Below are 144,179 nucleotides of genomic sequence, written 5' to 3' on the forward strand. Positions count from 1 at the left end.
CCTCCAGCTCTGCTTCCTGTCGTCTCTTCGGTGCCACTGTCTCTGATCCGTCCATCATGGCTGGCCTCACCACTGTCTTCTAAACTTTGCCCTTCATCCGAGCAGAGACTCTTCTGTCACCTAACACACCTGACACCTTCCTCCACCCGTTCCAACCTGCTTGGACCCGTTTCTTCACTTCCTGACCACACTCACCATTGCTCTATTTAATGTCCTCCACCCTTGCTATCTCTTCTCCCTGTCGCCTCACTCTTCCCCCACCACCCCTCTCATTCATGCACATATATTCTGTCTTACTTCGGCTAATCTTCATTCCTCTGCTTTCCAGTGCATGCCTCCATCTTTCTAACTGTTCCTCCACCTGCACAAGATGTAATCCACCTGCGTGCTTCTCCCTGCGCTTTTGTAGGTCACCCTATGTTCCTGCTTCTTCTGGAAAAAAGTGTTCACGACAGCCATTTGCATCCTTTTCGCAAAGTCTACCACCATCTGTCCCTCCAAGTTCCTTTCCTGGATGCCGTACTTACCCATCACTTCTTCATCACCCCTAATTCCTTCACCAACATGTCCATTCCAATCTGCACCAATCACGACTCTCTCTCTCTGTCCGGGATGCTCAGAACTACTTCGTCTAGCTCCTTCCAGAATTTCTCTTCCACCTCTAGGTCACATCCTACCTGTGGGGCATAGCCACTAATCACATTATACAGAACACCCTCAAGTTCAAGTTTCAGCCTCATCACTCGATCTGATACTCTTTTCACCTCCAAGACATTCTTAGCCAACTCTTCTTTTCAAATAACCCCGACTCCATTTCTCTTCCCATCTCCACCATGGTCAAACAATTGAAACCCTGCCCCTGAACTTCTAGCCTTACTTCTAGCGCTCTCCTGGACACACAATACATCAACCTTTCTCCTCATCATCATGTCAAGCAACTCCTGAGATTTTCCTGTCATAGTCCCAACATTCAAAGTCCGCACATTCAGTTCTAGGCTCTGTGCTTTCCACCTCTTCGACTTTGACCGACAGTAGCTGAGTTTCCGACGGCGCCGGTGGCGGACGTCGTTCACCCGGCCCACGACCGATCCCGTATGGAATTCTTTGGATGAACGCTCATATTTGTTTGGCAAAGTTTGAAGCCGCATGCCCTTCCTGACGCAACCCTCTGCATTTAACCGGGCTTGGGACCGGCCTACAGTTTGCCCTGGCTTGTGCAAAAAGCTTCAGTGGAGCCCAAAGTCTTCAAGACCCAAAACGCACTTGAGATCGGGCCACAACGACCGTGGCCGTGAGTTGCTGCTGAACCACGTGTTCACGTCATGGAAAGCCACTTCCCAGCGTGACCCCTCCTCCTCCTCTTCATCCTCCTCCTCCTCCTCCTCTTCGATTTCCAACACAGGCTGGGAAGTGTATAAATCAAAATAAAGAAATCCATGGACGTGTTTTGATACGGGTGCACTTTCTTTTGTGTGTGTGTGTGTGTGTTTTTTTGAAGCGTGGCATCGACAGACACGCGGGGGTCCGCAGGCACCGCGACGACATGCCAACGTGTGAGAGGGAGGCGAATTTTGGACTCGTGCAGGGGTCTTCATAGGATGCAGCCTTCACTGGCGCGTGACGCGGTGCTGAGCCACACTCTTCCTCTTCCTCCTCTTCCTCCGCCTCCTCCCCTTCAGCTTCAGTGATGAACTAACCGCGGCGATGGTTCTCTCCTCCTCGGAAGAAGCTCGGCGTCTCTTATTGTTTTAGTTGTGCGTGTAGCGTGCGCGCGCGCGTGTGTGCATGTGTATGCGTGTTGTGTGCGTGTGTGAGTGAGTGAGTGAGTGAGTGAGTGTGTGTGTGTGTGTGTGTGTGTGTGAGTGAGTGTGTCTGCATGCTGGCGTCTCCTCCTCGGTGCGACACATGCAATTAAAAGAGTACCTCTTCTACTTGAGGACGCCGCAAGAAGAAGAGAAAGAAAAAGAAGAAGAAGAAGAAATCGTAGCATTGTTACGAATTAAGCCATGTGAGAGAAACACAAGAAACCCCGCACAGGCAGGATCTACGATTTGCCCCCCTTCTTCTTCTTCCTATATGATACAATTAGCAGGCTTAACGTGGAGAACTGTGCTGTCATTATTGCTGCTATTGTTGTTATTATGCAAGCGCAAGGATCTCATTTGTCACCGGGTGTTTGAGACACTGGATTCGCCCAAATCAATCAATGTGGTTTCTTTGGAACATTTTCAGCAAAGGAACGCATATGCTGCAGTGTCTTTGTGGCAAGAGTCTCAAGAAAAACAAGAATACAAGTGGTAAGTGGCAGCGTTGTTATTATGGCTATCATCATTAGGATTAGACACTAAGTGTGCGTCTTTGCTGTATTGCTCCTTTGCTGTTTATTTTGTGACATAGCCTGCAATGCTATTTATGCAGTGTTGCAGAGGCACACACACACACACACACGCACAATGGAGGAGGAACAACTTATTCTGTGCATCTACTATCAGGTTTTTGGACCAGTAACAAGCTACACCACAACACCTGCAACCCCCCCAAAGTAGCTGTTATTACACAGTTGTTACATAGTTATTACACAGTGAGTTCTGGTAGGTAGGAGTGGCGTTTTATTTCAGTTTAAATGAAGTCCCTTGAACGCCACACTAAAATACCGACGTACACAAATGCATTTTAAGAGCATTTGCAAGTCGTTCCCCACCCCAAAGTTGTATTTGTCTAGTGGGCCGGATTTACTGCTCTCACGGGCCCCCACATAGCCCATGTGCCGCACGTTGCCCCCCCCTGCACTACATGATGCCATCCTGGTTCGTACTGCAGCAGCAGTAACCCTCCACTGCAACACCACTTCTCGATTAAACGGGCCCCCGCCAGCAGCACAGGGCAATGCAGTGCTTTTTTTTTGGGAGGGGGGGGGGGGGGGGGGTGTGTGTGTGTATGTGTGTGCCAATGCAACAATGCAATGTTTATTTCAACAGGCTGAAGAGGGGCTGTGTTGAATAAAAGTGCATGTGGTGGTGGTGTGTGTGTGTGTGTGTGTGTGTGTGTGCGTGTGTGTGTGTTGTGCGGGGCTACTTGTTACTCCATGCAGCCTGGCGAACGGAAGATGATGAGCTCAGCAGTACGGTGCAACTGCACCGCACATCAGCATCTGACTGCATGGAGAGACACTCTGACACTGCAGGAGAAACAGTTGAATTCAGGCACAACATTAGGCACAGGCCCGCATCATCTAATGGCTTGCAACCAAATTCAGAATGATGCAGTGCAGCGTGCCACAAACCCCACAAATATTGTTAAATGAATGCCAACCAAGCGTCTATCGTAGCAAGGCACTGTAGCTCATTAGGCTGTGCAGTTGTACCTAATGTTTTGGCCAGTGAATGATCACGATACATTTGTATACCATTCGGTTTTCCCAGATACGGATTGAACAAGTCGGCCCTTGGGTGAACACCAAAAAGTTTGCTTCCCTCGAGCGACATTGGCACAAGTCGCTGCTTGCTGCCGTGTCTCACAAATTTAAAGTTTCCATCTCTTTACCCAAGTTGAGACGTTTCTTAATGTGTCCCTGAACAGCATAACTAGCAATACATATATATATACACCTAATTCAGCTTGACTCCTCTACTTTATTTGAGCTAGCTTTTGAAGTTACGGTTCATTTCATGAAACAGAACACAGGAACATGTGCGTTATCATTTGATGGAAGCATTTAGTATAGAGCGGACTCCGCTATTCGCCGAGGGTGGAGACCAAGTCCGTCCGTGAATAGCACATTTCCGAGAACGACTTACATTCCCCAAAAAGTGATTCTAATTGCCTGTATAAGAATAACTTCAACCAATGATTCTCCAAGTGCGGTACGAACGAAGTATTACATTCAGGTGATGTATGTAGGCTTATGTTTGTGTATATTTCATATTTGTGCATTTGCCTTCGAATGTGGACCGAGGAAGTTGTTGGTTGCTTGATTTTAAGATCACATTATGCAACATTTCTGTAAAACTGTCAAAATGAAATAGGCGGTTGATTCTTTTGAGTGAAATCGGCGTGGTCAGACGCTAACATTCCAGACTCAAGCTCGCGGGAATGCGACGCGAGACCCTCATCGAGGCCACGTGCTGAGCACACGAGCCGGGCTAGCTCATTACAGGGAAAACTAGGGTCGGGATTTCTGCGGAATCAGCAAGCCGGACTTTCATGAAGTCGCGCGACAGTGTCAGACGGCGTTTGAAGATAACCAGTTGAGCGCTTTACCTGTCAAACAAATCACACAGCGCTTCAAACCAGGCTGCGTGTTTTTCTCGTCATAGAGACGCGGCAGCTGCTCACGAGGCCTCATTTGCGAAGGCCCAGATGCGGTACTCCACATCTACGTCTGTATTTATAGTAACTCCACCTAAACGGCGGCGACACGCGGAGGCAAAGCTGACAAGTCCGTCAAGCTTGGGCGTACGCGATTGGGAATCGAGTGCCGTTCGAGCTCCGTTTCCAGTCGGCTGATTCACTTCTCAACTCGTGGAACGTTTCACGTTTGAAGGTTGTCAAAGTGTGGTACGAGTGCCACTCGTGGTACGTGGGCTCTGTCCAGTGGTTTTTGGAATGGTGAACAAAAAAAATGTAGTCGACACCCCCTTTGTGGAATGTCTATGATAATAAACTGAAAATATCCGTCCCTTATTCTGTTAAAAAAAAAAGGGTGATTTCAAGTGTTTGGTCGTCAGAAGTTTCGTACCCGATGGGTGATCCGAAAAAAAGGAGATTTGCGGTTGTTTGTTTGGTTTACCTTCCTTCCGGGGTTCGAGCGCGGGTAGAACTAAGAACATGGCAATTGATATTAATAGGAATACAACAACATAAAATATATATATATATCAGGGACTTGAAAATGCCTGATTCGTAAAATAAAAGCAATGAAAATAATCAGGGACTTGTTCGTTTAAATTTTTTTTGAAGCAAAGCAAATCAAAGCACACGCGGGTTAGATCTTGAGTGAATTATGATTAATATTAATTGTAACATAACAGCAATAAAAATAAGAATACGGACTGTGTAGATTTTTGGAGTAGTAATGAGTTACTGAATTTTAGTATGCTCATCATTTTTTTGGGAACGTGTGTGTTCCTGAATTCTGGAGGTCCCTGAAAGCACCGTATGGATGTCTGGGTGAGAGTTGCAGGTGATTGGTGTAGAATCAGGAAGTAGGCAGCTGTAGTCGTCGTTTTTATTAGTAGTTGGTTCGTTTATTAGAATGATGATGCAAAAACTTTAACGGATGAAAATGCAAATGTTTTGCTCAGTTCTTACCGGAAATCAGGAAGTGGGCTTTCGGCAATGTGTCGTTTGAGTCTTGACAGTCCGACCGGTTCATTTGTACTTTATTAAGTCGATTAAGTAATGAGCCAGCTGAGTGGAAGGAATCGAGCTCGAGTAAGTCCCCCCTCCCCCCCTCGTGTGAGCGATGACGCAACGTCGTGTTGAAACTTTGCAAATGTCACTTAAACGGCGACTGTGGCTACGATGAATGGCCGCGATCTAATGAGGTCAAGTCATGTGCTAAACGTTGCAGGATAAGGTTATGTTATGTTATGTGATGTGCTGAACTGTCCTGTGGACTTGAAAGTTTGATGGGCACTCATTGAAACATAAACGCTGTTGTTTTGTCTGATTATAAAAAGGAAGATGATGGGGCTCAGTATTGTATTTTCACTTTATGCCGGTTTCCCCTCAGTCTTTTTCATGATAATTGTGTTCACCAAATGCACATCAAGTCTGAAGTCTGAATGCTGTAATTCAATGCAAGTGTGATGTCCTTTTCTTTGAACCACGTAATGCTCGGCGGGTACATTGCTACCGATCTGTCTTTTCTTCTTGCATGAGTCGCTACCAGATGAAACAGGACACAACAATTGAACACATTTGGTAGATTTCGTCATAGCAAGGTGACTAGATGTCCACTTTGCCCCGACCGGACATGTCGACTTTTGGGGACCTAATAAAAAAGTGTCCGAGTGGGTTTCTCTTTCGGTACGACATTCTGACTGTGGAGCATCTTTACAGTCATTTGAATGTCGACATGTCGATAATTACAAGGTGCAATGAGGATTACCCTTAGCACCCATTTATCACTTTGGGGGAGCACCCTGTCACCTGCCAAATACATTTTATTTGGAAAAAATATCAAATTAAAATTGAAATGCCAGACAAGACTAACAATCAAACTCCAAAAGTGAGTCAACCAAATGGCAAGCTTGCTTGATTTGCACTGTATACGTATTATGAATTGTACATGGACGCGTTTCACGCTTAAGACCGAAGGCAGCCACCCATGCCGACGTCTTTTCAAAATCAAAGTTCTCCCGGTTAAAAAGAGTGCACCGATGCCTGCATAATGTATGCACACCCGTTAAATTGGTAGCAACAGACCAAGAAAGGAGCGCTGCTAAAGAGCGGCTTAACACGCAAACACAACTCCTACAATTAAGAGAGGATGGCAGAGTTGGCTAAAAATACCCGCCTCCGACCAGCATGGCACGCTGCGAGAATTCGTCACAAACATGAACAATTGCATAAGCCGGGGCCCTTTCATATCCATTTCATTTCATTTGTTAAAAAACTTATTCCATGTAGTTATAGTAGGGTTTTTTTGTTTTGTTATTGCCCCCCACCACCCCCCAGAAAAGGGAATTTTCTAACCATAACAATGTTTGAGCTGCTCATCATCGTCTCACATTCACACAACAAATTGGATGACAAGTTTTTAAATCAGAAGTCAAGGGTAATAGTTTGTTCAACAATTGTTCAAGTCTCTGTAAAAAGGGGTTTGGTAAATGCTTATTATGTACTAAATATGACAATCTTGGTACAGATTTTAGCAAGAATCGTGGAAGTTGACACACATGATTTGCTTTCATAAATGGGTGTGGCGGGCCGGTTCTGGCCCCCGGGCCTTGAGTTTGGCACCTGTGGCTAACATTCCGCTGTGGGTCAAGTTGAGGTGTTCCGGGCACGTCCCGCCGGGAGGAGACCCAGGGGACGACCCGGGACACGCCGGAAAGACGACGTCTTTCGGCCGGCCCGGGAACGCCTCGGGATCCCCTCGGAAGAGCTGGATGAAGTGGCTGGGGAGAGGGAAGTCTGGGCGTCCCTGCTAAAGCTACTGCCCCCGTGACCCGACCTCGGATAAGCGGTAGAAAATGGGTGGATGGATGGAACTAGATTAAAAACTAAGTTGAAGCTAATGTAACAGTATGCACAGTTCAAACATTTAATTCAGTGATACTGTCGCATACCTCTAGAGGGAGCCCGTGAAAATTCCGATTCCTTGAATCAAGAGAATGAGAACACCTATTTTGTTTGTCGTGGCGGTTGCAGAGGTGTTTCGCTGTCGGTCGGGCCTTTTGGAATCGCGGCAGATGAAAAAGTGTGGAAACTGTTTGACGAAACTTCTTCTTCTTTCAGCGCAATGTGCAAAGCAGTCTTTCCGAATGAAAGTTAAGGATCGGGGAGTAGTCTGAAGACATCACAGCTAATGTTGTTGTGAATCAAGTGTGGTTTCCATGGTAACCACTTCAAAAAGGGGGTCATGTTATCCTGCGGTAGTCCATTTCATGCGCCTAACGCCTCACAGTTATCGCTTTAAAACATCTATTCAAAGCTATTTCAGAAAAATGAAAACGGGCATTGTGAATAGCTGACATTCCATTGACCTTTAACCTCCCCTTCAAATTGAGTCGAGGGCAAATTGTCAGTGAAGAGCATCGAAACAGTTATGTACCTGTGAAGTGAGCCGGCTGCTCACACGGGATTAACACGGTTGACGCCCATCGAGAAACACTCGGCTCGCTGTTTTTGTTTGACACATTCAAAGGGGCCAGGTTGCAATCGGGCTAAAACGAAAAATGTCCCGGCCATTTGGCAACCTTTTGCTTGTTTTCCGAAGCTCAGCCCCATCAAAACTCATTTCATCGTGTGCCTCGGCTGGGCCTTAGTTCATGACGAGCCCCAATAGTCCTCGTGCGGTGACTTCATTGTTGGTTTTTAGGTCACATTGGCTACAGTATACACTTTTCTTGCGATTAGTCCCGCGTTCACGTGGTTTGCACACTTTTCCTCCTCTTTTGGGTGTTTATTGACACGGCCTGAATTGAGTATAAAAAGCACATTGCAGGATGTTGGTCAAACTCTGAACTGCTTGTATTTTGAAACGTTTTGCCCCTCAGTAAATATTGGCGACAATTCCATTCCAGGGTCAAACTGTCACCAGCAGTTGAAACGTAGTCGGCTGTGGAAAAAAGGTGATAATGGACTGTAAAAAAGAATTTGCCCAGGAAATTTAGGGTAACAATGTGCAGCCACTTTAATTGGGTAAATTGAAACCACATATTTTGGGTGAAGACTACCTTAATTCACTCGCTATAAAATACTTACAAAACTCGGGGAAAAATGAACCATACATTTGTGATTACATTACATTACGCTTAACCTCACGCGGGTCGGCGGCGTGCTGGCGCCCATCTCAACTACTTACTCATTAAGCGATCCCGCAACTTCCGGGCTGGGACTCGGGAGACCCCCACGCTACTACGACATGCACGATGACACGCCAGCCAATATGCGTCACGTGATGCATATTGTAGTAACAAAGGCTTTTGGGTAGATTTCACTCCATTTTTTTCTCGGTAACACTTTTTACTGTTACCGAATAGGTAGTGCAGGTCAAATTTACCCTGTATTTCAGGGTACCTTAACTATCTAAAATAATCGTACCTTTTAGATGATTTTTATAGATTCTATTCACCACTTTCCAAAATTGTTTTTTTTAAAGTGTGAGAAGTTGAGACCTCCGCTTTGGCGCCACGATTCTGCTCAACGCAACTGTGCCATGGAAACAGGAGTTGAGAACATTCACAGAGTCCCATTGAATGAAAATAGTTTGGTTTATTGATTGTACACTTCAATTTACATGAAAGTCAACGGTCCATGCCGATTATTTAGCAATGTCCTCCAAAACAAACGCCTCCTCTTGGTGAGTGTGCCTTTGTTTCTATTCTAATGCTCTCCTTCCCCTTCAGTATTATCACACATCTGGCTGCCATCCAAAGTCAACTTGTGGGTTTTGTAACCGGCAAAGATATATTGCAGCAGCACAAAGACTTATGTCTGCCTCTGAAAAGCATGTGTTCAAAAGTGGCACACTTTTAAGTGTTTCTTTCTAATTGGCTCGAAGAACATGACATCGTCGTCTACCTCGGGTTAGGGTTAGAGGCTTAAAGTTAGCCTTAGGGTAAAGCACGTTGACGGATCTTGAGTATGAAATGCGCTATCTAAATACATTTGCTTCTCCTTGCTTTACCAAGATCGTTTGTGGATAGTCGGTGCCGACAAAGGTTGACATTTTTCCGCACTGTATCACCTTGGTAACATATGCTAATACTGATGTGAGAGGAACACGACGATCTTTAAAGGAGACATATTCTCCATTTATTTTCCTAATTTCAGACAGCTCCAAGGTGTCAGTGTCCGACAAATGGCATTGGTGAATTTTGTTCCCATGATGCATGTGGCTCTTAATGCAAAAGCATGGATTGTATTTTCCCTCGTGGAGTCAGACAGTACTGCATCATCAAGCCGCTGAATTACACTTGTCAGCTAGTGTGTGGATCCATGCGCAGGTATGTGCGGACACATCGCTATAAACTGAATTGCATTAAATGCATTGTGAAAAAAAAGATTGCAACAGGCGTCTATGCTGTTTATTACATGGGACAAACAGTCGAACACGTAAATGCAAAATGAAGACACTTGCAAGGAGCGTGGAGGAGAGGCTAACGCTTAACTAACCATTTGGTGAACAGCCAACCAGGCTGACTCCAGGCTCCCGACGTCACTCACTGAACCCTCTTAACGCATTCGCTGCCGTGGAAGTTTATGTTCACCGAGCGGAATCCGACTGCTCGCTGCCACCGACGTATATATGCGTCAAGTATGTTTTTCAACAGGTAGGCCTAGAAGAGGCGCGACAGTTGGGAAGTTTGCGAACCACTGCAATGACTTACAGATCCGATGGCGGCGTTGCAGCGCTTTGACATCAGCACGGCTTTTGAGAAAAAGATCAAGATTAGGCGGTGAGTCTCGGCTTGCAAGTCACGTGGATTGTGAGGGAGAGAAATGCCAACACGCGTGACGTTTAGGCACCTGACGGTCGAACAGAGTACGCACCGTATACATATGGTGTAAACCGTATGGAAAGTGTGTGTCTCGATCATGAGGAAAAAAGATGACGCAGCTCATGGAGGGAATGCGAAACGGCACGTGAAAGAGCCGCTGACATTCAACTTGAGCCAGAGTCAGTGACGCTCAAGGCCTGTTTAGTATATCTGTAAATCATTTCTTATTTAGCTAATAAAATCCTTTTCTCACTCTTGGTTTTTTTTTGTGTTACAGATTGAGGTGTCACAAAAGCAAAACATATTTGCGTTGTACTTGATGTGTTAGGGTTAGGGTTCACAAAAAGCTTGTTTGTTTTTTTTTCCCCCCAGAAACTGGTGTTTTGGGGGAAACCAGCCGACGTTTTACTAAGGGATATAAAAAGCTCGAAAAAAACTTTTATTTTCTGGTGAAAGAAGATAATCTGCTCTTTGTCTTTCTCTTATATTGTTGCAGAACAAAATATTCCGTGGGTCTTGAAAGATCAGACAAAATACATATAAGCGAGGTTTTCAGCATTTTGATTCTGTGGACTCCATTTCCAAGCATTATTTTTACTTCAGACTGGAATCTCAATCCAGTTTTAACTCTTAACTACGATTTTGACATTTTTTTCACCAAACGTTTTTTTTTTTTTTTTAAATTCAGTCTTGATTTAAAAATTGTCCAAGGGAATACTGGTGTTGCCTTACAGGTACTTATTTATTTGCATAGAAATGAGCATTTCTTGTAACAAGCTTCCGTTAATTGTTAATTCCAATGAAAGTCTAAAAGACGGCAAATCACGGATCCAGAGGAGCGCTATTCAGCTTTTTCGAGCGATGCGGAGAGCGGAAAAACACGGCGGGCCCACGCCGGGGCCCTGCTTACTTTCCTGTGCCCAGAGTACATCTCATTGATTTGATTATGATTGATTGCTGATTTGATTTCATGAGTCACCGCTGGCCTGCAGCTCATTTATTACGCCGGGCCAAATGCGAACTGCGCTTCCAAGTGGAGAGCAAAAAAGCTCGACACGATGCCGCCGTTTCCTGGCGCTTCCCTCCAGGTGTTTGGAAAAGGCCCAATTATGGTCATCGATGACTATTTTGCTCAGCTTGTTGGAACTATTTGACATCGGCAACATCTTCTTGCTGTCAAACATATCTATGGCTGAGTTCATAATCTTTCCCTGTCCATTACGCAGCAGCGAGTCTTCTGTGGCCCATGTGATGCTGTTAATCCCGCCCGCTCCCCTCTCCCCCTTTTTTCCCCTCTAAGAGATCCACAATTTAGAGGGGGCAGCCCATTGGTCCACTTCAACATAGACGGTGGACTGAGCCAATCATGTGTAATGGGCTTGACGAGAGCCTGAAATCATCTCAATCCATTTCTGTCTCCAAGAAGAAATTGAAAGTCAAATTGTTTGCTTTTTGTTTTACCTGGGAATGTTTGTCTGATTGTCCTATATTCTTGTGAAATGTGCTGTGTCCTTTAATTTATTGTTATTGTGTTGCTTGGTATTGCAATTGTATTTGTGTAATTGTGAATAAATGTACTTATTTGCTTTCTACAAAGATTATTTGATGGACTTTTAAAGTCATGATTACTGCACATATTTGATAAGCCTTTTTTTTTTTTTTTTTTTTTATAAATATGATGCCGCTATTATTTATTTGCTTGTAAGCATGCCTGAAGCTAACTCCAGCCCTTTCGTTTTGTGTATCTTGGTCGGCTTATGAAGAAAAATGACAAACGTAACTTTAAGATACTGAATAAGATGTAACAGTAAGCATTAGTGGGATAGTCCCATAAAATATGATGTTACTATAGTATAATGTTCCAATGGTTCAGGATGTTGTTTTCCAGGAAATTCCAAATCTTTTTATTTTTGATGTCGTTTTAAAAAAAAAAAAAAAAAAATCAAACCTTCAATGGCGCACTTTTTAAATTGAGATAATCTCTCCCTCTGTTGCTGTCAAGTGATGCCCGACTTTTGGAGTCGCAGTTGAGGGGAGATCAGAGAGTCAGACAGAAAAATGTAAAAGTCTATTAAGGTCACAAGGCTGCTGCGTCCTGCTGGGAAGGAAGACGTAATACAATATAGCAAATATGATCGAATCAATGCAAAGTAGAAAGTATCTGTGTGAAGTTACATTCTGGAATATTTCAGGGTGTAAACCCATCATTGGTGAGAGGTGCCGAAAATGGAATGGATATGGAAAAGCGATTATATATCCCATGATGCATTGTGCCGATACGCAAAAAGGCTGAACGAAGTCGTGGCGTCTATTTTGGGGCGACCTTTCCCCCCCGAAATGCTGTGGAATTCAGGACACCCCGCTTGGGTGAGCATTAAAGCAGAAGGTGACACCAAATCAAATGATTGGGCCGTTTACGCTTTGTGTGTGTGTGTCTCTGTCCATATTTCCCTAACTTGCCAGCATGACCTTATCCCGGTTGGACTCATCTTCCCCGGGTACCGATCGTTGCGATGGTGTGCTCCTGCGTCTCGATTAGCAGCGCGAGAATGAACACGACGTTGGCTGCAGGGAGCTGAGCTGCTCTTGCACGTTGTAGCGCTCTTGTCTCTTCGACACGGTCAACTTCTGAACTTGTGATAATTAGTCAGGAAGCTCAACGATTATTATTGTTGTGATATTATGTAACGGGCAATATATATCCAGCATAAATTGTCTGCCATGTTTATGGAATGTTTTGCAGATGGCCTCAAAATTGGTGCTTTTGCTTGAACTATTCCCATCTGAATCTCTATCCCAAACAAATGTCATGTTGTTCCCAAAGCATTTTCCGAGCAGCTTATTGGCCTGCTTGGCGGTTCTTGCACTTTATTTTGTACGTGTTGCTGCGCTCTTTTCTCATATTGCTTATGAACCCGACCTTCTGTGACTCTGTTGTCATGTAAGTGCAACCAACGTATAAAGCTGTTTGCTGCGGGAGGTTCGGGGTGCCGGCCGAGCTCGGCCGTGGACATTTTTGCTGCAGTGCAGCAGGCGGTCTTGCGCTGCTGTGGTCTCGCTTTCTGCTGCTTTCGCTCCGTCTCGTGCTTCCCGAGTCTTTTTGATTTTATTTTTTTATTTATTTTTTTGCTTTTAGAGAAGCTCTGTTTTTTTTTTGGGGGGGGGGGGGGAAGTGACATCAGCCTCACAGCTGTCATTGTATTCATCCTACCAGGCAAGACTCGTGCTGCGGTGCTTTTAGTTTCCTGGGTACTCGCATAGCTTGGGGTTTTTTACCAATATTTTTTTCCTTCTTTCTTTCAATTTCTGTCTAGTAGTCGGACCCGATGTTCTATATTTAGACAGACCGCAGTGGCCATCACAATTGAGCCAGCAACCGGGTCAACGATAGTTCTCGTTTACGTTCCTCTGTGCACTGAAGAAATAGTGCAAAGGTTTCGTTACGCGACTTCCCAAATGAAATCAAATTTTAGCCAGGCAGAATTTGTTTCCGTCTTTGTCTTCTAGCGAATTGGAATAAGCCGGACCGCCTCACGACTTGGGACGGAGGCGTTCAATGTTCCGAAACAATGGAGAAAGGATCGGGACAAAATGAAGAGACCCGCCAAGAAACACGTGATACATTCATTGAAGACTCAATCTGATCGAAAATTGTTTTCTCAATCGCTCATACTTGTACATTATCCCAGTAAGTACACTTTTTGAATTCTGAATGGTATTCAAAGCTGACAAAACATGATTCCATAAATTCATTCAAGACTTTAAATCGCTAACAGTGTTTATGGAAAAAAAAAAAACCCACGTTAGGCACATTGAAAACGTCATTGTCTTAAACACAAGTGCATTGAAGACTTGAAATTGCCTTCTATGTTTGCTAAACACAAATCATATCAATTCCTGAATGTATACCCCCAAAAATGCAATGTATTCAACAGACCCTTTTCCATGAAAAATGCAACAAGAGTGTCGCCCACAGTGGGCGACTGGTTAGCACATGTGCCTCACAGTTCTGAGGACCGGCGTTCGAATCCCAACCCCGCCTGTGTGGAGTTTGCATGTTCTCCCCGTGCCCGCGTGGCTTTTCTCCGGGCACTCCGCTTTCCTCCCACATCCCCAAATCATGCATGCTAGGTTGATTGAAGACTTGAAATTGTCCTCGGGTGTGAACGTGAATTTGAATATGTGCGCCCTGCGATCAGCTGGCGACCAGTGCCGGGTGTACCCGCCCCCCTGCCCGAAGATAGCTGGGATAGGCTCTGGCACGCCCGCGACCCGCGTGAGGATGAAGCGGTACAGAAAATGGATGGATGGATGTTAACAACAAACGCACATTTTAGCTTCACTGATGATTCTAAAAGTTGGAACCACCGAAGTCTTGATCTAGTTTCTGATGTTGACGCGAGCAGGTTTCCACAGCAACGCGACGTGGCTGTGACACAACTTGGCGTCGCCGCAGCAAGCTGAGAAGGTGTCGGCGTTATCTGCGGGACATGTCGGAAGTTTGTGGCGCCGGCGACGGCTTTACCAGCGTGTGACAGCTTCCGTGTTTGCGTGAGAGGGGCTTAAAAGGTGGCGCCGTCCTCCGTGGGTCATATCACCGCGGCTGTGAAACCTGGGAAATGCTGGAGAGGATATGTTGGGGAAAATCCCGCTTTAAGCTTTTGGCGGGCCAAATATGGAGGCCACGTCTTTTGCTAAGATTGTGGAGCGACAAGTTCGCAAGGCACTTAACGCCGAACAGAGCGGTGAGTCGCATTCCAGAGCTTGGCTAGCGGTTAGCTGTATAAATGCTACGATCGGCGTTGTCTGTTGGCCTTTTTGGGGAACATTTCGGAATGAGCGCTATCCGTTGTCACTTCACGTCCTGGAATGCGAGAGCAGCAGCTTGTATACTTTCATGGATACCCGCTTGCTGTCCATGTCATTTCAATTGAAGCACCTTCCACCGAAACATGCAGGACAATGTCACAAAAACGCTAACAAAAGCCGAAACAAATTGGAATGTTATGGCTAATTCCTTGCCCCCAACACGCCTTCAAATTTCACAACCCAGGAAGGATTTTGGGGGTTTTTATTCCGAAGAGCCGATTCGGACCCTCTCTTCTTGAACAGACAGCCCCGAACGACCCGGTGACAACGCCACACATTTCCCCCCCCCCCCCCTCTTTTTGTTTTATTTTCAAAGTCACATTGTCGCAATCCATTGTTGTTGTTGTCGCCATGGTAACAGATATATCTGGTCGCATTGACCGGCGACCCGTTTTCTGGTCGGTGTTTGATTTGACAAGAGAAAGCCCAACGATCGTAAAAGGCGCAATATGGTGACATGGTAATAAATGTCGCGTGGCGTCGCCACTCTCTGACCGAGATACGACGAGATTTTATGGCGGTAGTCTGACGCAGTGCCATAGTGAAGACCACATTTGTCTTGTAGTCTGATCCAGGCAGAAGAAATATGATCCAAAAGACGTTTTTGCTCTTTCCGTGTGCGCTTTTGGCGTTCAACCGCAGTCACGGAGTCTCGTGTGTCAACGGGTGATTTTCCACGAGGGCTTGCGCCATCGTCGCCAACCGAGTCACGATGTGCCAAGGCCGTCTTTTGTGGCGCCCTCAATAGCGCAGCGTCGACTTCTGCTCGCTGAGACTTTTATGTAACCGCTCCAAACAAACACAAATGTGTCTCGTTCATTTCAGATACAAATTACAAGAAGGCATTTTTATGTTTGGGAATTGGATGTAGTCTAGACGCTGAACCTGCTTGTCGCTGGGGGTACATTCCAGGCGCGATGGGTGAAAATCTATAATATATATATATATATATATATAATAATAGAACAAGCAAACTCCGCACAGGAAGAACACAGTCAAAAGAAAGGAACGACTGAAAAACTCGGAAAGACTAAACGACTCAACCTCAAGTTGAATGATAAAAAATTCTTTTTCGAGGTTCCGCTGTCAACGTTAAATTGCTATCTTTGGATAGGCAGAATATTAAAAATGACTGTGGAGGTGAACCGAGTAACATTCGACAGTGATCATGCAACAAACTTTCATCACTTTTCCTCCTCCTCTAAATGTATTCATGAACTTCCACGCAACCAGCGTAATATAATATAATATAAAGCATATGCCAGCAGTTGGCCTGCTGACTCAGTGCGGCGAGTGCCGACGACGGCCGCAAATGAAAAGATCACCTCAACGAAATTGAATCCATCCGCCGCGAGGCCGGCCAGCAATCAAACAGAAAAAGGAAACCGATCGCACACTTTGACCTGTAAATAACATACAATGCAATATAAAACTGAGTGTTACGTGAAATAAAATAAATATTTGCCATTGACATAAAATAATGACATTTATCTTACGTACTGTGTACGTTGCATAAAATAAAAGTGCATACATTTCAGCAGCTTAAAGGTCTTCACATATTCGCAATATAGAGATGAAATATATAATTGTTGTGCGTAAGAGCTGCAATGCAGCCGAGGGCTTCGGTTTCTGTCGCGGCGTCTTCGCCCCCCGGCAGAGGTCACCGGTCCCAACGCAAATGCCACCTGCGCTCACATGTAGCATACAAGTAGCAGTTGAATGGCTCGGAAGCAATCTAAAGAAGGCCGCCGGCTTTTTCGATTAAAAACAGAAAGAGAGCCGTCCACCTCGCAGAGTCATAATGGCGTAATAGTAATAATAATAATAATAATAATAATGTTGCGTCTTGTCATAATTCTCCATAAACCAACAAGTAGCTTACAAACTCGTGAATTTTTGGACAAAGACGGTGCTGTATTGTTCTTTCAGAGGGCGTGTCCTTTGTGGCGATGAAAAGGGGCGTTCCCAAGGCAATTCGTCCGAAATGGATTCATATGATGATTGGGAATGAGTGCCAGTTTCATATTCTTGAGCAGAAAAGACTCGGAGAGAGCTTGTTGGTGAAAGACGGACAGTCTTGGCTGCTTATACTGTAGTTCCTTCAACAGCAAATTGACTCGTAATCACGAACCCCAACAAATGTTCATCTGCGAGTTGTCCCCTTTGAGACGTATTTTGCGGCTCTGTTACTAATTGTTACCGCACAGCACCCGCGCTCTCTTGTCACTTTTTGCTGCCGAGGCTAAATCCGGTTGTCCGAATTACTGCTCCTTATCGGCGCCGACGTTGACGGCGAGAATAAGCGACAAGGACGCCGCCCGGCAAAGCGACAATGTCCTTTACGTTACGCAGCGGCGCTCTTTAGTGCTGAGCTGGTCACAAAAGCGCCTCCTCCGGCCTTCTGCTGGTCTACTCTTTGGGAATTTCAAATCAAGCGGAGCGGCAGGACACCTGAGGGTGTGTGGAGTGCAAAGAAGTTGGAGTCAAATGTTTTCAAGTATTTAACAACATGATCAAATGTATTCCTTATGTGGTCATCAGTGATAAATATGTCTCGTGGGATCTTCTTTACGTTTGAGTCCATACCAAACGTGGCAGAGCGCGCCATTAGTCCAGTTAATGGACTTTAGAGGCCTACTTTTCCCATTTGGGTCCAATGCGGGATCGTACGACGTCAGAGGCGTTCGGCTTTCTTTTACTGTCTTATATTGTCGAAGTGATTTCATGCTGTAATCGTCGGCACCTCAAAGACGCCTTTTCAGCACATTGGACATGTTCTGGACTCTGGAGGCTGTTGGGGTTGTTTCAGACCTTTCTGTGCGACGTCTGTGATAAGAGCGTGAAGTATTTAACAGCGTGAAATGCTGAAAAACAATCAAGGGAAAAATATTCCTAACGGCCTTGTCAAGGCGGAGGGATGGGTTACTTATTGATGTGATGGAAATGCGGCTGACCGAGCGCGCGGTGGAAAACATGTCCGCTACTTAGCCTGCGGTCCGTCGGCGGCTACCGCGGCAGCTCCCGTTCGATACCGTCCATACGCCGTGTGTCCGCGCCGTTCAAACGTTGTAGCGTTGTAACAAAATACGTTTCCAAGTGTGAAGTCGCTCCCATTGGAAAACCTCGAATTTTTCAATACATTTCCATCATAATACAAAGAACCACAGCGGCAGTGGAAAAACAATCTGTTCCAGCATAAAGCGATACACTCCCTCTTTTCTATTGTCTTTTATTGTCTTGTTCTGCTGCTCTTAAAAACTTCGACTGCGCAGAAAGACGGGAAGGACGTCCTCACGAAACCACCGTCAAATATAAAGCTTGTCGTGCTTGCAGCAACTTTGGAAAAGTGCGCGTGCGTGTACATTTGGCCTGCGCTCGGCTACGGCGCAAATATAGTACAGCAGCCGTTATCTGGTTGTTAGATTTCTAATGAGCTTAATTAAGGTCAACTCCCTTTTGTTGTTTGCTGTTTGATTGAACCGCAAAACCAAACCTCAAGATAGATGTCCACCTTTGTCAACAGTTTGAGCATCCCTGTAAGGCAAATTAAAAACAATTTATAGTAATAATGACCCAAATATTTCTTCAATTCATTTTTTTCTACCTGACATACGTCCTCCAATGGTGTCACATGGAAGAAATAAACGAACAACTCGGTCAAATCGACGGCTCCTTTCGCCCCGTCGGGGACAAACAAAGAAAGCGGGCGTAAATAAGCAGTGCGGCTTGGTTTGGTCTCACTGAGAGGTTTGCGTGATGACAACGGCGCACCAGCGGACGTTTCTGCGTGCCTTCGGGAAGAAAGAGAGTGCTCTCCATTAACGTGCGTGGCTTTGCCTGGACGGAAATGCAGTGCAGCGTACAAACTGGATGTGCATGGGCAAGCTTCAATCATCACAACTTCTTCTTTTCGTTCATTTTTGGGGCAAAAGATGCATTTGCAGACGTAGAGGCCGTGAATGAATGCTTCAGTTGTTGTATGATTCCCAACAAACACATTTGCTCATGCTAATGAATGACTGGCAATGTACTGGGGATATTTTTCCAGTCAAATTATAAAGGGATACAGTAGTATGAATGAATCAAGTCATTTTTTTTATTCCCACAAATTATGTCAGGGTTAAGAGACAAAAGAAAGACATCGAATAATATGAATAAAAATAAATATGAAAACTCAATATTAAAGTGAAAAAGTTGAACTTTGTGTGGTCGGCTACACAAAAACATTCACGCATCCGTCCTTCAGTGCAATAAGTGGATTCGTGGCCACATCCGTCATTTGTTTCAGGCTGCCTACGAAATGAAATCTGTACTAATGCGTTTACACGTACAAATATCTCGGGTATCCGTTTGCAGCCAGGTGAAGCCAATAATGAAACATTTCTTATCGACATCCAAAGAGAATCTGGCGCACTATTTGGCTCTCCGTGCTGCCAACACAAACTCCTCTGTCACTAGTCGTTCTCACGAAAATAAAACCACTCACCAGCTCCCGCTCGCGTTGCCGATGGAAACTTTTAAGAATAGACCTGTCATCGTGCGTATGTGCCAGCGCTGGTTTGCGTGTGCGCGGCTCACCAGGAAGCAGGCCGTCAGCGTGCTCTTCACATCCGCGATCATTTGCAGAGCTGCGCATTTCCTCAAAAAGTGGATGCCGTGCACCTGTTAGTCATCCACTTAAAGCTCCAATCCACAACTGCTTTTTGTAAAAAAAAAGATCAATCAATAAAACAATCCATTTTCACACAAACCACGACAAAAGTAGATGACAGACTGCTCATTAAGCCTTGCAGCTTCTGACGCATCTCGCTATATTTCTCGATATTTATGTTTTGATATTTAGTGACTAACCGATACATTCCCGCGCTGGATCATTTGGTGGCGCTCTAAAATGACATATTTTCACCGACAAACGGGCAGGCCCATATATGGTCAGCGCGCACGTCGACTGAGCCGTAGAGAAAGCAGGAAGCACGCGGGCTTGGAAGGAGGGCCGAGGAGGAGGCGGGACAAGCGTTTAGCCTCCGATGCAGCCGAAACGCTTGTCCGTATGACGTAGGCCCGACGGCATATACAAGTGACGAAGGCTTTGTCGTAATGCTGAATTGCAGCGTTAGGGGGCGCCAGACATCGCAGATGAGAATTTTAAGACAAAATCATCACCTCCATTGAGAAAAAAAAAAATGGAGACAAATTTTCATCATCGCATTAAAGACTTAGTAAAAATAAAGTTGCCCCCAATACTGTTGTTCAGTGGTCCTCAACTGTTGTCACTTTTGGGTCCCGACCCGCCAGTTGAGAATCACAGCTTTAAGCTGCCTCAGCATGTCTGCAGTTGAGTACATCTATGGAAGTAGAATATTTGGACACTCTTGTAATTTTGTTGAGATTTACGGTAGTCTTTTGGCTGAGCAATGATCGCGACTCCTCCCACTCGAGCAGCTTTGCGAGTGGAGCGAGCGGGTGCGCGAGAAGCGAGGCAGGCAAGCGGTGAGCTCGAGAAAAAGCAGCTTGCTACGACTTCGCCGAGTTTTCTATCCGACGCGTCTTCGCGCCTCGTGGTCTGCTCGCTGGTGCAGTTTATTTTCCACGGTTTATTTTCTTTTTCTTTGTGTGCACTTAACCTTTTCTCTGCCTCCTCGCCTCCCTTTTTTGCTCATCACTCACTTCTTGTGATGTCACGTGCGGTTTAGTGAGTGCGCCGAGTACAAAGAGAGGATGAGACGCTCCTCCCGATTTCCTGTGCAAATCTCCCGAGAGCCTCGTGATTTCCTTGTCTTTTTCTTGGTCTTCTTTTGTGATTTCATTCATGTACTGTACTTATATACAGCAAGGGTGTGCACACTTTTGTTTGAGAGCCAAGAGCCAAGATTGTAGTTTGTTTTCTAATTTATCATGAATGAAAAGGATAACTTTCAGTTTCGAAGGTGGCCTCATTTCAGTCCACCTGGCGTCTCTCCAGGAAGGAAGAGGGCGATTGGTCGCCTCCCGTCACCGCACTCTCTGATTGGCTGTCCTTGTCCCGCTGTGCACGGTTGCAAAACAATCATTCACATGACGTTTGAGGCAGGGGTGATTTCGTTTTAATAATATTCTACTGTCAGCTCATATACAGACACTTTAAACATATCTGACAAAAAGGGTTTGTTTTTTTTGAACCTGCAATGGTTCCTTTAAGGTTCCAATTATTTAATAACGTAAATGAAAAATGAGTTTTATGGAAAGGTTTGATTGTATTATTGACAAAAACAACAAATTAGGCCTATTTAGATCAATTTTATATAAAAAAACTGAAAAATGAAAAATACGTCCTTATAACCAACTGTAGAAAAAAATTGATTGATTGGGAAAAAAAAAAAAAAAAAAAAGATTTCTAAACAACACCAACATGCCACAATTTTTAATATTTTATTTTTCTGTACATGTCAGATGAAAACTGACTCCCAGGTGCAATTTTGCCCAACTGTGATCGAACCTTCCCGGGGTTCCGGACGACAAAAGCACGTGTTGAGAGGAGAAGGCGATGAATTAAGCATCGGCACGTTTTGCAACGCACAACATATGGTGCCGTCGCAAAGATTGCGTAGCGCCGATCTATTTTTCATGCGACATAAATGCCGAGGCTGAGAAGAGATAAGGTCACGCCGCCGTCGCTCATTGGAGAGCGAGACCTTTGTAGAGATCATGCCCACGTGAATATAGCGAGAAGAATCTCAAAGCGTGCATCGCACACATCTGCAAGTCTTTCTCACTCAAATTCATTGCCATAATGATGATATGGGGAGCAACCATAAATAATTGAATTGAATTTCAGTTAGCCATCAAATTTTAATACTGTCCTCATTAGGGTCACTGTTAAATGAATTTGTGTTTTTATTTCATTTATTATCTTTGATTGAATTGTATTTTAAACCTGGTGCGAACCTTAGATCTTGTTGGAATCGTATTTTTGTCCCGTTTTGAAAAGATTTTTAGCGCCGCAGCCAATCGCTCTGACACGCCGACCACTCCACATTTTCTCATGTGTTCGGGAGAGGCGGCACGGTGTTTTGAAATGATTTCATCTTGGTCTGATTTTTTTTTTTTTTTTTTTACATTTGACAAAAACATTTGAAGATCTGTGCAGACTGTTTCTACTCTTCTGACAGTGTCAGAAGCGAGACTTATCCTCCCCAGGCTGGGCTTTTTGGTGCAGCGCCAGCTGTTATGGCCGTGGTCTCGGTTGTGTTGAGTGTTGCTACTTCGACGTACGAACGTTTGCGCGCACGAGGCTCGGTGGCGCGCTTGCAGCTCTGCTAAGCGTTTAGCTGTCAGTGGACATATTCATGCCCATCTGTTGTTTAGCGCCAACACCAGGAAGTGTCAGACCACTCTGAAGGTCCGTGCAAAGTCACTTCTATGTATTGCGCTTCTGTCGTTTGCGTGTTGACGTGAAGCAGATGGGCGCAGATACGCGCCACCCCCTCCCTAAATTCCCCGAAACTTCTTCCAATGTACAAAAAGTGTCAATGTCACAAGAGCACTGACTACACCAAGTTAGTAATAGTTTGAGTTTTGGAGTTTTTGGATGAGTAAGTTGGTACATGTTAAGCATGAAAATGACAACTTTTATCAGTTAATAAAGTTAATACGTTAATAAAGTCTTCCCCTCATGATCCAGGAAAGAGTCCTTAAACTTGAGCTCTGGAGTTCTACTAAGTTGTGTTATTTTTTTGTTTTTAAGCTGGTTTCAATTGATTGCCTGCTAGGTCGTCTCTCAATTATGTAGATATGCGTCATTCCCAGTGATTTCCGACCTTTATGGAGCCGAGGCACATATTTTACAGTTGAAAAGTACCAACAAACAAAAAATGTCACAAGAAGTGGATACATTCATGACTGTATGTAGTTCCTGCCATCTAATAGAAGGGCATTTCTCATTTGCTCTGTCTGTCACTCTGCCTCGCTGGCATAAATAGATGAACAAAGATACATTGTTTCTTGTAAATATCATTTTTTGAGCAGTGAAGTCAAATGTGATCATTTCCCACGGCACACCTGAAATGCGCTCAGGGCACACTAATGTCGTGTTTTTACGCACTGGTGGGGAATCACTGGTCTATCGTCATCTGGACTGGGCAAGCCTTAGCGAGCCGGAGCGTGACCAACCAAACTGTGCCGCAAGATGGAAACGTTGCTTCAGGCATACATGCAGCAGTCCACAATCACGATGGCGCATGATGTCCGCATGTAACGTCGTCGTCTTCCGCGAGCCAGCAAGTAGCTCGCTAACTGACGGTTCAAAACGTCAATTACAATTTCTTATTTAACTTTTATTGGGAAGTTGTGCAATTGTGGAAGTCTGCAGCTCTACTCTCGGCTGGTTTGAATTTATTGCATGTTGGTTGTCTTAAAATACCCCGGAATGCATTATTCAACGCATTTGTGCATTTGGGCCTGTGCCTTTTGTCATGTTCCATCCATCAAAGTCATTGCTTTTAGACTTAATTCATTTTGTTGCTATATTCCACCACGCAAATGCAGGCTGCAAATGAGTCAGTCGGATGTTGTTTTGTCCATTGGCCATTTAACAAAGTCAAGTCCCGTTGGTGGTTGACATTATTACTGCGAGACGGTCGAGTGAGTTATTGTCAGGTTCGAGTGAGCGATGGCGAATGGGAATCTTTAAATGTCTTTCTTTGACTGTATGGACCGCGAAAGAAGATAAGCATTCCGCACAAACTCAGACTGTGATGCCTTTGTGTCAAAATGCTCATCGTGTTTTGTTATTATATTGTTTTGTATTGTTTGTTGTTGAGGAAAGCAAGAAAATGTTCAGTGAAATTGAGGGTTAGGGGATTAGGGTTAGGTAAGGGGTTTAGGGTTTGGGTTAGGACATGCAAATTGTTTTAGTAGCCTACGTTATATTTCTCCAATCAAGCTGGCAAATTAAGCGGCGACATAATTGGCCTTAACCATGCTAAGGGCTCGCTTGTGGTTAATGGTTTTCTGAGATCTGAGAAAGTAAGCCTTTGGGAATGTGTGAAGCACTATTGCTTAGTTTGCGAGAGGTAAAAACAAACAAACCAACAAACAATCAAAAAAAAAAAAATATTCCTTTAACTCCATTAATTCAAGCTAGTCTCTAAAATGCCATGAGCGTAAGTGTCCAATTTGGAGTCAAATTAGTCGATACACTGTACTGCAGGCTGTACAATCGGGCTGTGTGCTACTTAGTTAGCGTTAGCGTAGCCCGTCAATACACTTCCATCAAATGGCTGTTTGGACCCTCGTTTATGTAAAAAGACACTTTGCACCTCAGCCGAGGTAATCCAGTAAATGCGTAATCTACTTCTGCATTCGGCATAACGGGTCTAAGCACATCTGTCTCTATGGTGCTATGTTGCTTGTTTTTTTTTGTGTGTGTGTAGAAATCGCTGCTATCGCTATTGTCGCTATTGTCAGTGGATGGATTACTATCGTTATTGGAGCTGTCGCTATGCCTATATCGCTGTCTGCGCTATTACTACACTTTGCAACAGCAGTCTATTGCTATTGTTGCTATCTCTGCTTTTGTATCAATTGCGATCACTGTCGGCTTTATCGGCACTATTCTTATCTGTGCAGTTCTACTGTTAAGGTTAGCTGCTCGTGTGTACATGATGAATTAGCTTGATGAATTAGCTGGTGTTTACGTGCTAACACACGTCAATGTGTTGCTGTCACAGCCTGGCAATGTGTGCATGGCAGCGCCACAACAGCCCGCAGAGGTTTTCCTCCCGCTAAACGGAGAATAGCCGACGACAGGAAAGGCTCGCAGTAACGGCGTTGGCTAGACGCGACGTGTTTCGATAAACTATCGGAGTCAGTGACAGACTGGCGAGAGCCATTAATTATTTGCGACGCTAGCAGCGAGATCATGTAAAGTAATGGAGCAAAACGCTGACCGCAAGCAGATAAATATAACTGCGGGAACCTTTGCTCTCCAACTACGGATACTGCGTCCAAAATGTACACTTCAACAACACGACGCAAAGTACAACTACAATAATCAATTCCTTGTTAAATTGATATCTCTCTGATGTTTCTTTGCAGTTGTGGCACTGAATATGCACCCAATAAAAAGTGTACATATGTAGACAAATAGACAGCATATTTCTGGGCTGGGAGATATTATCCCATTTTGCCTAGATAATGGTGTGTGCGGCGTCCATTTTGGCTGAAGTTGCCTTAAATATCCAGTTCCCTATGAGAGGCTGCATGGAAACAGCAAAGCTCCCCCTGCAGACCTTTCACCGCTGAGGACCAGAGCGTGATGAATATTCAACACAATCCGCTTTTGATTTAGTTTATATCACAACGCACCGCAGATCAACGTGTGCTAACGTCTTAATCTCGGAGGCGGACGCGAGTTTGGCTTTCAAAAAGATGAAAAATAAACAAGGGCAGCTCCAGATTGTACAAAGTCTGCTCTCTGTCAAATATGCGTTTACATATTCTCAGGTTTTGCTGACACGGTCACTTTTAATGACATCGGAGCTAAATCGGATTTAACCTCCTGTCAGTCATTTATTTTTCATTTCTTCATGTGTGTATGCAATTATACTTACATAATGTGGACAGGCTTAACTAGCTCCAACTGCACAGTCGAATGAAATTCCCCCCCCCCCCAAAAAAAAAACGATTTTGTGTTTTGAACTATTCGACTGCAGAGAGTAGCAGGTAGCTTTTTGAGTTGACTTTATTAGGAGAGAGGCCTTTAACACATTTATTTTAGAAATGTATTATATTATAGTGCATATTTAAAAAATATTTTCACAAACAATGATACTTTTTTTTTCTGTTTTAGAAATAATACCACACTAATATACAGTATGTACCATATTGGATACTATATTCCAGTGGACTATGTATCAAATCAATATTGGATATTTGATCCTGTATTGTATGAGGTGTATTTTTCTTCTTTTTTGTCTAGCTGGTGCAAGTGTACCACCTAATGAGTGCTGAATGCACACCCACAACAATAGCTTCTGAGTGCGGCGTGTTGTGTTCTTCATCAGCTAACGCAGTCTTGCGGGTGGACTCCTGGCGAGCTCGTATTGAGCGCCGGTACCGCGCCGGCCCGTCCATTTAGCGACGCCTGCTCTGCCCGAAGGGAGCGTGCTCGCGATGGCGTCGCTTCTTTCAAAGCGCTGTGGGAGGACGGAGTGGGCCGCAAGGGAGTGGGAGGGATTTTGGACGACTGCTACTAAGAAAGAAAGAAGAAAAGAGAAGAAGGTATGATCTGAAAGGTTTACGTAAGCGCCACGTGTGCTGTAATGATGTGCTCCGTGGAGTTAGGCGCTACGTCAGCATCTCGCTTGAGTGTGAATGAGAGCCAATCGGTGCGCATTCCGCAAATGTGGGCGCGGACAGCAAATGAGTCACAGGACTTAAGCACATTCGGTTACCTTGTGTGTGAAGTGCGCGATAGAAAGAATGTTCCTTTGCTTTGCTTTAATGTGTTTGGCTGCATGGTGATGATTGTGTGTAGTGTGGTCTTGTCTATAGTAAGCTGCACGCAGGCAAACTACTTTTTTTGTTTTTGTTTTTAATGATTACGTTGTTCCTAACAAGGAGGGTGGCTGTGTTGCGAATCTCTCCCTATCCACTGTATTATGACTTCTAGTTTAAATGTTGTCCCCTCGGGATCTAACGCCCTCAAGGTATCCCACGATTCATCTTGAAAAGCGGTGACCAACAAAAGCCCATGATGCATTGCACCCGTACCCAAAACAACACAGAGGGAAATAAAGGGCTTTGTTTCGATTCTTTTTGTGAACGCCACTTAAATGTGTTTTGTTCTGTAATTTATTGATTTGTCCAATATATTTATATGACAGAAGATCCAGCAGCTGACATTGATCTGCTTCATTGAAAAGTGTGCGACAGTGTCAATGCTGTCATTAGTTTTTGTCGCTTTTGTCAACATTTTTGAAAATAGTTGTCTTGATTTCTCAGGAAACAATTCCTAACTTCTAAAGGGTCAAATTCTTTAGCTCTTGGTCGCGAGTTTTCATAATTTCCCTTGAGACGCGGGAGAGCGCCTTCTTATTGCTGCCATTCAATCTATGACAAAATGCTGAGTATGCACTAGCAAAAAAAGTTTTTGCCTGTTGCATCTTTGAAACATACGGGCGACAGTGTACTGTACATTCCTCTGGCGTTCCTCAGAGCGCTGTCTTTGGTCCCCCTCTCATTTGGGGGGGGGGAAACAAATTAACAGTTCTTGTAGAGCAGCCTTTTTCCAAACGTTTTTCAAAGCTGGCGCACTTTTTTTTTTTTTTAAACTTTTTTGTTAAATCTCATGATCTCCTGATCTCCTGAACGTCTAGCGCTGTTTGGGAATCCCAGAGAAATAGTTGGCTGTTTGGCCGCTTACTGCTCCACTCCGTTCAGCATTGTGTCAAGATTCTTCTTCAGTCCGTGCTCAGAGTTTTTATTCACACTTTTTTTTACACAGCTAGCTGCTAGTTTGTATGGAAAAAAACACGGTTAAAAAAAAAGTCTTTTTATTATAATTATATTACATTAACTCGAATAAAATTGTATTCATTGAAATGAAAGACAAAATATTATTTATCAAAGTAGACTGAATGAAATAATATTTGAAAAAAAAAAAAAAGACATTTTAGTTGAGGCTTGGTATTCTATATACAAAGTATTTTTATTTTTATATTTTGCCCAAACCACCGGATTACCGTTGCATCAATCTTATGTGCAATAATTACCGTGTTTACAGTCAGCCTCACTATAAAATTAAAATGTCACATTTGACTTGACACATCTTAATCAGTTCATGAATCAGGACCAATTGTTTTTGGACTGATGGGAGCATGTTAAGGAAAGTCTCAAATGCAGAACACGTTGTTATCGGCTTTGAGCAATTGTTCCACGACGAATGGCAGCGAGCGTTGTTCCGGGGGGGGGGGGACGAGACGCGATCTCCCCGTAAGACAGATGAGTTCACGCAATCTAATTCGAGCTCATGGACGATGGGCAACATTGACCACTTGTCAGCGGCTGACGGAGGAAGCAGCCCTTTTTTGTTTCCTCCGTTTGTGGGCGCTTTTGCGGGCTTATCATGCAAGTTAGTTATCCTCACAGCAAACCCCCCGACCCCGCCCTCCCCTGTTCTCTCACACCGTAGCTATTTTGGGCGTCGGCTGCTGAAAGGTCAACCTGCGTATCGGATGTGGAAAGTGAAACAATGGCAATGGAAATAATCAACATGCAACCTCTGGGAACTCCACTCACTCACATTTTTACATCCGTGTGAGCAAAGATTTGCTATTTGTTGAGTACTTGATGTACGTGTGACATTATTGTTTGTGGTAGAAACAATTTTGGATTTTTTTTACCTTTGGATTTTTTTTTTTTTAAAACTACGGGGCAAAGGAAAATAGTTCTACAACAACCAATTAAAGTAAAGCAGTATTTTATCTATTTATTCATCAATTATTTTGTGAATGTTCAGTAAGTATGTGTCATGTGTTTTTAAATATATATTTTATAACAACAGTAATTTAGCAAGGACTATATAGAATATATTTCATTTTCATTTACATAACAGCTTGACCTTTCATTTCCATTTCAAGGAACTCACTCGCCAATGTTTACATGCCATTTAATAATAATGTAGTTAAGATCCAGTAAGCTATATGCACATGAAATATTTTTGACAAATATTTTGTTTTTATAATAATGAATTAATAATTAATAATTGAGGAGCCCGATTTATGATGTTTTAGATTATGCCCAAATTACCGAAATAACGTGGATCCGGGATTTTTTTTACCTTTGGAAAAAAAAAAAAAAAAGTCTTTTTCCCCTAAATTGTCAGACAATAGTTCATTAATCTCAAGGACAAAATTCCTTGACCCCGTCAATATATATTTTTTTAATCTCATTTCATCTGCGTGCATTCTAAAAACTAGCGTCGTCGTGTATAATAGTGATTGATTGATTCTAAAAATAGTAGTTCTCGGAGCCAACAGCGTGGCCAACCTCTGACCTTTCAAACGCAGGCTTTCTCATATCGTCCGTCACGTAAAATGAGTCAAGCGGAGAACGCGTGTGCGCGCCGCGCCGGCAGATCCTCATCCAAATGACACGGCGCCTGCGTCAACGCTCCTTTCACATAATTCACGTTTAGGACGAGAGAGACGGCGAATCTTCGCTGGATGAAAATATGACGTCGCTCCTCCGTCTCGTGGTGTTCTGTTTTGCCCAAATTTGCAAAGTCGAAGTGGTTGCCTTTTGAAAGCATTTTAGCGTGGACCACAGCGGGTCAATAATGTCCAGCCCGTCTCTTCGATATTTTAGTTCTGGTGTGTCACTTGCGTGCCAGAAGTAATTACGGATGCGTCGGGCCTCATTAGGCCCTGACAGCGGTCTGATGATGACCGTAGAACAGGAAATGAAATTTACAGAGATGCAGGGAAGTCTCTGTTCACACGGACGGAGAGGAGCACATTGTAGTAATAGTGTAATAATGGTGTAATAATAATGTAACCATAGTGTAATACCGCCCTGCACAGTCGCTGGCCGCTATCGGAAACTCGGTGCCCCTCAGGCTGTGATCTATGTGGGCCTCTGTTACATAACGGATAATAATTCTCGCTTTGTGATGGACACTGTTAGAAATGTTAACAATCGTGATGTTTATTACGGTGAATGGCACATGGTCACATTGAGAGATGCTTCTCATATTGTGATGCTCATGCGGCGAAATAAGCTTAACAAAATGTGGGGGGGAAAACATTTGGGGTTCAATATATGGCAAAAGATAAAAGCAAAATAAAAATCCTCAGAGACGTGCATGCAAATAGACCAATAGAAACATATCAGAGCAATCATTGAGGTCAAATCCTATATTTCTTTTGTCCTTTTAAAGAAAGTCATCCTTTAAAGATTGGGCTATTTTTGAAAATTTTGTATAAGTGTAACAATTTTTTCGCAGACAATTTTGACTTGCGTATAACTCGATTCCTCGACACATTTGACTCTGAATTTTTCTTATTTTTTTTTTCCTCTTAGAATGACATTTCTCTTGGTCTTTTTTGGTAACATTTGATCAGGGGTGTGTAGACTTTCTCTTCCCTGTATGGCCATTCTTTGTGAACTAGGAAGTAGTCTGCTCCTATTTTGACAAACGACCAACTACAGCATTTTTTCTTTTGCTTCTGCGAGAACTTCGACTTGTCTCCAAAGTGTCGCTTGCGGCGCGGCACGATCGAATGATCGTGAAAGCTTCTTCCTTTTTCTTTCTTTTTTTTCATTTGTTCCAGTTTTAGCCACCGAGATGCGATTGAACTGTAGCATGCGCTTTTCAGCCAGCGCTTGTTTTTCCTCCATGGGATATATGTGATGATGGCTGTTGAATTCACGGTGCGGCTCCACGCCGTGTTGGCCCCCCCGCGGGGCAAAGTTGCCCCCTTTTGGCTTGTTTGACCGCTGAAGTCGACCACGAAGCTTGGCGGCTTTAGGGGGGAGAGCCAAGCAGGTAGCCGAGAGTGTGCGTGCGTGTGTGCGAGAGTGAGAGAGAGAGAGAGAGAGAGAGAGAGAGAGCGAGAGAGTGAGATCCTGCAGTCGACCGGCTGCGCGCCACACTGCCCTCTAGCGGCGGGGTTTAAGTACAGCACGTGCGGCATCTCCGGCTTTTGATGGACGGACTCTAGTTTGACCAACGTTTCTTTCTTCAGCCAAGGCACATATTTTGCATTATAAAGAGATCAGAAAAAGGGTTGAAACTCAAATAAGGATGATCTCATCTCAATTGACTCGCAAATGTGTTTCCTCAGTGTCAAAACTGAGCCTGTGAAGCGAAAGACGCGACTGTTACTCTGAGTGGATGGCAACAAGTCGATGATGTGATGATGACAAAACAGTAAGTGTAAGGAGGGACGACATGATTAATATAAGTGAACCTTTGTGGCTGTATTTTGCGCAACCGTAATATTGAATTGATGATTTTTGAATAATGAATCATTCTTGTACATGAAGTCGTCACGTTCATCCTCAGTGACTTTGATGGTAAGCATGTGTTGTTCTGTTCAAAACCATTTGTGAAATGCTATTTTTTGGAAAAGTACATTTTCTTTATTGTTCTTAAAGTGCACGACTGGGCGACAATCGGCAAATGCGGCGCAGTCACAATCCGAAACAAAAATGATATATAAGGTGTAAAAAAGAATCCACATTTGATGAACTATTGCAATCAAACATCGGCCATCTTGCCCGCGTCGGTGGAAAAAAGTGGCTTCCGTCGGATTGAAACGGTCTTCAAAAGCCCTTGCAAAGCTTTTCTATTTTGAAACATTCGGCTCGTACGCTAGCCAGCGAGAAACAGAATTCGTAGAAACACTCTGAAGTTCACTGAACAACTCAACAGCTTCTTTTGATTTTCAAGACCAACACGATCATTTTGGACGGAACTTCCTTCCTCGGCGCGCACCCGCTCGTTCCTCTCACACGTCTCAAGCGTAACGACATCAGTCACATGATCGGGTCACTGCCACCTCATTGGCTTGCGCATCCTACCTACCGTACAGTATATTGTCTTTGATGAGCGTTAAGACTAAGCCTCAGAACACAAAGAATCGGTTACGGACTTGCCAGGGTGACGGCACGCAGCCTCGGCGGAGGTCTGCGCTCCCGTGAGCGCTCTTTAAAGTTCCACGAACATTTTTGACCGAGGTGACGACGAGGATTCGAGCGTTCACATCCGGCCGGGTTCACGCCGAGGCCGACGATGAGACTTCCTGTTGATGCTCATTCGATGGGACTCACGGAATCATTCGTGTGCGTGCGAGATGAGGCGATGAGGCGATGGACGCGGCTTCCGGCAAACTCTACGCTCGTGGCGCACTCGCCCATTTTCAGCGGGCTCGATTTTCTCCATTTCTTTCGGCTTAACCCGCCACCCGCTTAATTAGCGTATCGTTAATCTCATCACCGCTCTCGGCCTTCACCCGTGTCAGGCCATCATTGATTGTACTTCTTTTTTTCAACCGCGAGCGGGCGACTATTTTGCCACACACACGCATATGCAGTTGTCGCTTCCGACTGATTGAAATTCGCCCGAGCCGCCGCGGGCTTCCCGAAGGGACGTCGAAGCGCTGACGAAGCTCGCCGTTCCTCTCGCGCCGCTGCGGCCTTCGCGACGGGACGTGCGCAGTACGGATGTGCGAGCGGAATGCAGATGACGCGCGTTTCGCTTTCGCTTGCCAACTAACGCTGAGTGTTCGCGCGATGAAAGGTTCCAAGAGGTTTGGGGTTAAAAGGTCACAAGGAAGGGACATTCGCTTCATCGCAATTGTCGCGCGTCGATTCTTGCGTGCAAGTCATGCGACAAAGTCCTACAGGACATCCGCGATAAACGTAAACCAAGCGTAAGCGTATGAAGGGCAATTACGGGCATAGAAGAAAAATGCTGGGAGAAGAAAGTCAACACTTTTCCACAAATAAAGTCTTTTCTCAAGAAGAAAGTCGTAATATGATGAGAATGTGCGCGGCTTTGTTCTACCATAAATCCCGGAGTGCTGTTAATAAATATGATATCATACAAAGCAGTGTATATTACCTGATATGTGGAACCGAGATGAACGCCGATTCCATCATCGCAGCATGTGGCTAAAACGGACCAATCGCGAGAGACGATCTCCGCGGCATTCGATCAGGTCATTGCGTTGTCGTCACAGTTCAGGCGGGAGGCCGCCAAGGTAACCGATCATCTTCGGCCGCAACTTTTTCTACCGCAACGTCAAGATGCCACTTTGCCACTGGGACGCATTGTCAGTTGTGCACTTCACATGTTGGGTGTCGGACAGTGGGGGAAAAAAAATCATATTGCCATTTTTTTAACACGGCAATATATATTGCGATATCAAAAAAATATAGGAAAACGTGAAACAAAGACTCAACAAAGTTGCGTGACGTCTCGCCCGCACCGAGCGCCCGCCGTCTTCGCCGTCTTCATCAATCGGCTCGTTTGTCCCGGTCGTGTCGGCTGACATTTTGGCGCGGCGTCGCCGCGGGACATCGAACGGCCGTAACGCGGTTTCCTCAAAGCCGATTGGATTACGACGTTCGGTCCCGATGAGACAAGCCTGCCTCCCCTTCATCTTTTGGAATTCTTGCATTCGGCCCATTTCCATTTCCATACATAATTGTCGATACAAAATTATGAACTCCAGATCTTTTCAAAATCTATTCATAGCCGGCCTGACACTAATAAATAGATGATTGATCCTTAATTAGCGCTGAAGAGAAAAGGAAATCTAATTAATTAGCGGCTTTGTAATTGATTCATCTCGCCGAATCCCACTTTAATCGTATAACAATAGTTGTCCTAAAAAGCAACATTTGTTTGAATTGAAAATGTTTTGAATGTATTTTTTTTTGTTTGACTTCACCGCTGTTTCGAGATCCCCCCCACGACCTTTCAAAGATCAACAGGTGCGCGTTTCTGCGGGAACCTGTGCAAATGCCGTGGTGGGAACATAGACAGTTCTCTGGGCAGTTTCAAGCATATTTGCCATCAAAATACACGTGGGAACACTTTGACAGTTTGGAGATTTACAAGCTTCCCACCGTGTCCCTCGATTGATCTCACATTGCTGAATCTCATACCCATTGATGAAAGGTCACAGGTCACACACTGACATGCATCGTTAACGTCTCACTTTGTACTCAAAGTTGTCATTTAGCGGCTTAGAATTGGTCATCAGATGCGACCGCAGTGTCAAACGTTACATAGGGTGTACGTTTTGCGCGACTAAACATAAAGGTCGCACGTCGCCGCTGCACTTTGTAAGCAAATGAACGCAAAGTGCTCAGGGGGGTCAACTGTCAAGTTAGGCGTAACCACGTTAGCGCCGAGGAGAGGCGGTATAAATGCTGGCGTTGGCGATCGCGACGGGGGGATTTTGGCCAAAGCGAGCTTTGGAATGGGACCGACATGGAGACTCGCGCGTTTACGTGCGGGAGGAAAAAAAATGGAGGTACGTACGTGCGCGCTCGACATCGTGATTTCCCACGGGCAATCTTCTCGATCGTCCGTGGGCCGCGCTAGCGTACGTGGTGGAAGTTGCAAAAAGTCTCTTTTCTGTTGCTCGGGAACGTTGCAGTGATCGGAAGTGTGGAATTGATATTTTGACAAATAATACTTAGGATGGCGTTTGATAGGTCGGCTGTTTGTCGTCTGCCTGTGTCGAAATGTTTTGGATCGTTTCATGACATTCAGTTCCAAATGCAGCGAGGCACCAAACGGCCGCAGGTTTGAATCCCTCGCCCGACGTCGAGCGAGCGTGCTCAAATCGAAGGCCTGCCACGCCCGCTCGGAGCATGCATTACATGCGGCCGTGCATTTACAGTCGTCATTTGGGTACCCGAGGCAAACTCAAACTCAGTCGCGTACGCTACTGCAAAGATGTTCAATATTAACGTTCATCACAACCAAAAGTGTCCATTTGAGTTTGTTTGACGACTCATTGCCGGTCTCGTCCCGAATTAAGTCTGCACATGCACAATGCGAAAGTGGAATAGTCCGTTGCGTAAGAAGGGAGGGGGGAGCACTCGAACAGATTGCGATAGATGAAACAATTTGATATGTTTTAAAGATCAAGAATGAAGAGCAAAACAACAGTAACTGATTTCAATTGAAGACAACTTTAGGAATCGGTTTTTATGAGGTGTGTGGGGACCCTCAAAAATCTTGGGGCCCCCAGGTAATTGTCTGTTTGCCAGATGGTAAATCCGCTCCTGTATATGACGCCTTATAGGTTACAGTACTTGTCAACATTCTACACAACAAACAGCTGATTTTTCAATCGAATTTGATTATCGGCAAATGCCCAAGTTGGTTTTCAAATTGAGTCTCAAGGAGTCGATGCCGGACGCATGATACGGTAGGCTTTGCGTGGCCACTTGTTGCTAGGCAGAATTCGGCCAGCATTGTCATTTGTACCTCGCGGGATAGTAAAAAAAAAATTGGCACAATCCAGTCATGTGTGGAATCACGCAAAGCAAAGCAAATGTACGTATGAAGCGCATTTCATACACAAGGCAACTGAATGTGCTTTACATGATTCAAAGCATTTAAAAACAAAGGGGGAAAAAAAAACAGCTTCTAAACATTTAAAACAGAGAGGAACAAAATAAAAGTACAATTAAAACGGCGTACAGTGCTCGGAATAACATTTAAAAGTGGGAATGCTCTAAAAAGCATGAGGAAAAATGCATTTCTTTAACCTGGACTTGAAAACGTTCCCACTTGGAGCTGACGTGACTTCTGCTGGCAACTTCTTCCATTTGTGTGCAGCATAAAAGCTCAATGCTGCTTCACCATGTTTGCTTTGGACTCTGGACTCGGACTCGCAGACCCTAAACACTCCCCCCCAAGCCCCCGTCGAGAAAAAAAAAAAAAGCATAGATCAGCCACGCCCACCAGGCTGTTGGAATGGCCAAATAGGGACTTGTGGTGCTGAGCCAGGAAGTGTAGGTGTTTGCATGGTCACTTGTTGCTAGGCGGAGTTCACGGAGGCCCCCAAACCAGCAGGCTCTTCTGTAGGGGTGTCAACAATTGTAGTTATGTTTCCCCTCAAAATTGCCTGTTATGACTGTAAAACTATAGAAATGCATAATGGTCCCATCATATGATTTCTTTTTCGGCAAATTATAGGGTTTCACAGTCACAAGATGGCTCGAAATTCCCACGGTGTTTATACTTTATACTTGCATATGATCGTTTGAACAGATGAACGTCTGGAAATTGCACCCAAGGCTGAACCAGACATGTGCAAGTCAACAATTGTCATCCTGATAGCTTGACTGATTTCTTTTGATTTTCGAAAAGAATAGAGCAAAAAAAAAAAATGCATACTGCAAGCACGCTTTATTTTGCCGTGGCGTGGACGCGCGCGATTTACTTTCGCACATGAAACGGTGTCCTGTGGTTGGCTGTGTCTGGCCCCCGGGCCTTCAGTTGGCCACCCGCGTAAGGTGCTCACGTTCCTGACGTCCTTTGGTTGCTGCGTGTGCTTGCCGTGTTGTCAAGTGCAGGTGCAATGCGGTGCCCGTGTGACGAGAGGTCAGTCTTCCGCTCGGTGGCCTTCTTTTTTCTTTTGCCACACTCAAGCAGCAAGCAGAGCGCTCTCTCTCGCGGTCGCCTCGATTGGGCGAGTAGCCGGTCCTTCCGCAGCGCGCCTCTGTCACGGCCTGACAGTGTCCGCTGCCGGTTGCAGCCTTTTACTGCAGCGTCGCGATCACCGCACGTCTTTAGCGGCGAGCACATGGGCGAAGAGCGATCTACGTGAAGCCGTTTGTGCGAATTGGAATTCCCTTATCAGCCATGTTCAGCTTGATGCATTTTCTAAAGCGCATCTATCTCAGGGAGGAAATGCAAGATTTTCCAGAATGAGGACGGATGACGAGGAATGAATGTGCAGATGCTCATCTGTCAGCTCCTGACACCCAATAACAGTACAGCTGGATTCAACAAGTGTATGTGGACACCCCCGGGACAACACACACACACACACACACACACACACACCCCTTTGTAGCCTCGAGCTTTTAATTACAGCCACAAACAGCAGATGGCCCTCTTGAGTTTTAATTTGCTTGTTATTTGCTCTTACTTCACCTCAAAACATTAACACGCCTATATATATATATGTATGTGTGTGTGTGTGTGTGTGTGTATATATAATATAATATTGAAAAAAAAAAATATATATAATATATATTTATATATATCTATCTACATGAATGTTGCTGTCCATGGTGCTGAAAAGATTAGATAGATAGATTAGATAGATAGATAGATAGATAGATAGATAGATAGATAGATAGATAGATAGATAGATAGATAGATAGATAGATAGATAGATAGATAGATAGATAGATAGATAGATAGATAGATAGATAGATAGATAGATAGATAGATAGATAGATAGATAGATAGATAGATAGATAGATAGATAGATAGATAGATAGATAGATAGATAGATAGATAGATAGATAGATAGATAGATAGATAGATAGATAGATAGATAGATAGATAGATAGATAGATAGATAGATAGATAGATAGATAGATAGATAGATAGATAGATAGATAGATAGATAGATAGATAGATAGATAGATAGATAGATAGATAGATAGATAGATAGATAGATAGATAGATAGATAGATAGATAGATAGATAGATAGATAGATAGATAGATAGATAGATAGATAGATAGATAGATAGATAGATAGATAGATAGATAGATAGATATGGTGCAATGCAAGTTCACCTGCACTGCACCACCGGTAAAGATGTCACAATCTTACTAGCGTCAATCTTATATTTTATGTGATAATTATACATCTGCATCTTACGTATACGTGCTTTATGAGCATTAAAGGTCACAGAACAAACAATGAAAGCATATGATAGCACAAATATAGGACAACTCAAATGTTTTCATTCTGATTACAAAATCATTAAGTTGTAGTAATAACATACAATATTAACATAACATGAGATTGTACGCCTTCAAAGAAATGTGGACATTGTAGCATTTAAATTGTATGAAATAGAATGATAAATCATACTACACTGAAAAGGTATCTATTTTTTTTTTGCAACAGTGTTATTGAGTCAGCAGTTTTACTTCCATTATTCTTGACTTTTACGGAATGCAAAATGTGTTTTCCGTCATATTTCTTCCGAATGCAAGATTGTTGTGCAAGTGCCGCAAATGTCATGATTTATACGCATGTCCTCGGGAGAAGATTGCGCGATGACACGTCACGACGTCCGGTATATCGCCTCGTGACTTTTCGGTGCCCGGGTTGTTAGCGCGCGCAATTTGTCGCGCACTGTTCTGGGGTCTGCTCGTTTGTGTCAAGCGCAATTCAATATTTGCACGGTGGCCGACTGGTCGGAGCGTCTGCCTCGCAGTTCCGAGGAGCCGGGTTCGATCCCCGGCCCCGCCTGTGTGGAGTTCGCATGTTCTCCCCGTGCCTGCGTGGCTTTTCTCCCACATCCCCAAAACATGCATGCTAGGTTAATTGACAACTCCTGCCCGATGCCAGCTGGGATAGGCTCCACCGCGCCCGCGCGCCCGCGAGCCCGCGGCTCAGAAAATGGATGGATGGACGGACGGATGGACAAACTTCAGTCCTCGTTGCTTGCTGCTCCTTGGCTGCACATGCACGAGCGTCACTTAAACAGCAGCGTGAACGCGCGAGCTCGGCTGACAGGAGGAGGAGGAGGAAGGAAGGAAGGAAGGAAGGTAGGAGAAGGAGGAAGGAAGGAAAGAAGGAAGGACGGACGGACGAGCCCGGCTGGTGAAAAGGAGGGCAATGGAGCGCATTTGCCTCCCAGCGCGCCGCAAGGCGAAGCTGGACCTTTTATTTGTATTCCGCTTTGTGTGAATCGGGAGCATTGTGTTGGATACGTTTTTCATTTTTCAGGGAGCGTGAGTCCTTCTTCAAGACTGTTGCCCCCCCCCCCCCCGCCCCCCCCCGCCGCATGCATTCATGCGGAATTACGCACGCTTTCCTGGATGACACACACAGTTGTTGTTTTTTTGGGGGGGGGATCATGTAGTGTTCGGACAGCGAGGGGGTTTGTGCTTCTTGCTGACCGATAACAAAGTGACGTTTGACACTAAAGCGGACCTGAGCGCAGCGCTCACGTGCTCGCCGCCACCATGCCGGCACCGTGACCCGGCGGCCGTCTCGTGCGCACACCGCGGCACCCGGAGCGACAGCGGGCAGCGGCCATGGCGGCCGCCATCGCCAGCGGGCTGATCCGGCAGAAGCGGCAGGCGCGGGAGCAGCATTTGGACCGGCCCTCCACCAACCGGCGCCGGAAGAGCCCCAGCAAGAACAAGGGCCTGTGCAACGGCAACCTGGTGGACATCTTCTCCAAAGTGCGCATCTTTGGCCTCAGGAAGCGCAGACTACGGAGACAAGGTGCAAGTTTGGCCCACGCGGCCACTGGTTGATCGCGGCTTCTTTCGCGCGCGTGCGTAAAAGCGGAGAAAAGCTCGATTTCGCGCATGTTTAGTTGTTCATCCTAATATCACAATACTGCGAGGAAGTGCAACTAGAAACATGTACAACACATATGTGCTGCATCAATGTCGGTGTAACCTGTCGTACGTAAAGGTGCCTCGAAGTCAATGAAAAGCCGATATCACGTCGCATTGACGGAGGCAAAATATGTTCTAAAACTACAACACAAACTACAGTTGTAAGTTCCCCTTTTGCCATCAGAAATGGAAACGTGTATTGACTTTTTTGGAGACTCTCTGACCGTATCGGTATCTGAAATCTGAAATTCCAACGCTCACCGAGTGGCAACGCCGCAATATTATCGAAACGATATTCGCTCAACGTTCATTTCACGATGCTGCAATAAACAATACACATCGGCAGATAGTATATATGGTGAAATGGATATTTTGGGACGGGCAGGTATCAACTGAGAATTTCAAAAAAACTACTTCTTGAGCTGATTATTGAAATGAGCAAGAGTTTGAGTCATTTCCAAAGTGAGAATGCCACGAAGAATAAACTCCTGCCCTTCGTGGTTCACAAATAATAACCACATTTTCCATCGGCTGGTGTCGGCCATGTTGGTGGAGTGTAAAAATCATCATCAAGGAGTCTCCCGTATACAACAACCGCATTTTATTTGCCGGCGCGGCTGTTGTCGGCGCAACGTTAAGCGTCGTCCTGTCGGAATGCGGCGAGGCGGGCTTCCGATGGCTTTTTCCTCGTGCGCGTGCGCGTGACGGGGGGGGGGGGGGGGGGGGGGACGGGTCGGGGTGCTCCAAAATGGCAGACGCATGTCGGTGTCGTCCTCTGTCACCTCGCCCCGTCTAGATTTTGTGGGTGGCTGCGCTCGAGACCACCGCAATCATCACGCCACCTACTTTACCCTCATTTTCACTCTGTTCTTGCAGAGTTTGATGTCGTAGTTGTAGCTACTACTGTGTTTATTCATCTCCCACATAGGAAATCATGTAAATGCAAAGAATCTTATTCCAGGGTCAAACTTTGGCCGTCCCAAAACTTTATCAACTGCACGTGCAATGTATTTAATACTGTAAGGGTTCAGCATAACCACTGTTCATAACACAACGCTTTACTTGTGTTAACCCTTCGGGCGTTCTTGAGATATTCATTTTGGAATTCATGTATGTTGTGTGCCAAATTTGCCAGAGGATATTCTTTCAAAAAGTCTGTTGACAATTCCTGTTTGGCCCAAAAATGAGCTTTACATAAACTAATGCAGTCCTTCATATCATTATCCTAATAGCATGGTTGCTTAAGCCATATTTGAAAGTATTCAGAAAACAAGAAGAAACAACACAGGTACCTTGGTATTTTTTTCATTTTTTTTTTATTGATATGGTAACCGTAGATTCGAAAGGACTGCATTTCTGCCGTGAGACTAACGATGTCCACCACATTGTTTTATGCTCCCCCTATGTTTAAAGCATTCAGGAAAATGTCTCACATTTGACCGGTTTCAGCAAGGTTGCCTTGCTACTAAAATGATGTCGGCTATGTTTTGTGCTGCTTGCTCGCCATTTTGTTTTGGGTGTCACAGTCAATGTCTTTATCTCTGTGAAGATTTGCGCATCTCTCACTGAAAAGTAATCGACGTTTGAACTTGTGCGTAACATTTAAGTGTTTCTAAATTTTACATTTTTGTCAAGCAACTTGAGACAAACTTCATTTTTAATTTGGTGACACGAGGCGAGTGCGGTCTAGGACCGAAGTGCAGCACACCGAACCACCGGAATAGTTGGAAATGACTTGAACGTCAACTATGGCAGGTGACTTCAAAGCCTGGATACAAAGCAGATAACGTCACAGTTGAGCTGGTGAGACTTCGAAGATGTCACGTAATGCTCCGTAATCCACAAGTAGCAGGCCAGGGATGTTGTTGCCCTTCATTGTTGCCCTAATCCACAATAGCATAGCACACATAGCAGGACAGGGTAACTCGCACTTTGTTGTCTTTGCGCCACAAGAACAGGCCAAAAAAAAAAAGTGTTAAGGCAGAACTCGTGGTCGGAGGCGGACGGTTGGGCAAACAGCCACAAGAACAGGCCAACATGCTAAGGCGGAACTCATGGTCGGAGGCGGACGGTCGGGCAAACAGCCGCAGGAACTATTAAAAATGCTAAGGCGGAACTCACGGTCGGAGGCGGACGGTAGGGCAAACAACCACAGGAACAGGTAAACGTGTGAAGAAGGCAGAACTCGTTGTCCGAGGCGGACGGTCGGCCAAACAGCCACAGCAACGGGTAAAGGTGCTAAGACAGAACTCGTTGTCCGAGGCGGACGGTCGGCCAAACAGCCACAAGAACAGGCCAACATGCTAAGGCGGAACTCACGGTCGGAGGCGGACGGTAGGGCAAACAACCACAGGAACAGGTAAACGTGGGAAGAAGGCAGAACTCGTTGTCCGAGGCGGACGGTCGGCCAAACAGCCACAGCAACGGGTAAAGGTGCTAAGACAGAACTCGTGGTCGGAGGCGGGCGGTTGGGCAAACAGCCACAGGAACAGGAAAACGTCCTAAGGCAGAACCCGGAAGGGAGAGGTGATTCACTTTCGTGACATGTTTGTTGCCACTTGTCAGCCATATTTGTAGAGTGTGGTGGCCGTCGATGTGGCTGGAAAAGAATTTTTCCCAACATTCTTCCAAATTTGTACTGCACTTTCTTTTTTTGTTCAATTTAAAACTCATTTTTGATGAGAACACTTGCATTATTTTAAACAGTAATCATTTTTAATGGTAACCATTGTGGAGGGTTAAGACATTTTCCAAACAATTCTTCTCACATGCTTTGCGGTATGTGTCAAATGTCAATATCAGACAAAGTTGAAGTAAATACAAAATGCGCTTTTTTAAAAATGTTTTTTTTTAATTTTTCAAGGAACACAAAAGAAACAAAGTGGGTCAACTATGCAAACAATAGGAATTTGAGAAGGGGGCAAATGGATTTTCGGAGCACTGTGTATGATTCCCAGATTTCAGGGGAGGATTGGCAATTGATAAATCCGATTACACATCTGTAATCTCACTGTATGTAATGATCTGGCTCATTTAAAGCCGTAGATTATTCGATTATGCTTCGTAGATTGGAGCATTAGATTAGTTTGCGCGGTGGTCACTTCCTTCCAGGCTAAGACAGCCAGCGGTAGCGTTCCAGATCTCGGTTATATCCGACATCTGTTCATCACAATAAGAATCCTCCGCATCTGGCACACCATGTCTGAGGTCGCTGAGGTGATATGATGTTGTTGTCCTAAACCAACGCGGGAACACTTTTGATCTGACTAAACCCGGCAGAGAACAAACTGCACATCTGTGGATGTTATTTTTGATCGCTCTATCACCCGCAATTACCAACTGATCCTCTTCGAATCTTCCGGGATTGTTCTTCTCGGACAAAGCAAGAACACGACCGATTCGAACAGAACAATCACTCAAGCTCAGATCCACATTCAGGCAACGTCTACAGGACGTCTTTTTCAAGTAACCTTCAAATATGAAGGGGTTACAAAAAGGCTTGATTTTTGATTCGAACACAAATCCTACCCAACATGGCTATGATCAGTTGGGGTGCGTTCCTTGCGCAATAACTTCTCCAAACAACAAGCCATCGTTTCCCAACGTCAAAGAAGGAACACTATTGATTTGAACAGAAATCCTCCCCATGGGAACCGGAGGTAGCTGAGGTCCAATCGAAGATCGATAGGTAGTTATTACTTGGCCACATTTTACCAGCCATAATTATTGATGGACGACTTCGAATGCGAGCGGATCGCGGTTCCAAAGGCACGTCCACGTGTTCCGCTTGCGGTTCCTCTCTACGCCAGCGGGTGGCGTGGCAAACGTGTTATCAAACAGTCGTTCCATCTTTGCGGTGATGTGACACAACCGACAACCAATTGATGAGCTCTAAAAAAAAAACGGAAACTGGAATCTTTCCAAAACAAAGGGGCTGGTCTTAAAGCTCAGTCTGGGACTAGGCTGTGACTAAAACCTCAACAACAACTTGACTTTGGATGTGAGCAGGTATGAGATGAGAGTTTTCCAAGAGTCTTTCCAAATCTTTTCAGTCTCCGGATGTAAAGGTAGCAAGTAGTTTGTTTCAGGTTTTGTCAAGTTTTCCTGTGTCCCAATCTTGTCAGCTCGTTTGTTTTTCATCTCCACCTGTTCTCGCCAGGCCTCTACCTTGTGTCAACCAATCAGCTCCCTCCAGCCACCCGCGTCTTGTCCAGGTGTGCCTCGTTGTCTCATCAGTTTGTTTGTATTTAGTTTCCTGGGTTTGCTCAGTCTGAGTCAGATGGTTGTTGCTGTAGTCACCTTTGCCTTGTCATGTTATGTTTTCTGCTGTGGTGCGTTTCTCCTTTGTTACTTTTACCTTGTTTTTTGGGGACTTGGTTTATTTAGTATTTAAATGTTGCCTTTGAGTGTTTTGAAAAGAACTCAAAACCCCAAACAAACGTTACCCCCCGTTTCCGTGCGCTGGGGTCCACTTTCTGCCCCAGAACCACAAAATCGGAACGGGTCGCTCGATTCATTTCAAGTTGTTTTCAATTTTCAGTCCCCGGATGACAAAAGGTCCCCTTGAGTGCGTGATGGTGGAAACAGATCTACATGGATGTCCTCAAACCACGACGAGCACAAATACACAAAGATGCACGACTACTCCACACACGCAATAGTCAATGCTCGTGTTTGAATTTATCCTCTATAGTATTAGTCAGTTTTGTGTTTGTATTTTGTATTGCATTTAAAATGATGTAGTGTTTGTTTCTTTTAGTCTCTTACGAAAAGTATTTTGATTTTCTATGATTGCAATTATTTTTGGCTATTTTTAAAATGGTTTTACATTTGTGTTTAGTACTGTACTTTGACATTGAGGTTCATTTTGTTTTTTTTAAATCAAACATTTATGTGTCAGGGTTATTTTAATATTTCTAAAAAAGGCCAGGATATTGGGTAGATTTAATTTGATGCCTTTTATTCATTCATTCATTCATTCATCTTCCATTCCGCTCATCCTCACGAGGGTCGCGGGCGTACCCCCACCGAACCGGTCGCCGGCCAATCGCAGGGCACATAGAAACAAACAACCATTGGCACGCACATTCCCACCTACGGGCAGTTTAGAGTCTTCAATCAACCTAGCGCGCGTGTTTTTGGGATGTGGGAGGAAACCGGAGTGCCCGGAGAAAACCCACGCGGGCACGGGGGAGAACATGCAAACTCCACACAGGCGGGGCCGGGGATTGAACCCCGGTCCTCAGAACTGTGAGGCAGATGTGCTAACCAGCCTTATTTATTCATTTATGTATTTATTATTTCGTTTGTTTTGTAGTCTTCTTTTGCAAATGTTTCACAGGGAATTTCTCTGGAAATTTGTGTATTCAAGGTCACTGTGACCTCTAAATATATATATATATATTTTGATTGGTTATTAACCCAAGGCCATCCAGTATTTCAGCAGAACGTTCCGCATTTTTCTGTGTCACTGCAACACTTATTTATCTCCGTATCGAATATATCAGAGGTGGTGAGAAAAGAGTGACTCGTCATTTTTTTCCTCACGTTCATTTGTGTATTTGGACTCGGTCGCTATGGGAACCGTTCTGATGCCTCTCAGAGTGCGACGGGTTGCTAGTATCCGGCGGGTTGGGCGCCAGCGAGAAGCAGAAGGCCGCAACAGGTTCTTGTTAACGTTCTCCGTCTCTTCGTTTCTGTGATGTGACGCTTGTGATGCTGCTGTGGCTGCTGCAGACCTGATCACCTTTTGTTTGTGTAGGGCGCCGCCAGTACCGCCAAAGATAGATAGATAGATAGATAGATTACTGCTAAACCTTTTATTGATTCCACACAGTTGAAATACATTATTATGTACATACAATCACAGCCATGTTAGTTTAACAATCCGCATCATTACCACGTACATAACGTACAATTGTGCCTTTGTCTCCGTTTCGGTCTCGATAACCTCATATTGACACAAACTAATTTCATTTGAATCTTCAAACTTCCTTTCTGCTTGGTGTACTTTCAAATCTGGATCAGTTACTACCGAGTGAATAAATATAAAGAAAGATTTCCGACAGACAGATAACCGGAACAGCATTTGTCAACAAAAAGAACTTCAAAAGAGCTCAGATATCAATTGGATGATTGTTTTGGTTTCAATTGTAGTCTTGCTGCAATCTTTGCCATAATACACCTTCCTCTTCACTCTGTCTCTCCATTTTGATGATTTGTTTTTTTCTTTTTAGAATCAATAATGAATGTGTTTTTGTTTTCTGTGTATTTCGACTAGCATGAAAAGCTACGTAATGCAGATGGACTGCGACAGGTGTTATACTGTACACTGTACTGTATACAATCGAAAAAAAATCCTCCACTTTCCTTAGCATTTCGTACATTAGCGCAATGTACATTTTTGTGCTTGCTGAAAGGAGCCCGCAGCCCCTTCTGCCCACCTTCTCTCCTCCAATGTCATCAGCCAACTATCACCAGAAAGTGCCTCGGGCTGTACAATGACAGCAGGTGGGGGGAGAAATCATTTTGGTAGCCTCAGTGGCCATGTTTCCTATTTTTTTTTAACCTGACACACACATTCACGTCCACGCCGGTAGGTTTACACTCAAGTGAAGTTGAGCCCCTCGGGGGCTTTGTCGGCTGTCTGTGCTCTGAGCAACGTCGAGGCTCTCTAACCTCGGTTGCGTGCACACGTGAGCGCACGGAAAATCCATACACGCATACCGTGGTTCCGAGCAATATCTCTGGGCTTTATTCAATGTATTTCTTCAGCCTGCACCACAACTAATTCAAACGGCGAGCCTTCACTGGTGGGCGTTCCCCCTCTGGACGCAGTACATAAAGCTGCCAGAAGAAGCGCTGTTGTCACTCGGGCAATTCCTGAGCCAAAATGTGTCTGTGTGGAAACATGTACATTTGGTTTTTGCTCATCGTTGCCCTGTCCCCCCCCCCCTGCAGATCCCCAGCTCAAGGGCATAGTGACCAGGTTATACTGCAGACAGGGCTACTACTTGCAAATGAATCCCGATGGCTCTCTCGATGGCACCAAGGACGACAGCAGTAATTCCTGTGAGTAGTCGGCTCGTTTTCGAACTGTCGTGCTGTTTTTATATGGAGAGAAATCCCTCACTCTTGTCCTGCTCCATTTTAAAGGGACTCCAGATAACATCTGTTGTGACTTGGCATTGTACAAATAAAACTGACTTGACCTGACGAGGCAGAATTCATAATCATCACTGCCCTATAGGCCAATCTGGAAAAAACAAAAAACAAAAAATGTGCCAGTGACCCCCAGTTGACTGTTTGAATAATTAGCCAGCAGTGCAGGCACAGGAACGCGCCACTTGTTGTTAAGCAGATTTCACGGAGCACGTCGACAGGACTTCAGAAAAACATGTTTGCAAAGCAACTTGTTGTCAGGCTCGATCGTAACTGAAGGAAAATATTGGGCGTGATAGCAATCACGCCCACTACGCACTTCAGGAACAGGAAGTCAGATAGACAGGCGTGGCCACTGGTTGCTAGGCAGAATTTATGATCATTTTTGCTTCAAAGCCAAATGAAAAACTGTGCATAAGCCAGCCACGCCCACTAGGCTGTTTGAATATAGAGTTTACAGCACGGGAACAGGAACGCAACCCTTTTCGCCGGACAGTTTTTGTGGGGCACACTTGTTTCAGCCCCAAAGTCCAATGACAAGACCGTCTTCGGCCTGCCACACCGACCAGGCTGGGGCTGAGTACGCAGGAGCAGAAAGTCAAGAAAACACGTTTGCATAGCAACTTGTTGCTAGGCGGCTTCAATGCAATTATAATTGAATACAATTATAACTGCCCCATAGTCCAATGAAAAAAATTGAGTTGCCAGCCGGGCCCTCGAGACTGTTCGACACCTTGTTGCAAGGCAGAATTCACAATTATTTCCCCCAATGAGAAAATGACCATTCCCGCTCTCTTGGCTGCATGAACATAGAACAGGAAGTGTGGCCCATGTGTTTGCGCCAGCACTTGTTGCTAGGCGGATTCCATTAGGCCCAACAACAACAGGAAGCTCGACAGACACGTTGGCGTGACCAGTTGTTGCTAGGAAGACTTCACAGTCATTTGTGCTACGATGAAGAAAGTCCCACCAGGCTGTTTGAATCGACATGACAGCAAAGGAACAGGAACATCACGTGTTTTCTTCGTGAAGAATAATCATTTGTAGTCCAGTTGACACGAACTACTGGTAGGTGTCGATGTCAAAAAGTTGCGTGCTCATGATGGTGAATGAATTTAAATAATCAAGTCTCCATTTTCACTCACGATCATTCCGCCATTATTCACAGAATCGGATTTCACTCTGCTGTAAATTGTACGCAAAAGGCAATTCTGTTCTGGCTGTGTGCACACGCGTTGAATTGAAATCAATCAATCAAGTGATGTATTTACCGTCTTTAGCACTTGAAGACCTCGATTTATGCTCACGGGGCACACGTGCCGAAACCTCCAAGACAGACGGTCGCCCTGCAAACAGACGGACGCACAAGTGCGGGAAAGGGTCCGCTTGCGGCACCGCCGCTTGAGGCTAGCGGCTTCGTTTGACTGCTAGCTGCTAACGAGTGACACTTGACGTTAGCGTGTCGCCCTGACGAGATGTGGCACATGTCACTTCACGTTGGTTCAAAAGGCCCAGTTGACAGTGACGATGCTGGATAGTTGAAAAAAAAAAGTTTGATTCGAAAAATGGATCCTCTCCAACAGAATGGACATTTGCTGCCATTTGTAGCCTAAATGTGTACACAGAGTAACTCACTACAAAACCGAATCACGAAAAAACATTTCAAGTGTAAAAAGGTGAAGATAGCAATATAAAAACAAGATTACTCTCAAAGTTATAATACGTAAGTCCTGTCACACCCTAGGCTAGAATTCAGTGTTATAACAAAAATGGTCGCTTCGATATGACGTAAGCGGCCCTCGTATGCGATCATTCTACAACACCTTTCGTCTGTTTTGAACGATAGCCAGCGGGGGAAAAACGTGGACTCTTCACAAGAGGCAATTGTTGCAAATTCACACGCATTGCTGCGTTTTTATTGGACCATTTTCCCCTTTTGAACTATCCTGTACGCGCTCACATTTACTGTTGTGTTGTCTCACACCAGAACAAGCAGTGGCCATTAGCAGGCGGACACATGTGCTCTATTGCGGCAACTACAGGACTATTAAATCACGCACGCATCCGTGATGGAGCCCAGATACGCCAGCAAGCGTTTCATTAGCAAACTCACAGGAAGTTCTGCGCGCTTTGAGGCTACGCTAACTTAGCTGCCAGACGCCGTCTGGGTGACGCGGTGATGTTTTCTTTTGCTTTCCTGACAATTGCGGTGGAGATGTCCTGTAAACGGTGTTTGTGGATGTTTTGCATCTCGCAGCTTTGTTCAACCTCATTCCCGTGGGCCTCCGAGTCGTCGCCATTCAGTCTGTGAAGACGGGCTTGTACATCGCCATGAACGGGGAGGGTCATCTCTACACATCAGTAAGTACACTCAAGCACTCTGTGCAGGTGCAGCTCGTGAGATGTTAGGTCAGGACACGGCCACCAATTTATATTGCAGTCATGCATAATACAAACAATTTCCCCCAAAAATCATATTTAAGAGAGATTTTTTTTTGGATCATTATTTAATGACATTATTCTTATTTATTATTTCATTAGTATAACCATAGACTGTAAGGTTATGAAGAAAGTTGTGTGCTTTAAAAGCTGCGATTATATTCATTCAAAATGGTGAACTGACGGTGGTTTCCGTATTGAAGGAATAATAATAATATTTATATATCCATATAAGTTTGAAATGTCAAAAGTCTTTCTTTTTTGCCTTGTTGAAGAAAAGCGTGAAATTGGATATTATCGGAGTTGGGAAGAAATTGGGACCAATCAATCAATGAAATCCGACTTCACGTGACACCCACTTTAACGTACAACTAAACGATTCGACATTGCCATACAGTCAAATCGTTTGTTTTGAGCTATTTTGTTGACCTTCCCCTGAACACTTCAAAGTGGAATCTTTTCTGCTGCAAGTCGGATATGTCTGACCTCCTTGCAGTCATGAACGCAGCTGTAAACGGAGTTTGGGAGTCCAAGAAGGGTCCCTGAATGCGTCTCGGGGGGAATCGTAATCGTATGCGAGAGGATAATTGCATTTGGGGGAAGGTTTGGGATTGGCATTAAGATGATTCGTGTGCTCCTATTGATCATCTTAAGTGCCCCCCAGAGTCTTCATTCCTTTTAAGAAAGACGACGACGTTACATTCGATTGTATTTTCCGCCCTTTGTGTGCAGCATCAGTGCTTTTCACTGAAGAATATTGCGCAGAAAAGGACTTTTAGTGGTTGAAAGTACGGCAGTGCTTTACTGACCTGCGTCAATTCAACTCCCTCACGCCGTCGGTGGGAATGTGAGTGCGAATGGTCGCACGTGCCCAATGATCAACTGGCGACCGGTCCGGCGTTTCGCCCAAACACGACTTGCCATCTAAACAGCGGAAGAGAGGGATGCAAAAAAAAAAATGGATGGATTAAGAAGTTTCATGTTATATTTGATGAATGAATGAATTTCAACGCAGCTTCTTGTTCTGATGTCGACGCGGATTTGTCCACTAACCTCCAGATGCGTTTGAAGTGGGAATCGTTGAGGTCGGAGCGTCGCGTTCCTCATGATGCCGGTTTTTGCTCGCTAATGGAGGTTGCGATCGTGCCGCCCACGCGGGCGCGCGGGCGCGGAAACGGCGGCCTCGCGAGACGCTCTTCATCCTCCTCCTCCTCGGGAAGGAAGGAAGGAAGGACGGTTCAAGCGCTCCTGCCATTATCGCTTTGTGAGCTTCAGACTGGCCCCCGCTACTTCTGCCCGTTAGTTGTATTTGAAGGTAGCGCACTTACATCTTTAGAGGAGCCCCTCCGAAGGTTATTTGAATGCAGCTCGGAGTGGAAGAAACAAGTGCGTTTGGGGGGTGGGGGTGGAAAATGTCCAACGCATTATGGTACAGCTACGCTAAGTCTGACCAGTGTCATTTGGTGTACTTTCACTTACCACTGACATTCATTACAGATTCAGCATCAAACATTTTAGTCTTTCAATTATTGTTCAAATAGCTTACTTAAATTGTCAGTAGAGCGTTTTGTTATATTAGTAAAAAAAAACAACAACAACAACTCAGCGCCTACGACTTGCTGAACCCAATTGTTGCCTTGACTCCATCGCCCTTTCGTTGACTGCACTCGTGCATTTTAGTGACGGAAACTCGACACACTTTGCTTTCTAGCCACAGGTACGTTACATTACAACATTAGACATTTCGTATTATTGTAAAACACGGTGTGTATACATTGTGTACTGAATTGGAACGGCTGAGTCTCCCTTACACTGAACATTTTGTGTGTGTGTGTGTGTGTGAACGCTTGTGTATATTTGATTGGTTGGTAGATCTGCGACATTGCGACGCTGGAGACCTACGATTCAAGTTTGAATCGTAGCAAAACCAAACGCTGCGTGACCGTTTCGGTTCGGTATTGGCTGCATCTGCCACTGTACAAAGGACTTAAAGACCCTGTAAAGCGTCATTAGAGGCTAATTGGAGACGGCTGTCCAAAAATCGGCCATAGGTGTGAATGGTCGTTTGTCTATATTTGACACTGTGATCGGCTGGGCGCCCAGTCCAACGGCGTGTACATATAGCACTCTACCTTTTGATCACAAATGAAATCAACAATAAAACGCTTCATCTTCATTTCTTTGATACCAGAAAACATTAATTAGCTCAGTCACAGGGGATGTGACGCACTTTCACGGGAAGAGAATGAACAGAGAGCCGTGATCTTTTCCAGGAAACAGATGCCGAACATATTCAGTGCCTGGTGGTCGTGCATCATATCGTTTTGTGCGAGAGTCCCACCGGGCTCCGCGTTTGCGACCGCTATCAAAGCGGCCGAGCGGCCCGGCACAAAGGAGGCGCCTCGTAAACAAAAGCGCCTTTCTGATTTGTATGAGCCAATGAAGGCGCAGCTAGTTGACCTTCCCTGCTCGACCCGACGGTCGCGCAGACATTTTCACAAGAATTTCTCTCAGGACTTTTTTGGCGAGGATGCCCTTAGTCTCTACTGATTGTGGGGATGCCCTCGTCTCTGCTGGGGATCATTGGACTAAAGTCCTGGGGGGTAAAAGCAATCAATACATTAGAAATGGCTGTTTTCGTAACTCAACTTTCCACAGCTTGTTCTTCAGACAACAAATTATTATTTGTGGGAATCAGCAGCGCCTCTGCCGGTTCCTGCCAATTTGCGGTGAACTCCGTTTTGCCTCGATTGCGTCAACACCCGAAGGAATCGGCGATCAATTCCGCACAATCAACTGCATTAGAAGCGATCGATAAATTGATTTATTTTAATTTCATACTAAATCAGGGCTGCAACTAATGATTATTTTAATGATTGAGTAATCTCCTGATTATTTTTTTTCAATTCATCGGACAATTTTTTTAAAATTTGCATCCCTTTATTTAAAAACAAGATATTGTTTTAAATTGACAGTGCTGATAATGCACAAACATCAATTATTATGGTGATAATACTTGCAACATTTTACTTGGACATCAAGTTTGAATCAAAAACATTTCGACATTTAATCGTGACACATTGTGTTGCTTGTTTTCATTATTTGTGTGCATAAAACTGCAGACATTGGAGAATTAATATGAACTGAAATGTGTTCAATTCAACTTGATAATTAAAGATGGAGCAAGGCGGCGAGTTAATGATTTTCTCACGCGACCACGTAGCGAGCTGACTCACTTGTCTGCTGACGGTGTAACACTGAAGACAAATAAATGCCAGTTTTTTTTCATATACATTAGCTGAGCCCTTTTGAAAACGAGTTTATCAAAACGGCGGTACTTAAGGCTTCTTTATCCTCGCGTGGGCGGCGACCGCGCTGACGTCACTGCGGCTATCCCGCGCGTAGTTTGCCTTTATATTCGAGCGCAACCCACGCACGCTGTTTTGAAAGTGCGCTGCAGTTCTCCTCCAAGCCAGGGGTGTCGCTACGGCTGCGTTTGGATAGGACGCCGCAGGGTGGAATTCCCTCTGCATTCCCGGTAGCCGTTTTTTTCCTTCCCTTTCCGTAACAAGGAACAAAGCGACGACAATGGCGACCGCGGAACAGCGTCTGCTAAATGATACGTTTAATTATGCCGCAAAATCAATCAGGAAGGCGGCGGCGTCGATGGTATGTAGAACCAAGGGGCACGCTGAGTACGTCGTGACGGCATGTGACTAAAACGGACCAATCACGAGAGATGATGTCCGGGGCATTCTACGCGCAGAAACCATTTTTGCCGTGCGCGCGTCAAGTGACGCGGAGAGGGGCCGCGCGGGCCAATGCGTCGGTCACGTGATGCAATGCGGGCGCTGTGGGCCGCGCGAGCACGGGAGGTTAAAGAGGCCTTATTGAGTCCTAACCCATGGTGAAAGCGAGTTCCTTGGGCAGAGCTGCCGTCTTCATTGGTGGTTGATGGACTTGGCATTTGGTCGCACTTCTCCATGCGATGATGGTGACGCCGTCGTCTTGATCCTCCCCGAATGGGAAAAAATGTACGGGCAGGACGAGAAGCGCCACCTCAGTCAGGTGTCGCTTCTCACACGTACATTCCGGAAGCATACGGCGATCGTAGATGTAAATTCTCAGCTTCACACAAGCATAGCAGCTCCTCACTCGACACCTCCAGTGTCAAGTGTGTAAATGTGTGTGCGTGAGGTTTCAGTGGCTAACAGATGGCTTTGCATGAACCTATTTTCAGCCGCGATCGATGCAAATGTGCTCGTTGTGTTGCACTTGATGCAACAATGCAGACGATGGAGTCCTTCACCTGTGTGCGCATATCTTGCTTGGTATTTTCTTTATTAAGCTGCTCCCTGTTGTATCTGTAAAAGAATTCATAGTGTCAACAGAACAGAAGAAGAAGCAGTGCAGAAGAATTTTTCAAACAGTGTTTGTTACTTGCGCATCCTGCCTTAGTATGGACAGCGAAATTTACAAAATTCCAACTCACAGTTCAAGGTTCGCGATCCTTGTCTCGTAGCAAATCTAAACAAACATTTTATTGACACCCTGGGATTGACCAGAGACCATTCCCGGGGGTGGAGTCCGTCTTTGGCCCAAAGTCAGCTGGCCTGGGACGCGGCTCGCCTATTTTGGTTATGATGACAAACAAATGCATATTAAAAAACAAAACGAAAATAAAAACCCCTGCATTATTATTTTCTGTAACGATAGACTCCAGCAGTTTATAATGTTGAGCTTGATTTTTTTTTTTAACACCACTATAAGACAATAAAGTAGCCTCGGCCTGGCTCTCCAGCCCAATATTATTCCATCACTTAGGCCCTTTGATCTTAATGAAATGTAACCGAGTCCTAATAGGTCCCTGTGTACGTTATTAGCACTGACTCACTAAAACAGTGAAAGGTGTGCAGACCATCATATTTTCACATTCCGCACAGTCATTAGCAGCCCATAGGCGGTGGCGTTGGGACGGATGGGGCAAACGGGGCTTTGCTCATTATATCCATATTGTTGCTCTCTCCTGCCTTTAATGCAGTGTCACAGGTCGTTTGGGCTGGCGGGGGCGGGGGGCAGCCTCATCCATCAATGAACAACAAGGGCAGAGGTAGGCGCCCAGATCAAGCTTTTCTGCCTTCCTCCTCTTTGAACTCCATTCCAAATTGGCAAAGTTACGTTTTCTCTCAGGACTTTCGACGAGGATGCATTGATGTTCGATCTACTGCTTTTTTTCCCCTTCCGCAGGACAACTACATTCTGCTTATAGTTTTACACATTTCCATTTTTACACCATTCATTTTGCGAAACATGATGTAACCTTTGGTAGATGTTTTGGATCTGTTGGATCAGTTGGGGATTTACTCACCAGGTTTACCCGTCTTTCATACACGTGAAAATAGTATTCATCATTTGCACATCTAAATTCCCGCATTCAAACAAACATTCAACAACATCCTTAATCAGGCTCTTTTTTTATTTTAATTGTTTTTCCAGTCCTGTCAAGTGGTGCTGCCAACGATGGATCTGCCAGCTGGAGCGTACGCCGACGCTCCCTCGTCCACGGGGACGTCTCCAATAAAAGCGCGAGCGTCAAGCAGACACAAACACGCGGGCCGCTTAGTTGCCGCATGCGTGGATGACGCTGCGGGCAGATACGCCGAGACAGAATCTGGAATCTTTGGAGTCGGCACCGAATCTCCTTGTTAAAAGCTGTTTATAGACACGTGTTGAATAGTGAACGCTTCCTCAATCAAAAAGAAAACAGATTTTTTTCTTGGATCTAAATGACCGTAAAAGCATTTGGGAAAACTGTGAAGTTGCAACTTTCCCACCTTCCGCATGGAAAAGTACATTTGAATCAAGTGACATTTCAGTTCCAAATTGATGAAGATCAACTTCACACAAATATAAAGCAGCAAATAACCTGCAAATAAAACATATTCAATGCTGAGAACTTTGTTTTTGTTAGCATTTGACTATTTCCCTACCGAAGATGTACACCGAGTTTCGTTTTAGTCCATTTATACGGACGAGTGTGTGCTTTTTGTTTGTTATGAAAATAATTGAAATTGCATATGGATACGAATTTTCTAAGTGTTAATTGATTTGTTGTACCAAATTGAAACCAATTCCATCTCGAGTCCAGCTCAATATTGATCGCTAACTGTTCATCGACTTGCTATATTGCAGATAGACACCAAATTCCTCTCAGTCCTTCGACAACTTTTTCTGTTAACTTACGTCGCTTGTTTCCTGAACCTTCATTGTGATAAATAGAAAGAATAAAGTACTAACTAGAGCATAATGCTTTTGGTACACAATCCTACTAACGAGTCCTAATTGTGAGTACAGGCTCACGAGTGTCCAACGAGGGTCTGCAGACAACTTGCTGTTTTACAAGCTACTGCAGACTGCTGCGACTCACTCGAAGATTAACGCTGCTCTCGAGGCAACGAGTACACAATTTGTATTTGCACGCTGCTTGACATTCATGCGAGGGGAAGGCAATTAGGGCCGAACGAGGGTCATAAATAGCCAGCTGAGCCGGGGAGTGTTTGCGCTGCGAGGTGCGAATGACAACATCTGGTCATCCGGGTCCATTTGTTCTGTCGCGGTCGCCATTGTTGTTGCTTTGGTCCTTGTTACTGAAAGGAAAGCAAAAACGGCAACCGGAAATGGCAAAAAGAATAAAAAAATGCAGGGGAAACTCCACCCTGTGGCGTCCTATCCAATAGCGGCCGTAGCGACACCCCCCGACTTGGAGGAGAACTGCAGCACACTTTCAAAACAGCGCGCGTGGGTTGCGCTCGAGTATAAAGGCAAACTACGCGAGGGAGAGCCGCAGTGACGTCAGCGCGAGTATAAAGAAGCCTTTAGTCTTAATTCTGATCACCCGATGCGTTGTCATTCCATTTAAGGAGTGTCACAATGAACATATCACTGTGTATGCACGGCCTTGCTGCTACGGGAGTTGTTTTCGTTTACCACATCTCAAAGCTTTGTGTTGTTTTGCCGTTTCCTCCACGCTGTTCTCAGCCTCTTGGATCAAAGTGTGGGTGTGTGTGATGGATGGGGATTCTTTCACAGTGACAGAAAAGTCCACAGTGCTCCACTCGCCTGCCGACGTGTAAAAGCTGTCGTCTCTCACATCCCCTTCTTCACAGGCGTCCTTCTTTCTTTTTTCTCCATTCCCACGGCAGAATCGAAAGGAACATTTTATGGAAGTTCCTCCCCCAGGCGATGCAAATAATCAATAAGTGAGAGAGAGCTTCAGAAAAGCTTTAAGCATGGAAATGTATCGTGTCCAATGTGAAGTGAGCCCCCTCCCCCAGCTCTTCGTGCTGCCAGCGAGTCGACACAACAGCTTGAATGGTGAAGAGACGCGCGTTCGCTCTGTAGGCTAGCAGGTTATTGAGACTTGTTATGCAGTCTTCCATCTACGGCGTCAGTTTATACCAGAAAAAAAGTTCTACCTTGAATATCGGCACTGTGAATGAAGCCTTCTGATGTCCCTTTGGAGAGGACGATATCGTCACTGTATGTGCACACACATGAGAAACCTAATTCAATTCTAATGTTTCCTGGCACAAGCTGCTCCCAAGCACTATGGGCCATATTCTCACATGTGCTTAAGTTGGAAAAAAAGAAGTAAACATTCCCTGTCTGCGCGCATGGCGTACAAATTCTCCAGTGGACTTCAGCACTTTTCCTCCTCTTCCGCTATCAGCGCCCAGTCAAGGTGCAACATCGTATTGCACTTTTAAGTTTAGGTTGTATTAACCGCCCGCGGACGGCGGCCAGGCGACGGCCGACTTGTGCCGAAAGTGCGGGACACACCTGGGCGATGACGCTCACCGATTGTGGACACATTACGCCGACGGCCGAAAGTAGCTGTAATCTTTCTAAACGTGTTGTAAACGTCCAGAAAACGATCAAATGTCGAGAGACGGAACAAAAGATATTTCAGTCGTAAGCACAGTACCGTATTCTAATGCCTTTTATTGGATTTATTTCATACCGCATTTTGAATCACGTGAATCTTCAAAGTGTAGTCTATTACATTGTGGTGTGCACATTCCAACTGGAGATGTCTACCTCAGGCGTGGTGGTTAAAATTTGTCTTGTCTAGAATATCCCCCAACCAAACTGATTGAATGGATTTTCCGGTCAATTTGACCAGAAAATTCCATGAACTCTAAACACAGGGCTACTTCAGGCCAAGCTTAACCCAGGGGATGAAGCAGGCTAGCTCATTTTAAAGATAAACTGAAGCCCTCAGGGTATCCATCACGCTCCCAGTGGTTTTATCCATCTTTACTTCCCAGTTCATTTCAAATTACAGCAGCTGAAATTCCTCTCTTGGCTGCACCGCAGCTGGACATGCTGCTTGTTTTTTGCGCTGCCCGTTTGAATCATTCAGCCACCTCGTCTCCTCTGACAGAAGGCCGAGCGTCGGGGAGAGATCCTCTTGTGTCCTGGCCCGACGCTGGTGCACTGTTGCTGCCGAGCGCCGGCGCTTGCTTTCGGGAGACGCGCACGCCTCTCCTCGACTGTCGAAGCGGGTGGGGGGCAGGAGTCTACTGTATATGATCCAATCCTATTCATTTACGGCAGTAAAGGATTAAAGCAGGGGCTTTGAATTGCTGGCGATTAAGATGGAGCTGTTAAAAACCTTATAGGCTTTCTTTGACTAATGTTTGAGAGCACGCTTCATCCTTTTGAGTCGTACTCATCCGGAAGAAAATGCGTACATTTGACCTGGAATTCTTCTCGCGCTGTGAGAGGAAACATATTTTTTCGTGTTTGACGAATGAGTCGGGCAAGCTGGCCGGGCCCGCGTAAAAAGGGGGTGTCGTCCTTTGGGGAGACTTTAGCGAAAACCCAACTGCTCGGAGAAGCAAACACAACTGAAGGTGATGTTTTGTGAAGCTACATGGACTGTAACGCTATTAATATTATATTGTACTAACCTTTTTATGATCATAATAGTGGCTGGGGACGTTTATTTACTCAAAAGCAGATTGGGGGAATTTATTTTTAGACAGTATTTCTTTTAACAATATTAAACAATGATAGCGGAATATTATGTTTGTTATTATTTATATTATTTTGTCATGTCAAGTGTAAATGGAGTTTGAAACCAAATAAAAATGTCTAAAATTGCGTAGCTCTCCGGAAGATAAACAGCGACCGCACATCGGAGTCTACTGGAACGCTCGCCGTCGGTTACTCTGGGATTTTCACTATTCACTTGGTCCCAATCCCCCGTGAATAGTGGGGGGTTCACTGCGGATATGTTTTGGAAAAGGACGGAACAAGGAATGGTAACCTTTTCACAAAGGCAGACGTAAACTGCCTCAAGAGCAGCGTCCATGTTAATCGCTTCAGCGTCCCGACCAATTTGGAATCCGTTATATTCTACGTGATAATATACAGCTCACGTGTGCGACTTTCGCATAACAGATGTGCCCAAAGTGCCTTGATTAACGCATCACGATGCGGCCCTTTATTTTTAGCCCGAGCGGGGACGGACAATGTGGAAACGCTTTTATTACCCTTCTGCTTGGAGATGAATGGGCGACAGCGAGGAAGAGATGTGGCGCCTTTCGGGTTCATTTGTCTTTGCCACGTGGAGGCGAGGACGGAGGACGGAGGAGCCGCTCGGTTAGCTCGATCATCATTTGCGCGAGGGCCCGAGAGGCCACGCTAACAAGTCGCTAAGAAGACGAAAGCAACTCTTTTGAGTATTCAACCTATAGCAAACATCAAAGATCAAGCCAGAAGCGAGATTCACTGAAGCGAACAATAGCCGTCCGTTCTCTGCAGTGGGTTGTGGGTGGGCCTGAGCCGATCCCAGCTGACTTTGAGTGAGAGGCACACGCCGGACCGGTTGCCAGACAATCACAGTAGGAACCGAAGTTGCGTTTCACTCCAATCGGACGTCATTAGAGTCAGATACATGGCAAACCACACACATGTGCTGTTCCGTTGTACAGTAATCCCTCATTGATCGTGAGGGTTATGTTATCTTTGTGAAATCCGCAAAGCATCGACCACACATTTTGCCGATTATTTATAAAGCTATACGAACCTGTCAAGACTCTCCCCCTAATCATCCCCACACTCCTAGTAACCTCAACCATACTCTTATTAACACTTTCTTCACACTCAACGGCGCCATGTTGGACCAAACCAACTTTTTTCTAGTATTTGGGATGTAATATTGTCTCGATGGTGCCTCAGTAAGCGTGAAATATGAATTGAAATGGTCCGCGCATTCCTGAGTTCCAGACGTTTTTCTGCCGAGAGGCCTGAAATCAGCTCGTCGGAATATCTTGAGCTTTTTGACGTCACTAGCGAAGAGCTACGCCTACCTCTCCGCTCCCGAGCCAGCGCTGTCGACAAAGCAAATACGAAGGCAACCAATCAGAGGAAAGGGGGCCGTCTGAGCCAAATATGGACAAAGCGGATCCAAAAGTGGCTCAAACAGAAGTAGCTGTCAGAGGAGGGGCCATTTGTGGACACTCGCATGTTAGAAAGTCACTCTATGGAGGTCGAAATAGACAAAATACGGGACCTTTCGAACTCTCAAACGTACAGTAATTCACATTTGTACTGTACACTATATACATTTTATAATGTTTTTAGGCTTGAACGTGTTTATATTACCACACAAAGAAAATACAGCATTCAATCAAAATCCCACGATTTGTGCGTGATATGAATATGGAAAAAACATCCACAATGCACTGAATCCGCAATAGATGAACTGTGAAAAAGCGAGGGAACACTGTACTCTATATTAGCACTGTATGATGCTGTGGGCCAGATGACCTCAGTTGAAAGTGAAAAATAAATCATCAATATTTCCTCTCGTGGATGTCATGCTCGTCTCTCATTAATACATGAAAATTGAGTTTTGTGTGTGTGTGTGTGTGTGTGTATCTTTGCAGGAACTCTTCACGGCAGAGTGCAAATTCAAAGAGTCGGTATTCGAGAACTACTACGTCATCTACTCGTCCATGTTGTACCGACAGCAGGAGTCGGGTCGGGCCTGGTTCCTCGGTCTCAATAAAGAGGGTCAAGCCATGAAGGGGAACCGAGTGAAGAAAACCAAACCGGCCGCCCACTTCCTGCCCAAGCCATTAGAAGGTAGACTTTGTTTTTAAAGCCACAATATGAGCTACATCTGATTTTCAAACTATGTGCCTTTTTTGAAAAAATATTTTCTCATGCCAAGATACATGACAACGACTGCTGTTCTGGATTCTTGTACGACTTTTGTTACGATGTTTTTTTTCAGCCTTTGATTGTGCTTGTTTGACTAACCGTAAGCCATCTCTCCTTGCGTCTCCAGTCGCCATGTACCGAGAGCCATCGCTGCACGACGTCGGCGAGACGGTGCCCAAAGCGGCGGTCCCGGCCAGTAAAAGCACAAGTGAGCCTGTGGTGATGAACGGAGGCAAACCTGTAAGCAAGCCCGACAAACCAGCCACATAACCACGCCCCGCCTCCCCCCTTGACTGATCGCTGTGTGCCCGGGCGATGGCGGCGGACCTTTTCCCCTTCGCTAGAGCGTCTTTCCTCGGCGGATCCGGCCCAACCTTTCTTCTGTTTCTTCTCTTGCTCCTCCACTTTTGTCTCTGCCTCGTCCTCGCCCTTTTTCCAGCGGTCTGGTGCAGGAATTCTTAGGTGGAGCCTGGGGGAGGGTACTGGCAGGGCGGCGGTCGAGTTCCCCAGCGCAGGAGGACAATATCAGACCTCTCTGATCCTGGAATGCCTTTAAAAATCCCTCCGGAACTGTGAGGTTGTGGTGTGAACGTGTGTTTTACAGCCACTTGGCTTGCCGTGGGTTCTTACAAAAAACCTTGTAAGAATCCCTTCTTTGATGCCCTATTGCAGAGGAAGTCTGTGCACCTGCAGACCTATTTTCTATACCATGGTTCACCAGCTATGTTCTGGGATAGCGGCTGTATAGATAGAGTAAATATGTGGACGACTGTCCTCTATTTTTTAATGAATATGTCCCCCTTCCTCTCTTCTCTTTTCTAGAACCAGTCACACACTTTCCTCTTTGACCTTAGAAACAGACACAAACGACTGCATACAGACACACAAAAACGGTAGGATGTTGGTTTTTTTGGTTTTGTTCTTACAGCACCTGCAATCGTTGTTGATGGAGTGCTAGTTACCGCCAGCGCAACAATCAGTGCAATGGGGCTCTCCGCAAACACATTTGCAAAAAGGGATGTGGGCGGGAAAAGCGCTGTACGGGAATGGTGTCTACATATCACAAAAGTCCCACCAAGCGTAAGTTCAGCGGGCCGCCTTCTCCGGTAAATCTATTTTTCTTGAAGTTAATTTCCGAGCGCGGGCTCTAGGAATATCTCTCGCCGTTGTGGGCCTCGGTTGCCGACTTGCTGAGCTTCTTAGGCTCGAGACTTTTGGCCGAGATGGTCACTACGACACGGGCAGGCAGCCCCTTCCGCAACGTTTCCAACATTTGTCAGCTGCGTCTGCAAACTCAAGCATGGGCAAGATTGATCTTGTGTTCTGTCTCTCTTGAAGCAACAACGTATATTGTGACATTTTCATTGTGTGATATCAAGGTACTGGGGGGGATTACTTAAAAGAGGTTTTTAAAAAGGTAGGTTATTATTCAAGAGCAATCGTCTCCTAGCTCAGCATGCAGAGTCCAGTACTGATCCTTCTGGCCTATCACGTGCCTGTTTTCAACTTCGATTTTTCCCGGCATGCAAAAAGCGGTTCCCAGTCCCCACTGGGCCAAAGGTGCCTCGCCCACCCGACCCCCCGCCCATTACACGTAGCATCGTTAGCATAGCGAGAATCACCCGGCTCACTCTGAACTGACCAAAGGCTTTTTCCCCCTCACCAATCAGGAAGATTCTTCGAAAATCCTCTCAAATCATCCACGCTTTCACTGTGATAGCTTTTTGTTCCCGACCCCGTCCGAGATGTTTGCGTGACCGCCGCCCAGCTATGCTACTCTGTGGAAAGGTCTTAACTTGATGTCATTTTGCAGAGCTTTGTCTACCTTCAATTAGTCACATGCATGTACTTTCCGAGGCGTCGGGATATAGAGTACGTAGTGTAGGACTTGACACGGGCATGTCGCGGGCTACGGCACCCTCGCAAGCTAATCTGCATTTTCACCTCGTTACTCTCATCATGACTGTTAGCAGATGATGACCAATACGTGACATTTGTCTTGCTTTGATCGGGCTTTTCCAACTACTTTAATTTCTTTCAGGTTGAGAAAGTTAACATTTTTACAATGTTGATCAGGAATAAGACTCGACCGATTTGTTAGTATGAGTAAATGTAGGAGCTGGAAAGCGTTGCGATTGTGTGTTTGCGTCAATTCTCAGTCATCCAGGTCATTGTAATCCACAAAATATGGAGACGGAAATTGTAGAATTCTAGTTGCCTTCTTCGACTCTTCAAAGACAACTCGACTTTTTGGTTGTTGAACTTCACTTCTGTTCAACTTTGAAAGGCAACTAGACATAAGTCTTGGTTGTTCAACAACCAAGAAGACGTTCAGTTCCCTTGACAACTGCGCCAGTTGTCTGTTATCGAATTTCGAAGGAAACTAGACTCCTCAGTTTAACTGGACTCTATTGCCTTTTAGTCAACTTCTAAGGAAACTACAGTTGAATGCTTCTCGGAACTCGACTTTGACAACTTTGAAACAACCAAGAAATTAGTTGCCGTCCATCCAACTTCCGACTTCTTCTTGATTGTTAAACTGGACTTCTATTCAACTTCAAAACAATCAAAGTCAAGTTGCCTTCTTTTAGACTTAAAAAAAACCGAATTGACTTCTTCTTGGTGGACTTCAATAGAACTTTGAAACAACCAAAAACAAGTCCAGTTGCCTTCAGTTAAACTTCAAAGGCAAGCCAAGTTCAATTTTGTAAACGGCTGCTATGTTAAAACGTGTTTGGATCCGCATCACCACTTTGTTTCCTTCTCCCAATTTCCTGATACGGGTCATGTGCGGTGTCATTTGCCCTCATTCCCTCCGATGTACTGTACTTGCGCGTACTTGTTTATTGTGATCATTTTGTCCCACTTTTTGCATGGTGGAGAGAAAGGTGTCGACGAACTGCATGTAACGTACGATATGTCTATCACCAACTGTTGGTATGTATCGCTACATTTTTTTAAAACGACGTATATGCAAAATGTTTGTCGGCACCGTACAGTTCGTTTATTGTATACAGGCGTACAAAACGTTCAATATTTAGGCGAGGGAGTGCTGTAAATGTAGGATGCAATGCGCAGTGTGTGCAGTATATGTTTGCACCTGGAAAGGTAACAAATATGGTACTGGAATTACAAAGGAGTATTAGGAACACTGAAAAGAAAAAAGTAACAATAAACTATAAGGGAATGACTATTTTCTTTGTTCTCATCAACCTCTTGTCAAAAAAGGTATACATTCCTGGAACATTATGACTTTATTCCAATAAAATCACAATTCTATTCTTGTAGGATTAAAACAACAATATTTTGGCTTTTCTTCCAATGTTATATTTTGGGTAAGATAACTTCTTTCTTGAAAAATCTTGACTATTTATTCTTATAAGATTACACATTTTCTTTGGCAAACAATATAACCTTACTCTCATAAGATTCTGACTTTTGTTTCTTTTTCAGAAAACTGTAACATAACTGTATTTCTCTTAAAAGCTCATTCACCGCCAGCCTTCCCAGTTAACATGAATATTTGACTTCTAAAGCCGTCAATGGCAGTGAATGTGTTTTAAAATTAGTTTTTCCCTCATAAAAGTACAACTTTATTCTCTCTAAATTTAGGACTTCAGTCTCATCGTAGAATTATTTTCCTTCTTTTTCATGTGACCTAGTTTTATTATTGCGTCCCTTCTTGAAGTTTATTGACAAAAGAGTTGGAAAACACAATTAGGTAATCCCCAAACTCATAAATGAGTTCTCTTCTGAACGGATGCAAATTCCCACCCGAGCGGACGCTGTCGGAGATGCAAAGGGGGCCAGCTCCATATTTATTTTCATTTTCGCGTCCGGATTAATGGCCACATGTCCCAATACCTTTGTGCATATAGCGCATGTATGTATGTCCTCTCAATTTTCTATGAGGAATATCAATACCTGAATGTCTGAGTCTTGTTCTTTTGGGGAAGGTTCAAGGAAAAGTCACTATTGAAATGATTTATTTTTTAAAAACAAATATATAACACTATATACCATTGCAAGTATGCCCATTTGGAGTTATGTCATGTTACCAAATTTGTAACCATCTATGTATGTTAAGGTCTTATTCGCATTGTTTTCCATGCAAATGTCGTGTCATGCGGCACAGTTAATGTTTTATTATTTAAAAAAAAAGAAAAAAGAAATAAAAAAGCTCAAACAACGCAAAGTGTCTGCCTCTATTGCCTCGTTCATGTGAATTTGTCGACTTGCATCCGATTTTGCATATAAGCTGTTATAGGTACCTTATTAAAAAACACAAATAAATGTTTATGTATCAGAAGTTTGGTGTAAACCCAATTTTGCAAACAAAAGCTTGTAACCAGTACAATACAAGACATAAAACCAAGTCCAATTGTTTTGCTTCTTCATGGTGGTCATCGCGGTGTCAGTACTCGGCCCCGACCCAGATTTCGCAAGCGTTGCCGGTCCAGCCGTCCCAGCACTCGCAGGTGCCGCAGTTGCACAGTCCGTTCCCTGCGAGGAGGTCAAAAGAGAAAGTTGGGAATGACGAGGCCCTTTGAACCAGGTACACTTTTCACACCATGAAACTCTCCGGGAGCCTCACTCGGGCTGCTGCAAGTCTCGTGGCGAAAGAAAACAAATAGAACCGTTTTCTTCATTGTCGTTTAAATCACGGTTTTGAGGGCTTTCCCTTACTCAGAAATACGCAGTTTGTGTTCGTCCGGCGTACCTGTGCACACGAGGTCATCGTGTTTGTCACACACTCTGTCGTCACACTCGCAGAACTCTCCGGAAACCCACCAGTCTTTGCTGGAACAGATGCACTGGCCACAGTGACAGGAACCTGCAACATTGATGACAAAACCTTTGACAAGCAGTTCACTTCCGTCCTGAGTTTGCCGTTGCGAATGCTCTCTCCTGATTGCACCGCTGTTGACGCTCCCGAGGAGTCATTTTGCTGTAGTTAACACTCGCGCGTTATTTTGTCGCGTTTGCCATCGCCTCATTATCTTGCAGTTGTTGACGCTCTTGTGTTATTTTGTTGTTTTTGACGGCCTCGTTATCTCGCCGTTGTTGACGCTCGCGCATTATTTTGTCATTTTTGACATGGCCTCATTAGCGCACTATTGTTGATGTTTACGCGTTATTTGGTCATTTTAGGCTTCGCCTCGTTATCTTGCTATTGTTAACGCTCACGTGTTATTTTGTTGTTTTCTGGCATCGCCTCGTTATCTCGCAGTTGTTGACGCTCACGTGTTATTTTGTCGTTTTTGACATCGCCTCCTTATCTCGCAGTTGTTGACGCTCACGCGTTATTTTGTCGTTTTTGACATCGCTTCGCTATTGATGCTCGCGTTATTTTGTCGTTTTTGACATCGCCTCCTTATCTCGCAGTTGTTGACGCTCACGCGTTATTTTGTCGTTTTTGACATCGCTTCACTATTGATGCTCGCGTTATTTTGTCGTTTTTGACATCGCCTCCTTATCTCGCAGTTGTTGACGCTCACGCGTTATTTTGTCGTTTTTGACATCGCTTCGCTATTGATGCTCGCGTTATTTTGTCGTTTTTGACATCGCCTCCTTATCTCGCAGTTGTTGACGCTCACGCGTTATTTTGTCGTTTTTGACATCGCTTCGCTATTGATGCTCGCGTTATTTTGTCGTTTTTGACATCGCCTCCTTATCTCGCAGTTGTTGACGCTCACGCGTTATTTTGTCGTTTTTGACATCGCTTCGCTATTGATGCTCGCGTTATTTTGTCGTTTTTGACATCGCCTCCTTATCTCGCAGTTGTTGACGCTCACGCGTTATTTTGTCGTTTTTGACATCGCTTCGCTATTGATGCTCGCGTTATTTTGTCGTTTTTGACATCGCCTCCTTATCTCGCAGTTGTTGACGCTCACGCGTTATTTTGTCGTTTTTGACATCGCTTCGCTATTGATGCTCGCGTTATTTTGTCGTTTTTGACATCGCCTCCTTATCTCGCAGTTGTTGACGCTCACGCGTTATGTTGTCGTTTTTGACATCGCTTCGCTATTGATGCTCGCGTTATTTTGTCGTTTTTGACATCGCCTCCTTATCTCGCAGTTGTTGACGCTCACGCGTTATTTTGTCGTTTTTGACATCGCTTCGCTATTGATGCTCGCGTTATTTTGTCGTTTTTGACATCGCCTCCTTATCTCGCAGTTGTTGACGCTCACGCGTTATTTTGTCGTTTTTGACATCGCCTCGCTATTGACGCTCGCGTTAGTTCGCCGTTTTCGACATCGCTTTTGTTTTCTCGCAGTTGTTGACGCTCACGTGTTATTTTTGTTGTTTTTGACAACCCCTCGTTATCTCGTTATTGTTGACGCTTGTGCGTTATTTTGGCGTTTTTGACATCGCCTCATTATCTCGCTATTGACGCTCACGTGTTATTTCGTCGTTTTTGACACCGCCTCGTTATCTCGCCGTTGTTGACACTCACGCGTTATTTTGTCGTTTTTGTTTTCGTTGTCAAAGTCGTAATTGTTAACACTCCTGCCTAATTTTGCAATTGTTGACGCACCCTCCTTGTTTTGAATAGGTTGACGGTCCCTCCCTTATTATTGTTTAAAAAAACCAAACATATCATTTACCTTTGCCACTGCAGACGACTCCATCGGCGGTCTCGCATTGCTCCTTGCTCTGGGCGTCACTTAAGTCACATGATCTGGGGAAGCGGCACAGCTTGCCGAACCAACCCTCCTGGCAGATGCAGCGCCCGCACGAGCAGTATCCGTGACCTGGCGACGGAGGGAGGATGGGCCTTTTGCTTTACAGGAGACAAAATATGAGGCGTGGCCAGGAGACAATCCGCAACATTTGAAATTCACAATTTGACGGCAATACTCACAAATATTTCTGCAATCGCAATACATTAGACTTCAGCTCAGTGAGTTGATTGTAATGCTACTAATGATGGCAACGAGCAAAAGTGTGACAATGAACATAAAACAAGAAATGGACGACATAAGAGATTTGGTTCCCTCGTCTCCGCCCTGACTGGGGCTCGAACCGATTCGTCGACCGGCTAAAATGATTCTAAATACAACCGAACTGGACAAAGTAAGAGAAGCGGACTTGAAAACAGCATTTTTACCTCCACGGTCAATTGAGGTAGTTTGGTGAATGTGACACGCATATGCCGCACGTCAGTCTTGTCTTCGACACTTTTGTGGCTGCCGCCGTGTGAGCGCTCGTGTGCGCACCACACGTGACGTTCCAAAATGCAAAGCGGCAATCTGTCGCAATTTGCAGCGAGGCCCGTCGCCGCACGGCAGCAGCGTCTTTGTTCAATTAGCTCCCGCCTCGCACAGAGTACAGCGTACGCGCCGCACCGCACATATACGTACATCTTGCAGGTTGGGTTGTTTAACTATGTCAGACTTTTGTTACCAAAGAACAAACAACGGTGTTAAGTGACGGAATCTTTCATGAAGGATTCAAGCAAAAACCTCCTGAAGCTGAGTGACACTCCTCCTCTACATAACTCATCAGCATATACTTTTCTGTACAATATTATTTTTATCTCATATATGGGTGTTTATGTGATTACGGGCCTTTTTGTGTCCTTGATGTAAAATTTAAAGAAAAAATCGATTTTTTTCAATAAGCAGAAGTGGGTGTGCCTAATTATATTTGCCCATATTCATCCATCCATCACGTTAAATTGAAATAGTGTGCGATTAGCGTGCTGGCGCCACACAAAAAGCTACAACACCTACTCGTGGCTCTTGAGTCTTTTCATCTCTCTGCAGTCTTTTGTGTTTTGCGCGTGTATATACGTGTGTGCGCGCTCACCTCCGCACACTTCCCCGGAGAGGTCCTCGCACTGCCGGTCGTCGCACTCGCAGTTCTTGCCGTGAACTCGACTGTCCCCAGGTGGGTGACAAGTACACTGCCCGCACTGGCACTGACCTACAAAAGACTCGCAGACACGAGATGGTGTTTTCACATCGCGTTCTCTTTTGTGTCTCAAGCTATTTGCACTTTGCACTTACACTGTAGCCGACTGGCAAAGAACGAGTCAATATAAAAGCAAGGTCATGTCGGATGAAAGGTTCTGCAAGGTAATACTGTGGTTTGGACTTTAAAGAATTTAGTTTTAAAAAAAAATCTGATTTGAGATTTTTGCATGTTGAAAGAGTTGCAGACACCGTGTTTTTGGCTCTCAGATGTATTTAAAATAAAATTAAAAAAATCAAGAGACAATGCTTTTTAACTGTTCAACTTTGTCGTGCTTTTCAAAATGGATTTTTATGGTCTTGGTCTTGTCACTTTCTCGGCTTGCCTCAGTCTTGGTCTTGACTGGCTCTCGACTCCCAAAAGTCTCGATCTTGTCTTGGTCTCGGGAGTTCTGGTGTCATGATCTCGTGTAGTGCGGTCTTGAGCACAAACTACACTGTCGCCCATAATAACAACAATTACGTGCAGTTTATCGAGAGATGATCCCTCCAAACAATACTCCGCGCGGTTCATCCAGTTCTCCATCCATCCATCCATCCATCCATCCATCCATCCATTTTCTACCGCTTATCCGAGGTCGGGTCATGTGGGCAGTAGCTTTAGCAGGGACCCCCAGACTTCCCTCTCCCCAGCCACTTCCTCCAGCTCTTCCAGGGGGGGTCCCGAGGCGTTCCCGGGCCAGCCGAGAGACGTAGTCAGATGCAATCAGTAATCAGATGCCCCAGCCACCTCATTTGGCTCCTCTCGATGTGGAGGAGCACCGGCTCTACTCTGAGATCCTCCCGGATGAGCGAGCTTCTCACCCGCTCCCTCAGCGAGAGCCCGGATACCCTGCAAAGTTGGTGATCGCGGCTTGATGAAGCCAACAGAACCACATCATCTGCAAAAAGCAGAGATGCAATACTGAGGCCACCAAACCGGACCCCCTCTACGCCTCGGCTGCGCCTGAAACTTCTGTTCATAAAAGTTATGAACAGAATCGGTGACAAAGGAGTCCCACCCTCACCGGAAACGAGTCCGACTTACTGCCAGCAATGCGGACCAAACTCTGACACCGGTCGTACAGGGACTGAACAGCCCGTATCAGGTGGTTTGGTACCCCATACTCACAAAGCACTCCCTACAGGACTCCCTGAGGGACACGGTCGAACGCCTTCTCCAAGTCCACAAAACACATGTAAACTGGTTGGGCGAACTCCCATGCACCCTCGAGGACCCTGCCGAGGGTGTAGAGCTGGAGCTTTTTAACCACCTCGGTGACCTCAAACCCAGCGATAGGAGAGCCCGCCTCAGAGAACCCAGACTCTGCTTCCTCATGGGAAGGCATGTCGGTGGAAATGAGGAGGTCTACGAAGTATTCTCCCCACCGACTCACAACGTCCCGAGTCGAGGTCAGCGGCGCCCCATCCCCACTATACGCAGCATTAGTGGTGCACTGCTTCCCCCTCCTGAGACTCCGGATGGTGGACTAGAATTTCCTCAAAGCGGTCCGGAAGTCTTTCTCCATGGCTTCACAGAACTCCTCCCATACCCGACTTTTTGCTTCAGCGACCACCAAAGCTGCATTGGTGCTTGGCCAGGCGGTACCCGTCAGCTGCCTCAGCAGTCCCACAGGCCAAAAAGGCCCGATAGGACACCTTCTTCAGCTTGCCGGCATCCCTCACTGCTGGTGTCCACCAAGGGGTTCGGGGATTTCCCCCACCGACTACCTCATCCAGTTCTAAAAGAGTTTCCCCCCCCAAATTTAGCAGCACTCAATGTGCCAGCCCCACAGCCTTTGGCATGAACTCCATCCACCATGACCCTGTTCTTTTTTGTTTTGTCTTATATTGTTGGTTTATTTGTTAATATTTTCTGTAATGCCCCATCATCTCATACTCTTCTGTGCTTGTCTGATTGTCCTTTAGTGTGTGCAGAAATGTTCCAAAAAAAATCAATCAAATTGCGTAAACCGACCAATCCAGGGAGTCACCCCGCCTCTCCAAAGTCAGCTGGAATTGGCTCCCAGATGAGGACAGCATGCACTCGAGAAAATGGACTGATGGAAGTTGGCAGCTATTAATATTTATTGCCTGAAATTCAATGGTGAAAGCAAATCCTATTTTTTAACCTCATGGTCACACAAGTGTTAAAAGACTTTAAAAAGCATAAAGCATGAAAGCATTTCGACTTTTCATCTAACTTCATTTCAACGAAAAAAAAAGACAACCAGTACATTCGTCTTTAATCATTTGTTTTGAACAACATCAAATCGACAGATGTGACCGAAAATGATTCCCATTCCAGCCGCGTCAAAGCCAAGACAAGGCTTGATTCTAAGGTCATTCTGAAATCGCCACAGTCGATAATGTTGCGTGATTGGTTGACTTGACATTCAGTAGTTTAGTAGTTGACCAAGTGTACCCAATAAAGGAGCAACAGAGCGTACAATAGGAGACAGCTAGCATAATGTGCATATTTATATTTACGGGGGCACTAGACTTAGCACCGATGCTATATGCGAGCATCAAACGAAAAAGAATTATTGTACTATAAAATTTACTGACATATGTTTCTGAAACTTTATTTGATGTTCAAAGTTTTCACTGTGAAAGTCGATAAACATTTTTGAGTTATGTAAAGTACACGCACACACACACACACAGATACATGCACACGCACACACATGGCTCATGGCACCATCTGTGCAAGGAAGTCAGTTACCCTGGCAACCACTGATGTCATAACACCCTTGCCTTATCGGTTATATGCGCCTGTCAAACTATTCACACCTGGAGTGTGTGGTGTCTGTGTGTGTGTGAGGTCACACTTTCTGCTAGTGAAAAGAGAGAACGCTTGTCAAGAGACAATTTCGGCTGCGTTTTCATGGGTAACCCTGCAGATGCACGGCGCAAACAGAGGCTGGTTGACGGCGCAGCAAATTCAATTTTGCTATTTTTTGAGAGCGTGGCGACACAAGCTGAGTCTGCGGGCACCATGGCGCACCTTGGAGAACGAGAGGTGAGGAAAAAGGACAGCATTTGAAGGATTCCCATGATGACGTAAAGATTGAAGGATTAGTCACAGTACAAGGCGCCAATGAAAACTAGAAGGCGGCCACACGGTGATCAACAATGGAGGTCATGTAGCTTTTGCTGTGCTTTCTTCTTTATGTGGCTCTTAATTTAAAAAAAAAATAGGCAGTTTGTTCTCATTGTTGCATCAGAGGAACAATTGACTACAATCAACAAAGTAGTGTCTCGCTCCACGAACTGTGGCCCTACCCCAATAGAAGGCATCCAGAAGCTGTGTTCCAAATTGTCAAGTGCCAAGCTGATGGAGTATGTGTTTTTCTACCCAATAGAAGTGGGTTCACGGTACCACCCCGCACAGTTCTGCAACTTGTGTCACAAGTGGGACGGTTACCTGTGAGGACGTCTGTGGCATGCCCGCGTTTAGGGCCCACCAACGATCCTGGTTCTTTGGAATCACTGTCAATGGTCCAAGTTTTTCAACCCAACAGACCTGCCATCAAATACAGGTAGTTGGTAGTACGCTTCAATGTTCTGTGCTGTATGGTTTTAGATGTGGGATGCTTAGCTGTGATTCCATCCCAGTCAGAGTCCAGGTTTTCCAAACAACAGACGTCGGTTCAGTGCAAGGTGATGGTACGACTCCTCCAAGTTCTATGGCATTTGGTGTCAGAAAAGGGATGCTGTGTCATGAGCTGCCTGTGCCGGACTTTTTGGTGTCATGTTCAGGGTACAGGTCTTTCCACCCAAAAGATCTGTGTTTAAATATGGTTGACAGTACTACTACAAAGATGTATGCGGAAAAAATGGTGTCAGAAGTGGGAGAATTTGCCCCGAACCATCCGAGCCCGGCTCGTCCATGTCATGGTCAAGATACAGGTTTTACCACGCTACACGCCGGTGTTTAAATACGGGTTCAGGATACGTCTCCTGTGCATTGTGCTAATTATTTGAAACCAGCCCAAGAGTCGTTAGTCAGTGACCTTCAGCGTTCTTTCAAAGTGAGTGTAGTGACCAGTGAAGTGAGAAGTCATCGGGATGACACATACTGTCAGAGGCGAGGTGTGGAAGGAAATCACATCGAAAATGTCACTCAGAGTCTGCCTCACAGTTATTGCGCATGGCCTCACAATATAAACTGCAAGGATCCCCTTTAAATCTGACCTTTCTCTACACAGCAAATGCCAGACACGCATTAGCACCACGCTCGGCAAGGAATCCCGATGATGAAAGCAGGTATTTCCTTGAGGAAATACCAAACGCTGGAAAGAAGGTGCTCGCCTTTTGTGTTTCAGGGAGAAGAATAAAAAAGCCTTCCAGCTGCCGGTTCACATTTCAGAGCTTTCACTCCGCTCAAGCCACCATCTGCACGCGCCATTCAAGCCTCCGACACGCTGCCTTCCGAATTCCCCTCAGTTTTTGTAGTTAAGGCCACTGCGATTGCAACAAAATCAGTTTTAAGTCGCATGTTGCAGATAATTCAATATGAAAAAGATGTGAGCAGCCAATGAATGAACAGTGATGCTCAGTTATCCTTTGCAGTATCGCAGTTCTCTTATTACAGATTCGATTTTTTTTTTTTATAGGCCAGTGTCGTGCAGTTGCTCACCTACACATTTGTGATACAGCGAACATAATGAGCTACAGTATTTGATTTTAATGTGGCAGCAATAACTCACATATGATCAGTTCTTCTTTCTGAGCCGTAAAAGCAACTCAAAAATTTGGTCACCAAGTCACCAAATTGCTTGAGGATACAAAGAATATGACTGGAAAGCCACTGTTTAAAACACAAGCCACAGTCAGAGTTTCATCAAGTAACTTCACAAATAGCAACATTAGCCCAGCGAATTGCTAACGCGCAAACTTATAACAACAGACAGGAACAAAGACCAGTCAAGAGCAACATTCAGCTTGATTTTCTACAACTGCAGTACAATAGTGAATTCTGGGTACCCATCATGCTTTAAGATGACTACATTGAGTGTGAGGAACGGTGCCAATGCTGAAGGCAGGAAATTGCCTGTTCTCATCATGCCCGCACGAGCTGTTGTTCACATCACTCAAGCAGAGAACAACTGGCTTTAATAAGCATGTGCTTGTGTAGATTGTGTAGATGGCGATCTCAAGTGGACAAATGGAATACCTTCACCTCTCTAAAGTATCACATATGGACATTGAATTGCATATATCAAAGTTATAAATGTAGATAAGAAATAATTCTGTCGTCACGACACGGTTTTCATTTACTGCGAGGGTTTTCTGCAATGTGAGCCCCGTGATAACGAGCGGTTGCCGTACTGCAAATTTTAAATAGGAACACGATAGCTTTATTGTTCTATTTGAAAGCTGCAGATGTTGGAGTTAATTAACTCTGCTGCCACATGTTAATCTCTCATGTTTCGTTATGTTATGTTAAGGGGCGGCTTAACTGGGCACAACCATTGTCTGGAACCAGTAGAAGCATTTTATAAGAAAAGGTAAGATCCGGCAGCACGGTGGACGACTGGTTAGAGCGTCTGCCTCACAGTTCTGAGGTCCGGTGTTCAATGCCCAACCCTACCTGTGTGGAGTTTACATGTTCTCCCCGTGCCTGCGTGGGTTTTCTCCGCCCAGTAATCTGGCTAATAAAATTCTACCCATGTAAATATGAAATTACGAGGCGTTTACATCTTTGGTTGATCACTACTGCAACATTCCTAGGAAACCACAATGTCCCATAACTGTTCTTAAAAACCGGCCCAGGGGCTCCTCATGTGGTCCTTGAGGTCCAACAGAAAGATTGTTTCAAAGATTCCGCTGGTAATGCTCAGTTTTGATTGACGCTGCCAGAGCAGTATTCCACGAATATGTTTGCTGCGCTTGGATCCATCGCGAAGAACCACTACAAACGACCCACTTCTACGGAGGGAGGTGAGTGCGGAGGGTAACCATGCCAACGGGAGCACAAGAGTGAAGAAAGCGGGCGTACCTCGTCCGAAACAGGGCAGTCTGGACGTTCCCCGGCACTTCTTCAGGCTGCTATCCAGAGACACGGAGCAAGAGAGCGGATGCTCGCACTTCCTTCCGGTCCAGCCGTCCTTGCAGTCGCACCTGCCGCAGTGACACTGGCCGTGACCTGGAGGCAGCAGGGGAGCCGCATCAAACGCCGCGTCGGGCACCGGTTGGCGCAAGACAGCGCCGGTAACGCTAATCTGTGCAGCCAACAACACTGCAGCTCTTTTTACCATTTGGCTTTGACTTTGTAAATCTGAACTGAAACTTGGTGGTGATGGGGGTGGTATTTTAAATGAGCGCCACTGTGACATCAAACCGGGGCCAAAATCCCCCAAACGTCTTACAAACACAAAAAGGACTTGGTTGTGTAGTTTCCCACGTGGCAGGCAGAGACTCCAGAGACCTAAATATGTGATTACAGTGGACCCCCGCGTACTCACTGTTCGGCACACCTACCGTAATTTCTCGTGTATAATGCGCATAATCGTGTATAATTTTCCCCCTAAAAAAATGTCAAAAGTCAATGACGCATATTATACATTGGTATAGGGAAAATAAAAACAATCTTCCCCGTTTTATAAATATATGCCGCCATCTGGTGGTTATGAAAAAGTTGTACACTTTCATTCCAATATGCCTCCGCCACCTAGAGGTTATGAGAAAGGTGTACACTTTCGTTCTAATATGCCACCGCCACTTAGTGGTTATAAATAAGGTGTAGCCTACACTTTCATTCCAATTTGACAGGGGTACGTATGACTGCATATATGTACTGTTGTGCTCATAAGTTTACATACCCTGGCAGAATTTGTGAAATATTGTTTTTTAAAAAAACGACTGATGACTGAACACCAATCATCATTAATTTCTTAATGGTTATGTTTTGTTTGATGATAATGTTTTCTAAAATGCTTGACAGTTTAATTTAAATCCCATTCAAATAAAATGAATGTGTTTCGCCTGGCTCGTCACGTTTTCTTTAAAGAATTGTTCCCATCTTACAAATTCTGCCTGGGTAATCAAACATATGACCACAACTGTGTGTTTTCTCACTTACTAAATAAAAGTAGGGCTGTAAATTTCAAAATATGAGCAAGCAAATAAAAAGAAAGTATTACATGTTCAAATAAAGTGCTTAACTTCTGAATAATTATTTGAAAAATCTAACCAAATACCATTCATGTTTTGATCATATGGGTAGAAGCAAAATCATGCATTGTAAAAAGGCACAATACATAGGTAGAAGGATTTATATATATATATATATATATATATATACACATACACTATATAAACAGTGTTCACCTGAGCAGAAGTCATCAGTGTATCGGTCGTAGGTGGCGTGGCAGTTCCTTTCGTCGCACTCGCAGGTGTCGCCGTGAATATCGCCCCAGTCGCCGGACGGATCCACGTCATAACAGCTGCACTCCCCGCACACACATGTGCCTAACGTGTGCACACACACAAAACATTTTGATTGCAGTTCCACTGAGGTTGAATTTGTTTTTAGATCTGCATGGAGGAGCAAACCAAATCCTCTTGGGTGGGATGGCCAAACCTGCTCGCTTGGAAATAATTTATGCTGATGCTACTTTTTTCAAGCTCCGCGGATGACCACATGAAGTAAAGAGGATGTAAATCGTGAGAGGAAGTTAAGCTTGGTTTATAGGGTGGAGAAATAGGGACAGCAGTGACACGGAGAAACGTGAGCCAGGTTGCAATAGCCTTGATGACGCAACAGATCGGGAGAAGCAAGATATTCCCTATCCGTGGCCTTACTGAAGAAAACTGTTCGATATTGTCGCCTCCAAGAATGAGTCGTGGCGAATGTGTTATTTATTATTAGTTTCTAGCATTCAAAATTCTCCTTCTAATCTGCGCTTTCAGGTTATTTGTATTTTTTTTAATTATTATTATTATTATCCTGACCTAATTTGCATTTTAATTTTGCTAGTACAATAGGGGAAACTATTTTGTGCGCAGAGATGTTGAATTTTTTGGGTTCATTCAGCATTTTGCAGTGAATTTATTTTCAAATTCATATTGTGCATGATTTGAGTGTTTGTTGTATTTTAAAATAATCAAAATGACTATTTCCAAAGTTGCCCACCTTGCCTATGAACATTTCCTGGACATTTTCCACCCCTTTCCTCGTCCGTAGATTTTTCCACAAAAGGGCTTGAAGCAACCATAGAAAATTCCAAACTTTGTTCAGCACAAATCTAAAATCTAAATCTTGTCATCTCCTCGTTGTCCCGTTCTGTCCGGCCTTTGCCCTCGCTCTCCACTGCAACATCATGGCCGCCAACTTCTCCTTGAACGCAGTCGCTTGTTCACTTAAGCAGAAATGGGAGATGTGCAAAAGGGCTCTGTCTAAATACAGTGCAGTAGTCCTCCAAAATTCATTTTTCAAAGAAAATCAGCTGCTGGAATCGCAATGGATTACTTAAGGAATGGCAGATTTTTCACCAACGGACCTTGAGTGCACTGTCAAGACATGCGTTGTTCTTTTTAATACATCATTTCATGATTATTCTTTTTTGTTCTAAACGCATAACTCTCATATTGCAATTGTCTCTTCACCTGTTTCAACAAAACTTGCCGAGACCGTCTCCAATTAGCTCAGAACACCGCCGCAAGGCTTTTGTCTCGATCCCATTGGTTCGGCCACATCATTCCCGTTCTGTCATTTTTATACCGGCTCCAGTTCATGTTAATTTTAGAATTTGTCGCAAAATGTTTATGCGTCTATATTTTAACCATGTAAAGCCCTTTGTGAGTACTCTTTTATGGGTAAAATTTACTTCATTTAGCTATTTTCATTTTTATAAAACCATACATGTACATTTGTTTTTATACCACAGTCAGTAAATGGGGAGAGGACATCTATTGCTCAACGACTTTCAAAATTCAGCATATGCTTATTTTCAATGTGCTGCTTTTTAAAATTGATTTATGAAAACCGGTAACATTCATTTAAAATATATATATATACATATATATTTTTTTTTTTACTGTCATGAGTTTCATATTTCCATAAGACAGGCATAAGTCCTTTTTATTAGAGGGGCAATTGTAACAATGCACAATCTGCAAAAAAAGACCGAACAAACTAAAAAAGACATTTGAATTCCAGAATGATTGCAACAGTGTGCTTACTTCACTACTGTAAAGTAAACGGAGTCAAAAATACTATTTTCTTTTATTCTGTTATTTGATTGCTATTTGTTATATGTTGCCTGTTCCCATTAAGAACCATGTTAATTGAAGTCTGTTGTAAATGCATTTTCATCAAATGTATCGTCTGAAATTGACGAAATGAATGAAAAAAACGAATACTACAATCCACTCCAATCCCCGAAAGCGGTAGAACAGACCTCGGTTGCTGCAGATTTTGCCGTCTGGCGATGAGCATCTGCGCTTGCTCTCCCACGGGCTGATGTCGCACTGGAATTCACATTTGTCGCCATGCCAACCAGCAGCACAGTAACAGTTGCCACAGTAACACTGGCCGTGGCCTGGAAGCACAACAACAACACGCAGCAACCTCATCAGGTCACTCCTCAAATTTCGATATTTTTCAAGACACTTCAGATGAGCTTGACTTTTTATCTCGGAATAACGACTTTACTCTCATACTTCTTTGACATTGTTCGAATCTTTGTTCAGGTGGGAGCTTTGACACAGACCTCCGCAAACGTCACCGGTGTCCTCGTCCAGACACTCGCTGTCGTCGCACTCGCAGAAGCGTCCCGTCACCAGGCTCTTGTTGTCCTTGTTGTTGCACATGCAGCTGCCACAGTGGCAAGTCCCTTTACACCCAAAAAAATAAATAAATACATTCCATATCAAAATGCTCATTTGAATGTATGCACAATACATTTAGCAGTCGCACTGCATTATGTATGGGAAACACTTTTTGGGCCATAAAGGCTATATTTTTCGACAAAATTTCCTCAAAACTGTCTCATTAAAAAGATAGATATATCTTTTGTAACCAATATCCAAAATGTGTCAGTATTTGACTATGTTCACCAACGCAAACATAGTGGACATATTGCATCAATTACCGTATTTTCACGGCCATAAGGGGCACTTATTAGTCTTAAATTTTCTCCAAAATGGACGGGGTGCCTTATGGTGCGGCACGCCTTATGAGTCCACCGAGTTCCAAAATCTGTAAATGGCACCTACGAAGAGACACGCTTACGAAGCACAGTTTAAACTGGAAGCTAGCAGTTACGCGGAGGAACATGGGAATCGAGAATTCAAGATCAACGAATCCACGGTTCGCAAGTGGAGGAAGCAGGAAAACGAGCTTCGCCGAGTCAAGAAGACGAAGCTGAGTTTCCGCGGAAACAAGGCGAGGTGGCTCGAACCAACTCGAGCAATGGATTAATGAGCAAAGAACAGCCGGGAGAAGCGTCTCCGCAGTCACCATTCGACTGAGGGCAATAACGCTGGCAGAAGAAATGAAAATGGAACATTTTCTAGGAGGTACGTCTTGGTGCTTTCGTTTTATGGAACGGCGCCATTTATCCATCCGGGCAAGGACTACCGTGGCGCAGCAACTTCCGGCGGATTACAAGGTAAAGCTGGCGTGGGAGCGATGGATGACAGATGGCGAACACAGCTTTACTAAGACTGGAAGGCAACGCCGGGCGAGTTACGCCACCATATGTGAATGGATTGTGGATGCCTGGGCTAAGCTATCTGCTTTGACTGTTGTGCGAGCTTTCGCGAAAGCCGGCATCATAGCTGAACAGCCCCCCGGCAACGAGACCGACTCCGACAATGACGAGAGGGAACCCGGCGTGTTTGTTGGAGAACTTGGCCAGCTGTTCATCTCGGATACAGAAGATGAGGACTTTGATGGATTTGTGGATGAGGATTGATCCAAAATTAACGTGAGTACATTGTTAAATACTTCAATAAAGTACAACCGAACTCAGTTTTGCTCCCGCCGCCTTTTTGAAAACATTGTTTTAGCGTGCATGCATGCTATCGTATGTTTTAAGCTAGCGTATGTTTTACCATGCCTGCGCCCAATAATACGGTGCGCCTTATGTATGTGTTAAATACAGAAATAGACCCCGTAACTGAGACTGCACCTTTTAATACGGTGCGCCCTACGGTCGTGAACATACGGCACTTTATATTTACCCCCAAATACTACGTTTCCGCCCAGGTAGTAAGTTAGCTTACTATTTTCTTGACATTCAATGCGATCATTATAAATCTTTTTCAATTCATCCCAAATGTGGTCCATTTTCTACTAATTAGGGCATTACCTTTCGTCTACTAAATTGTTGCCTGCTGTTTCGTTAATAAAAATGGAAAATCAATATTCCATTAAGAATGCAATTAACAATGTTTGTCCGGCGAGTCGTTTGAGGATAAACACAGCGATCAGTTGCGGCTTGAACTTTGCCACCTTAACATTCCAGCTTATTCCAAAACAAACATGAATGACTCCTTTATGGTTAAAGTGAGTAAGTGCGTGCCTCTGTTGGAGCACAAGACGCCCTGCGGGTTTCTGCACTGCTCCCTGCTCTTCTTAGCCGAAAGGTTGCACTCCTCTTGGAATTGGCAGGCCTCTCCGAACCAGCCGTCGTCACACTCGCACTTCCCGCAGTCGCAGTAGCCGTGATCTGGAGGGAAACACCGCACGCTGCATGCTGTTTATTCACGCCAAGACGCTGTGCTTAAAAAAACGGACCGCGAAGCCCACCCTACGTGGGGTGTCTTATTGTGGGTTTTCATAAAAACGTTGAGGGGGCGCACATAATTAGCATGTACATTTTATTACCTCTGCCAAGAGCGAACTGAAGAGGTTTTATTTTGCTGATTTCTGTTACTTGGTGACGGCGTCACGAGGTTTTATGGACGGATGTGGGGGCCGAGCCCACGGCTAATGACGACTGAGAAATTGCATTTGAACGTTTTTGGACAGATTTTAAAAGTGTAAAAAGTCACCGTTAGATTTGTAGTGTTATTCCAGTCCATCCATCCATTTTTTGAGCCGCTTCTCCTCACGCGGGTCGCGGGTGTGCTGGAGCCCGTCCCAGCTATCATCGGGCAGGAGGCGGGGTACACCCTCAACTGGTTGCCAGCCAATTGCAGGGTACAAACAAACAAACAACCCTTCGCACTCACATTCACACCTACGGGCAATTTAGAGTCGTCAATGAACCTACCATGCATGTTTTTGGGATGTGGGAGGAAACCGGAGTGCCCGGAGAAAAGCCACGCAGGCACTTGTTTTTTTAATATACAACCTCAATTCCAATGAAGTTGAGACGTTGTGTTAAACATAAATAAAATCAGAATACAATGAATTGCAAATCATGTTCAACCTATATTCAATTGAATACACTACAAAGACAATATATTTCATGTTCAAACTGATAAACTTCAATGTTTTTAGCAACTAATCATTAACTGACTCCGACAATGCCGAGAGGGAACCCGGCGTGTGTGATGGAGAACTTGCCCAGCTGCTGTTCATTTTGGATACAGAAGATGAGGACTTTGATGGATTTGTGGATGAGGATTGATCAAAAAAATAACGTGAGCACATTGTTAAATACTTCAATAAAGTACAACCGCACTCAGTTTTGCTCCCGCTGTCTTTTTAAAAACATACGCTAGCATGCATGCTAACATATGTTTTAGCTACCGTATGTTTTAAGCTAGCATATGTTTTACCAAAATAATACGCTGCGCCTTATGTATTATGTGTTAAATACAGAAATAGCCCCCGCAACTGAGGCTGCGCCTTTTAATACGGTGCGCCTCAAAACTGACAGAGGGGTTAACAACGTAATCACAATCAAGTCAGCAGTTGCACAACATTGTGAATTCAAGATACATTGGAACACATTTAAGAATTCAATGTGTTTAATTGAAACATTTCTTTTCAATGTCAAGGCTTATGAATATTTTAGGGGGGGGCTAAAGCCACAGAACCAGAAAGTAGACTGAAAAACGCAAGTCCACAATTTGAGAGGAATTGGATTTAGTCTTTCGTCCACTGTTTCACTATTATATCGAATACAATGCAATAAAGAAAAGAAAAGAAAAAACAGGTAGACTGTTGTGATGGCGAGGAGGCAGCGGATTACAAATGTTGCATTTGGCGACGAGGGGCCCCGCGCGTCACACTCAATCATCCACCCGATTCATTCATCATGTAAATGCGGTGTCCTTTTCAAGGGCTGTCCATCAGTCATTAGCGGACTCGTCGCTCATCTATCCTCATTATCGCCGCGTACACCTTCGGGAATCGGACAAATGAAAGTTCGAGCCCTCGAGCGGCTCAATAGCAACATGAAAGTTTGCTTGTGTGCGTGTCACTGCTTTTATTTCCCCCCCCTTAAGAGCCACCATAGTTCTTGCGCATGTCTTGAAATGTGGAAGTGGGATTGTTCATTAGTAGGGCAACTTCCTGGTTCAGGGAAGATGGCAAACAGACAGAAGGGGCGCTTCCGTTGTGATTCTTGTGGCGTGGACTCTTCCATTTCAGTTCCGATCCTTGAACCTCACCAAAACCTAAGAGGTTTCTTCTTCACTTGTGTGACACACCTCGACAGCTAACTGACCCAACTGCTGTGAAAAACCAACCGTTTTGCATAATTCTGCACTGTGGATATTACATATCCGCTTAATTTGCTGGATCACACATTTCTGTGACTAATTGTCGCTCTCCCCGTCTCCTTGTGGGTGCTAAAGCGCGAGAGGAACTCATCTCATGTTGACGGGGTACTAAAAAAAAATAAATACAAATAAAAAGTCACCAGCAGACACCCATATTTGTACACGCCACCCTCAAAACGAAGCGCTCTCCTTTTGGCTTATTAAGTTTCAAAACGTCATAGCTAAAAGTCCATCCACGATAACCTTAAGTAATTCCAGCAGATCGTGAGTGAACCTTGAGGAGTTTGACGCTGGCATTGTTGTCACTACCCGTTTACCAGAAGCTAACGCCTTAGCAAATGCGCGAGTGCTGTGTGCATACTGCCACTTACAGGACTGGAGTGGAACAGGCTGACTCTACATTTTTAGTGTGCACTCTATTCTAGCTGTAGTTTTGTAACGCTTTTGTGTTATTTCCGTCAAAGGCATCATAAAAGGGGTAATTGTTCATTAGATTGTTTTGGGTTAAGTTTGATCATGATTGATTTGACTTCCCAGTGCATGCTAAATGTTTGAGTAAGAAAAAAATACATATATTAAATGTATTCCAAACACAGTAGAGGAAAATTTCTCTCCTCAGCATGGTGATTCAAAGTTGGGAAAGGAGGGGAACAGACTTCACGTGGCTATTGAGCGAGAAGGAGGGAGAAGGGGGAGATTTTTTTCATTTCTTTTTTTTGAAGGCAGTGCCACGTTGAGCCACATCACTACAAGTTATTACAAAAAGATGTTCAATAGCCCAAGTTGCTCCGTTAGTTATCGAGACGATATTGTAAACAATTTCCTTACAATGACTGGCCACCAAACTGCTCAAATTCTAAAGAGATGTGAAGATGAGGAAAAAGAGGAGGAGAAAAACAAAGGAAAGAAGACGACAAGAGATTTGTGGACATTTGGTGAGCAGATGTTGGTCAACGCCAGCATCATGTTGCTCTGCTAGAGTCTGTTGTCAAGAGAATTTAGTCGGATTTTGACCAAAATTGTTCACTTAAGTTGAAAAACAGGGTCAAACTGTCACATCATATCAACTACGTTTACATTATGTATAAGCAAGTGTCCAAAAAAAAAAAAGTGAACTCAAGATAACATTAAGATGTACAAACAAGAGAACTTGTGTTAACTTAAATGACAAAGGCGTACCGAAACGCATCTCACTTTGCAACATTCTTAACAGTGTCGATGGTTTTCAGTCCACGTTGAAAAGGATTCTTTTTTTGTCGATTGAGCATTTTTGCGCATTGCAATTTTGGTCATTTTAGTGGGTTGTCTTTTATTTTTCTGTACTTGGTTTTGAAATGCTTTTTCCATCGTGTAAAGCACGTCGAGTTAACTCGTGAATGAAATGCTCGAAATAAATACATTTGCGTTGTCTTTCCTTAACGCTTATACGTGTAAAAAAAAAGGTTAACCACTGTCAATAATAAAATGTAAAGGCAACGTGATGGTGTTGCCAGCATCCTCTTACTTCACCCAACTTCCTGTGTTTGTTTCCTGCTCCTCCTTCTTCTTCTTCTTCTTCTCCTTCCGCATTATCTGCACTTAAAACCCATTGTAGAGTTCTTTTTGAATAAGTATTGCAAAAAATCCAACAGAAAACATGTATGTATGCCTTAAATGTTCATTTGAATTGAATCCAAATCCCAGCCCAAATTAAAGCCCTATTGTTTATAGTCGGAGGTTTTCTGCTCTTCTACTACCAGTCAAGGATGTCGAGATGGAATGTATGGCACACCTGAGCAAAAAACCTGTTGTTAAAAAGATCTCTGAAATTGTTTGGACTCAGACTTATTTATTTCACACTATGTTTACTGTATTTATAAATCCATCCATCCATCCATCCATCCAATTTCTCTTCCGCTTGTCGCCATTCTGGGGATTGTCTTTTTGCCCCTCAGATGAAATGAAAAGACACCAACAAACATTCTGACTGGTGACAAATGAACATTTCCCAAGGGTGAGCTCTCATTGAAGACAAAAAAGGAAGGGAAACACACGCATGCACACATAAATACAATGAAAAAATGGTGAAAAGAGGATTATGGCTGAACTTCTGTAACAACATCATGTGACTTTTTTTTTTTTCTGGGAATAAAATGCCATTTCTTCATCTCTAATCCTCCCTTAAAAGAACGTGGCTCCTTCTGGGTGAGAAGGAATGCCATACAGTATACAACACCCCCTCCGTGTCTGCTTTTACTGTATAACAAAAAAAAAAAAAAAAAAAAACGCCCCCAAGCACTTGGTGCAAGTCTAAAGAAACAGGATAGTATGGAGTTGAGACTGAAAGCAAGGACAGGAACAAAAGCGCTGCCTTTGAAAGTACGCTCCACTCAACACACTGAAGAAAAGAACTCAACTTAGTGACTTTGCGTCATGGAAAAACAGAACAAGTTGAATGTAAAAGAGTATCTCAATTTCTAAAAAGGGAAATGCAGCACATACTTTATAGGGGAAAGAAATATAAGGAGGCTGGCTCTGCTCCGTTCGGTATGCTTCGAATATTCGTTCTGCTGCTCTTCTGTGCACTTGAATGTGGTCGGGCGGGTGCGCTGTCGCCAGATCCTTCGCATGTCGGCGTGTTAGTGTGCGTCAAGGTGTGAAACGCCATCCCTGCTCAGACGCCACGCGGCGCAGGCTGAGCGGAAGCCCATTATCGGGGGCCGAAAAGTCGGGACCGCTGGAGCGTAATGAGCTCGTCGCAGCAGCCCGTCTCGTCTGCCCAAATAAATCAGTCGCCGAGCCGTCACGTGCAAACCGCCTCTTTTCAGAACTCCATTACCGTACACCGGATGCTCTTAGCAAAACTGCAGCTTGTCGCCCATTCCACCTTGAACAAACATACAGGCCTAAACAACTAAACGCCAACCAGTGACTGTCTGAGAAAGCCTGGTCAAAGGTCACTGCAATAGGTGCACCTCTTCGAAGCGGACAAGTGCGAGCACTCTGCCGCAGTTCCGTTTTCAGCACGGAACTGATTGTTTCCTTTCTATTGTTTGGCAGCGCGAATGCTAATCCTTCCCATCTATTTGTAACCCGTTACATCTATCGCCATGAACCAGGAAGGAGAAAGTAGACCGTGAACACTTTTCTCCCATTTGTTAGAGCAATGTATTTTCTGATTTTGATTTTGCTGTATGAATCGCGATCAAACTGTTGCCCCTAACCCCGAATCCTAAAAAGTCCATTCCCGTTGTCCGAGGCCCGCCGCGCACTTAGCGACACGGCCGAAAGTGAACTGGACAACCGCAGGAAAAATGGACCCGCTCACATATAATTATGCACTACTACAGAAAAACTGCGACCCCAGGTATTACTATCGGGAAACAACGTACCCTTTTTAAAAAAAAAAAAAATGATTGAACCATAAACAACATGGCGTGAATGTCAAGGAAGAAATAAAGAAATAAATGTGTGGATATCGCCCGCTTCAATAACTGCAACTGGCTATTTCTGTGACAAAGGATTCTTCACGCTTTGCTTTTTCATCAACAAGTACATATGTAATTATAAATATACTTGCGTATTATTGTAACACACAATATATATGTTTATTTATTTATTTCTCTTCTGTAGTACTATATCTACTTTATTTGTAAGGTGGTGGCCAGCTGAAGCTCACGTGTACCCAGAAAGGACATTTTTGTTGGGAAAGCTCATGTGATACAACATCCCGATTTTGATTGGTCCTTACACCTGCGCGTCAATTCAAATTTTGAAACGCGAAACAAGTACGGTGCATATTTTACACAAACAAATCTCATGACGCACCAACCAAAATAATGATTAGCTTCTCAATTTACTCCTAAATTATTTCATGTGAAATCTGATTAGTGGAATTATTCTGTTGTATGAAAGGCGACAGTTCGATAAACAGGTTAATTGTAGATTCTGCCATCAAGCAGAAGAGCATTTAATTGTTCTGCCTATCACTACATGTCACTGACAAGCAAAGTTACGACCAATGAGCATCCTGCTAACTAACAAATGGAACAATGGAACAGACATACGGCACTACATGTATATTTTTTTTGTAGTTTGAATTCTAACAAAAACAAATGATTATATGCAGCATGGTCATTGCAGTACGTACTGCTAAAACAAGACTTTTGTGTAGTACTGTATGTGGAGCTGCGTCCATATATTATTGAAGTACGCACTGTAGACTGCTGTATGTGTGCAAAAAGTGTTGCTATATCTTTTATTTGTTTTTTTGACACCTTTTGTGAATCGTCTGCTTGTGTTGCATACGTCATAGCACCCGCTTTGTGTACGCACCATTACAATTTTTTTCATTGTGTGTGGCACAGACCCAGTCATGGCACTGGCAGCGAGGCCCATAGAATTTTCCTGGATCGGACGCCTGGCACACGCACACGCCGCAGTCGCACTTGCCCCTCGCGCTGCAGATGTTGCCATCGGGCGTCCGGCACCGACGCAGCGACGACTCGGCAGACAGTCGACACACGCCAGTCGCCTGGCTGATTAAAAAAAAAAAAGAGAGAGAGAGAGAGAGAGAGAGAGAGAGAGAGAGAGAGAGAGAGAGAGAGAGAGAGAGAGAGAGAGAGAGAGAGAGAGAGCAAAGAAAGTCAGCGTTGTGGGCCACGCCACTGCCACTGACTTAGTGCTGAGGTCCGCTGGACTCCAGCCCGTGCCAGCTATATGAATGTCAGCTACATTGCCAATGACCAGAGGTTGAGGTCATGGGAATCTATTCCACACCAGCACTACAAGTCAGTTATGTGAAACACTACACTGCTAGTGACCCAAGGCTGAGATCCTTTAACCCTATCGGGAGCATGCAAAACACTTATGCGAACCACTACACTACCAGCAACAAAGGATTGAGGTCATGCAAATCCTGCCCACAGCAGCTGGAAAAAAAGTGAACTATGTGGACTGCTATATTACCAAAGGTTGCGGTCATGACAATTGACAGTATCCCACACCAGCTGCACAAGTCAGCAATGTGAACCACTACACTGCCAGTGACCACGAGCTGAGGTCATGGGATTTTATGGCCCACCGGGTGCAAAAGTCAGCAATGTGAACCACTACGCTGCCAGGGACCACGAGCAGAGGTCATGGGATTTTATGGCGCTCCAGCAGCACAAGTCAGATATGTGAACCACTACACTGCCTGTGAGCCAGGTCTCAAGTTCTTCCACACAGAACTCAACCGAGCATGCTTTGTGGACGTTTGTGGAGTAGAACAGAAAAGCTGTTGCCACAACAAAAGTATACAGTTGTCCAAAATGTCTCTTTAAGATGCAAAATGAATATTCCGGGCAAACTAGCCGTCGACTGATGATTTAAGATGACTTTCTCCTCCAGTTGCTCGCCTTTGAATGTCACGTGCATCCAACGTCGTAATTACCAGTCTTTGTTCTCCTTCAGTTGCCAGGACGACACCTCCATCCGCTTAACTTTTGTTTTTAGCAGTGCGTGACCTCCATTAATCAATGAGTCACACCCACTGTAGCTCTCACATTGTTATGCTTGTTTAACAAAACAAAAAAAGTGGTGAAATCCATTAAAAAGCTGCTTGCGTGTGTGGCTTTGCCAATAAAGGCAGCAGTATTGAACAACAATACACCTCGATGAAGCAAAATATCAAGTTTGGTCTCAAATCAGGAAACTTTCCATTCAGCATGGAGGCGGCCACAACATTAGGAACAACTTTACAAACAATCTTTCAATTACATGCTACTGGAAACCAAATTGCAATCACAATCATATTGTTAAAACAATGCCTCTCAAAAGTGACCATTATCGAAGGCGAAATCCGTGTTCCATTCATTGTCCCTCGATGGCAGGTGTGCCTAATGAAGTGTCCGTCAGCGGCCATTGGACCGATTTGACCAACGTGAAGAGTGGCAGCACGCATGACACAAATATCAATAACACACGACCCAAAATACGTAGCATGACTCAGTATTCAACAAGTACAGTACATTGTATTTGTTGATCTGAAACCATTGGAATAAAATCAAATGAAAAATCCACAACATGTCGTATTTTTCTTCTTATTTTAATTGGATGTAAAATACAATCTAAGTTCATTCACACTAATTGCAATCAAATTTTAATTACTTGCTACAGAATGCAACGGAACAGATATTAAGTATGGTTGTGGATGCGTACGTCTAAATTGAACCGGATGTTCTTGATCAAAGTCATCCGTGCGGCTTGAAATCAAAATCCAAGTGACGGAGCCGACAAACTGCTGCACTACATCTGAAAGCGTTTCAAGTCCAAATGCAGACAGCATCTTTGCAGCCTCTTCGGCTCTTCTGCACTGTATGTTGCGTTGTCTTTGTCAGCAAATTCTGCACCTCCTTTCCCCACAGTTCAGCCCAATATAAACATGAAAAACTTATTTATGCGCAGTACATGAAGAAACTCACCTCACAGTCTGTAGCAATGCACTCGAGAGCAGAATTAGAATCAGCGGCACTAGCAAGGGCTGCGCCCAAACTTCAGTGTGCATGTTTGGATCCCACAGTCAACCCGGAGTTAAAGTAGCTCGAAGGAATTTTCCCACTCTCCCTTCGCTGACAGTTGCAGGAAGAAGAAGAAAAAAGGAGGGCAGAGAATCCGCAAGGTGGAGAGAAAAAGCAGCAGGCTGGCCCGATCGCTTCTCTTGCGAGTGCCTTTCATTAGTTGTGACTCTCAGGCGCAGTCCTGGCCAAGAGTTCCACGGGGGGAAAACTGCCAAACTGCAAAGTTCACTCACCAGTTTAAGAATGTAATGAGAAGCAGACTGTTTTGACTTTCACTTTTCCCCTCCTCTTTCTTTTTCCAGATGATCCTTTCCGCGGACACGGAAGATGAAGGGAACTACATCGCGCACAAAAAACACTCTGTGACGTTGACGCGGCGTGAGGTTGTTGCGAAAAAAAATCGGCCTTAACGTTTTGAGGTCGAACCGTCATCACATAAGTCTTGAATAAGTCGAACGTGAATTACGTACAACAGTATTTTTATGTTTTTGTGATGATAACCATAGAGTATCTGTCGAGGTGCCCTCGAGCAAGGCCCCAAGCGCACCGGGTTCAAGTGGTGCAACACATGGGCATGGGCATGTTTTTTTTCACGCCGGCGTCTCTCTTTGTGTGCAAAGACTCGAATTTCCCCTTGAGGGAGCATAACGAATATATTCGAAGACGGAATATCCCTGGGAAATGGTTGCTCAGCACGATATCCTTCCATTTTGGAGAAGACTTCTCCCCACGAGGCTGTCCCAGCTGACTTTGGTACTGGCCACCCAAGGCACACGTAGGCAAACAACCAGTAGTCTCGGTTCTTGAACGCTTCGCTGCAGATACGGGTATTATTGTTTTTATTCGCTGGTAGCAGCCGAAGCGCTTGACCACGAATCGCACGCAACGGCACACTGCCCGTCGTATGGTGGCCTCGGAGCATCGGCAATGACTTGAGTTCTGTGAAGCTTTTGCGGTTGAAGGTCCAGCTGTTGTGTGAGTGTCAAATGCTCGAGATTCCTGGGATGCTTCAGGGGTCCTTTGGGTGCGATTGCTTTCACATGTGCTTGTTGTACTTTGACAAGACCCGAAAGCCGTGCACCACTTCCTACTCGGTTGACTTTATTGTTTCCAACTTGACACGTGTCGTTATTTGCGTGTGTTAGTTGGCGCTCTCTGCTGAATATGTAGGGATCTGTGATAAAAGGGCCAGTCCCGAAACAAAGTCAACACTCCTTAGAAGCCACATTTTCGGACACGTGTACCGTACCTCACATCGCTTCGGCAAGCGTCACAAGATCATGTGACTTGTAATGTTTAACAGTGACAATTAATTGTTGGAAAATGTGGTGCGTGAGACACATGATGTTAAGCTTTCAGCCTGTCTTACTATTGACAGTGGCTAACTAACTATTACTATTATTATTATTATTATTGTTATTATTAGAATTCATTCAGTTCCCGTACCGCTTAACCTCAGAAGGGTCGCGGGCGTGCTGGAGCCCGGAGAAAAGCCACGCAAACTCCCCACGGGCGAGGCCGGATTTGAACCCGCAACCTCACAACTGTGAGGCAGAGGTGCGAACCAGTCGTCCACTGTGCCGCCATTATTATTATTATTATTATTATTATTATTTCACCTGTATGACTTAAGAATATTAAAAAATGTTTTTGGGGGGGGCGGGGGGGGGGGGTTGTTTTTTGGGTGAATTGAAATTTGCACAACTCGTGTACATTTTGCACTTCTGTGTTCAAGTGCAGACAAGATGCTCATATATTGTAATGCAATATGAAACATGTGCACCATTTATAAACAGGAGTCAATTTCTTCATTCTCAATATATATATATATATATATTGAGATATTTAATATCTCTTTTTTATATAGCGTTTCTTGTTACTAGTGAAGAGCATTTGAATTCTTCTGAATGTATTGAGAATACATCCATCCTTCAACCCTTCTTTTTACACAACAGACAGAGACATTTTCGTGGGTAGTACAGTGACAAACATGACTTGTAGTGTTCTAATTTGCAGTCCTTTGGTTGCTATGGTTACTTTAGATGAGTTCCTAGCTGTAGTGGAAGTGAATGGGATTTGGCATTTGTATCTTTTACAATGCCATTTTCTGCTGTGAAGTTGAAGCAGTAACAGTCCATTCTCTTCATTTCGTCGCGTTTGTCTTGGCTGCACCGCTTCAGAGCAAGACGAGTTCGAATCATCTTTATTTGCCAAGTATGTCCAAAAAACACACAAAGAATTTGTCTCCGGTAGTTGGAGCCGCTCGAGTACGACAATTGACACAGAACACTTTGGAGACACAAAGACATTGGGGAAAAAAAAAAACAGTCACTGAGCAATAAAGGGTTGCTAGCTATCTGGTAATTTTTTTTAAATTGTGCAGAAAGATGCAGAGTCCTCTAGCACTTAGAGAAGTTTGGATGACTAATCTCGCAATAGTCCGGCGCAATGACCGAGAGTTCAAGGAGTGTATGCGGTTTAAAGTGACGAGTGGCGTGATAATCTGGGACAATGTTGATTGTTCAAATGTTGCAGATACGACTCAGTCGATTGTGCAAATGGTGCAGATGCTACTCAGGCACATGAGTGGCCAGTATTGGTCAACAGATATGCAAATAGTCTACCACAGTGAGTGCACGAGTAATGCAAGAGGGAAGAAGCTGTTGGAATGTCTGCTAGTTCTAGTTTGCATTGATCGGTAGCGCCTACCTGAGGGAAGGAGCCGGAAGAGCCGGTGACCGGGATGTGGAGGGTCCGAGAGGATTTTGCACGCTCTTGTCTTAGTTGTGGCAGCGTGCAAGTCCTCAAGGGTGGGTAGGGGGGTACCGACAATCTTTTCGGCAGTTTGCAGTCGAAGTTTGTCCTTTTGTGTAGCAGCACCAAACCAGACTGTGATGGAAGAACACAGGACTGATTCGATGACCTCTGTGTAGAACTGCCTCAGCAGCTCCCGTGGCAGGTCCGTGCTTCCTCAGAAGACGCAGGAAGTACATCCTCTGCTGGGCGGAGTTGATGTCGATCGCCCACTTCAGGTCCTGAGAGACTGTAATTCCCAGGAACTTGAAGGTCTCGACGGTTGACACAAGGCAACTGGACAGCGTGAAGGGCAGCTGTGGCGCAGGATGCCTCCTGAAGTCCACGATCATCTCTACAGTCTTGAGCGTGTTCAGCTCCAGGTCGTGTCGGCCGCACCGCAGCTCCGGCCGCTCCGCTTCCTGTCGATATGCCGACTCGTCACCGTCCTTGATGAGGCCGATGACAGTGGTGTCATCTGCAAACTCTAGGAGTTTGACAGCCGGGTGCGTTGAGGTGCAGTCGTTCGTGTATAGTGAGAAGAGCAGCGGAGAGAGGACAGAACCTTGGGGTGCCCCGGTGCTGATGCTGCGTGCGGATGAGGTGGTCTCCCCGAGCCTCACCTCCTGTGTCCTGCCCGTCAGAAAGCTGTAAATCCACCGGCAGATGGCAGGCGAGACGCTGAGTTGGAGAAGCTTGGAGGAAAGGAGTTCAGGGATGATGGTGTTGAATGCTGAGCTGAAGTCCACGAACAGGATCCTCGCGTAGGTCCCTGCGCTCTCGAGGTGTTCTAGGATGTTCTAGGATGAAGTGATCATCCGCAGACCTGTTCGCTCGGTAGGCATCTGTAGCGATTTGCACCCATTTCTATACATATTTAATAATCAGCATCACAGGTGAGTATGCTGTACTTTTATTCCAATTTTGAAAAGTTTTTGTCATGTCATTAGATAGTGTACATATTGATTCCGCCCTGGTCCAGATGAGCTATACGGTCCGTAGTACACTTGTGTGCCGTTATATTTCCTATAACTGCAAGGTGGTGATAGCGGTGGCAAAGTCGGGAAAATCCACGGCAATAATCATTTGGCACTTATTAGAATCCCCACTCAAATGTAACATTATTAGTCGAGGATGGAAAACAAAACCACAAAATGACAATATTGCCGTTCCCACTCACAAAACAAAAAACATTAGTACATAAATCATGCTTTGACCAATTGTATGAGGAGTGTGGACTTTGAGGTTCCTGGTCCTGCGTTACCATGGAGACGGCGGCGCGCCTCTCGCGGCTGCTGCTGATGAGATTGCAGGCTGCGCGCGCGCGCACGCACGCACCCACGCTCGCACGGACGCGCGCACGCACGCACGCACGCACGCACACAGGAGGAAAACAGCTGACGTGACGGAGAAGATGCGACGCGCTCGATGAGGGCACGAAGCCGCCGCTGTAAGTTCAATTTGTGTGCTTGGAAAATGTGGCGTTTGCGAGAAGTGCGCGGCGGCGCTCTCGCTAGCTCGCAGTGCACCGGAAGTGGAGCATGTGAGCGATGCGCCTCGCGGGCCTCGACGCGTTTTGTTCGGCCGCGGCCGGTTCCACATGTTCGGACGGCCTTTGCCGAGCACTTGATATCCGTGTGGCGCTCGGCTTGTTTTCAAGGTGACGCGGCGTTTCCATGGTAACCTTGATCTAGCGATCCAGATGGACGCGATGTGGACGCGCTTTTCCTGAACGTGTCGTGTGCATCTTTGCGGATGTTGCGACGATTATGCCGCTGCCCTGCCTGGATGTTTGCTAGTGATGCTAACGTGGATGCTGATATGATTTGAGGTCATAACTCAATTCTATTATTTTGCTTTGAACAAAATTGCACCGTTCTGCCATTTTCTTATTGGACTAGTCGCACTACAAGTATGTTATATACTCTATGTGTTCACACATTCATGTTTTCTTCTGTACATTGGAGCCTTTTTTTTAAACTAATTTCAATTAAAAATACGGCACAAACAAATGTGTCTGTCACCATAAAAAAAAAAAAAAAAAAAACCAAACAAACACAATATTAACTGCGCAGGCAATGTCATATTTTACACTCTCTCGGCACTGATGGGGCTTGTGTGACAATTTTTTTTTTTAAAGACAACCGAAAGAGGCTTACATATATTTCGCCATTCAATTGATAAATACACAAAACTACTTATCTCAACATTTGCTGTACAAACCTTTCTGCTTGTCAAAGCACATAAAATTCCGAACTATCTGGAAGTACAGAAATTTCCTGAAATTCCAAAATGAAATAGCCACATTTAAAATTGTTTTTATTAATTATTAATAAAGAAGTTTCAAAATGTCCGCACACCTGTGTTGATTCTCGGCGGATTGGTGACTTCTCCGTGCTGAGGAGGTGCTTTTCGGACAGTTCGCTTCGAGCAAATGGAACTTTTAACCTTCAGAAAAGTCAATGTATCATTTAGACTACAGTCACTTTGAAATGGATTTGAATTCCGATAGATCAAGCGGAAACTGAGAGGATGAAACAAGGACATGAAAACAAGCAATAAATATAAGACCAAAATGGTCCCGCACGGCGGAAAGCTTTCTTTTTCTTTCGGGCTCCACGTCACAATGACTTGGAGGGAAGAATTGCGCTTCAAAAGATTCCGCGATTCTTTCGGCAGTGGCGCGTCCTTGTCAACACAGTTTGGCGAGGCGGCGTGCAGTGACGGCTATGAGCGATACGGCGGCTGTATCTGCCACGCGACTTTTTCCCAAAGCGGTACGGGTTTGGCGCTCTGAGCTCGACACATGCGGCGACGCATCGGCGTTGCCAGACCGTCACGAGGTTAACCACCGTTTCAAGTTTTTTTTCCCATTTGTGGATAACGGCTCTGACGGTGGTTCGCTGGAGTCCGAACACCTCGGCCATGACTTTGTAACCTTTTCCACCTTGTTTCTTATTTGTTCCCTAATTGTACGGTGGCGCTTGTAGCCAATGATTTCTCGATTCACCAAGTCTGGCGCTAAACGGGATGAAACTCAGCTTTCCAAAACCTTCAGTTAACCACAGTTAACTTCATGATTTAACAAGGAGAGGCAACTAGTTTTTTCCCCTTATTAAATAAAATCATTCTCACGATACTGAGCAGCCAGGGCAGAGTGTACCACTTTCACCTCGTGCAATATGCTGACGTCTTGCGGTACTTTTGAGGCGCATCCCCTCACATGTTGGGAAGGAACACAATATTTTCATATCAACTTCGGCGGACAGTCCAAGATTTACATTCTACCGTTTGTTGCTATGAACACGTGCAAAAGTGGAGAAACAAGAATCCTCCACTCGCATCAAGACGTCCAATTAATGTGATTGCATCCTGCCTGCGAGGAACATGTCCTCTCTCCCCAAATGGAAAGTTAATTGCACTTCTCAGCACATAATAGCAGCCAGGCCCTGTGATTTTCTTGTCACTCTTTCTCACATCGCTATAAGTTAAGTGCAATAATCACACGCTCTAATTGTTTCTAAATGTGAGTGCAATTTAAATGGGAAGACAAACAAGGGGAAGGCTTGACTTTGCTGTCATCTTGCTGAGATTTGGTTTTGCTTATTGGGGACACTCGGTGCTAAACTTGATAAATTGTCCTAGCGCACTGAGCAGCCGGGACAGCTATGCTAACGGTACAAAAGCAACACACACCTGTTGCGGTTAATCCTTGACATTTTTTTGTTTTCTGAAATTGTGGCGGTTTTCCCAATTTGTCAACTTTTAGGTCCTTCCAATTTGGGAAGCATCTTTAGTGACTTCCTTGTCTTCCTAACCGTTGTGTACCGTGTATAGTGCAAGTCTAGTATAAAGAGAAGCATATTACTGTATAATTGCAACAATAAGAAAATGAAACTCATTGCCTATCAGAAACTGTTGCGAAGTTTTAGTATCTCCTTTGTTCCACTAAACGTGTAGTTTATTGAATTTTTATTTTCCTGCGCAGGCAGACCATTCTCCATGTGCGTGTGCGTGTCTTTCCGTTGTAACAATGTGTTTTTTGTCACACGTTTTTTTCCCCCCTCGCCTCTAATTGCACCTTTGTAACCACACTAAAAGAAAAACACTTGTGGGAGGTGTTACCGTCATCTTTTTTTGTTTCGTTTCAATGGCTTGAACTCCAAACGGTACCCGTTTGAAGGCATCACGTGTTTGATACATTTTGTCGTTTGCCCACCACGGACTGCTCCAGGCCCCGAGGACGCTCTTGCTTTTTGCATCTCCTCTCTCTCCGGCTGGTCCCTCCCCCCTCTCTGTGCCCTGGGGATGAACGCACCAATGAGGAGCCTCACAGTGAGTCCCGCCCACTTTGCCTTCTCGTCCACCCCGTCTGCCTCCTCCACACTCGCTCACCCATTTACAGAGCCTGTCGCATATATGCCTTGATGTCAGATGTGGTGGGCATTCCTGTCTCTCTGAGCGTACTGTAGATGTGCGTATAGTGTAAATGTACGCCATATAAGCCATGATGTTGACTAACTGTTGTGTGTTATTTGCAGGGTATGCCTGATCGCATGTTATGTGCAGTGCTGGAGCAATTTCAGCTTTACTTTTCCCTTTGGTATGTGCGCTTTGTCTCCATTCAGAGTGTCGTTTCTTCTTCTGTTCATATGTTCACACAGCCTGTACACACCTTTCTTTCACTTTGCGCAGTGGATTTAAAAAGTCAACACACCTTTTTGTATCCACTCTACACACATACACGCTGAATTTAAAAGATGCAATTAGGGCCTTAATCTCCCTTTTTTTTTTTTGCGCCTGACTTCCGCAGCTTTCGGCTAACGCACATTCTCCCATCCAGACTTCTGACACAACCTCCGTGCCTAAACCGAAAATATGTGCACAACCGCCAAAGAGGCGTGGACCATGGACCATTAAGTTTTCTTGAAACTTTTGATTGCCATAGAAATCCAGTTGGAAAATATAGCACACTTAAAATATCAAAAGACCTTCCGTAGCAGATGGGTCGTCGTGGGACGTGCGCACAGCTCCGTCTAACACACTACACTTTGAAGGAGTGCATGTGTGTGTTTTTTTTTTTATCTGTATGAAATAAATCCAATAAAAGTAAATTACAGTTTTTCTCAGTCGCTTTGGTACATTTCTCAAATCGGTATTTCTCTCCAATGAATACGATATGTTGATGTTCTGTCGTCGGCGTAACGTGGCAGGGACACATTGCGGCTGTTGTGCAATTCGTGGGCAGCGATGAGCATAAACGAGCTTTATGGTCCAGGTGTGTCCCGCACCGTCAAGGGGGCAGGTAACTGAATTAAAACGTGCAATATGTGTTCGTGTTGCACTTACTACAGCCTCGGGAGTGCGGAAGAGGAAAAGAAAAAGCGCTTCAGTCCACGGGAGAATGGGCGCAGGGAACGCCCACATGTTCTGGTTGACCGCACCCACAGCGTGTGCCTGGCATGAGTGACAGTTTTGAGTGGACAGGAGAATGCGCGCAGCCAGAAAAGTGCGCCTTTTCTGACGTACGCAACGGGAGACTGTGGCCCCAAGTGCACACTTGCTTATTTATACTCGTGTTGCATGGCGATGATGATGATGACGCGTGATCTCGTCACATGGTAAGTTGATGGACATGCTCCGGTCATGTGTCCCATGTGTGCTTTGTCGTGTAACACGATAGTATCATGCATCAGGTTTCGAAAGACAACTCTGTTCTGGCAGTTCAAGTCCGGCAATTTGTTTCTTAACATAAAACAACAATAATTCCCGCATTTCCTCAAGTAGTGGCATCTGCTCTAATAAACACCAGGAGGTAGCTCTATCGGTTGATGGAATGACTTCGCTGGCTCCACTTGAATAAAATAAAGTACCTCATCCCAAATATTTGCTATGGGCTTCCAGAAAGTTGTGGTCTCCCAGGTGTCGCTTTGGTCACTGTGTGGTCTGCCCGCTCTCTCTGTCAGATCCACTCTCTGTATAGCACGGCAAGCCCCAGCATGCTGAAGAGGAAACAAAGCTCCAGGGTCGAGACCCAGCCCATGACCGACTTCGGGCCTGATGAGACTCTCGCAGACAGCGCCGACATCTTCTGGATCAACAAAGCAGTGAGTGCACTTTTGTTGACTCGTCCGGAGCCGAACATAAACTGTTCCGCGAGCCTGGCTGACTGCCAAGTTGTTCTAATACGGGAAAAACAATACAAAATAAGCTTCTACAGGAAATCTTTATTAACTGTATTGCCATTGTTTCCGTTAACAAGCTAACATGCTTAACTGTCATTCAAGTGTAAAGAGGAGTTAAGCACTGTATTATAAACGACTGTAAGACTAATTTTAAGATGCCTGACATCGATCCTGTCACGTATCGGCGTTTTCAAATTTTGGAAATATACCGTATGAACTACTTTATTTCGGGTGAGTTAGCTGTGTCAATTTCCATTTTTAATGTACAACTCAACCAAGCTAAGAAAGCGCAATTCCTTTCTCAACGTCGTGTAGTGGGTGCACACCCTGCTGCGAGCCTGCGCCATCATCAGCGTCATCTCGGTGTGCATGAACACCCCCAAGACATTTGAGCACTACCCGCCCCTGCAGTATGTGACCTTCACGCTGGACACGCTGCTCATGTTCCTCTACACGGCCGAGATGATCGCCAAGATGCACATCAGGGGAATCATCAAGGTAGCATGTCTATTGAACATTGTACAGCATCTTGCTATCCTGATGAACATTGTACGGTAGCAGACTAGACGTTACGCCGATTTTATCGGCCTGATCGGTATCGGACGATAATTAGCATTTTATGCCGATCGGCTGATCGGCTCTAATGTCATAATTCGCCGATCCGACCAATGTCCGCAAAAGACATTGACTCCGCGTCGCCATCGTGCACAGTAAATTTGAATCCAAAAGCTAGTTTATTTTTAGCCTTGTCGCGTGTCTTTCGACGTAGTACTGTAAATATCCGGCGGTGGTTTGGAACAGACAACGCGTCTGAGACAGACAACAAGTAATCCCCGGATCAGACTACAAGACAAATTTGCTCTTTCACGATTGCACCATGTCAGACTACTGCAATAAAATCTCGTATTCCGATAGCACCGCATCCCGTTTTTGACCATCATTGGGCTTTATCTTGTCAACTCAAATGCGACCCGATACACTCGTTACCATGGCGACAACAACAACAATGGATCGCGTCGTGTGTATTATAAGAACAAAATGGGGAAAAACGTGTTAGTGGTCACCGGTGCTCGGGACAGGAGAGGACGTCGGTTTAAGGCTTGCTTGAAGTATGGTCCCGTACTTTGAATACGATACGGCTCGCAAGCAGGCAACAAAAACGTTATGTAGCCTAGCAAGCTAGTGCTAGCACTAACGGTTGTGCGTAAACATGCAGGCGCTCTGCCGAATCATGCTCTAAAGTTGAAGTAATTTAATTACAAATAAAGTCATTTGATGACAGTAAGTTAGCCCCCATTATTTGTGTCCTGTTGTAATGTTGGTTTGACCTGACCGATTAGAATGCACGGTGTGACTAGAGCAGTGATTTCCAACCTTTCTGGAGCCAAGGAACATATTTTACAATTGAAAAATCTCACGGAACAAAACACCAACAAAAACAAAAATGTCACAAAGTGGATTACGTATTGACTTTCTGCCATCTAATAGAAGACCATTCATTTGTTCTGTCTGTCACTATGCCTCACTGGCATAAATAGAGGAACAAAGATACATTATTTATTGTAAATATAAGAATTCAGGAAAATGCCATCGTAAACTTTGTTGTTCTCAGGGAGCCAGAAAATTGTGAACAATTAAGCATAAACAAGGAGGCAGATGAGGACACAGTTTGACTTCCCATTGGTTGAAATCAGCATCGAAGCCGTACCAAATCCTTCTTTTATTAAAAAAAAAAAAAAATCATGATTGTCTTTCAAACTTGATTTAATGTAATCGCAATGATACACTTGAAAGTATTAAATCTGCACTTTGTATGAACAAACAAGTCATTGCATGCTTTTGTTGGTTTGTTATGGTATTTTTCTGAGCACGCCCTGTTATTTTGCAGCCTTTCTCCGTCTGCATCCAATGTCCCCTTGACATTTCACTTTGTTTATACCTCGGGGCTTTTGTCGTTTTCCTCGGCTTATCGTGTCGGGAACAGGTTGCTTCTCATTTGCCCGCACGGGCGGAACGCGGAAATTCTGAAGATTTACATGTCGGGGACTCTATCTACCTGTTGTGGTTTTTTGGGTGTATGTTTTCTCCCGTTATGTGGGCGAGTCCCAAAAAAGAATTGGTATTAGGATTTGGTAAAGACAAACCTATTGAGTGAAGACTGCTTATTTTTAGGCTATTTAGATTCATCTTGTCCTTATCTACATAGCTGTTAGGTATCAGAATGGGCTTTATTGGCCAAGTTATTGCTAAACACACATTCAATGCTCCTCCCAACTTTGCGGTCTTCAGCGGGTCGTCTGCGCGCTCGCACCCGAAGACGGTGTGCTGCTGCCCGTTCTCAAAGCCGATTGGCTGTCGTGACGCGATTTGTGGCTTGTCGTTCAAATTTCCCAATCCTGAGAGAATGGGCGAAGACGGCGATTTTTCGAAATTAAAAAAAAAAAAAAAGTTCTCCAAATGACTTTTTGTCACTCTTGCACATCTGCGTGTTGCTTGAGGATGTTGTTTTGATGCTGTATGGGCTTGCTCTTAATTCCTGACGAGCTCCTGGACAATTTTTTATGACAGCGGCGATACTGCGTGCGTGCGTGTGTGTCTGCGTGTGGCACAAAGGAAAGCCGTGGGCTGCTTGTCATCATTAAAAGTGTTACATTCTTCTTTTGGAGTGTTAACTGTTGATTTTTTCCCGTTGCCATTTCCTCCTCCTTTCTGCACAGGGGGATAACTCTTATGTGAAAGATCGCTGGTGCATGTTTGATGGATTCATGGTGTTTTTCATCTGGGTGTCCCTGGTGTTGCAGGTATATTGCGACATTTACTCTTCTTGTAGTTTTTTACCGCCTGGAATTTGCTTGTCGAGCTTTACTTAAGGCCGTCCGCCTCTCTCTGTTTTTAAAGGTGTTTGAGATAGCGGAGCTGGTGGATCAGATGTCTCCATGGGGGATGCTGAGAATCCCCAGAGCGCTCATTATGATCCGGGCCTTCAGGATCTACTTCCGCTTTGAGCTTCCTCGCTCCCGCATCACTAACATTCTTAAGTATAAAACCGAGCGTTTTATTTTTACCAACATTGATTGCGCATCAAAACTAGGCCACAAAAATGTGATTTTCTAAATAGTTGTTGTTGGCAGGCGCTCTGGGGAGCAGATCTGGAGTGTGTCCATCTTCCTGCTGTTCTTTCTCTTGCTTTATGGGATTCTGGGTGTGCAGATGTTTGGAACCTTCAACCATCACTGCGTTACCAATGACACACAAAAAGGGTAATTAACACTTCGCCTCCATTCACGACATTTCTTTCCAAAGTTGACTGCGCATTTGCGCTCATCTAACCGATCCAATCCAAGAGATCCTATGGAAGACTTCCAAATGGTGGTCTTTGCAAGCATGAGCACTTCACTTGGATTGGCGCACACAGGGGCTTCCAGTTTATGAGGTTACAAACGGCGCACAGTGAACTCATTTGCGCAGTGGCTTAAGAATACGTGGTCACAAGTCAGCACGAGAAGACGAGCACAGGCAACACCTCACCTCATGTTTTTCATTGGTTTGGTGTTGGTCATACAAATATGCACTGTAATTATGACTCTAGTATTGCGTGCATGATAGACCAAGGAGCGTTCCAATTTAGGCCCAGATTCAGCTTACATCACCATGTTGGAACGAAAGTGCATCCTAAACCCTCTGTATTGGAGATGTATTCGTTGTCCAAGATGGGTTTATTATTTTGGTAGTACAGCGAAAGCTCCAAGCGCCACAGAAAATAATGCAACTAAAAATAACCATGCCAGAGTCAAACTGCCGTCATAAAAGCCTTGATAAATTGACAAGCTATTTCACTGTCGTTCTCAGTGGTGTAGAACGGCACTGCTTTCTAATATGAGCGACATCATGTATGAATATGTTTGCAGTGTAAGGGAGATACTTAAGGCCATTATCGTTAAAAATGATGCGGAATCCTTAAATCAAGGATGTTAAAATGACATCGCCACAATAAGGAAAATACTCGTTTACTGGTGTGCATCTTTTGAGATTAGAACAGAATAAAATAAACCTTTTTTCGTCCTGCATTGGAGACATTCCAAACTGTACCTAGCTATTTTGAATATATTTTGGTAAAATGTAACGTGTTAAATGAAATTTAACAATTGCTGCGCAATTCAGTGCAGCATGATTAGAATGACATTGATCATAATGAGGATGTATGTTCAACTCCACAGAGATGTGCAATCTTCCACATGTACTATATCGTATTCACCATTTTGGCCAGCAAGCGTTCAAAGGAATTGGACGCCCTACGCCGTTTGGATGAAGCTCGTTCATCCTCACCAGCTACTCCCCGTTTGTTCCCACGCGCCCTCGGGACCCGTTGACCATCACGTGCAAGACAGACTTCAGCTCACCGAATATGCCGACCTAAAAACAGCGTGTCTGATGTGATCCCCCCCCCCCCGCCCACGCTCCACCCAAACCCAACGTGCGCTTTAAAATATGTCAGAGAGAACAGATGTGTCTTATCTATGAACTGCGACATGTCCTTGTGCCAAAGTCAAAGCTTGACAGCTTTGCACACAAATTGGGAATAATATACCCGGGGATACGGATTTGAGATGAAAAGGCTGTCGGATTTGTTAACAAAAGGAGGATCTTGTGGATGTCGACGTTTCACCTGCTATTTCACTTCCTCTCATGAATTGCGCGGGGCAGTTATTATCGTAGGCTTATTTCAAACATAAAAAACAGAAATGTCTGGTCCACCTCCTTCAAAACAATTTGTTTTCCACATAGGAAATAAAGGAAATTGAGTTCATCTGTTCAGAGTCACTGTCATAAAATCTTTATTAACTGTGCAGTCACCCAGAAGAAAAAGGTGTAGATTCACGGCCACGCAAGTGAAGGAGTAACCACTTTATTATTGACGCTCCCAAACTGTTAAAAACTCTTAATGCCACAGGTGTTCCTCATTCCATTTTTGTTACATGTTCAACTGATTCATAAGAAGTTAACAGCGCACTGAATTAAAGAAGGTTAACACTGTGACTCAACCATCACGCCAGTGCAAAAACAAATATTTTAATAATAATAATCATATTTTTTCAATCAATCAATGAATTGGATTACAAATCTTTAAATGTCCATCCCTTTATTTAAAAAAAAAACAAACACAAAAAAAAAACAGTGTGCAAAAATTCACAGACATAAATTGATTATGATTCAGTTACCGGTTTGGGCCGTAAGATGTCAGAAGATGAGCAAAAATGTTGGTAATTCCTTTCTAAAGTAAAAGAAAATATTCTTACTCAATGTCTTGCTTTGATGAAACACAAAAATAATCAGTCGGCTTTATTATTGTATTAAATATAATTATTATTTTGTACTGCTTTGTTATTATTATAATACATATCGTTGTTAATACTGTTAAGAGGCTTGAAATTCCTAGGTTTCAGACAATTTTAAGTGAAACAAAGTCTCCAAACGATTACTTGATTATCAAAATAGTGGTCGTTAATTTGATAATCAATTAGTTGTCAATGAATTGATTAATGGTTGCACCTCTAAAAAGAAATCAATACTGCTATTTAGCGGTCATGCAAGTGTAAAAATAAGTTAATACTGTAAATGTATGAAATGTAAGTGTAATAAAGAAAAATGAGTTTATTCTCAAAAGAAGCAAATTACCTGTCACACAAGCATCGAAAGAATTTGACGCTGTAAATCAACTTGCGCAAATAGCGCAAACACTAAAACACAAAATCAATATAACAATTGTAGATGAGTGAAAACACATGTAGAAGCTAGCCGTTAGCCGTTAGCCTCTAGCAGCTTGCGTTTGGCAATTAGCCTCTGGCAGCTAGCCTGCGGCTCCCGACGATCATCTTGCAAAGTGTGCGACAATCGGGGCGTTGCAGTTCTTTTGAATGGGAAACATTCAAAAGAACGTCGTAGCGTTGTGTTTTGAGTATATCAGGTGTCTTTGAGAAGTCCTTACATGTCCCATCATGCAAATCTGTAACAACTCTTTTCTGGTTTCATCAAATGTGATGACTAATTCCTCATCACGGAACCGTGCTGTTCCCCCCTCCCCCATCTGACTCGTTGAATTATCATTATTAACATAACCATATTTGATGTCACATTTGGGGATTGATCTCTTCCCTGTTTTGTCATCAAGAAAGGCAATGTCTTTGATAAGACACATTGCTCATGTTCAATTAGCGTTATCTCATTTCACCGCCAAGACTTTGGTTGCCCGGTGTGATGGCGCAAAATGTGAATCCCTTTTGGATCCCCTCGCCCTTAGTGAATAATTGAGATGAATGTCTGGGCAGACAATTTGAAGGAATTAACTTTCATTCGAGCCTCCCTCAGAATAACGTATTCACATGGACGATCTTCAATGAAAGTAACATGAAGAAAGCTCAGCAGAAAGCAGACTTTCACGAGGTAGAAAAACTACGCGGTCGTGCTTTTGTCCCCGTATGCGAGAGTAGATTCCAGACGTCGGGTGGGAAACATTGCGGTCACCGCCAACCCTCTGCAGTTTTTTTGTTATTGCTGTGATTTCATTTGTTTAGCAATGTGACTTGGAATAGCTTGGCCATCCCGGACACCCACTGCTCCCCCGATGGCGAGGGCTACCAGTGTCCTCTGGGCTTCAAGTGTATGGACCTAGAAGAACTGGGCCTCAGCAGGCAGGAACTTGGCTACAGCGGCTTCAATGAGCTGGGTAAAGTCACGTCCTAAGTAATTTTCCGAAACAAAGCAAACTGAGCAAACAAAGCTCCTCATAACGACCATTTGTGTCCATTTTGTGTCTTCTTCCAGGGACAAGCATCTTTACTGTGTACGAGGCTGCCTCTCAGGAGGGTTGGGTGTTCCTCATGTACCGAGCAATTGACAGTTTCCCTCGCTGGCGCTCCTACTTCTATTTTATCACTCTCATTTTCTTCCTGGCGTGGCTCGTGAAGGTTAGAGCTTTGCGTACCTCTTCATTTTCTCTCACTCGGAAATGGACCTTAATTGACCTTCCGTGGTGTTCCACGATGTCGCTTAACTTTTAACAGAACGTGTTCATTGCCGTCATCATCGAAACCTTTGCTGAAATCCGAGTTCAATTTCAGCAGATGTGGGGCTCCAGGAGTAGCACCACATCCACGGCGACCACACAGGTACAGTGATATGTCGGAAGAAAGCTCACCGTTGTCATCCGGTATTGACCACGCGTTGTGTATCCACTGACTTCCTCGAATAGTGGCCTTCTCCCCCATAATAATACCAATAAATGTATTTGTAATGCACTTTACATTTCAGAGAAAAAAACATATTAAAAGCATTCGAAGTTACAGGAAACTGCTGGATAGTGTAAAAAACAAAACAAAACACTTGGGAGCTTAGGTGTTAGGAATGGAGTTTAAAAAGTGTTTCAATGGAAATGTTTTGAGCCCCTTTTCGAACATCTCCCCGTTCGGTGGAGCCCTCAAGGAGGGCATTCCAGAGATGTGGTGCCGCCCCGTCTGCCACGGTGGCAAGTTTCGTCCCGGGCTGGTGGGGCGGTGGGTGCCGGAGGACTGGGGGCACCCACCGCCCCTTACACTTGAAATTGTTTCCCAAAGACCGCTTCATCATTCAAACACCGATTTAACATCTCAATGGCCGAACCATTAAAACCATAGCTGAAATAATACACATAACAATACGTTGCTGGTCTCTCCTTTGTTTTATTGCAAAGCAATACCAATTAGGTACATTAGGAAAAAGAGGAATCTAGGAAATTTCACCTGGACTGGCCAGTATGCAGGAATTTATTTCAGTCCAGTCACACCGGTTGAAGTTTTGCTGAAAAAGTTACTGAATCGATTTTTCACGTTCCGGTGCCCTCAATAGAAACATTCCCCCATCTGGAGTTGAGCAAATACATTTGAACTTAGGCTGTGCATTCAAATGTTTCAGGGGTTTCACTTTGATTTTGTTGTTCTCATCAACTATTTATTTCAGCTCTCATCCTGTGAGTGTGTGCTTGTGACGCCGTCGGCTCTTTTGGCGAATGTTTTTTTGGGGAAAATGTAGCCAAAGAGTTTGCGATTGTGTTTGAATGTTTTTCTTTGCTTTTCAAGGTATGTATTTTTGTCAACTGTAATTGATTGATTGATTATTTGGGGGGGGGGGTGTCCTTGTGGCGCAGATGTTCCACGAAGATTCCGCCGGCGGATGGCAACTCGTAGCCGTGGACGTCAACAAACCGCATGGCCGAGCGCCTGCCTGCCTCCAGGTGAATCCGCAAGCGCACTCGTGGAATAACGTTAGAGTCCCTTAAAAGCACTCCTCTAAAATTTCAGATAGAGTTCAGGTTGTTCATAAAATGACACTTGACACTAATTGTTTTCTTTCTCACGGGATCGATATAGCATCAGGTATTGTGACTTTGCAGTTGCAACCTTTTACTTTTTATTGTGATGGGAATATGCAGTATTTTCCCCGTGTTCGCTGAGCATGGCGCATTTAACGTTTTATTACATTCTGTTTGAACATTCGGCTGGTCACAAAATCAGGTGGAGGAATTTGCCTGTGAAATGTGTAAAATACAAAGACAAAGCACTGATCATCTTTCAGTGCACATCCCTGCTGTCAAATAGGACGGCCTTGGCACATTTGTGTCAGATCAGCTTTTTAATGGACTATATTTTTTGGCTGTAATAATAAATAGCCAGAGAAAAGCAGTATTTGTAGAAGTTTGTAACTTTGCCCGGCAGCGCCTTGCGTGGCAGCAGCCGCCCATTGGCGTATGGATGTGTGTGTGTGTGTGTGTGTGAGTGATAGTGTAGGTAAAGTAGAGTCCATTTACCATTTTACCATTTACTATCGCCGTATCGTCGATAATATATGACAATAATATCCCAGCGCGAGGTCATGTTAATCTGCAATGGTCGGCCCTAACATGCATCTCTTCTGTGCCTCATTGAATTTACGATATAGATTTGCGCTAATGACGTAGCTGCAGCGATGAATGACTTTTAAAGGACGTGTTGACGAGGCAGCACGCAGCCGGCGGCCTCGCGGTCAGCGTGATGCAAACGGCGGCGCTTTGGAGATAAGCTGAACACAGCTAGCGGCCGGACCTCTGCGGCAAAGGGCTGGCCTCACGCCGCCAGAGACCGCCGACTTGAGCGTGCGGCTTTGAGAGCGTCAACGCACAAATGGGCTGAGGACGGAATTTAAAAATAGAGGAAATATCGCATGTGAAATATGAAGTGCGTCCCCTCCAGAGCACCGTCATCACTTGGAGGGAGGATTTAGATGCGGATAACCGGAGGGATAAACACGGCTGACGTCCCTCTGAGCCTTCCGCTCCATTAAATGGATCACCCGCAGCGACGCGCTCTCCAGAGAATTTCGTGGGAAATCCTACAAAAAGTCAAGCGGGATATCCAAATGGTCGGCTTGTCAGCATCACTGTGCCCGTGTGAGCTGCCCGCCCTGCAGCCACGCACCCCGGGAACAATGGCGAGTCGTACCGCAAAGCACGCCGCAAACACCCCGCGCTTGATCACGTGACGATGATTCGATCGCAATTTCCCCCCAAAGAAATCAATGGAAATTGAATGAATCTGTTCCAGAGTCGTTCAACCGCTTTTTACTGCACAGGGAATGTTTGAAGTAACAGTTTAACGTTTTGAACTGTTCCCCAATTGCAAAAATAGCCTTATTTAATTTGAATAGTAACAAATAAACATTTTTGCCTTCAACACAATTGGACTTCTGCCACATTACTGAGCGGCCAGGCCAAATATGAAGACGCCACGTGCTATCACGACTACCGTCAGCCGCTCATGCTAAAAGAGCTTGCTCATGTTGATGACTGCAAAATCCAGGGCTAGAAGGACCATGTGAGAAGATGTGTTCGAGTTAAATGCTTGAAGGAACGTTGATCCTCTCAACAAAAAAAAACCCGCAATAACGCCGTTGTTGTAATATCTTGATAAATGAGGGATACCAGCTATTCTCTCAAACCCTGGCCAAACTCGGACTTTCCGCTTGGAGCTCCAGAATGCGGGAGCAGCCAGGTGCGAGCTCGCGTTCCGCTCTGCCTGCCTCCAGAGATGTTCATGGTACGGCAATAATTATCGTCATGGTGATGGATCATCAATCACTATTGTTCTTTTTAGCAGTGAGCAAAGGAACTTTGTCGATGGCCCTGTACGGCAAGTGGCTAAGTTGCTACGTGTCACCTCATCGGGAATATCGAAATCAAAATGATGAAAGAGGAAATGAATCTCAGCGTTATCAAGCGTGACAACGAGAAGAAGAAAAAGAAAAAACCATGAGAACATAGCGAGGTGAAAGTCGGAGCACGAAACAGGGCGGAAATGAACAAGAAGTGACACGGTCGGAGTGTCGGCGAATGTGATTGAGGCTGTTTATTCCATCCAGACTGGAATCAGCCACGGCCCACTGAATGTGCGCACCAGACAGGAAGAGGAAATGGCGGCAAAGCGCAGCGGATATTATTCAGACCCCGAGCTCGGCCTGTCCGTTGCTCGCTACTACTTTGATCGACTGCCAACCCGGCAAAGGTTTTACCGACAGCGCTCCACTCAATAACGTTCCGCTATGAACGGCATGCTGTGCTCAAATATGACAACCAAATGCATCTCTGCTCCGTTGTGATTGACGCCGTGAGAGAGCGCTAGAATAGAATACAGCAGCACACAAGAATAGTAATAGCAGAGTCGAAATAGGAGAGCGGCAATTAAGATAGATTTCAGGTCATGTAAATGTGTTTTTGTTCCATCAAGGTTGAACGGCACTGCACTGAAATGAAAAGTCTTGTGTTTTTGGCAACACGAGAGGCTCATGACATGGAAACAGGAGAACATTTGGAGAGAGGCTTTGTCATCTCTCGATGGCAACTGCACGCAATACATTATCAATTGAGCCTTAATATCTCCCGCAGTCGTTCGCTAATATGTATTCAAATAGCCGTACCGAATAGATATACCATGTATACCTCATTGACAGCAACAATCATAACAGGGCATTTTCGATCTTTATAAAGGCCAACCTTTTTTTGTGCAGCTTTCCTATTGGATTCTATTGTGCCGGTGTCTCTCATGGAGTGTCACAGTGTAGGTGATCGAAGAGAGCGATCAGGTGAAGCCGGGTGGCTTCAAAGCGAAGTGGCACAGGTTTCGGCGAGCAGCCGTCCGGTGGCTTCGTGCGACACGCGCCGCACTTGTCCCTCGTCGAGGCACACGAGAGCGTTTGTTCTCGTGCGCCAACAGACGGAGCGCGACGATGAAGCCACCGGTCTACATGAGCCCGCTTCTGCGCTCCAAGCCATGGGAAATCTTCCAGGCATTTCATCCAAACCCTCCAGATGATACGATTAGTAACAGTAAATTACATCGGGACACTTTTTATGAACGCGCCCCAGTTGTGTTGTTGTCGTCGCTGAGGAGACGGCCGACGGAACACTGAATTGACAAAGCATAGATCAGCGATGAACAATCAACAAGAACACAGCTAATGTTTAGAATGTAAATAGATAACCCTCAGGGCATTGAATCCATCCCAACGGGACTGTTCTGTTTGTCTTAGTAGGCTTAGTAGTTACTTAGGACGCGTCCTAACTGCTGCATGAACTGATGAAGTCTGCTCGGATGACAGGCGAAGAAACGTCTTCTAAGACAAACAGACAAGTTCGCGTGCGACCAATGAAGTGCCCTGGATGAATGAGAATATTCACAGGCATAAATAACCTCCGCTATCGGTCTGCTAGTGCGAAACCCACTGTCGCTGGTTTGATGGACTTGGTTTTTGTGCGTTGCCTCTGGCGGGGACTTTGAAGCACTCGGTGCAGTACAACACACACACATACACGCTAAACACACGACCGCTTGAAAAGTGAGACACTTAGCGAGAAGAGCAACACACGGCTAACACTGAACATTGTGGCCGACGGGACGATTTGCAGGGACAGAGAGCGCCGCAGACACACAAAAACAAAAAGTGTGGCGGATGACACTGTTTCCAGTTGGAAGCTGCAATTGAACCCATTTTATTACGAGGGCTCGGGGAGCAAAAACGTGACGCTCAACGTAAATGCTGCGGTGACACCGGAGGAGCAATGGAATTAATGAATTAGTTGAGCGTACGAGTTCTTAAACAGTACAAAACTGACAAAGCACCGCAAAGTTTCTGAGCTGCTAAGAAGTTGTACTTTTTGGGGGTTTTATGTAGTTCATTCTTTTACAGTGGCTGCATGGCAGTTAGGAATTTTAAAACATCGCCTGTAGACTAAATAAAGGTTCTACGGTAACAGCTTGAAAGGATGAATTCAATTTGCAGTATATCATATGATATTATTGATTTGCTACAATTGCCACTCTCAGTGTATTTTCAGTATTTTCCTGACCAAAATAGTGTTTCACATTGAAAATCTAATGCGCAATCATGATACAACAGCACACGAGACCATGTGCGATGAACAATACACTGCACTCCTGAGACCAAATCGCATGTATAATATGCATATTTTGGGCTACATTGTCGGTTATGAGGCGACGAAGAAAGCGACGAGACTGGAGTGGAATGCGTTGCAAAGTTGCGGCCTTCGCGCGGTCAACATCATCTGGTGGGGTGGAGCACATTTTGCCAGTTTATGGAGGCAAATAAAGGCAAGAGAAAAAGCTTGCCCTTTGAGCTGGACGTGCAGACGAGACCCCGCCCCACCGTCGTCTTAGCGGGCACACATTCGAACGCGCACACGTTCGTTTCAGCCAAAAGACCCATGGCTCCTGGAAATGTCAAACTGTTTTGTCGTGTCCGATCTCAGTCAGCCGAACCTCTGCGTGAGTCTGCGTTTTCCTCCAAAAATAAACCAACTGCGAATAGTACATTTGTGTCATGACATTGTGTCTACGATGTTTGGCACCGATGGCTTCATCAGCAGTCTGTCATCCGCTTTTGTCGCGGTTTGTGTGAAAATGACTTCTTTTAATCCCCCCCAAAATGGTTGTGGATTATAGGTTTACAATAAAGAGAAAGTGATTAGCTTTTGTCTTTGTTGCTCTTCAAAACAATGCGAATGGGAGAGGTGTCCTTTGAAGGATAATGGAGATCATTGTTTTTCAATATGTTGTTATAAACTTACAAACTTGAAACGGAGAATATTGTGATGTTAATGAAGTGAAAAGCATCCTAAAAGGGAATCGACGAGGTTGTCGTAGGTGGATTGGTGGCGGCAGTCCCGTCCCTTCTCATCTTCCTCTCATCTTTCGCTTGTTTCCAACATTCCTAATGCCCAGCTCACTTTTTTGTTTTGGGTTTTTTTTCGGGTGAGCCATTCCAACCCACTCTCAAGCTGTTCCCCTCTTGCCACACTCACGCAGTCCATCCGAGGTTGCGATCGCATCTGTTCAATTGTTTCCCAACCAACACACAGGCAGAGTGGCGCCCTTTTTTTCTAAACGAGCACCGTGTGTGCGTGTGTGTTCTCCATCACTTTTTATTTGTGTCCCCCAATGTTTCCATCTTTGTGATGTTGTTGTAGGCGTTCAATTCCACGGCGCGCCCCCACGAGAAATAACACACAGTGATTGGCCCTTTCTCCTCTTGTTTCCGCCGGTGTGAATGCAGACTGATTTTTGTCGTCCGGCCTCCTGATTGCTTCGAGTCTTCCCGCGGCGTGCCTTCGCTACACGTTTCCCGCTACACGCCATAGCGTATGGACGGCATATGGATCCTTTGTGTATTAGATCATATATTATTAGCGTTGTTAGGCCGGATGGCATAAAAGGCCAAACTTGAATTTCAATGAAAGACAAAGTCAAATGACAGTTGTTGCATTTGTTTCCACAGCAACTGATGCGCTCATCTGTGTTCCACATGTTCATCTTGAGTATGGTTGCCGTTGACGTGATCGTCGCCGCGAGCAACTACTACAAAGGCGAGAACCACCGCAGGCATTATGATGAGTTTTACCTGGCAGAGGTAAGGTTATTATTATTTGTGTTCATTTGTAATCATCAGTGCCACTGCCAGCTGAATCATTTCATCGTCATTCGAGACTCAGATTTGTATTCTTGTACAATACAAGTAACGGGCCCACCAATTCCGTTCTAAGATTGTTTTTCTGCAGCTAAATGCTCGGGGGTCAATTATGTCCACGCCGCTCACATTATGCAACTATTATGGGATATAGGGAGGACCCAGGCTTGTAAATAGTCCATACGACTGCGTTTGTATTCACGTGTGATAATTAATGAGAATTTCGAAGGGATTTGGTCTTTTAATATATTTGAGTCACTAAACGACAGAACCTCTCAGCGGTGTTGGGGAGTAACATGTCATTATTATGTCATTTTAATTACAAAATGTATGTCACTGTAATCCATTACATTGCTGGGAGAAAATGTGTAATGAAATTACAGTTGCTTTTGGAAATTTTCATGATTACAATTGAAAAATAGCCGCAAAAGCTCCGATTAGTTTTTTTTCACTTCCTCCTTCTAAAGACAACACTTGGGATTGGCTCTCTCGCTTGGTACGTTGGTACGAGTGACTGAAAGCAAGCTTGTGTGTTTGTTGGATTCTAGGTGGCCTTTACTGTTCTGTTTGACCTGGAAGCTCTTCTGAAGATCTGGTGTCTGGGCTTTAGCGGCTACTTCAGCTCCTCCCTGCACAAGTTTGAATTGTTGCTGGTGGTGGGCACCACGCTGCACATCTACCCGGATCTCTACCACTCCCAGTTCACCTATTTCCAGGTTAGACTTCATGCACACATACTCAGATCTTGAACAGGCCGCCGCGTCGGAAAATATCTTGAAGACATTCAGCAAACATCCGAGCCGTTGTTGGGACCTCGCTTTAACACGAGCTCCAGTTGCACCGCCTTTCCGCAAAATTGGCGCATCAGACGAGTACAGCTTGTATTTATTTGTCACTGAAACTGGACATTGTCATGTCTGTAGAGCATGTCGACACAGCCGACGCAGCTTCCTCCAATCGGGTCATGAGATGTACGGCGACGTCAGCAACCGCTTCTGATTTGACGAATACAACGCTCGTTTGCTTTCAACATCTAAGGGGAGCGCATATCGTTTGTTAAACTTCTCACCGTAGTCTTGGCATAGCCAAATCCCCTTACGCAGGCAGTACCAATTTTTTTGGGGGGGGGGCATTTTTGCTCCTTTTCCCCCATTTTGCCGTTCTGTCCGAATGGGGAGAAAGTCAACCTATCAATTTTCCGCCTTCTGAAGTAGAATCGGAGCCGCAACACAGGCGGGACGGCGAATGTGTGCGCACCTTTTGTTTCTTGGGCCAGTTGTGTGTGTGTGTGTGTGTGTGTGTGTATCATGTATCATGTGTTGCATTGTGTGCTTTTACACAGCTCATTCCAAGCCTGTAGCCTCGATGAACACCCGTTCAGGTGTTCAGGTGAGGATTTACAGGGAAATGTTTAGTGCGTGGTGCTTAAACCTTTGACCTCGGCGGAGGTAAGCCGACGATGAAAAGCTCGTACAAAATCGGACGCGGGGGTGGACGGAAGGTCTTCTTGATGGGTCTTTAATGAACCCTGACCGTACAAGCTGCCCTCGCGCCTTTCTGGCTCGCTCCCGACGGCTGCCGTCCGTACTCATCACGCGTATTCTCACGCGGTGGTTAATAAGCCCTTTTCAAAAATGGCTGCATGAAACAGATTTGTGTTTGTGTTTGTGTTTAGATAAACCAACACATCCTCACACGCAGCAAATGACATGGAAATGCCATTCTAAGGACTAAAGTATCGTATGAGTATCTCAGTTGTTGCCAGAGAAACACTTAGTTACAAACGTAAGCCCGGATCGCTCTGGTGCTTTGTCGCATTGTGGCGAGCGTCACATGCCCAACGCTTGTACAAATCAAATTCGTTATCACTCGAACGACCTCCCGTACATCGGCAGTCCTGAATACACGAGGGAAGAAATGATATTCGGACGCCTCAAAATAATCCCCACTAATGATCACGAACGACTGCCTCATTCACACGTCGGTCGTTGCAAGTTGTGGACTTAACTCCGCCTACTTTCGGTCCCAGAAGTGACACGCTGGAATTCAGTCACAAGTGATTAAGCTTACATTTCTGGCAGCGATTACAAATATGCCACGGCAACAGCACGAGGCTAAATGCTTTGCGATATGCGATTCTTCCTCTCCGGTTTCCGTGTAACCAATTGAGCGCCTTACCAAATGCGCTTTCAGTCCGTACAAAATGTCACATGCTTCTCCGGCCTCACTTATCCGCTTTGACACGGCGTAGAATGATTTTTAATCAGCCAACGGAGCCCTCTCGTCTGCGTGTGCTCGGAATTGCAAAGGCTTCACTAGCGACGTGAGTCAACAGCTCAGTGGGTCTGATTCATTCAGAAAGGCAGGGCGCTGCATGGTTCTCGGACCTTTCGAGCGGTGGGGGCGAGGGGGTGTGCTGACTTCCGGCTAATATTGATTCCAAATGAATCGGATGTCTGTGACGGTGACAATGTGTTACGATACATCACGCAAATGACATTTCATGCAAATCATTTCGACGTCTTGCGCGGAGGGGTCAGGAGCATTCTTCCGTTACACGGATGCCATTGTCTGAGTCTAACGTATAGCTTCTGATCGATAGCAGGAAAACACAGTTTATCTATCATTTAAAATGCACCCATTTGGAAGAAAAAGCTGCATATTTAAAGCCAAATGCGTCAATCTTCTGTGAAGCCACCTGCTGGTTTGCTGTCCAAACATTGCGACAACTGATCTGTAGTCGAATTGATATTTCCTCAAATAGTGGCTCACGCGTGTCATCCGCTGAAGACAAATAAGAGCGGACCTCAATCAGACCCAGCAGGAAAAACAAACAGCAGAATAGAAAATCTGTACCCCTTTTTTTTGCCGGAACAGTTTTGCTGTGTCCCAGTGGAGTTCTCAAGCTTCCGCTGTGGTGTTATAATCGAGCTTTATTGAGAATCAGACTTGATCAGTCGAACACAACAAAGTTCCTAGAAGGTAGAGAGAAACAAAGACAAAAGACAAAGCACTAATTGTAAACAGGATGAGAGAAGTGAATCATTACATTATCTCCAACAATGCAACATTCAGAAGATCCCCACAGCATGCGTGTGTCTTTTCACCATGCAAAGCCATCTCAAATAAATGTATGAAAAGAAAAAGAAATCATTTGAATAATAACAAAACAACAACAACAACCTCGACTTTACTTTCGCACTTGTGAAAATAGTCTTGCTATTGTCAAATGTCAGATGGCACCCTACTCCGGCAAAGGAATCAAGAGTGGAGATTTAGCATGTTGAGGAAAGGTGACCAGCTATCTACGTATATGTGGCATTGATTTTTTTCCTTCTGCTGATATTTTTTTCTGACGCAATATATTCTATGATGACATTTTGCCACCGATTGATGTGAATAGCTTGTTTGTTTTTCCAGTTTAATAGAATTGTTTTCTTCGCGGTCGCTAACAAGTGACAAGTCATGATTTATTAGGGAGGTCAATTATGCTTAAGTCGCCAAGTATGTTGTATGACAGTTCATCACGTGTCCTAGAAACATTATTGTTCAGTCACGGTTAATTCCATGTTGTTCCCATGTACTAAAATGAAGGGGTATATTATTCATTTCGAAATCTGGATTATGCCACAACGGGAGCTAATTGAGATCCTGTCGATTCAGAATTTTGCCACCAAGCTGTTAAGGTGGATGCGGTTATTGGATTCTTGGAACATTTATGGTGTTTAAGACTAGTCGAAATAAATGGGAGTTTTGGTAGTGTGATGTTGTTGCAGTCTGTTTGTACACACGCATGCACGTAAACAATGAATGGGTTGGATGACGGCGCACTGCTTTCTCTCGAGATTGTTTTGCTTTTGTTTTGATTTAGTTTTTATGCTGTTTTAAACTGCAGTTTGTGGACGTATACTGCATAGTCCTCAAACAACGTTCCACAAGCACTTCATTTTCTTTGTTTACATTTAAGACGCATGATCTTTTTCCTCCGAAGGTCCTTCGAGTGGTACGTTTGATAAAGATCTCCCCAGCATTAGAAGACTTTGTCTACAAGATATTTGGACCAGGTAAAAAATTAGGCAGCCTGGTGGTGTTCACAGCCAGCCTCCTCATCGTCATGTCGGCCATCAGTCTGCAGATGTTCTGCTTTGTGGAAGACCTGGACCGCTTCACCACCTTCCCCAGGGTACGGAGCATTTCCCCCGAGCCCCCCCCCCCCCCCCCCCCCCCGCTCGTTTGCTCAACCCCCAAGACGGGAACGCATGCCTCTGAAATCTCCAGGAACACAGAATTGGGATTCTTTATCTTCTAAAATTAAAAAAAAGCATTCTGACCTTGTTATTAAAACATCACACGATGACTTTATTCGAGCAAAATTGGGACTTTTTCTCCATAAAACTTTCATTATTATATTCATGTAAAATTGCACTTTTACAAGAATAACTCATTCTAACTTTTTCAATATTTTGACTTCATTCTTGTAATTATAACGTTATTCCTGTAATATTACAACATTTATTCTCACAATTTATGATTTTTTTTTCTGGTAAAATCCAAACTTTGTTTTTTTAACTATTTTAACTTCATTCTTATCATTATTACGTTATACTTGTAATAATTTTGGTCCTTTTGTTGTAATTAACACTTAGAGTCTCATGACATTACAACATCTTTTAATTATGGATATTTCATAAGGTGAGTGTTTTTTTTGTTTTTTTTGCATATTTCGACTTTGTTCTCGTAATTCTGACTTTATTTTTGTAAAATTGCAATGAAAGCAAATTCAGGAATACGGGACTTGTACGTTTGGTCTGACGAAGTTGAACTTGCCCATCTGAAATGTCGGAGGCTGTGATGTCATTCTGTGGAGAAAGTCAACCAGTCTGTCAATTTCCGTCCATCAGAAAATGCCCGAGGTCATGCGGACAATTGAGTTCGCGGACACTCCGAGGCTAACGACGGCGCCGCTGTTGCGTTAACCGATAAGAGAGGTCGCTGCGCTTTTAATGAAGAGTTTTGTTTTGAATTTGGCTTCACACAGCGGGTTGCTGATGAACAGAAGCCACTCAAGTCTTGTGCCTCACACCCACACGTTTGTCACGTTAGTATCGCTCCTCTGCTGGCAGACGTGTAGGTTGTGTCATTATTTGCAATGATTGGACTGTGGGAGTAAGAATGCGACGAGCGGGACGGTGAGGATGCTATTTGTCGGCGAAAAAAGAGAAAGCGCAGGCGTGCGTCGGTGTCCTAGCTTCCTCTGACCTCTGTGCGCGGCCGATGATTATGTTTCTAAATCTCACAATGGCGGCGTGGAGAAAGGGGGTTCGCGAGAAGCATCTTCGGCTTGTGTTGCCCTGCAGCCTCTTCACACTCTCACCTTCTGCCTCGTTTTCCTTCCCTGTAGGCGTTCATGTCCATGTTCCAGATCTTGACACAGGAGGGCTGGGTGGACGTCATGGACCAGACCCTGGTAGCAGTGGGTCACATGTGGGCTCCAGTCGTGGCCATTTACTTCATCCTCTACCATCTCTTTGCTACCCTGGTAAGACACTTCATGTGCTGCCGTTATTTGAAGTTGACGACACTGCAAATACTCAGTATTGTGGGTACAGTGTATACAGTATACATATATATATATATATATACATATGATATGTACTGTGGCTAAAATGGAGGTGATATTTTGATACTGAATAATATTTTAATCTAACATTCCAAGTATTACAGTAAATTCTTAACTGTAAAAAAACTGTCCACTAAAGCAGATTCAGTCAAAATAACATTACCATCGGGAAACCGTGGTGACATTTGATTTGAGTGAACATCATTTGGAAGCAGTAAAAGCTACATGAATTGTTTTCTTATCTTAATGCATTTGATGAGTTGGCGCATGATCGCCCGTTATGCTCGCTCAAGCTTTCCAGCCAATCAGCAGCAGACGTGAGAAGTGCCGCTAATATCGGGAAGCGTCCCGATGACTCACGGCTCCTCATCCCAGACGGACAGGACGTCTTTGGGAGGGAGCGAGCGAGCAGCAAATCCAATTCATTATTTTGAAGGACCCCTGCGAATGGGCAAAATGACCCCAAATGGCCACTTCAAAGCAAAATGGCAGACTTCCTGCGTCTTTTCTTCTTGAGCCTTTTTTTCTTTGCAGGTGGACTCATGATGTACCGCATGCTCGGGCATGAATTACCAAGGCCGATTGTGCTTTTCAAAATATACATCGCGCGTTTACTGAACTTCCTCCTCCTGTGTGGCTTTCCAGATTCTGCTCAGTCTTTTTGTGGCAGTTATATTGGACAATCTTGAGCTCGATGAAGACTTGAAAAAGCTCAAGCAGGTAAGGAACTTGATCACATTTGTACCAAATGAGCACCAACATAACACACACTGTATTCTCATTGCCATTTGCCATTCACTGCAATATTTTATCGAAGTGCTTCTCCGGTGCCAGCTCGGTAAGAGTGACGGGACTGAATAATGTCCTCTCTCGGCCTTTCCTCATCTCCAGAGGCTTGATTGAGCCAGCGGGCAGAGCTAATTAGCCGTCGTACAACGCACACACCTGCGCAGACACAACAGTGTCCACTTCAATCGACGCTTCGAGGCTCATGTGCAAATTATTCTCCTCAACTAGAAAATTGAAGCTGGTCGCGAGCGCGAAAATAAATGAGTCAAGATCGTGGAAGGCCTTTATTTGTACATTCTGGAATCATATGAAACAATGGTAACAGGAGATGACAGCTCGTATCGAGGGAGAGTGAAATTTTAGTCGTAGTGTTCTGGAGAAATGCACTGAAACGGCAAGAAGAGGTGGAAAACGTAAGTCCAGTCGCGCCCCGCAACATGAACATAGACACACTCGATGTCGTGGAGCGATGAGATCGGCATCTTCTGGAACGTGAGATCATCTTTCGTTTTCCACATGTTTCGGTAAGACGCCACACTTGAAAGGTTTCCGTCGATGCGCTCAGCAGTTCATTCATTAATATGTGTGTGTGTGTGAATAATAGCTAATTACAGTTAACTTTCCCAGTGTGTTTCTGGGATTTTTTAATTATGAAAAGATCATAATCAAAAATAGCAAAAATGAAGTCCATTACAAGATGTTAAGTATAATTTTTTTGAGGTATTACGTTTAGTTTTTTTCTCCAAACTTGATGTATTTATTTTAAGTGTGTCTGTGCGAAGTTTGCGTGAGTTTATTTCAATGTACGATTTGCTGCGATCGATCTCTGTCGTAGTTTCGCCAGGTTGACGGCATATTCGGTGGTCGCTCTCATTTGGATTCGGGTGAAGGCCTCGACAACGCCCGCGTTGCATCACGTGACCCACGAATTGCCCCGCGCGGCACCTCTGCGTAGCTTGCCGCGCACCCGACAAAAATAGCAATCGCGAGAGATGATTTAGTCGCTCCGTTTTAGTCACATGCCGTGATGACGTACTCGCCGTGCCCCTCGGTTCTACGTACCATCTACGTCGCCGCCTTCTCGATGGATTTTGCAGCGTAATTCAACGTATCATCTGGTCATCTAGGTCCATTTGCTCTGTCGCGGTCGCCGTTGTTGTTGCTTTGTTCCTTGTTACTGAAAGGAACATGTCAGCTCCCCTCGGATGCTGTTGTCTTACGCGCCCACCCGTGAAAGACCTGAAGCGTACACGCCATGCGTGTGTGTGCGTGTTTATCTGCCGTATGTGTGGCCCGCTGAAATGGAAATTCACACGCAATTATGCATGCTGCCAGTGAGCCATTTATCAAGTCATGTTTCTATATCATTTGCTAAGGCAAAAGAAAAGCGTTAGGATGATTTGTGTAGTCTTTGTAGTCATAAAGCAGTGAAATGTAACTTCCAATAATGATTCCCGATCGTCACGTACATCCGTCACCGCAGTGCGTTCGAGCTTCCTCATACACGCCGACCTCCGGCTGTATTCACGCCGTACGAAAAGGCTAAAAGTTTGGCTGGTGCAACTTGTGAGGTTTTCTTTCGGAAGTGTAATAGTTCAGCGGCATGCTGTGCGTACATTCTTGCAGCATCAGTAGAAGGGCTATCTCTGTGAGTCATGCCCTATTCAAAATAAATACGCACCTTCGAGGGCCAAAGAGCCCGTTCGGCTGCAGGTATTTGCAGAATCACCTCAGGACTCAAGAGCTGAAAATAGAGCGACGGTTGACTTCATCAAATCACCTCCTACACAACAGACGGCAAGAAGTAACATCGAAACAGCCGCCGCTTTGATTTCTTTCTAATCGAATGGATCGATGAACCTTGCAAAGTGGCAATATGTCGCACTCCATTTTGGATCTTACGCCGGCTGCGCGCTTTACTTTTGCCCACGCTCACGCTAGGTTTAAGGCCACACTACAGGGCGATAGTGCTCATATGTTAGAATTAAGCTAGGGGGATTTGGGATTTTTAGTTTTTTTGAGACATACAATGTTTCATCCTCGTTTTATTTGTCGGTTATTTGGCGAACTTCTTTTCATTTCCTCAAAGTGATGGTATGTGATAGTCCCGTTTCTCGGTCGAGTGACTCACGAGGCAGTTTTTGGCGGCCCCGCATTGACCGGCCCGCCGTGCCGCTTTCGACGTGGTACAGCCGTGCAGCCGTGCCTGAGTGGTGGCTTCATCGGTGGTGGCACGCGTACGCACGATCAAAGAGTCATCCGTCATCATTTGGGAGGTGGGAGGAAGCGCTCTTGAACAAACATCATTTTAAACCACATTGTTGTGTGAGACTGAAAGCGCGCGCGCACACACACACACATCAGTGTTGATTCGGATAACGCATTTAGCGCGTGAAATGAGGTTTGCTCCGAAGGTTTAATTAAAGGAAGGCAGCAGGGTGGTAGACAGACAGCAGAGGAAACCAAAAGCGACGCGCCGTCGCCGCACGCCCACACGCTCGTCAACGTCCTTAATGCTCACAGAAGACGGGCGACTTGTATAAAACGCTGCACAATTCAATGTAGTTATGTGTGGTGGACTATAAGGATGCTTTTAGACGCCGCACTGGCGCATCTTTTTCTCCCGTCACATTGACCACAATATAGTAATTGGCCGTGTCTGGTATTAGAAAGGACGCCGTCGGACCTTGTTGCTGTGCCTTCATCAGTGTCGCAGTTTGGCGGTGGGCCGAGACTGATGGCCCACCAACTGCCTAACAAATCATCGCCGCCCACACGTCCGTGGGGCCAGAGGGACGTGCGAGAGATTGGCGGAAAAATGTTTAGCCTGTGCTCGGAAATATCGTCCAAATTGAAGGGAAAAAAGGTGTTTACCCCTCAGGGTGCAGCGCTGATGATAATCGTGGAGGTGTGTTTGTAAGGGAGTGCGTAACAAGCACCCGCGTCCACAGGCCAGTTAGATGAGTCATGAAAAGGACCAATTCTGTCCGAAAAAAAAAAAAGAGAGAGAGAGACAAGTGACAAAGCAGAAGGACACAAGATGCTAAAATGCATCTCTGTGCTTTGACAATGACAAAGTCAAGCTCACGTTTGAATCCTGAGTCATGAAGTGTGACCAAAAAAACAAAACCAAAAAAAAAACCTATAATGAGTATACTATTTGTTGAGAAAAAAGACCCGGGAAAATGCTGTTTTTGAAATGACAAAATATTTCGTGTTGCTTGCTTATCGACCATTTCCAAAAATCTATATAATCACATGAATTCCTATCGAAAGATTTTTATCTTGAATTACAGTTGAACCTGAAATTCTTCTGAGACACAGGTCAAGCAGATTAAGAATAAAGTCATCACATAACTTTATTTACTGGTCATTACATTAGCCACGGCTTTAAGTCTACTGCAATGACGAATGACCTCAAGCTGCAAGTTGCATCAACTGGTTGTGCAGCTGTGGCAGGGACATACATTCCAAAACCTCTCATCTTCCATTGTAATCGCCATTTCTGCATGTAAAACACTTGATGAAATGGATTGTGGAAGGGACTGTCTGACCACCTGATTGTTTATTCATTCAACTAAAAGCCTGCACTTCATTTGTGGGACTTAATGGCGCGAGCGAGGGCTTATTTAGGGATTTAGCAGCAGAAAAGAAAGCCTAAGAAGGCAGAAGAAAGGAGTGCTCCCCCTCAGAGAATTCCGAACACAATGCGCTCTTATCTTTTGAATGTCACCTTCAGTTAGCAACCGGGAAGCCACCGCAGGCGCCTGCGATACTCCACCGCCATGCCGCTCGTTGCCACCGGCTTGCGGAGATCGAAAAGAAGAGCGGATCGGGTATATTTTGATTTTGTCGAAAAATAGCAACTCAGGCCTTGGCGAAATAATCGATTGATTCTTACGAATGTAGTCAATTGTGTCGAATTGGTGGATCGGTTCTTAAGAATTGTATTAATTGTGAAAAAAATCGATCGGTTCTTCAGAATTGTGTCAATTGTGTAGAATTGCTGGTTTATGGATCTTGCTGTGACGCAGTGTTGTGTGCACTACTTGGCTGAAACCAGCGGAGGAGCTGTTGATTCAGTCTTAAGAACAACGACACCAGCTACAGTCAGCCACGGGACATTCTTCTGCTCAACACAACATTGTCATGCAAACGCAAGTTCAGAGCATTCACAAGCATATTGTCCCATCCTCTCTAATGCCCATCACTTACGCTCACTTAGCAAATGCACTCAATGTTAACCCGAGGAGCATTTATACCAAATCGTTTAAGTGACCCGATTTTGAACACGCGTCATGGCATCATCATCATCATCAGCAAAACCAAAAAAAAAAAAAAACACAAATCCATGGTTCAGTTTGTGTCCGTATGTGTGACGGGGAAAAGACTTTACTTGGTTTGGGGCTGATTGTTTTCAGCTCTTCGTTGTGGTTTGTAAAAATGTGTGATTGAATGCGCTGCTGTGCTGCCACGACGTCGCACTGGTGAGAAGTACAGTGACGTACGCAGCAATCTCCAGCAGCTTCCTCATGAAATTGTCTCGCGGTCGGAATGTCAGCGTGACCGATCGTCAACACGTGCCCCTTGCATTTAGCGGTGGCGTGCGCCACCTCTCACTCAAACTCAATACTTGTATGTGATCTGTGCCTGAATGAATACATTTTCTCCTTTGCCCTTGATTTACGTGCGCTTTATTGATCCTGCTTATTGATCATACATACATAGGTACTCCTAATGGCGCTAGCAGCACACCAGGTGAACGGCCTTGCACTATAAACAAATAAATAAGCAGCTGACAAAGGAACCTATTCTGCAAAAGCTGACAAACACTTCTCGGTCTTGCAACGGACTCTGGACGTGATTTGCTGTGACGCGGAAAAGCACTTCTTATAGAATGCAAATTATTTTCATCTCCCCTCAGTCGGTGCAAATAAACACAAGTGCACAAATAATTCTCTCACGTCACACTTGTCGACTTCATTGTCTGCTTCAAACTTTTGCTGGGAGTTTTGTAAAGAAAGGAAGCAATGAGCAGAAAGCGGAGGACAAAAGTTGACTGCAAAGAAAGTTTGGCTTTAATGGGATGTTTTTCTTGTGTCAGGCCAATTGATTAGGACCACAGGGAACAGCCGTAGGGCCCCTTTAGTTGCGCGTCGCCCTCGTGTACGCTGCCGCCATCCTTTAAGGTCAATCGGCACTTTGTCTTTCTACCCGAGAATTGCAGCAAGCACTACAGAGAACCTTTATTTTCAACCTCATAAAGTTGGATTGAATGTTTGTGCTCGCGGAGAAACTAAGGAGGCGCGTAAACATCATTTATTCGATGAGTTTGTGCAATTCATTGTGGACGTTGCAGAGGCACTGTTGATTCAGTCTTCACTAAAAGTCCCACTTCCCCCCCCCATTTGTCACACAGCTATTGTTAACAAATTGTCCATCCATCCATCATCCATCATCCATTTTGTATTCCGCGTGGGTGTGCTGGAGTCGCTCCCAGCGGACTTTGGGCGCCCTGGACGGGTGGCCGGCCAGTTGCATCACAATTGTCCTTCAGTCCAATCAGAATTATTCGTGGAGTGCGGATAAGCAAGCGGCACAGAGAATAGCTGGAGGCATATTGGGTTTTTCTTCTAGTCGTATTTATAATGATGATAGTGAATATAACAATATAAAGTGAAATAAGACACATAAACAAGTGTTTGCTTTTTTCCTCAAGGAAAATTAGGAATAAAGAATACATATATATTCCTATTTTTTCCCCGTTGCTTTCGGAGGTTATCCGCAGCCACCCGCACAGAGACGACCCGCCTCCCCCATGTGTGGAATTACAGGGAAAGAAAGACTTTCATTTGCTTTTGTCAACCACAATGCACACTGTTCTCTTGATGCCTGTTTTTGCCCTCTTGCTTTTCTTCACCAGCCACCCCAAAGTAACTTTTGTTTTCTTTCTTTTGTTGTCTTCTTGCATTGTTTTCTCAAAGTAAGTCAGACGTGTGTGTGCCTTTATGTGCGCGTTGCTGCCATCATCAGGCAGCATCTTCGCTCTGCACGCCGCTTCCCACCGTTGGCTTTCCCCCGACAGTAGAATGGGCAAGAAGCGAGCCTCAAAATCCGAAGTTGTCCCTAAACCCAAGTGCTGTTGTCCTTCCTTTTTGTCAGTCTGAATCCTTGTGTCTTCAGCTGTTAAGATTCATGATGCAGTGGAAGTTGAAAGTGTTAAGTATAAGGTTTCTCTGATGTTAAAAAAAGAAAAAGAAAATGAAGCCACGATGAAGCCTTAAAAATGTTGTTTTTTTTACCAAAAATCTGAACTATATGATGTGAAAATGGAATTTAAAAAAAAACAAAAAAAAAACTCCATTAGTCGCGGTTTTCATAACTGTGCACACCCTGAATCCCAAAGGCAGAACAAAAAGATATTTGCACACAAACATAAACACATACTCATTGTGCTTTTGCTTCTTTTCCCTCAGCTTGAACTGGCGCTTGAGTCTTTAGGAACATTTCCGAAAAGACCGAAAACCTACCCCGAGCATGCTTTGGAATCAACAAAATTGCTTTGGAAGTTTTGCATGGCCCAGCCAGAGAACATAGACCCGAAGAAATTGACAATCTGGGCCGTGCACGAGAGAGTTCTTTGCGGTCTTGCAAAGACTCCTCAATAGATGACCAAGACTGAACGTGTGCATTTACCCCCATAACAAATGAATTGTCTTTTGTCAAAATTTGATGCGTCAAACCTGTCCAATTATTCATCATGGTTTCATTGTTTTACGTCAGAAGAAGCCGATTGACTTTCTTGCAGCGATCGTTACGTTCCGTGAACTAACTCTTTGCTCTTCCTCTTGGTTCAGCTCAAGCAAAGCGAGGCAAATGCCGACACCAAAGAGAAGCTCCCTCTCCGGCTCCGGATCTTCGAAAAGTTCCCCAACCGACCTCAGATGGTGAAGATCTCCAAGCTGCCGTCGGACTTCACCGTGCCCAGAATCAGGTGCGTCGACCCGGCCGCCTCCTTTAAACTGCGGGTGCGTCCGATTTAGTAAGGTGCTCGATGCTGTATACCAAAAGGAAAAACAAAAGATTGTTATTGTGGACATTTTTCTTAACAGGAGCGCGGAACCCCGTCAGACACAACCTACCGCATAATCCATGTCCTATTTCAAGTTACGATGAGTGCACAGCTAGTTGCCGTATGTATGTTGACACTTGTCATTGAAGGGAGAGCTTCATGAAGCAGTTCATCGACAGGCAGCAGCAGGACCCCAGCTGTTTGTTCCGAAGACTCCCCTCGGCCTCGTCGTCCTCCTGTGACCACTCCAAGCGCTCGGCCATTGAAGACAGCAAGTATATCGACCAAAAGGTGCTTTCGTGCTCAAGTTATCTCCCTCCACCGCGCGGACATGTGGCTACGAGGGTTATAACTTCTTCCCTTTCACACTATGTACCCTTGGAGCGACACCTCGGTGATAAAAAAAAACAAACAAACAAAAAAAACGGCAATAATCCGGAGTTACGATGTGGTTTTGGGCCAAAGACCGCGTTCATCAATCGCTCCGATTTAATTGACTCGCTGTCAACCTTTTGCAACCTGTGCGTGCGCTCTCTTTCAGCTTCGCAGGTCAATATTTAGCATCCAGGCTCGGAACCTGCTGGAAAAAGAAACGACTATCAATAAAATACTACGGTAAGATGCGAGCATGCAGGTGAGCACGGGCCTTAAACGCTCCAATGTGTTCAATTGAAATGTTAGCAATGGTCAATTTGTTGTTTTATCCCAGGGAAAATGCTTAATGTAGACATAGGAGACATTTTTGTAAACAGCGTATCCACGAAACGGCCTGTATGTAGTTGCTATGGAAACATCCCCGAAGCCTTCTATTGGCCTCAACAAATAAACTCATCATGGATTTGTGTGAAGATCAGAGCGCATCAGAAAACGCCATTTCTGTAAATATGACGCATTGTCAACATTTGCAGTCATTGTCGCTTTAAATGATCAAATTCATCAAAACATTGTTTAGTAGGTGAGTGCTCACACACACACGCACGCACACACTCAGGCCCACGTCAGACTCATTTACTGTTGTGAAATAAATAACCTAATTTGCCGTTGAGCACGGCACAGCTGCCACCGGGTGGACATTAGCCCACCGGCACCGCGTCCCAATCGGGCCGGCCCTCCCTCCTCCGCCTCCTCCTGAAAGATGGCCACTACATTAGCAGTCATCACACGTGCTGTCTGCTTCGCCGCCGTCCTCGCAAACACAAAATCAAGTTGACATCCGCATCGATAGTTGAGCACGCGCACGGCCGCGTCAAGCGTGTCCTTTCTCCATTGGTGGAAGGACTAATCACTCTGAGGATCACTTTGGACATCATTCAGCCTTCATTTCCTCACTGAGGTGTTTGGATTTAAAAAAAAAACAAAAAAAAACACAAAATACCGAAATAATGTTCTGTACCTTTCAATGGTGACGCGCTGAACCTCACCGACAACAAACAGTTTGATGAATTGTCACTCTTCCCAACTGGAGTAAAAAAAAAAAAGTTTGTATTGGCACCTGTTGTAAGGCAGCTTTGGTCTAGTACAACCCTTATTTTAAAAACAAAACAAAACAAAACAAAAACACAAAACTGAGTGATTCCTGCGTCGTAGGAGAGAAAGGGCAGGGGGGAAATGGCATTAACTGGGCAAAACAGTCACAATACAGATGACGCAATTCCCCGATTTGTCAACATTAACGCGACGGTCCTTTCTTGAACCCTGCAGGGCGTGCACCAGACAGCGCATGCTGAGCGGCTCGTTGGACGGCCAGCCGGCCAAGGAGCGTTCCATCCTTAGCGTGCAGCATCACATTCGCCAAGAGCGCAGGTCGTTGCGGCACGGCTCCAGCAGTCAGAGGATCAGCCGAGGGAAGTCGCTGGAAACGCTCACCCAGGACGTAAGTGTGTACATTAAGTACATTAAGCTCACCCCTTAAGCTCACATTAAGCTCACCCTTTTGATGTCAGCATGTGATCAAACCTGTCAATAATTGAGTCTTTGTTCGTTTGCGAAGCATTCGAGCACCGTCCGCTACCGAAACGCCCAGCGAGAGGACAGCGAGATCAAGATGATCCAAGAAAAGAAAGAACAAGCAGAGATGAAACGGTAGTGACCTGAAAAAGGCCCGATGTCGAAACACGGTAGGCGACGGCTCCCGTCGGTTCTCGCTGCGTCGCTAAAGTGCCGCCACTGCTGCTGTCGTCCTCTCCGACTCGCCGGTCGGCCCGACAGAAAAGTTCAGGAGGAGGAGCTGAGGGAGAACCATCCGTACTTCGATAAGCCTCTCTTCATTGTCGGCCGGGAGCACCGCTTCAGGACCTTCTGCCGGATGATCGTTCGAGCTCGCTTCAACGCGTAAGATAACTGCTCCTCTTGGTGATCACAATAAACCCTGCGTCGATTTGGGTTTTCCCTTTAGCTGCAGTATTTCAACAAATGCATTCACAGCTTGACTTTACAAACGTAAACACCCACACACAAACTCAACAGCCAATCCAAAGTAAGCCTTATATGTCGCTAAACTTGGACTTTATTGGATGACATTGAACTGTGCAGCTCGACTGATTAAAGTGTCTGCATTGTGCAAAATGAAACAGCCTGCAGGTGTTTTTTTGTGTGCCATTTTCACAATCGTCGAAATAGTTTGTCCCATGAATACAAACTGGTAAAACTTTCTATTCCTGTACTGTCAAAATGCTAATGCGATGTCTTCGTGTGCATCCATCTCTAGATCTAAAACGGACCCCATCACAGGAGTGGTGAAGAACACAAAGTACCACCAACTCTAGTAAGTACAGTACTTACTGGAGTAGCGGCTAACTTGCGGTTGCTTCATGACTCGGGAAGAATGCGATCCTTCGCTTGCTAACGAGAGCGAGACATCAAATCTCCGGGCCCAAACGAATCGAATTCTTCAAGTGCTGCTCGAGGGGGCTCCCTCCTCTGAGAAATGTCCTCAAAATTCACTCCCGAATCAGCGTAACAAGACGCTCATCGGGCATAACAGCAGCGACACCTGCGCTGTCCAATCGAGTTCATCGCGCTGAGACGACTCCCCAATAGTCATTGAAATTCAAATCTAGTCGCGATGCGTCCACGTTGTTCACCACAATAATCAAGTGTCTTACATGTAAACCTCTCCGACAGTCTCGATAAAAAAAAATAAAAAATCGTTGGGTCTACGTTCTCTTTGGAGGAATGTGAGTGCGATTGCTTCGTTATCGCTACGTGTAGCCTGTGCTGTGATTGACTGATTGACATTTTTACAAATTCTTTATGTCTTCACTAATTTGCTATTACTTGTATTTCGTTTCGAATGGATTCATTCACGCGTTCGTATTTTGTGTTTCGATAAAAGTCCTTGAGCTCTCAGTATTTCAATTCAATTGTAAAGTTCCTTGGGGATTATATTTCGTCACTATTGAAGCGTTAATATGGACGAAGGTGTTGCGAATGCACAGTCAAATGTCACCTCCTGGCAAAACGGTGGCACGGAGCACAGTACAGTTCCAATTTTCCGTGTATGTTCTTTGGCTTTCTGCAGCGACCTGTTGGGCCTGGTGACCTATTTGGACTGGGTGATGATCATCGTCACCATCTGCTCGTGCATCTCCATGATGTTTGAGTCGCCCTTCACCAGGGTCATGCACGTGCCCACGCTGCAGGCGAGCAAACATCGGCGTCCTTCGTCCGGCGTGTCCGAACGACCGGCGCCAAAACAATTCCTCGCGTCCCCAGATCGGGGAGTACGTCTTCGTCATCTTCATGAGCATCGAGCTGAACCTGAAGATCATGGCGGACGGTCTGTTCTTCACGCCCACGGCGGTCATCAGGGACTTCGGAGGTGTGATGGACATCTTCATCTACCTCGTAAGGAAACCGCTGGCCGCGTGCGCTCGAATCGCGTCGCCGATCGAGCGCCTTTCTCTGCCGTCTTTCTCGCCGCCGCAGGTGAGTCTCATCTTTCTGTGCTGGCTGCCGCACGACGTCCCTCCCGAGTCTGGCGCTCAGCTGCTGATGATGCTGCGCTGCCTGCGACCTCTCAGGATCTTCAAGCTGGTGCCCCAGATGAGGAAGGTGGTGCGGGAGGTCCTCAAAGGCTTCAAGGAGATTTTCCTGGTGAGCGCGACGGAGGAAATAGCCAGCGGTACTTCCGTATGTTGCTAGGGAAGGAAATCAAAGCTCGGAGGAGCTGTCATTACAGCAGATCCTAAACAGGCCTTCTCGCGACAACTTTATCTTTAAATCCACCATTCAAAAATGCCAATTGTGTTGAACTGGCAAACAAGCAAAATAATCACTTAAATGTCACATTTTGATTGGGTGTAGATACGGCATAGTTGGGAAGTTTGCAATAATGCTTATTGCTACTCAACCACTGGAAAAAATGGTTAATAAGACTGCGATACTAACCCAAATAAAACGCTCGTGCAGACTGACACGCCATTATTTATGTGAAAATACTAGCATTTTATACAAATGGTGGAATTTTTATGAATTTTGTATCAACCCCGAAAACACTCAGAATTGTTCAGGTGTACCAAATGATGTGACTGGGGAAGGTTTGGGTGACTTGAACCACGTCCAAAGTGGTTTTATTTCGGTACAGTGTTCTGACTTGCATCTTTATGTTGGATTGATTGATTGATTGATTGATTTTTTTATTATTATACTTTTTTTCCCCCCTGCCACTCTGCAGGTTTCCATTTTACTTCTCACGCTAATGCTCGTGTTCGCCAGCTTCGGAGTTCAACTGTTTGCCGGAAAGCTGGCCAAGTGCAATGACCCCCATGTTCTCAGACAGGTGTGGCAGAAGACATGATGCGCCCTCTGACCTACTTTAGCGCTGCAAGCTAAACTTGAGTAAAACGATTTTTACAAACATTCAACAAGGCCTGTCACGATAATGACTTTATCGACTTATCGTTCGATAAATAAAATGGACACGAACTTTTTTTCCGGACTTGATAAATCGTCATTGTCGCGGCTCGCACAGAGTTGGACGGCGGTGTCTTTAGCCGCTAGTGGGCGCACGGAACGCCGGCGGACCGCTACACTCTTGCCGGTGTCGACTCCGTCCAATACTCCACAACCTCGCTCCATGTGCAGCGCGTAGCTTGGCAACAGAGACACTTAAGGGAAAGTTAACTGTTTATTATGTGCGCTAGCTCGCGAGCCAATGAGCTAGCGATTTAAGCTAAACAGCTCGCTCCACCACGGTGAAGTCGTTGTAAACGTCAGCGCCTCTCTCCGAGTTGGTGTGTGCGTTATTCCCCAATTCACACAAACACGAGAGAGTTTATTGAATTTGTTATGAGGCATGACCTCAGTGGCACACTTTATTCAGCCAGTAGCGAACGTCAACATATATTTGATTGACAGGTCCAGGGTTCGTCTTCAGCGCAACAACCGCAGTCTTTGCAGCTTATTTTAAAAACAAAAACACTTAAAAAAACAGCGATAATAACGTTTATCGTGATGGTTTTGGGGGAAATATATATGTTCTATGTCAAAATTGTTATCGTGACAGGCCTACTGTACATTCAATAGCATACAGTAACTGTGTTTATTGTGTCGGTCACAGGCCGACTGTCACGGTATATTCAGGATTAACGTCAGCGTTTCCAAAAATCTCAACCTGAAACTGAAACCCGGAGAGAAGAAGCCAGGATTCTGGGTTCCAAGAGTCTGGTAACATGGCCTTTTAGTTCTGCAACACCTCCTGCTTCATCGGAGCACTGTCGGTGATGAATTTTCTTTCCGTAATTGTGCCGCGTTCCAGGGCCAACCCGCGCAACTTTAATTTTGACAATGTGGGAAACGCCATGTTGGCGCTGTTCGAGGTGCTGTCGCTGAAAGGATGGGTGGAAGTCCGAGATGTCATTATTCACCGAGTTGGACCGGTACTGAGCGCTCTGCGGGTTCCATTTTTGGACTCCTTTTTGCTTTGTGTTCTGTAAGCGCGATGTTCTATGTGGGCAGATCCACGGCATCTACATCCACGTCTTCGTGTTCCTGGGGTGCATGATCGGACTCACGCTGTTTGTGGGCGTTGTCATCGCAAACTTCAATGAAAACAAAGTAAGGGCTAGAGTTTAAAAAAAAACAATTATAATAATAATCATCATTTATTAGGACCACATCGAAAAAGAAAAATATTCTACTCGACTAGGAGACCGAAGTCATTCATGATTGAATTTTTTTGTTCTTGAATAATTGCGAAGCTATTCTCATGACTTTTCACAACCTTTTTTGAATATGTAAATTTTACGAGTGGATCGTTGCGACTATTTTCCAGAAAAACAATTCTTCATTTTTTTTCACATTATGATTTTAGGATTTTATTTTTTTTTCTCCTCCTCCTAATTCCAGGGCCTTATTCTCGTCACATAGATCTTTGTGCACCCACGTTAACTTGATTGTTCCACTGTTAAGTCTTTGCTTTATTTCCGATTAAAACTGCAAAGAAGCCCGACTTTATCCTTGTACCCTTTCGACTTGATCCTTGTCGTATGATGTTTCGTTGTTCTTTTTGCCTTTGTTGTCTTGCCCTTCCAGGGCACGGCTTTGCTGACCGTGGATCAGAGGCGATGGGAAGATTTGAAGAGCCGCCTCAAAATTGCCCAACCTCTCCACCTCCCTCCTCGTCCAGGTCCGCGTATGCATTTCGAAACATTTGCGCACACAACGCACAACAAAGTACTTTGAGGGAAATTCAATCTGATTGAAGGCACACGGCGCCACACTCATGTTCTGGGTTTATGTCCACTGCATTGTGAGGAAATCCGAGCAGTGCGTATGAGTCAAGGCAGGCTGACGTTCTCTGAGGGGGGGGGGGCATGTTGTTCAGGCTCATCTTTCACCACGGCAACCAAATGAGAAGGCACTTCGGCTAAGTGAAAAGGAAGACACAAGGAGGTGCGAATGGCTAAAATACGGAAGCGTGAACTTACAAGTTGCAACAGACGCCTCAAAACTTCTTGGAACCCGTCGCCATGCAGTGTGCTTAATATTCACACTTTTGTACACCCTATTTCATCCAGCACATAATAATTTCTAATATTGTTATACCACTTTAACACACTTTACATTTCTCTGACTTTCATTATGATCGTCCCTTTTATTGCTGATTGTTTGCCATAAATCACACAGCGCCACGAGCTGAAAGTGAAGCGGAGTGAACACATAAATAAGCAGAATTTTTGAATACATATATATTTTGGAGTCTTGGAAGTCATAGAGTGCCAGGAACAAATAATCGATTTTTCAAATTCCCAAACGCTTGGAGACTCATTCCACCTTGAATGACTTGTTAGCGACTGAATGTTTGATCAGCGCCAACGTTTCAGATTAAAACATTTCAGTGACCTTCATCCGAACAGAGAACGGGGGTTTCCGGGCCAAGATGTACGACATCACGCAGCACCCTTTCTTCAAGCGCGGCATCGCCGTGCTGGTGTTGGCTCAGTCGGTGCTGCTCTCGGTCAAGGTACCGACAATATTGCGCCTTGGAAAAGCCCCCGTCGAACTCGCACGACCCCGCTCTTCTTTTCCAGTGGGATGTCGACGACCAAGTGACGTTCCCTCTCGCCACCATGTCGGTGGTCTTCACCTTTATATTTGTACTGGAGGTGAGCCGCATCCGTTTCGACTTGTCGTTCGCCGTCGACGCAATGATCGCTCGTGGGCACGTGCTTTCTGTTGTTGCCTAGGTAACCATGAAGCTGATAGCCATGTCCCCCGCCGGTTACTGGCAGAGTCGACGGAATCGTTACGACCTGCTGGTGACGTCGCTCGGCGTCATTTGGATCGTGCTTCACTTTGCCCTCCTGGTTAGAAACACGACTTATCGTTCTGTTGTATGTGCGCCGACAACTTAAGCCGTATGTTTTCATTTGTCCATTTAGAACGCATATACCTACATGATGGGGACATGCGTGATCGTCTTCAGATTCTTCACAATATGTGGGAAGCACGTGAGTGTTGTTATGAAGCAGTTTTAGTTGAATGGAAGACACTTTGATCCCTATGAAGTGAGAATCCACACGTTGATACTTAACTTCAAAAAAGTGATGCATTTTCATGAATTCAAAAAAAAAATAAAACAAATAAACATCATGCATCTGTGTCAAAGCTGAGCAGATTTTGTCTGCAAGATTGTAATAGAAACTGGAATCTGATCCACATTGCTAATGGACAGCATTGTGAACAATCAAGTTGTCTTTGTTATAAGTCTGTTCTGTGACTTCTAAGCATTCCTCCGAACGACGTCTCCAGGTGACGCTGAAGATGCTCTTGCTGACCGTGGTGGTCAGCATGTACAAGAGCTTTTTCATCATCGTGGGGATGTTCCTGCTCCTCCTCTGTTACGCCTTTGCGGGCGTCGTTCTCTTCGGCACCGTCAAGTACGGCGAGAACATCAACCGGTGAGCTTTGCCCGCAATAACGCAGCGGAGGGAGTTTGCTTGTTCTGAGTCCGGGGTCCGTGTCGCCGCCGCCTCCTCGCAGGCACGCCAACTTCTCCACGGCGGGCCAAGCGATCACGGTCCTCTTTCGCATCGTCACGGGGGAGGACTGGAATAAAATCATGCACGACTGCATGGTAAGGACGCACAAACAGAAGGGAACGGCTGTCGTTCCACACTTGAACCCGTGTTCGTACAGTAGACGCAGCTGCAAATCGCAAAAACGGTGCCATTACAAAATCGTTTTTCTTTTGGAATCATATTCAATTCTGTCACCGGTATATTACAATTTGTGCCAGACAAAAAATGGAGGTTAAAACAAAGAGCAAATAAGTGGCATAACCATCATCGTCATAATAATATCCCAATTCACAGAATCTACCGGAACGCTCACTGTCCATCATGCACAAGAACCTCGTAAGATTCCATCGGGAATCTTACGAGAGACTGAGGCGCGGTGCTGCTGTTTTGGTTAGCAACAGAGTTCAAATAGGTTCAGCTGTTGGATAGTTAACGTTGTGTTGAACAATCGCGTCTATCAACGCAGATAATTACACTGAATACTACGGAGATATTTTTCTGTTTGGGAGAAACTTGAAAAGTGTCACAGAGTCAATTTAAGGGACCAACGATACTTGAAGAAATGTCATTTGGCTCCTTTGGAACGTTGTTTGTTGCTCAGGTGCAGGCTCCGTTCTGCACCCCGGATGAGCGTCGCTACTGGGAGACGGACTGCGGCAACTACGCCGGCGCCCTCATCTACTTCTGCTCCTTCTACGTCATCATCGCCTACATCATGCTCAACCTTCTTGTTGGTCAGTGCGTCACGATAAAACCTTGACCTGTCAAGGCATTGCTTTGAAAATAACATAGTTGTAAATAGAAGCTTCGAATTGCGTCATCAAACCAAAACGGTAGGCATTACTGCAATTAAAGTTTCTAGCCAGTTCATCATGAACTGTATTGTTTTCTCTGTCATGGCAGATTAAAACAAACACACAAACAAACAAACAAAAACAAAAAACGGAAGCAACGAAGAGCCGTAATAAACAGACAGCGCGGGAACCGAATACTTCTACTCTTGCCATGCAGCCATCATCGTGGAGAACTTCTCGCTGTTCTACTCCACCGAGGAGGACCAGCTGCTGAGCTACAACGACCTGAGGCACTTCCAAATCATCTGGAACATGGTGGACGACAAGCGGGAGGTGAGCGATTACGCGCCTCGGGGAATGACAACGGAAGAATACGTCGATTTCTTAGTCGGGGCCCTGCTTCATATTTTCAGGGCGTGATCCCGACGTCCAGGGTGAAGTTCCTGCTGCGTCTGCTCAGGGGCAGGCTGGAGGTGGACCTGGACAAAGACAAGCTGCTCTTCAAGCACATGTGCTACGAGATGGAGCGGCTCCACAGCGGGGGAGACGTCACCTTCCACGATGTGCTCAGGTGACGACATCTTCTTTCTCCGTGGCTCGGAAATCACTTCAACCCAGAAAGTGATGGTTGTACATTAACAAACTATTTTCCTTTCAAATTCATTGCTCATTTTTCTTAAAAAATAATGTACCCGTTGCGTATAGTTCTCATACCAAACGATAACTTTTTCATGATTGTCATTACCTTCCTTCGCAAATCACATCGTGAGGTGCGTTGCGTCCATTTTGACAAACGTGGTTCCTTATCCGTTACACATCAACGGAAACCGTAGTTGCGTGATTGAATAAATCAGACGTCAGCATTTTCGATCAAAACTGCCGCTACAATTAAGTCAAAAAGTATTCACACATCGGCCAAAGGAATTTTTCTATTCAATCATTCTTTGTCATGACGTGCATGTCCAAGGCTCTTAATCAGCGAGTCTCAAACTTGTCACAACAAGCGCGGCCTAAAAAAAAAAAAAAGGACAATCATTATTTCAAATGCACTTCAATTGTTCATCAAAAATGAGGCAGAGGCTTTTATTCCTAAAACGTATTTCATATTATTATAGGCCAACATAACATCCTGCCCACTTTGAACATGAACAGTGCACTGAGTTAAATCAAATTGTCATCCAAGTAAATGTTTGGGGAAAAAAAAGTTCGAAACGATTATATGTGACTGTACTGTATGTCAAAGTTGGATACAGTGGAAGAGTACTTGCCAAATGTGCCGTACTGGAATAGAGAGAGCTTAAACCACAGTTTGAATACTTCTTGAGGATACGCCAACGCCAACGCCGGACTGCGGGGCTTCGGTATATTTATGCTTATCGTCGTCAACACTCTCCGCGTATGGTTTGTCACCAGGTAAGACGAGACCAGCTCAAGTCACACGAGTACCAGCCAGAAAGAACTGATCATTAACGGCAACAAAACCTCCTTTTTTTCCAATTATGTTGGAACGTGCCGCTCAGCTTGTCATAACAGTGTCCTCATTTCCGCGCGCGCGTCGGCAGCATGCTGTCCTATCGCTCGGTGGACATTCGCAAGTCTCTCCAGCTGGAGGAGCTGTTGGCCCGGGAACAGCTGGAGTACACCATCGAGGAGGAGGTCGCCAAGCAGACCATCCGCATGTGGCTCAAGAAGTGCCTCAAACGCATTCGTGCGGTGAGTTCTCCGCACGCCCGCCGCCGCCCCGCCCCCGCCGCCTCGGCACGCGCACGTCTACCGTGCTTTGTCCTCGCTGTGCCGCAGCAGTCGTGTAGCATCATCCACAGCCTGAGAGAAAGCCAGCAGCAGGAGCTGAGTCGCTTCCTCAACCCCCCCAGCATCGAGACCACGGTGCCGAGCGAAGACCGCAACGCCGACAACCCGTCGCAGCCTGAGGTCTGCGCCCGCCCGCTCGCCCGCCCGCTCGCCGCCGCGGCCGCGCACTCAACAAAGCGCGTGTCCTCTTTGTTTAGATGAGTGGCCTCCAGCAGATGCTCAGTCCCACCTTGTCCGACAGAGGCGGCTACAGGCAGGACTCCTCCGACCTGGGCAAGCCGCAGAGGAAGCTGGGACAGTGGCGGCTGCCCGCAGGTGCGCGCCCACGCCGCACTCGCGCGCACACACAATACGTGATTGCTCCCCGGCGTGTCAGCCTTAAACGCTCTCAAATGCAGTGCGACAGAGAGGGACAACCTCGTATCCAACCAAACTAGCATTTGATATGTTATTTACACTGGCCGCAGTTTGCGCTTTCATTACAACTCTCATCCCTTTTCCGTCGTTTATCTCAGGACGCGTTCGGCTCCGTGTTGGGGCGCGAAGTTCCTCGCGGTCGTAGACAAGCGGCGAAGTCGCATTGCCCCAAAATTCTTCGCTCAATGAAATCGCAAAAACTCAAAACGACCAGCGGCGATACTCTCAGCCGGAAACGCCGAAAATAGTCCCCAACGCACAATTAAATGAGTAAAAAAGGTTAAAAAAAAAGTGCAAAGGGATGACGAAACAGGCTTCCAACTCAAAGGCGCCATCTTTGATCCCCCAGTAATAAAAGTACTACTACTCTACATTTGACACGATTACCGCTCTGTTAGTATCAAGCAAAACGGATCATTATTACCTTTGCAACGGTCGGATATTTGTATTTTGCTATTATTAGATTGTGTTTGTACATGTGCGTGTGTCAGGTCGCACCAGCGTCAAGTCCATCGTGTGTAAGATGAACCCTGTCCACGACGAGGCCTCCTCGGGGTCAGAGGTGAAGAAGTGGTGGACCCGTCAGCTGACGGTGGAGAGCGACGAGAGCGGCGACGACCTCATCGACATCTAGGTGCTTTTTCTCTTTCGCTTCGACTGAGCTTGTCTGTGAGCTCCTCGCCTGATCAACGGGGAAATTCCTTTGAATGCACAGGAAGTATTTCGGCGTCAAGCCGACACCTCCGGGAAGCGCGTTTCCCGTCCTCCGCGACCGTTGCTTTGTCGGCACATCTGGCGAGCGCGAGCGGCGAGGACGCGCCGGATCGATGAAGGAAAAGCTGCTCTTGTTGGTGTATTCAGCTGCGAGGCTCTTTCATGTCCCTTTCACTCTTTCCGGCTTTTCTTGCGGTCACTTTATCCACTTGTAGTTGCTAGGCGGAGGGAGCGCACATTGTCGCGGTGGGAATAACAGCGGTGTGTTTGAACCGGCACGTAACGTTGCAAAGTCTCAATGTAGACCGACGTAAAAGGTCAAGACGCGAGTTGACTCCGTGCGAGACGGATGTAAAGAAGTTTCCGGAAAACAGTGAGTAGACCCGTAGTACCAAATATGACTTTTGTCTACAGCGAAGCCCGATATTCCCCTTTCCATTGCAATTGTTTGGATGAAAATGAAAGCTACTATGAGGATTTTGTTTCAACACACCGCTATTATTCTGAAGTGTGCGCTGAAAAAAGACGATAGATTTCTGACTGTAAATGTAGTTGAAGCTATAAACAAATCTATCTTCTAATTAAAGGCTAATTCAAGGCTTACTGTGTGTTGCGCTGTGTGGTTTTCTTGACGTATATCGCGCGTGTGATCACATGAGCCGGGCCGCAGCAGGAATCTTTTCCGCATCGTTTAGCACCACGTGCGGGACACGGGCAGCGCCGGACTGATTTTCCAGTCATCACAAGTGGTAAGTGGATCCTTGTCCTTTTGGATTGTGTTTTCATGATCATTTTGTTGCATTTCACCTGAAAGGAATGCCCTCTAAGTACCTCAAAGCGCCACTCGAACAAATAAATGCCTCTCCCTTTCCCCGTCCGGAAAAACAAACAAATCAGGTAGTCACTAATGCTGGCAGCTCGACGATGCTATTGGTCAGCGGCTAACCAAAACAGCAGCACCTACTGAAGGGTTTGATGATGAAGACCGCATGTCATGTGGAGACGACCTCTTGAACTGTCGACTGTGACATGCAGTCACGCGATGTCGTATTTGCGCAAAAGCTCTTCCCCTGCTGAACAACTGCAGCACACAAAAAAAAGTGTTCCGTGCCTTCCAGTCCGAATATACTCGTGTACAGGATACGATACTAAATGTATTCGCTTTGCTCGCATTATACTTCGCTGACACAAAACACGATGACGGAGCTTTTCAGATGAGTCGATAAAATGATGAGCGAGGCCGATCGTTTCAAATGAATTCATCGGTCATTTCTAATTAACCTGCTCAATGATGAGCCTTTTCTAATGAGAAATACCAAACTCCTTTGGAGTTATTTCTCATGGGGGCAATGATTTGGTGTTGCAGTGAGTCATGACAACGTGGACGAATCCAACACACTTTAAGAGCAACCGGAAGTTTGGAACCTTGTGAAGCACAACATACCACAACACGTCAGCCGAACTGCGCTCTATGAAATATTTGGAAGCCATATTAAGCCGTTTATGTCAGTATATTTCCCACCTTTACTAAGATGCTGGATCTCAATAGTCGCACAATGTCCTTCAACGGCAGAACCTCTCGCACGTTTCCCCACGTGAGCATTTCCTTTTGTACGAACTGGAATGCACAAAAATGAGTACAAAAGTGCGGCAAAGTTAGGCGAAGTGGCATTTTATGAAAAATGATCCGAGAGGGAGGGAGACAGCCCGCGAGCGAGATGGGGAAGCGGCGTGACGTCGGGCCTCGCGCTAGTCAGCGGTCTTTTCGTTTGCCCCCCTTTCCTCGCCACCGTCGCCGCTTAAGCTCTACTTAGCTCCGAAGTGACTCATCAAAGTGCCTCGCTCCTCTTTTCTTCTCATTTGAGCCCCGCGTGGTGTAACATTTGTGCCTTTTAATTGCCTCCGAGCCGCGTACGTTGTTTTTGGCCCACCCCCGTCCGTCCGTCCCTCCGTCACTTTACATCATGCGTGTCCGCAGCTTACTTAAGGCACTTTGCTAATTGGCCTAGAAGTTCTTAAGTGCGCTGCCTCGCCTGAGAGTGGCGATTACCTATAATTAAAGTCCACCATTTGCTGTGCAGGCTTGTTCTTCCGCTCCTGAAGAGCTGCGCTTTGTCTCAAAACACATTTTCACAAATGTACTGACTTAGAAAAGCTGCAAGTCAGGACACAAATCCTTGAAAAGTTGAAATTGAGCATGACTAGCCTACTTCCTCAAGTGCACACACGCTTTTTCATCCTGGAGCAATGTTTCCTGAAATAGTGGCCGCCGCTCCGGTAGACACCCTTCGCCAATTCGTGGCCAGCAAAGTCGTCCACTCGCGACAACTCATCTGCAACGTATTTCTTCAGGTAGCGGCCTCCGCCCAAATCAACGTTGTCCACTCTTTAGCAATCATGCGGTCATGCTCCGCTTCTGTAAATTAATCGCAGAGCGCTTCATCCTCTCTTTACAAATGAGGTAGGGATCTTCAATAAGCCTTTTTCAGATCAATACCAGTACAATTATTCACTCTTGAGTTCTCACGTGGTCTCATCAGACCAAAGAATCTTATTTTTCCCCATCTTGGAGTTCTTCAGGTGTTTTTTAGCAAACTCCATACGGGCTTTGCGTCTTGCACTGAGGAGAGGCTTCCGTCGGGCCGCTCTGCCGTAAAGCCCCGACTGGTGGAGTGATGGTTGACTTCCCGGAACGTTCTCCCACCTCCCGACTTGCATCTCTGGAGCTCAGCCGCAGTGATCTTCGGGTTCTTCTTGACCTCTCTCGCCGAGGCTCTCCTCCCCCGATCGCTCAGTTTGGCCGGACGGCCGGCTCTAGGAAGGGTTCCGGTCGTCCCAAACGTCTTCCATTTCAGGATGATGGAGGCCACTGTGCTCTTAGGAACCTTAAGTGCAGCAGAATTTTTTTTCTAACCTTGGCCAGAGCTGTGCCTTGCCACAATTCTGTCTCTGAGCTCTTCAGGCAGTTCCTTTTGACCTCCTGATTCTCATTTGCTCTGAGATGCACTGTGAGCTGTAAGATCTTATATAGATAGACAGGTGCGTGGCTTTCCGAATCAAGTCCAATCAGTACAATCAAACACAGCTGGGCTCCAATGAAGGTGGAGAACCATCTCGAGGATGATCAGAAGAAATGGACAGCACCCGACTTCAAGATATGAGTGTCACAGAAGTGAATGAGAATTTGATAGTAGTAAAACAAATGATTGGATCAATAATCAATTGGAGGATCAAGTCTAAAAAGATTGGCTAGTGACAGCCCTACTTCTCAGTTTCTTTTCCATTTTAAGCGTTGAGCGAGCTTATAGCTGAAGGCTCCCAAGTTTGTTTTCCGCATCGGCACATAAGACCGCCGACCTAAAGGCATCGCGGCGAATTTCGTGTCAAGTACACGATTGGGTCGAGTTCAAAGTTTTCTTTGCTTCCCGGAGCACCCCCGTGTCATCCAAAGGAAGCGGATGTCAACATGGCCGCCAGGTCCGGGCCTGACTTCCCGCCCGTGCCTCCCCAAACAGATGGCTACGACTGCAATCATTGGAAAAAAGTAGCTAATTATTTTAGCAGCGGGTGGGAAAAGCAATTAACAACTGGCATAATGTGTTGATGAAAATCCATTGCGCTCTCAAATGCAAGTCGCGAAGCTGGCTGCTTTTCCACTCAGCCGCAGCTGTCGCTCCCCGAAGACTTTTGACCTCACGTTTTGGGCTTTTGGCTGTGAGGTCGCTGCACAAACATCACCTTCTTTTTGGACACGCTCTCCTGTAATTAATGCCAAATGGAAAAACAATTACACTAAATACAGGCTATGATCATTTGCTTAACCTGTAACTTCATGCAATTAGCAGCTGCGACTGTCCTTATTTTAGTGTCTTATTTTTTGTTTTGAAATGATGTTATGCTCACTTGTCTTTGTTTTTCGTGTTTGATATTTCTTGATCCACACCGCTTTCTTTCAGCGGTGGTTACTTTTTTTTGGAACGCGCTCTACAGATACCATTTTGTTGAAATGAGCGCTCGTGACGAACCGCGGAAGACGAACCCATTTTTCGAGATCTCAAATCCAGAGCGTCAACGACATTTCCAGGTGACGGACGGCGCGAGCGGCGGAAGATCGAGGGGACGTCAGGGACATTTCACACCAAAAGTGAAATGCTTTCACACGCACGCCATACCGAAATAGGCTTACGTCTCCTAATGTGTAATGGGTGTGAGAGCGTTTCAGTTTTGATGTGAGAATAGTCCCTAATGCACCGTCCTAAACAGCTAAAAGTACACCAGTAAAGCATCAAGCATCATGATATTTAGTTTTTCTGGAATTTCGAATGTAGTGCAGTACAGCGATAAGGCCTTTTGCAAATACATTGAGTGCCGGCTTCACTCAAGTTCCCTGCCTGCGACCCAATACAAGTCGAGCGGTGACCCATTTTGGGCTCTGAGCCACAGTTTGGGCCACCCTGTTTTAGTGTATTTGAAAATGTTTTGTTTTGACCTCGAGGTCAGGCTTCCCGTAGTCCTCGTCGTGGAGGCATCAGCGGCATTGAAGTGAGCGCGCTTCCCTCCTCGCACACCTGCCTCCTATAATTACAGATCTGTCTGATCTTACGGGCGAGGCTTTCAAAAGAATTCAATTAGCCTGCAATTGCGCTGAAAGGCTGGCTACCTTCCACTGAGGGTGTTGTTCGCAGGAAATAAGGCCTGCCTGCAGGGGGGGCTGTGCTCAAACAATTCCATTTCCCCGCACAGAGCAATCTTGCAGATCACTCAGAAAGCATTTTGAATGTGACTTTCTATAGCCCTCGCTGAGACATTACCTGATACATTTTGTGTTTTTAATTGTGCTATTATGCTAAATCGGGCATGTACATGGTCGTTTGGGAGTGAGGGAGCAGAAAATGGATGTGACATTACCGGGGAAAGCGTAATTGCAGAAGAAGTGGATTGGTGAGCACGAGAGAAGAATGTGAGCGTGTGACAAGGTGACATTTTCAGCTCTGAACATCGAAGAAAAGCAAAAGCATTTTTCAGTCGTGACGGAACATTTTGAACTGGGTGGCAACTGGACAGTTTGTCCAGGATTCGTCAGTTAGGCCGGATTTACCGGGGTGGAAACACTCAACTAGTTATGCTCCGACTTGGAGGCACGACCCCGAACCACGGATGGTGTCATTCTTTCGGAATGCAAAAAAAGAAACAGTCCCTCGTTAATATTCCGGCCAGGTTGTAAAGTGGGAGCGGAGCCGCCTGATGGCCACGCAGGCCGTGCTTTTATTTGTTCTTCTTTACTTAGCATAGTAACATCATAGCAACACGACTCCTGTAGTGAGTCAAAATTCAATTAGTATTCAAATAAAATTCAAATGTGTGGTTGATTTAAATGGAAATGATTTGTTCAGCGATATAAAAAAATATACAAATAAAGAAGATAAAGGTTGAGCTGGACAAATCAAATCGTATTTGCTGTTTTATGAATGAAAATGTACAAATACGTTTTTGTTGGGTTTTTTTTTTTCAATGTTGGTGCCTAAATTGCATTGACAACGTACGCGTTGAAACATTATTGCATCGAGCCTGTGAGCAAGCGCTGAATGATCCGCCAGCTTCTCCGTCTGTGCAAATCATTTGTCACGGCGAATATCAAAAATCATCCCTCCGAATCAGATCTTCACTGTCTGGACGAAGAACGAGAGCCGAGCAGAACGTGACGCGGCACAAAGCGTGAAGGACGAAGTGATTCTCTCTCGTCTCCACGTTTTTCATCTGGTTTGATTCTGTTTGGAACGTCGATCTGTGCGTACGCGTCTTCTGGTTTCTTGATGAATAGCGTGCGACTGGCGACAATCGGGAAAGCAACTCGATTGTACTGTGTGCCAACACTGCGTCTCTTTTCACTTCCCAATTGGCTGCATCAAGCAGACAAGAGAAAGAAAACAAAGAAACTCCTTTTGGCCGCTTGTATCTGTGATCTGGTTCTTTTGGTCTCGTCCCACAGCCGGCGAGGGTGAGAACATCAATCGACCACTTCGACGAGAGCTCCAACTAAAATATCCGAAAGTTCGATCGATATTATCGATATTTGAATGGCTCTGCCCACCTAAAGCAGAAGAAAATGCCTGTTCAAGTGTGTTCTGGATGTACAGTAGGAACTAGTGAGAGAGAAGCAGCAGCAGCCGCCATCCTTGACAACTTGACAGAAGTAACAGACGTCAAATGGCGCCGTCTCCCGTCCCCGCGAGGGGCCGCCGGCTTGTCCGACAGAAGCGAGTGCAGACCTCCGACTAATTCGAACTTCATTCAGTGCAATGGTGAGTTGTTTTTATTTGTTTCGACGTCAGCCCTTCGAAACACTGTTTGACATCAAACTGGTCGGCGGCGCAAAAAAAGGTCGGGAGACGCTAATCCACATGAATTCTGGAATCTCACAATCATGCCACCAAAGCGCATAAGGACAAAAGTACTTCAGTAAGACACCACTGAAATCATTTTGCTGCGCTCCAAACTTGAACTTGAAGGGCCCGTCGCGCAGTACCCGGTCCTGCCGTCACACCGACAAACGCAAGAAAGCAAGTATAAAAGGATTTATTACGTATCTTAAATCGGTTTATGAAGATCGAAAGGGCGACGCGAACCGATATTTCCGTCTTGTACACTCTGCAATGACTGTGGAGTGATTAACTCAGTCTCACACACACACACACACACACACAAGGCGCAACGCTAATGACTGACAAAGCTCTGGCTGCCACCTCAACTTGACAAATGGCAAATGTCAGCGGCATATTCTCCCGGTAGGCATAATTTTATTAAGTGCAAATATCACCGCGCTCCTTAGGAGACACTCAAAGGTTAGAGCAGCAGCTGTAGCGGGTTTCACGTGTGTTAGCCGAGCGGCCTCCAGTTGACGGACGCAAGCAGTCAAGCATGCGGAGGGACGCTCTTAACGGAATGCAATGAGCAAAGATCAGGTTTTATTTCAAAGCCGCAGACAAGAAGCCAAGGTAAGGACCGTTCATTGGCCGTGGTGATTGGTCGACTGACTCATCCCTGCGCACTTTATGTTTGAATGCGAGGGCGGGATGCTGTGTTTTGTTTTCCCGAAGAGGAATGACAGGCGATGTGGGGGTCACCCGGCGAGATTAGCCGGATCAGTTAATTGACTAAGCTGCTGATTGCTTAGTTTTACCTAGAGCTCGGAGCAAACCTGGGAGCGACGTAACAACGAATGTTCTGTCCTGCGATTGGCCAGTTTGTGGCTCTG

General features: G+C 45.1%; 3 protein-coding genes across 18 annotated transcripts; 2 read left to right on the forward strand and 1 right to left on the reverse strand.

Moving 5' to 3' along the window:
• The first annotated feature begins 1,489 nt into the window (after positions 1–1,489).
• fgf14 (fibroblast growth factor 14) lies at positions 1,490–63,816 on the forward strand. Of its 4 annotated transcripts, none has more exons than XM_061792255.1 (5): positions 1,490–2,297; positions 46,112–46,222; positions 48,570–48,673; positions 59,707–59,905; positions 60,111–63,816. In XM_061792255.1, the coding sequence occupies exons 1-5, from the start codon at positions 2,207–2,209 to the stop codon at positions 60,251–60,253; spliced, it is 648 nt and encodes a 215-aa protein (XP_061648239.1). In that variant the 5' UTR covers positions 1,490–2,206; the 3' UTR covers positions 60,254–63,816. The 4 variants fall into 4 exon arrangements, with proteins under 4 accessions (XP_061648239.1, XP_061648242.1, XP_061648241.1 ...); XM_061792258.1 differs by lacking the exon at positions 1,490–2,297 and adding an exon at positions 5,247–5,433; XM_061792257.1 differs by lacking the exon at positions 1,490–2,297 and adding an exon at positions 14,743–14,917.
• A 136-nt stretch (positions 63,817–63,952) lies between these two features.
• itgbl1 (integrin, beta-like 1) lies at positions 63,953–88,412 on the reverse strand. 2 transcript variants are annotated; one of them, XM_061792252.1, is made up of 11 exons: positions 88,068–88,411; positions 85,939–86,141; positions 79,473–79,619; positions 77,658–77,780; positions 77,346–77,486; positions 75,274–75,414; positions 73,943–74,089; positions 67,796–67,912; positions 66,592–66,738; positions 64,704–64,817; positions 63,953–64,486 (listed from the first exon to the last, which is right to left on the reverse strand). In XM_061792252.1, the coding sequence occupies exons 1-11, from the start codon at positions 88,148–88,150 to the stop codon at positions 64,398–64,400; spliced, it is 1,452 nt and encodes a 483-aa protein (XP_061648236.1). In that variant the 5' UTR covers positions 88,151–88,411; the 3' UTR covers positions 63,953–64,397. The 2 variants fall into 2 exon arrangements, with proteins under 2 accessions (XP_061648236.1, XP_061648238.1); XM_061792254.1 differs by lacking the exon at positions 79,473–79,619 and having other exon boundaries at positions 88,068–88,412.
• Positions 88,413–92,269: 3,857 nt separating this feature from the next.
• On the forward strand, positions 92,270–137,527 carry nalcn (sodium leak channel, non-selective). Of its 12 annotated transcripts, XM_061792590.1 has the most exons (46): positions 92,368–92,406; positions 95,191–95,291; positions 95,498–95,559; positions 96,923–97,063; positions 97,457–97,639; positions 99,859–99,942; positions 100,040–100,179; positions 100,273–100,401; positions 103,714–103,865; positions 103,964–104,106; positions 104,203–104,307; positions 105,321–105,407; positions 110,996–111,127; positions 111,733–111,900; positions 115,176–115,367; positions 116,586–116,723; positions 117,450–117,524; positions 124,451–124,587; positions 124,815–124,956; positions 125,207–125,280; positions 126,367–126,538; positions 126,656–126,747; positions 126,874–126,996; positions 127,373–127,429; positions 128,186–128,306; positions 128,380–128,511; positions 128,593–128,760; positions 129,341–129,445; positions 130,226–130,332; positions 130,424–130,544; positions 130,624–130,722; positions 131,200–131,293; positions 132,024–132,130; positions 132,198–132,272; positions 132,354–132,473; positions 132,549–132,617; positions 132,919–133,067; positions 133,150–133,243; positions 133,789–133,921; positions 134,199–134,314; positions 134,395–134,552; positions 135,544–135,694; positions 135,782–135,913; positions 135,991–136,108; positions 136,702–136,844; positions 136,926–137,527. In XM_061792590.1, exons 3-45 carry the CDS (start codon positions 95,518–95,520, stop codon positions 136,842–136,844), a joined length of 5,220 nt encoding a protein of 1,739 aa, XP_061648574.1. In that variant the 5' UTR covers positions 92,368–92,406; positions 95,191–95,291; positions 95,498–95,517; the 3' UTR covers positions 136,926–137,527. The 12 variants fall into 12 exon arrangements, 11 of the variants coding, with proteins under 11 accessions (XP_061648571.1, XP_061648572.1, XP_061648573.1 ...); XM_061792587.1 differs by lacking the exon at positions 95,498–95,559 and having other exon boundaries at positions 92,270–92,406; XM_061792588.1 differs by lacking the exon at positions 95,498–95,559 and having other exon boundaries at positions 92,270–92,406; positions 135,785–135,913.
• The last annotated feature ends 6,652 nt before the right edge of the window (positions 137,528–144,179 follow it).

The sequence above is a fragment of the Phyllopteryx taeniolatus genome, chromosome 12 (genome assembly GCF_024500385.1).
Source record: "Phyllopteryx taeniolatus isolate TA_2022b chromosome 12, UOR_Ptae_1.2, whole genome shotgun sequence".
Lineage (NCBI taxonomy): Eukaryota > Metazoa > Chordata > Actinopteri > Syngnathiformes > Syngnathidae > Phyllopteryx > Phyllopteryx taeniolatus.

Excerpts from the sequence above, each read along its gene's own strand:
- fgf14 (XM_061792256.1), top strand. The coding sequence starts at position 38,840 with ATGGCGGCCGCCATCGCCAGCGGGCTGATCCGGCAGAAGCGGCAGGCG. Across the intron at positions 46,223-48,569 it reads GGACGACAGCAGTAATTCCT|CTTTGTTCAACCTCATTCCC; the intron begins GTGAGTAGTCGG and ends TGCATCTCGCAG. Across the intron at positions 59,906-60,110 it reads CCTGCCCAAGCCATTAGAAG|TCGCCATGTACCGAGAGCCA; the intron begins GTAGACTTTGTT and ends TTGCGTCTCCAG.
- itgbl1 (XM_061792252.1), bottom strand. The coding sequence starts at position 88,150 with ATGCACACTGAAGTTTGGGCGCAGCCCTTGCTAGTGCCGCTGATTCTA. Across the intron at positions 79,620-85,938 it reads CAATGAAAAAAATTGTAATG|ATCACGGCTACTGCGACTGC; the intron begins GTGCGTACACAA and ends GTTTCCCTCCAG. Across the intron at positions 77,781-79,472 it reads CGTCTTGTGCTCCAACAGAG|GGACTTGCCACTGTGGCAGC; the intron begins GCACGCACTTAC and ends TTGGGTGTAAAG.
- nalcn (XM_061792587.1), top strand. The coding sequence starts at position 92,385 with ATGAGGGCACGAAGCCGCCGCT. Across the intron at positions 97,064-97,456 it reads TCTTCTGGATCAACAAAGCA|TGGGTGCACACCCTGCTGCG; the intron begins GTGAGTGCACTT and ends AACGTCGTGTAG. Across the intron at positions 126,997-127,372 it reads GTTCGAGCTCGCTTCAACGC|ATCTAAAACGGACCCCATCA; the intron begins GTAAGATAACTG and ends ATCCATCTCTAG.